The sequence below is a fragment of the Dipteris shenzhenensis genome, chromosome 21, assembly GCF_047967505.1.
Source record: "Dipteris shenzhenensis isolate YYH24624 ecotype China chromosome 21, Dip_SZ_1.0, whole genome shotgun sequence".
In the NCBI taxonomy this organism is placed as follows: domain Eukaryota; kingdom Viridiplantae; phylum Streptophyta; class Polypodiopsida; order Gleicheniales; family Dipteridaceae; genus Dipteris; species Dipteris shenzhenensis.
The window spans coordinates 18,602,651-18,746,829 of NC_141616.1; the positions used below are offsets into that span (position 1 = coordinate 18,602,651).

Genomic DNA, 144,179 nt, shown 5'->3' on the forward strand with positions numbered 1-144,179 from the left:
CCTTCGGATTGAGGAGTTGTAAAAACAAAATGTTCAAAATTTCATGATCTATGCGTCAAAAGGAGTTCAATAGGGACCACATTTCCTTAAAAGTACTTAGGTTTGGAGAATTGGAAATATTTTAAAAATATCTCCCTTGCCTTCCCATATTTCATAATATATTAGAGATGAATTTATGATCAATTATAGTTTCTTCAAGTATTAGGGTTTTCAATATCTCTTTCGTACTCATTCAAGGAAAATGGTATACATTGTTATGTGAGAGCTTCTCAATACTTCAAATATGGGATTGCTAAAGCTAATGGAAGCTCTTCTAAATCTATTTAATTGCCATAACCCTCAAAAGAAAGTATAGGGAGGGATTTATAAGAATTTCTAAAGTGTCACTATTTGTTCATATATAGATGATGTTCTCTAAATGAGGGTTATAATGATAAATAAGTAAGTGTATGGTTCCATAAATGAGAAATTAAGAAAGAATTGTATATTCCTTTGAGAAATATACTAGCGTGGTTGGTATCAAAAATTATCACTCAAACTTTTCTACTGGTGGGTTTTTGCTCAAAAACTATGCAAATCCACATTGCACAAATCAAGCAATAGCTAGAGTTGTGATCATCATCTTGGGAGTTACTTTTTATTGCATAGGGTAGCTTGCAAACATCCTTAACACAAGGTTTGAGCTACACAGTATGATGGCACCCAATTCAGATTAATTTTACCTGAAGAACCCACACAACAATTGCACATAATGGTAGATGAGTCCACATAGCCGAATGAACAAAAGTCTTTGTTAAAAAGAAAAATTCATCACAAGTACATTGCATGGACCAAGGAATATGAAGCACAATTACAAGACATGATCAATGCATCACACGATTTGTCTGTCAAGGAGATTGCAATAGCATGTAACACAAGCCATCCAAACAAAACATAGCAAAGTGTATAGGTTGCAGCATTCGAAAGGTGGTGCACGCAGTATGGTGCACCCAGTCTCACAATTGCATAAGATTCCACCAACCTTGCAAGCCATAATTGAAGTTCCAAGCACCAATCAATAACTAACACTGGTGCAGGCCAAGCGAATCCACAAAAAAGATGCCTATAATTTGGAACACATCAAGCTAACTTGCTAGTCACATTAACAGATGCTCTTTGGATGTTGCTCATGATAAAACCCCTAAGTACTCTCATAGGATGCCCCCTCCCCAAGGTGTTGTTGCTCAAAACTCTACTAAATCTTTTGATCAAGGTGCTACTTCTCATAGTCATGCTGTACAAGATATCTCCATTGATCTTACAGAAGGTGGTGCTTCCCAATGTGCTACTGCTACCATTGCTTAGGATGCTGATACTACTAAATATGTTGCTCAGGGGTTTTCGTTTCAGGTCCCTTCTTGTTTATACATGAAAGATTGAGACGTTAACTTGCTTTCCTTCTTGCATTCTTCACTAAAGAGATGATGATGGGTGTTGCCCCCATTTGGGGTTTTGACATAGTTTATGCTAATAGCTGGAAACCAATCTTATCGTGATAAGGATAGAATTATGATGTATAGCATTTCATGATAATAATATAATCACTTTTTTTTCCCAAAATAAAAAGAAGAAAAGACGAAGGACTCCAAAACATAGGAAAGACATGCAAGATGTTTACAATCTCATAATCCAAGACACACCCAAGTTTGCTTGCATATGCTCTAGGATACTGACATTCTGTATGAAGCTTAAGCATGCAAATACACAAGCTATTCATTTCCTTGAGGCAAATGAATCAATGGACCAACCTTCCAAGCGGAATAAAAAAGCATTGTGATCACCCTATGCAACCCAAATAAAGAGGGAGCATTGCCAACCTTGTCGAGAAAGAACACAAAGATACTGACACACAAGGGAAAATTTGGGCTATATGGTAGTGTCATTAACATGTTCGTGGACATCAACATGGCACCGAGCGTCCTTTCGAGGTTTGTGACTGATAATGCCACAATTTTGGTTGCAATCAAGAAAAAAATGGAGTACATCTGCCATTAAAGCGAGCTCATGCAATTACAGCCACCATTACGACTCATGGGATTGACACTGACAATGAGGGCATTGAATGAACTACTCAAAACACCCCTACACAAAGAGAAACAATGTTTCAGTCGACCACTCTTGGGCACACCACATCATGAGCTTACAGGTTGATAATAACGATGATACCCCAAGCACTAGCGTCAATGGGGCTTGCATAGACATAGAGAACTTTGCTACAGACACTCTAGTGCATGGCATCTACAGTGTGCAGTAGGTTGTTGACCATGAAGACAAGCCCATATTTGTAGCCCTATCTGAAGGCTTCCCACCACTTAGCATTTTCAAAGACAAGGACTGTGAGCAGCTAGCCTTCCAAAAACTATTCTATGGACACAGAAGAGCATATGAATTCCCTCCAAGCATCTCTTGGTAAGAAAATCTTCCATACCCTCCCTATACAGTGCAATGATGGCACAAGCAAAACCACATACTCTGGCATGAGCAAAGGAAAATGCTTGAGAAGTATGACATAGGCATGGACATGCAATGTAGACCATGATCTAATCAATTCATCCACACTAGGTTGAACACATCTCATCTAGTCAACAATTTGAGGTACTATGCAACCTTTCATACACTAGACCCAGACCAAAAAATCATTCTAAAGGACATTCTATTGAGGAAAAGATTAGACAAAAACAGCATGCTCAACCTATTTCTCATCAACAATGCAGGCATAGGTAAAACACATGTTCTACTACAAATAGTCCAAAGGTTGCTATGGTTCTACATGTATAAAGAGTCAAATGACATAGCTTGCCAAGGGTGCTATTGTTAGCTTACAAAGGGAAAGCAACATAAAAACATGGGGGGAACAACAATGCACTTGGCTTAACACCTCCCACTGCTAACATCACAATACACGACCCTCTCTACTGACAAGCTACAGCAGCTATCGCTCTAATACAAAGACCTGAAGCAAGTGGTTGTGGATGAAATTTGTTTGGTTGTCCAGAACAATTTCATCGCCCTAGACATCAGCCTTTGTGGAATTAAGCACAATCAAAACAAGCCATTCAGAGGGGTCAACGTCCTCTTTTGTGGAACCTATGCCAAGCAAGCCCAACAAAGGACAGTTCGATTTTCTCCACCAAGCCTAGCAACTTGGCTACCATGCCATCCATATAGAGAGACTACATAGTGTATTACGAGCTTTGCCAACCAATGGGGTAGACAGCAGACCATTTCTTAGAAATCATGAACATAATACAAGTGGGAACACACACTGAGAGTGACCTTACTTACATGAACAGTAGTTCTTATGCGAGCCCCCAAAGAAACACCTTGTCACTCACCTATTCTACACAAATGTAGCCACGGCCCATATCATTGACGTGATAGACAAATGGCACAAAAGCTATAGCAAAGCACTAAAAATACCGACCAACCCCAAGTTGACTGGGAGACTACACCATAAGCTAAGCCTCAAAGAGGGGATGCTAGTGGAAATATGATCATGAAACCTAGACATCATCGACGGTTTAGTCAATGGTGCAAATGGCCACTTCATGCATGCAGAGACTATTAGAGGCAAACTAACAGTGTGGGTACTATTCAACAACCCAAGAACTGGCCAACAAATAAGAGCAAAAAATGCAGCACTTTACTTTGATGGAGCGCCTAAGTCTTGGACACCAATGCATCACATTGATAGAGAACTGCAAATTGGGAAGAAAAACCTTAACACAATATGCCAAACACAATTTCTAATTCAAACAGACAATCGATTGCTCACAAGGGCTCAAAATGGACACACTGGCATCTAACCCATCCAACATTAAGACCCATGAGTTGCTCTACACATTGTTATCAAGAGTACACGACCCACACAGCCTGTAAATTCTCAACAACAAACTCCAACACAACACATCAAAGTGGACAAACCAGTGCTACAAGAAATTGAAAGGCTGTGCTCATGTTTTACTTGGACACTTCAATAAGTAGACTTCTCATTTTGATCCAAACCCACGAGACCATTATACAATCATTGAACACTAGGTAGTTCATTCCTCACAAAGAAGACATCTTTGTTGGTGAACTAAAAGGAAAGCATGAAGTGAACACAAAATGAGAATGCTTGATTATGGAATGAAGAAAGGTGAGGTCCTTATGTAGGCACCTCCTACATGATCACTAACATCTAATGACCTCTGAGCTCCACAATCATCTCCTCAATCAGCTCCTAGAATCTCTCAATCATCCTAGGTGGCATCTACCACCTAACAGTGCTTATGGGCACCTAACTGTGCCTCTAGCACACACACATAGAACCCAAGGTGTGCCTGGGTCATACACCTTGAGATATCCCAACATCTAGTCTCATAGTTTCTCATGCCATCTCATGGTGGTCAAGGATTAATCTATGGCTAGGATCTCATGCTAGCAAGGGTTCCCAAGGGTGTGAGGTAAACAAAAGGGATACATAAGACCTTCCAATGGTTATCTCCCCTGCATGTACATGCACACAATGTCTGTAGGAGGTACCATGGAGCAAAACACATACACATGGCCTACATCATATGGTGACCAGAGGTGTTTACAAAGAACACAATAGTTTATTTCATTCATTTTAGAGGACTATCCAAGCTGAGTACCTTGACTCAACATAAAAAGAGAGATCTCGAGCATATATGGAGATGGTTCAAAAAGCATAATCTTCATCATGTGGAGACTCATCAAATGAAAGTAGATTGGCAGTTTCTGACTTTGTAGTTGCTTCCTATTTGGCTCTACAATACTTTTCATGGTGATTGTTTTTGCCACAGTGTTTGTATGGATTGATCTTGAAGCAGTCTTTTGAGAGGTGATTAGTCTTCCCACAATGTTTGCAAGGTGAAAACTTGCCCTTTTGAAATTTTATGGCATAGACTGTGTCATTGCCTCTCTGGTATGCTGTGTCATTGCCTCTCTAGAGTTCCATGTGCCTTTCTTCTTCTTGAAGAGCAGAAATAAGACCTTCAAGATTAGGATTAGGAAGATTTTTCAAAGTGGTAACAACATGATCATAATCTTCAAGCATACTTTTGAGCAATACTGCCATTGCATCATCTGTAGTGATTGGAGAGTTGATAGAAGCAAGTTGAGTCATGAGACTCCGCATAAGATTGACATGGGCAGCCAGAGGAGTGCCACTAACCATTTTCAATTCAAAGAAAGCAATCTTAAGTAACAATTTTGAGATGTGAGAGCTAGCACCAAAAATAATGTCAAGCTTCTGCCAAGCTTCTGAAGGAGACTCTAAGTCAGAGATGTGATGAATGTAGTCATCTCCTAAGGCAAGAGCAATGATGCCATAGGCTTTCTCCTCTCTAGCAGGATCTCTTGCCGGGCGTGTCGGGAGCTGAGGATTCTCCAACATTAGAGGCTGTTAAAAGAAGTTGAAGCCGGTTTGACAAGCCCCCAGAGGTTTTCCCTCATCAATGTAAACTTAACCTTCATCTGCCATGTGTGAAAGCCTTTACCATTGAACTTATCCATATTCAAGATGGTAGCCATGAGAGGGTCTAACCCAAAATGGGCAGTGTCTACTCTCTTACAAGGCTAGAAAAAAAAGCTGAAAACTTCAAAGTATAAGCATTTAATGTAGCAAGGATTTGTGACCAAATTGCATTCTAAAAATCATAATGGAAATGATGCTTCATAGAAGTGGCTAAATGAAAGCATTCCAAACAAATCCAGGTATAGCAACTTAAAGCAAAGTTGTAGCCACAGTTATACTGATGCTATTCAACACTTTAAAACATTAGAAATGCTAAAGTAGCATCTAATGTAGCATTAAACTCACAACCTTGTCAAAACTATCCAAAACAGAGGCCTGAACTTGGAGGGCTTGTATCTCCTTCTTCACAGCAAAGAAAACAGGGCTTTCTAGGTAGAAACAAAGCTCATATACCAGAGAAGAGCCACTGAGGAGGAGAGGTGCAATTCCACATCATGTCGCCATAGCTAGCAACTTGAAGATTTACTGGTTTTTCCATGTTTTCTCCTTGAATATGTAGCCATTGTTGCTCAAATTTCAACACAAGATAGCCAAGGTATGGAGAAGCTTCCCCTAAAAGGAATTAGAGAAAGGTGAAGCAGAAACAGAGAATACGCAGAAGAGAGTTTCAACGATTTTTGGGAAATGGCAACCAGCAGCGACGACCTTTCTTCAATTCCTTGCAGGTGAAAGTTCGCCCATATGAGGGGTACCTCCAGCCAGAAGGACTTGGAGAATGGTGAAGCGACGAGGGAGAACAAGCTCTAGCAAGTTTTGGGAAGAAGGGGAAGAAATGGTGAAGAAGAAGAAGAAGAAGAAGATGGAGAAGAAGAAGATGATGTGGCACAAATGGGCTCAAGGAGGATCATAGGGCTCTGATACCATGTTGGTGAACTAAAAGGAAAGCATGAAGTGAACACAAACTGAGAATGCTTGATTATGGAATGAAGAAAGGTGAGGTCCTTATGTAGGCACCTCTTACATGATCACTGACATCACTGATGACCTCTGAGCTCCACAATCATCTCCTCAATTAGCTCCTAGAATCTCTCAATCATCCTATGTGGCATCTACCACCTAACAGTGCTTATGGGCACCTAATTGTGCCTCTAGCACACACACATAGAACCCAAGGTGTGCCTGGGGCATACACTTTGAGATATCCCAACAATCTTCACCTACAAAAGCCTCATGGCATCAACAATACTATGCCTCTACGAAACACACCTATAGGATACAGAACCATGTCACATCCAAGGATTCCCACGCGTTCACCATGGCAAGGGCCTTGGCATAGGAATGTACTTCAAACAAGACATCGCCCTACTACATGAATGACATTATTTCCACAAAGGGGTTGAATGCTTGCTAACCAGCTTCCACACCAAAACCCATGGCAACCACCTCATCTCTTTTATAAATGCTACAACAACTCATGTCAACAATAGACCCACTAAAACCAACGTATGTAGTACTAGGAGATTTCAACATAAACATCACTAAACAATCAACCAACAAAACAAACATACAAACATTCATGGAGAAATACTAGATGATGCAACTGATAAAAACACTAACAATAATAAATAGGTCATGCATTGACCACATTTGGGCCAGCTCAATCAAACCCCACTGCACCGCACTGACATACATGACAAGGCATAATTAGCACACCCCCATCCTCATTCCCAAATGGCAGGCCACATGAATCTCATTCATATTTTTGAGATAGTAAGAGCCACAACTCACACGAATTCATGGAGATTGGATACGCCTTCACTAATGGTTTGAAAGACGCCTCCTCACCCTCCCAAGAGGAACTCAAACATTTGTCAGTGGATTCCATAGAAATTAGAAGCTATTCTCCCTAGCATGGAAAGTGAGGCTGCGACGACTGAATCATTTTTGAGTTAATCTTAAAGGTCTCGTGCTCGCTCTCCCTTTGTTGCATGCTAGCCAGCTTCAACATTTCTTTTGTTGCCATAAGACCTTCTTTGCATGATGTTGTGCCCATTGTTCCATTCTATGAACGCATTCAGAATGTAGAGAGCTTCCTCTGCTAGGAAGGCAACACTTAGTGTTGTGGATGGAAAGAGAAGGGATTACGTGAGGGTAGCTTGAATAACAAATGGAAGCTTAGGGGTGGTCGAGGATGATGGAAATCTAGACTAAAGGGGATCTTAAGGGATGCATTCTAGGGAAATTGAGCTTCCTCTTGCAGAAGAGGGTCTGTGGTGAGGTAACTTTGGAGAATTATAATTTCTCATACCAGCCAACAAGGTTCCTTGCCTATCCCAATGATTCAAGAATCGCCTTAATCCAAGTTTGACTCTTGCGAAAGAGGGTCTGTGGTGAGGTAACTTTGGAGAATTATAACTTCTCGTACCAGCCACCAATAAGGTTCCTTGCCTATCCCAATGATTCAAGAATCGACTTAATCCAAGTTTGATCGCAAAAGTTATGGTCCTTTGAACTTCTTGTCACTTACTGCATACATCCAACTTATCTTTCATTTATCTAACCTCTCTTCTCTATAGTTCCCCATGGAGCGATTTGTAGATAATAATGCTATCGACAAAAGAACTAAGGTAATGTCTCAACTCCACCTCATACGTTTTGGCACACTGAACCCGCTCTGATCGATAGAGCTTCAAGGCCACATCTTAAGGGTGGCCATTGGACCATGGAAATGCTAGGCCTATACTCAAAGGTTTGTGGATCATGCACGAATTGTAGGACTCCAGACCTGAGCTCACCCTGCAAAAAAAGATCATAGGTCCCAAGAAGCAATCTACAAAGAATGATGTAGAAGAACTAAGGAAATGTCTCTACTCTACCTCACTAGTTTTTGCACTTGGAACCTGCTCTGTTCATTAGCATAGCTTCAGGACCAAATGCCCATTGAATTAAGGCTAATGCTAGGCCTATACGTAAGGGTTGGTGGATCATGCACAAATTTTAAGACTCTAGACCTAAGCTTGTCTCCCCCACCCTACAATCAAAGATCATGAGCCCCAATATGGGACTTATGATAAAATTGAACTCAAGACTCTTCAAGAAATTAAAAATTAAATTCATTCCATCGATTTATGAAATTTTCCTAAATTCAACCAAAACAAAAGCGCATACAATAAATTTGACCATCGTTCAATCTTTCTTGTAGAAGCAAGACTTGAGCAAGAGTGTGGATGGAGGAGGCGAACCCTAGTGGAATGAAATTTTCTTTGGAGAAATCAAGTGGTAGCTGACCAATGGAGTGCTTTTTCTCCCACTCGATTGGAAGAGAAAAATTGGATGACCGATGCCTGTAGGGGTGAGCTAGCAATTGATTTCTCCAAAGCAAATTTTGGTCTACCTCCTCCATCCATACTCTTTTGAAAATGTTTCTTCTAAAAGAAATATTAAACGATGGTTGTAATCTATATGTGGGCGCTTCCATTTTGGTTAACTTTTAGGAAAATTGCACGAACTCACCTTCTTTTTTATGGAAGGAGTTCTTGATTTCTTGAAGAGTCTAGGGTTTGCTTTTATTGTTGTTAAGTCCCACCTTGGGATTCATGATCTTTGGTTGCAAGGTCTGGGAGGCAAGCTCAGGTCCAAAGTCCTACGATTTGCACATGATCCACCAACCTTTAAGTACAGGCCTAAGAGTAACCCTGATTCAATGGACCCCTTAACATCTAGTCCTGAAGCTTCACTGACCATTATAGTTTCCACATGCAAAAGAAAGTGAGGTGGAGTAGAGATATTAGACGAGCTTGAGTCTAGAGTCTTTCAAATTCACACATGATCCAACAACCTTTAGTATAGTCTTGCTAAAATCTTGCTTCTGCAAAAAATATGAAACGATGGTCATAATTTACATGTGGGTGCTTCTGTTTTGATGAGATTAGTAAAATTACATGAACTCACCTTCTTTTATATGAAGCAAATTTCTTATTTTATGAAGAGACTTGGGTTCGGTTTTATCATAACTGCCACCTTGGGTCTCATGATCTTTGGTTACCAAGGGGGGGAGACAAGAGCTCAAGATTAGAAGTCTTGCAATCCATGCATGATCCACCGACCTTTAAGTACATGCCTAGCATTAGCCCTGATTTAAGGGGAACTCTTAACATCTAGCCCCGAAGCTCCGCCGATTCAAGCAAGTTTTTGCAAGCCAAAACAAGTGAGGTAGGGCAGAGACGTTACCTTAGTTCTTATATCGATTACATCATTCTTTGCAGATTGCTCCATGGAAAATTGTAGAGAAGAGAGCTTGGATGAACAAAAGAGAGCTCGAATGTATATAGGAGCAATGAGAAGACAAAAATAAGAGAGTGGGAAGAGAGAAATGAGCATAGAAGGGTGACATAAGGTTTTAAACTAGAGAGAGAACTTAGGTGCCAACATCTCTCCCTAAGGGTGATCGAAGTTTTCAAACTAGAGAGAGAACGTAGGGGCAAACGTCTCTCCCTAAGCCATCTTTTATTTTTAATTTTTTAAAATAAATAATATGATTACTTTATTAAAGGGGGAGGTAACCCCCCAAAATCCCAAAAATAATAAAATAGATTAAAAAGAAGCATTGATCGAGCATATCAATGCATTTGTTATTCTTGGTTTATGCACACTAAGCATCCTAGAGTTACAAATCCTTCTCCTAGCAGTGTGGATATTTCTTACTTCAAGCGAAACGGTAAAGTGAAAGGCATTCTTAGTCTTCTCTCTAGACCTTTTTTTAACTAAAAAGCAGAAGGATGGTGTTGTCATGTCAAAAGCAAGGATCTTCAAATGTATTGATGAGACTCCTTGGCTCAAAACAAGGGGCCCTTAGTTTGTTAGGGCTACCTTGGGTCCCACAAACAATACTTGTTTGAAATTTCATATAATACAATACAAGATTTACATAACTTTCCAATGTAGAACGTTGTTTCAAATTATTGTATTTAGAAAATCACTCACTAGGACCCAAAAATAAGAATATTTTTAGTTTTAGGAAAGATAAGACAAGAGCATAGGTATCATCCTATCTACCCTTTAGATCTTGTTCTTGAAAGTTATAGGTCCCACAAACCCACTTGGAACCCAGTTCCTCTCTCATAAGGGAATAATCATTCGTCATAGCTATAATCCCTATACTTACATTCAAGACAAATATCAATTTCTATATCAAGATCATGATTCATACGCATGAAAAGGACATGTTGCAAAAATTGTTCAGCTAATAGGCCAAATCTATTTTTGGGGCCCAACCAAACCATATTTGTCCTTTTCCTTGCATCTAGTCATTCAAAGTGTGTACATCTCTTTGCACTCTCCACCACCCCCTCCTTTATTCACTTAGAGAAGAAAACATGTTCATGATGCATAAGACCTTCATTATGAAATATTCTGGACAATTGCTCTCAATGTTCTAAACTATTGCTATTATATTCAAGGCATATACCATCACTATGTACGTCTTCAACCCTTTAACTTTTTTAAAGTATTATTTTAAAAGTGTTTTACATGGTTAATTAGAATAGTTCACATGTCATCACTACTCCTCTCTTTCCATAAAATGGTGGGAGTTAAACCTTGCTATCATCATGTTAATGCATAGACCTCTCTATGTGCATCTTGTGCTACTATACTTAGGAGCATTCCAGCATAAGGGAGTTTGTTGAATGAGCATAAAGAGAAAAATGAGTGGAGGGATAGCGATACCAAAGATCTCATCCAATCTTGTTCAATGTTATACATATTGACACCTCCTGTCCATTGCATACTAAATTTGAGAAATAAAGATTTGTTGAAACATGTCAATGTAGGAATTTTATCATGACTTTAGTATGATACCTATCTGTCTAAAGAAATTTGCACAATATCTCCACAAGCTCATTTTTTGTGTCTTGAAGATATCATGTCTTCTCTTTGACCATCCTTTCCATTAATCCATGTTAAATTCAATACGTTTTGATCACTAAGATAAAACACAGTGCATTAAGTAAACCCAAGGGTGAGGATATAAGTCTAGTTTTGAGAAAGTTTTCTATTGATGTTGTGATACACAAAGTAGCCTCTTTACATTGGATACCCTTCCAAATCTAACCTTCTTCATTTGTGCTCTCTCTATTATAGTTCATGATTTTGTTAGATCCCATTTCCTTCCTATCTCTCTACCTTTTGCCCACTCTAAAGTTCAAAGAAGAAGTTGACATTTGAACTATATCACCTTGAGAAAGAAATTGAACTTTTATAAGCTTGTGTATATAATTAGACAATTCTCACCTCAGTCCATTATGTTTGCGGGTTGTACTATGTAGGCCTTTCTTAGTTTTTTAGTAGGGTATAATGCGGATGCCACATAGTGTATATTGTTATATTAAAAGTAAATACTAGCAAAAGGCTACATAGCTAGTTCTTCTAGTTCGAAAGTGTTATAATACTATTTTATCTATTTTACAAAAGAGAAACTATTAGAGGATCCGTATGCTAAAGGGGTTGAGATATTGTTATATGGTTATATTAAAACTAAATACAAGCAAAAGGCTATATAGCTAGTTCGTCTAGTTCTAAAGTGTTATAATACTATTTTATTTATTACAAAAGAGAAACTAGTAGAGGACCTCCCCGTGTACGCTAATGGGGCTTAGATAACCCCAAGAGCAGCCTGTGTGAAGAGCCCCACGTCGATTGCTAAGCTAAACTCTTGTTTCTCTCAGTACTGTGCTGGTAGCCGAGCATCTCCTTTTGCTAGCCGAGCATTGCAATGCACAGGGATTGTGATTGGGCTACAAACTTTGATCTAGGGTGATTGGTTGAAGCAGCCATTGCATTCCATCTGTAGCGTGGGAGGAAGCCTAAGTATATTTGATTTAATTTGAGAGCCGGCTTTGCTGTGTGAGGCATGTACACGGACGAGACATCTCATGGATCCCACCTTATGTATGGGACCCCTAACTAATACAATTCCTTGTATGTTAGAGCTTTTCCTCATGAACCAAATATATCTATTCCCAAAATATCACATTCTATACTTCTTCATGTTTATTATATGGTGATAGACTCTCTTTGTGATGTTGTTTTGTGAGAGAGGAGAGGGCAGGCAGGCTGAGAGGAGAGGGCAAGCCTGCCCTCTCCTCTCACAGCAATCTTGGCTTTGAATAGCTCGGGGACCCCCCAGCACAACTGTTCCATCTGTACTTGTCACTGCCCACAACTTTCTTTTTGATGCTGCTGCTTCTCCTTCGTCCTCTTCGTCGTCTTCTTCTTCCTCTTCTCCATTCTTTGCTTTCTCTCTGCACTTTTCTCTATGGCGAAGCAGCAGCAAAAGCAGCTCCCCCGTTTCTTCAAGAATGCCGCCCGCCCCTCTCTTGTCCACAAACGCAGCACTGATGTACTCCACGACCCTTGGTTCAACAAGGTGCCCAATCCTGCCAATAGCTTCCGTCCCCCTTCCCTCTCTTAGAACAGGCGAACCAGAAGACTTCCTCTTGCAACAGCCCAAACACCCCAATAGACTGGTGGCATCATTTAATACAGACTAAGCTGGGTCTCTCATTCCATGTTGTGAAGTTTAAGTCGTCAGTGAAGAATAGGATGAGATCCCTGGTGAGTTCCACGCCTGCTATAGATTATTTGATTGCTATGCAGCATTCATAGACCAGCAGGCAAGGATGGTAGCAGAAGAGCGGAAAGTTTGATGGTAGAATATTTAAGCAGGGGTAGGCATCTGAAAAGCTAGTAATAGGGAAGAGCTGGTGGTATGTAGCAGTAATCAAATGGTGGGTAAAAGTGTCACTCTAATAAGGATGGTGAGGCATGATCCATTCAAGTTGTGCACTGGGTGATGCTGTGAACAAGCAAAAAAACAGGCTAAGAGCTTTGCAAGTTGTGTAATTAGCACTTATGGCATTAAGAGTTCAGAGCTACGCGCATTAATGCTAAGAAATCAGCCTCCTCCGAAGATAGTAACTGAAGTGTGAAATTCTGGAGGTACGACTCTGTTTGGTACAATAACGACAGATAGCTGTAGTAATGAGAAAAATGAGATTTTACAAGAGTCGAGTCCATCGGTCTTGAAAAGAGCAGTAGTTAAGCTGTTAAGCCTAGAACTCGTGACAGCATAAGGAGCATCATGTGCAAACTTGTCCGTGAATAGCATCACCGTATCGCCCCATCTTGAGGTATGATATGCCCCAATTTCCATTTGCACCACGAGGGCATATCCAAAAACTCTGCATCTGGATTTGGGTGTATCCTGGGCAAGGCGGATCTGCTCAGATTGGTCTCTATTTGGCTTCTTTTCATATGAGAATATTACCCTTGGGCGGGTTTAACTCTCCCCAAATGCTTCCAAATCTCAACGAGCCAAGTTCTTGTTTTGTCCATTCTCTTCTCAGTCTTTTCTTGGGGTTTCCTCAATATAAGCTTTATATATCCAGCCTCGACTCAAAGACTATGGGAGTGAACCAGAGTCAAAGATCTCCCGATAGGCAAGACTAAAAGGCTTGCTAATGAGCTCCCAGAAGCTTAGAAAGAAAGTCGGAGTCAAGCCATCCTCCCCTGGGCACTTCTGAGGAGGGAGGGCCTTGAGGGGCTCCTAGAGCTCCTGGTCCGTGAACGGAGCCTCCAGGGACCTGCTCAAAACCGGTGTGACCATTGAAAGAACCTGGTCCCAGACTGCCTCATGTGATGTAAGTGCCTCAGGGGCCACCTCTTCTTGAAACAACTGCCAATAGAAAGTTGTGGTCAACTCAAGGATCTCCTGAGGGTCTGAATGCATGTGTCCCTGGGCATCCCGCAACCTCTGCAGCTGCGTCCTTGTTGAACGTGGCTCGGTAATCCGAAAAAATTGCCTGGTCATCCTGTCCCTCTGTTGAACCCATCTAGCCTGAGATGAGGGATACAGAAACTCAGCTCTGCGGACCTCTATAGCCTATAAAAGGAGTCTCGCAGCCTCTTGCCCTCCCGAGGCCACTGAGAGTCTAGGTCGTGCTCCCTGAGTCTCTCTATGGAGGCTAGATCCCGCCTTTGTGCTCTCTCGCACGCATGTCTCCGTCACAAGGCTTGTGACTGGAGCTCCTCACTGCTCCTTTGGATTGCATTTGCCACCCAAGCTGCCCACCCCGCAAGCGGCCCATCCTCTGGCAGTTGCCATATCAAGGCCACTTCTCTCTGTACCTCCTCCTGCAGGAGGCTATCCAGGATACGGATCTCCTTCTGGGGAAGACTGGTGTAGGGCTGCTTGAGGAAGAGTACCGCCGGTTGACATGGTGGTACTTGCAAAGATGCCGGTAGAGTCGCCCCTATGTAATGCCCAGTCTCCCACGTAAAATTTGTCTAGTTGCTCCAGAAGCCCATCTTGTCTCCATTGGCCAAAGGAAAACTGCATGCTACTTGGAACCCTCGTGAATTCAGCCTGTTTCCAAGGATCCATACCTCTGATTGCAAAGATGAACTATTCCCATGTGCTCCTCTCTGCTGCGGGCATCTGGGAGAAGGAGGCACCACCTTGCTTGTCCTTGTCGTACTCTAGATTGTTGAAGTCACCCCCAACAATCCAAGAGTCCACATGCGGGAGGCACCGGGGACGGAGAAACTGCCTTGGGATGGGCAGGGAGAGTGCAAGCAAGTTTCCCAATGTTGGATCGTTTGACCTCACCGAACAACATTGGAAATACTAGTGATGGTCTTGTCTCTTTGGTAGGTGATTTAGTTGGGTCTAGCTCGGTAAATCAAACAAAAAAAGTTAGAAGAAACATATATAGAGAAAGGTTTAACTTTTTCGTTAGGTCAAACATGAATAATCTTCATGATTTTGGGGAAGGTAACATTAAGTGGTCTAACTTTAAGGCTTTATTAGTTAGCGCTCATTATACTAATAATAACATAAGAATTCTTAATAAACTAAGACGTCTTAGAAACAAGCATCTCAAGACTTCTGTTTCTATTAGTCCTATTCATGCCACACAAGTAATTTATGTTGTCTATAACATACATAGTAGTAATATGCTTTATGTAGGACAAACCTATAGGACAGCTTTTATTCGTTTTCAAGAACATCTTAGGGAAGCTAGAAAAGTTCATAGGAAGAATTTCTTAATTGAGAATTCAAAACCCTTATATGCGGCAATGGCAAAGTTTGGTTTCGAATCTTTTCGTTGTTTTCCCATTGAGCATATAGAGGGCCATTTTAATAATGCCAAGGATTTTTACAAGGTGCTCGTCCTCGTGAATTGTTTTGAATGAGAACACTTTCTTCCCAAGAGGTTTTAATTTGGAAGGAAAATCAACTCTTCGTACAAATAAAAGAACCTCTAAAAAGAACTCATATCAAGCCCTTTAACATTCCTCATTACCAACATAGTCATACACCTAACATCGTATGGAAACCTAAAGTTATGTTAAGGGGTTGTCCTAGCTCTCCTACAATCTCACATGTTGTTCGTGAGTTGCCTCCCTCACTTCCTCCTCCTTTAGTTCCTTTAACTACCTCAGTTCCAAGAGTTTTTGCTTCTCGAGACTATAAAAGAAGACTAGTCTACCTAGATAGATTAATGTCTCTGGGTCTTTTTTCAATAAAAGTTTTTGAAAAATATAATGTCAACGTTCTTTTTAAACTTCAATACACCTTGGAAAACTTCTCTTTTGAGGATTTGAATCTAAATAAGCTCCATTATATGCAACTTAAAACTTTGTTGGATCACTTCTTAAAAGTAAAAGCTTCCTTTCAAAGCAAAGAAGTCTATCTAAAATAAGAGTGAGAGAGAGAGAGAGAGAGAGAGCGTTATTCTAGTTTTTTGGAAGATTTTGTTTCTTGACTTGGTTGTTTATTTTTGCTTAGTCACCTGCTTCCTTTCTTCTTTATTTCTTGTTTTCTTTCTCTTTTGTTTATTTGACGTATTTTAGTAAGCATTGGGTTTGCCCAAGAGAGAAGAGGGGTCTAAAAGTTGGGCCCAAGGACAACTAACGTTGTCCTTGTATGGGGGTTTGGACTTTAATGAAGGGGCAAATGGCAAGGAGGAGGTGCCATTTGTCATGCATGTGTATGCATGCTCTTCCCCCACCTTCCATCTCTCCCCTCACTCTCCCTCTCCCAAAGGTGTTGGACGTTTTTAACTCTTCTTGTGCAGTTTTTGAGCTGTTTGAGCTGTTTCAAGTCTGTTTTCAGCCGTTTTAAGCATGTTTTGGCTGTTCCAAGGCTACTACGCACTTCTAAGAAGTGCTAGAAGTCATTTTTCAACTTTTTGAAAATTTTTGTATAGATTGTGCGGACGTCCTTATGGAATCCGTATGGGCGTGTACAATTGTCTCCAACAGGTGCCCAAGGTTGTCTTTTGCTGTGTTGGACCTTTCTGCACGTGTTTCTGGCTACGTGGTGGCTTCTGGACCTGTTCTGGACCAGTGTAGGCTGCAAGAGGAACTTTCCCTGCTGCTACTGGCATGTGTTCTTAGGAGGACTCATGCATAGATCTTGAGGCAGTCATTTTAGGGCAGATCAATGGACCATCTTTCCTCTACAGCTCTTTCTTGTTCACCCTCTGCTCTCTACCTTCATTTCTCTCTTCTCCTGATTGTTGGAAGACACCTGTACCCTGCGGGGAGCCTGGACAGAGGACAGGTGCGAGGAAGAAGCTCGCCCCTCTGTCCCAGACAGCGGGAGTTGGTTCTAGGTTCTGTTTTTTCTTGTTCTTTCTTGCTTTGCAGCTTTTTGCAGTGCATGCATGTTGTTTGCAGTTCTTTCAGGACTCCTACAGGTTCTAGCAAGCACCCAGAGGCAAGGGTAATCCTGTGGAAGGCCTAAGGACAGTGTGGATGCATGTGATAGCCTGCCTTGAGCTCACTTTGTTAGAGGTATGAATGCCTAAGTATGCCTTGCCAGTGGGAATTCTAGTGGTGCACTTGGATTAGATGCCTTGAAGACAAGTAGAGGATTTGCAGAGAGAAACGGTGTAGGATTGAACCCCTCTTGTAAAGCATTTCCATTTAGAAGCATTAAATAAATACCGTAAGGGGCGCCAAGGCATTTGGGACCAGTGGGTGCACTGTGTATTATTTTCATTGAGCAAGGGCATTCTAGCCTCACCTTTGTTATTGTTGAAGTTTGTTTCTAAGTTGTGCTAAGTGATTGAAGTGATTGAAGCTTGCATTGTGGCCATTTATGAAGTTTATGATTGAGTAGAAGAAGATCAATGCCCTTTTGTTTATCGAAGGTCGGTTTCAGTGGTTCCATTGCTGGAATAGTCACCATCTTCCTACAAAGGTGAGCCGTGGTAGTGTTGGGTGAAGGACACCTTAAGTGCAACTGTTGCTATAGCCATCAATCTTAGCAAGCATGTCACACCGTGAGAGGTCATTGACTGGATCCCTGCCTTGAATGGAGGGCCAAAGGGCCCTGGAAGTTTGGGCCAAAAGCCCTGGGTTGTGTGCCCTTATAGGGCTGGACCAGCCACAGACTGGTCGGCCAGTCTGGTCGGCCAGTCTGCTGCAGGCTGGTCGGTATTTTGCCAGCCCCCTTGGGGCCTATATAAAGAGGCCATTGGGCCTCATTCAATCATCCAACAGTTCAGCAGAACCGGCAGCAGACAGGAGCAGCCAAAAGACATTTTTTCTTGGGCCTCATCTTGGAGGTGAAGGAGAGTAGAAGGTGTGCTGCAGACTGAGCTCTCAAGCGCTAAACCTTGGCTGTCTCTCAGGGCAGCAAGGTGTTGTGATTTGGACGGAAAGTCTACAGAAGCTCCAGGTGGAGCACGCGGGCTTGAGTCTAGAGATAGCCAGCTGATAGGAGAAGGACCTTGTGGTAAGATCAGAGGACCACACCATTGGTGGGACTCTGGATCTGTCTCTCTTGTATTGTGTCCATAGTTTTGGACGGAAATATATATTTTGGTGGTTTCTCTATCTGGTTGGTTCATTGTCTATTGATGAGTCTGCACATCTATTGAATGCACATAAGTAAAGAAGTTTGTGATTCCACACCCCACACCACACTGTGTGAGCTCCTGGGCATTACTATAAGTCTTCCGCTGCGTGTACCCTCTGTTGGGTATTTTCTAACATGGTATTAGAGCCCAAGTAGGAGGCTCAAAGGTGTGGGAGCCTGAAGGCAGGGACCTTGCTGAAGGACGACCCTGATTCAGAAGCTCTTGGGAATCGACTTCCATGACTAGAGGATTGTGCCCTTGCGAGAAGGAGGGTGATTCAGGTCCAGTCAGGTGCGTTCAGAGTTCTGGTTTTACTGAAATTGAGTTTGGTTGACTTTGCTGTGTGGTATAAACAGCAAAGATGTCGGCCTCTACAGCCTCTTCAGCCCCTGCTTTCCCTTCCTCCTCCCCCAGTTTTCTCTCTTTCACTATCCCTACTTTTGGAGAGTCTGGGAACCTAGACGGGACTAATCACCCGATCTAGAAAGTGAAGATCTGGAGTCATTTAGTGGCTCAGAAGTTGTGGAAGCTGACCATGGGAGAGGAGTCGAAGCCGGAGGACATGGTGGACAAGAAAGGGGAGATACTCATGGCAGTAGACAGAGAGGAGCTTGAAGCTTGGGAAGACAGAGATGCCCATGCCCTGGCAATAATCATAGGGACTACGGCGGACTCCGTTCTTCCGCATATCCAGCTGGCCAAGACGTCAATAGAGGCGTGGGCCACCTTGAAGGATCTGTATGAGACAGACAATACCTCCCGGATTGTGCTTCTTCAGCATCAACTCTACAATCTTGATATGGAAGAAGGAGATACGGTACATAGCCATTTGACGAAGGTCAAGGTGGTGAGGGATCAGCTGGCAGCAATTGGTCAGAAGACAGACTCATGCCATTTGGCCTTGATGGTACTGAGGAGACTGCCTCGGAGTTTCAAGAGCTTTGTTACGGCTGTGGCAGCAGGACAGAGGACCAAACCTCTGACGTTTGAGGAGTTGTGTCCATTACTGCTACAGGAGGAAGCTCGAGAGAAGCTCTACAACGAGGATAAAGATGACAAGGCGATGCTGGTGAAGGATTCCGCTGGCAAAGGAAAGGGCAAGCCTAATGGTGGCAAGTCCAAGAAAGACGACTCTGACGATGAGGGGACTTCGAAGAGGAAGCATAAGAAGAAGTGTTTCTATTGTGATACGCCCGGACATTTTGCAAAGGACTGCAGAAAGAAAAAGGCGGATCTGAAAAACAAAAAGGAGTCTGACTCAGATTTAGAGGGAAAGGCCAAAGCAAATGTGGTAATCGAAGAGTTGTTCCTGTTGACATCACCGAGTGTTACCGAGGTCAGATATGTTGATCTAGAAATCACAGTAAGGATGTCTGACATAGAGATGTGGGTCGACGAGGAGTCAGATGCCTTTGTGAAGGTGAAGGACAGCATGGAGCGCTTGGTACCTTCCAGGTGTGTGGCTGTTGACATTGACACGAGGGTGGATTCCATGGAAGGCCCTGGGGTCTCATGGTCAGACGGATGCTGGAGTTCAGAAAGGGACCGTACAGGATTACACAAGCGCTTGGTGGGTGCCTCAATGAGAGTTGGCTTTCAGAGCGAACATTCAGGCAGTACAACAGTCTGGTATGTATTTGATATTTTGCATTTGAGCCTTTATAGCATGCTGTGGAGAGACGCTGTGGAGAGACTCTGCTCTATCATTTGTCTCAGGTGATGAGAGATTGGAAGGAATTGGCCTTCTTCAAAGGCAGAAGGGGAAGTATTGGTGCTTCTTTAAATCTTGGATGCAGATTGCTAGAAGGTGATGGACAAAGAGTACTGAAGCCAGAAGAGTACCTGCTTGAGAACTCAGTGAGAGTTCATGGTCCAGGTTATTTGGAAATATTCATTGGTTGCAGACCTTGCCAAAGGAAGGACGGGTTGAAACAGACCCTCAGAGCATGGTGCCTGGAAGACTCCAGGTTGTTCACTCATTATGAGGGGGACAACTGGAAGATCGTGACGGCTGGATTGCTCGAGTTCAGAGGCGGGAACGTGACTGAAGAAGGTGGTACCAGGAGGTGCTACCAGAGATGGACCTGTGTATCAAGATGGTGTGCGGAAGCGGAACCAGACCTGGTGGAGCAGGAGCCACTGGATGAAAAGCCAAGAAAAGATTTCGACATCGAAGAGTTCCAGAGGACTACGATGAGGGAGTTACTGGAGCATCGTCATCGACGTGTTGGCATTGGGCCGAGATGTGTCGGTGAGAGGGGGTGTTGGAAAGGTCACCTCCCCATCTGTAAGCCCCCAAATGAGGAGTGCGTGGGGGAGGGAGACCTAGGGCAGGATGTGCCCAAGAGAGAAGAAAGAGAGGGGGCTGCCACATGGGCAGCACCTCACAGGGTTGGGACCTGCAGATGGCGTCAGCATGGCGAGGGTAGTGGGAAGGTGAAGGGCCTGCAACAGACCCTGATGATGGTGCGGTACAGGTGGGTCAGGACAGCAGGACGTACAAGAGTACGGTGCAGGACACGTGGCTGGGAAGAGGACCTGGCAGAGGCGCAGATATGGCAGGATGAGCAGGCCCAGATATGGAGCAGCAAATATGGCTGTCAGTGGGCAGAAGGCAGGCCTTATATAGGCTGGATCCCTGCCTTGAATGGAGGGCCAAAGGGCCCTGGAAGTTTGGGCCAAAAGCCCTGGGTTGTGTGCCCTTATAGGGCTGGACCACTGGTCGGCCAGTCTGCTGCAGGCTGGTCGGTATTTTGCCAGCCCCCTTGGGGCCTATATAAAGAGGCCATTGGGCCTCATTCAATCATCCAACAGTTCAGCAGAACCGGCAGCAGACAGGAGCAGCCAGAAGACATTTTTTCTTGGGCCTCATCTTGGAGGTGAAGGAGAGTAGAAGGTGTGCTGCAGACTGAGCTCTCAAGGGCTGAACCTTGGCTGTCTCTCAGGGCAGCAAGGTGTTGTGATCTGGACGGAAAGTCTACAGAAGCTCCAGGTGGAGCACGCGGGCTCGAGTCTAGAGATAGCCAGCTGATAGGAGAAGGACCTTGTGGTAAGATCAGAGGACCACACCATTGGTGGGACTCTGGATCTGTCTCTCTTGTATTGTGTCCATAGTTTTGGACGGAAATATATATTTTGGTGGTTTCTCTATCTGGTTGGTTCATTGTCTATTGATGAGTCTGCACATCTATTGAATGCACATAAGTAAAGAAGTTTGTGATTCCACATCCCACACCACACTGTGTGAGCTCCTGGGCATTACTATAAGTCTTCCGCTGCGTGTACCCTCTGTTGGGTATTTTCTAACAGGAAGCCCTACTGCCAATGAATTCTTACAGACATGTGCCGCTGTCCGAGCAAATTGAAAGATATTACTGCGGTTTGCCAAAGGAGATTCGGGACTCAAAACAACATTTCGTACCACATTTGGTCTGTACGAGTTTCTTGTCATGCCATTTGGGTTAACCAATGCACCTGCCACCTTCAACAGAATGATGGACATGATTTTTAGAGAACACCGAGCCTTTGTTGGCACCTTCTTCGATGACATCATCGTGTTCTCTCAGGATGAGGCTGAACATAGGAAGCACCTGGCAATTGTTCTTGAGGAGCTACGGAAGCATAAGCTGCTTGTCAATGCCAAGAAAAGTGAATTCTTCATGCATGAGATCCATTTTCTTGGGCACATTGTTTCCAAGGATGGAGTTAGGATGGACCCCGCCAAGGTAGAGGCCAAATTGCCATACCTGAAGAACATCCATGAAGTACGCAGCTTTCTGGGCTTGTGCTCGTACTACAGGAGGTTCATTCGCTATTTTGCAGGATTGCATCTCCTTTACATGCCTTACAGAAGAAAGGGGTTACTTTCAGATGGGGTCGGAAAGAAATTGCAGCTTTTAACCTATTGAAGGAGAGACTCTGCTCAGAGCCTGTGATTATTTTGCCAAATCTTTGAAACCCTTCGCTGTCTAAGCAGATGCATGTGGGAACAGCATAGGAGGGGTACTTATGCAGGATGGAAGAGTCGTGGAATACGAGAGTAGAGTGCTCAAGGATGCTGAAATGAATTTTGGCATCTATGAGAAAGAGATGTTAGCTGTCATACATGCTCTTTCGACCTGGAAGCATTATCTTTTGGGTGCTGATTTTCATGTTCAGACCGATCATCAATCACCGCGGTACTTTCTCACTTAGAGAAAGTTGTCTAAGAAGCATATGAGGTGGGCAAATTTTCTTTCTATGTTTCATTTTCAGATTGTGCATGTGCCTGGGAAGAAGAATGTTGTTGCAGATGCACTCTCACGCAAGCCCACTCCAGGTGCATTGTCTGTTAAGCCACAAGTTTCAGCAGTGACCATTGCATATCATGATGAGCTTGATGCCATGAAGGATCAATATGCCAATGATGCTGATTTTTCGCGGATTTATGAACAGTTGGTTGATGGACAGAGGCATGAGTACTATACTCTCAAAGACGGATTTCTGATGATGCATGGCATATTGTGTGTCATGAAACGGTTGAGGCCCAAAGTGTTGTCATGCTCCACCCTATGCATAGCTGGAGCATGAACGCTTGCTGGAGCATGTAGTCGAGCTTAGGGGATCGACGGATTAGTCAAGAGGCCTGTTAGCACAAATTGAGTAAGTTGTGATCGATCAAAGCTGAGCAGCCGGGATTGTTGCGAACATCCTTCGAAGACAACCAGGGAGCATCTTTTCTTTTATATATACATATATTTCAGGTTTTCAGTTTGCAGTAGTTGTTCTTGTACAAAAAGGGGTTTGGAAGTGCTGTACTTTTGGAGTTTTCCCGTGAGAAAAGAAGAAAGAAAAATTATAAAGACTGAAAAGAAAAAAAAACCATCTTCCATTGTGAAACTATGGAGGCAGAAGGGTAGAATTCTAGGGTGAATCCTAGTGAGTCTAGAGTACAGTCTACACAACAGATGTCACATCATGCAGCACCTACTTTGATCGGTAGGATTTCGATATTAGAAGATGCTTTACAGCAGATTATGAACCAGCAGCTTCAAGTGAATGCTGGTCAAAATGAGATCAGGGAGATGGTGCAAGCCTTATCGGCTAGACCGTCTAGAATTGATAAGGGCAAAGCTCCAGCAGAGCCAGAGCCCAGTATACATTTCTTAGAGCGCGCAAGGGTCAAAGTGCCTAATATCGCTAATTATAGACCAGAGAAGTACGCTGGTCGGATGACCGAGTGCAGCTCTGATGTGATCGAGGTTTGGTTACACAAGTGGGAAGAAGCCTTCGCCATTTGTGAAATTAGATCCGATCTAAAGAAAATCCGCGAGGCCACACACCTGTTTATTGAGGCAGCGGACAGATGGTGGATAAAGCAACAGAAGGATCAAGTTGCTCCAACCACCTGGGAAGGCTTTAAAGCTGAATTCAAGAAACACTTTCTCCCACCTGATGAAGAATCCCGAGCTTGGGATGCTTATAGAAATCTTCGTCAGAGGAGTCTGTCAGTGGCAGAGTACACTAACAAATTCAGGGAATGTATCATGAAAATAACAGACCCACTCCCTATGTCGGTTCAGTTAAAAGACTATATCTATGGACTGAACGACAAGATCAAAATGGAAGTTCGGGCTAAATATGTGACTACATTAGATGAATCTATTGGAGTAGCCCTGAACTATGAGGATGCCAGAGGCAGATCTGGTGGATTTGTGCAGGCAGGGACTCAGTATGAGTACCCGAAAAAAGGGGGATTTCTGAGGAAATGGGTTTCAAAGATAAGTGTCTCGCAGCCAAGTGGCCAAACCAAGCAGGTGAAGCCGGTTGAGGGACCAGTAAAAACAAGTACCACCGTTGGGGTGAAAAGGAAAATAACTCCAATGGCAGCCCGGGCTTGGTCAAAGTCCTCGTTGACCCCTGAACAAAAAAGAGAAAGCTAGAAAAGAAGGATTGTGCTTCGGCTGCCTTCAGCGACAACAGTGGAAGGATTGTCCACTGAATAAAGACCGTCGCAAGGCTAATATGATAATATCTGAATGCGACGTGGAAATGCAGGAGAGTCCCAATGCGGAACATATGCAGATGCAACTGGCGGGACCTTCTCAGAGGTTAGTACCTTGTTTGTTATGTGTATCTGTTGCTAAGTTAGTGACGAGTGCACCTGATAACATCCTATCTAAGCCCGCAGCAACGGGGTATACGGCCTTTAATGATACGGAGTTAATTAAAATGAAAGGGCAAGTGGCCAGTCATGATGTCATTGTGTTGTTTGACTCGGCGTCAACTCACAATGTGATTAACTCCAAGCTCGTAAAGAGGCTGAAATTAAAGACAAGTCCATCTGACTATGCATATACAGTCAGGATGGCAGAAGGAAGTTCAACTGAAGTATGGGACCAAAGGGTTACCCAGTTGGAGCTTCGGATTCAGGACTATGCTGAGAAGCTTGATTTTGAAATGACCAAGCTTGCTCATGTAGATATAGCCCTGGGTATGGCGTGGCATTCTAGAAAGGATCCAGACATTGATTGGAAAAAGCACGTATATCAAATCAAGATGAATGATGTGCTTTATGTCTTGCGAGGTGAAAAAGATATACCTCAGGGACCGTTGGTTTCCGTAATGGAAATCAGAAAGGCTCAAGTAGAGTTTTTATTCCTTTGCACAGCATCGGTAGAGCCGGTGGATGATTCTTCGGCTAGCACTGATGTTACGCAAAGTGGTGAGATGGCCAAGCTGGCTAATCTTATAATAGAGGAGTTCTCTGAATGTTTTAGGGATGAACTACCTTATGGGTTACCTCCAGAGCGGAAAGTTCAACATAAGATTGAACTGATCTCCGGGGCAGAACCCGTAAATAGACCTCCCTATAGAATGAGTTTTACTAAAGAGGCGGAGGTGCGTAGACAACTGGAAGAATACCTCAAGTTGGGGCAGATTCAACCAAGTTTCTCACCTTTTGCTTCGCCAGTGATATTAAAGAAGAAAAAGGATGATACATTTCGCCTCTGTATAGATTACAGAGCATTGAATAATATCACTGTTAAGCACAGGTATCCGATGGCTCGGATTGATGATTTGCTAGATGCATTACATGGAGCCGTGATTTTCAGCAAGATAGATCTTAAGTGCGGCTACCATCAAATCCGGATTAGAGCCGAGGATGTGCATAAAACCGCTTTTAGAAGCAGGTTTGGTCATTATGAGTTTTTGGTAATGCCCTTTGGACTTACCAATGCTCCAGCGACCTTCGTCATGCTTATGAATGATTTACTACGTCCGTATATCGGAAAGTTCGTAGTACATTTTATTGACGACATCTTGATATTCAGTAAAAGTGTTACTGAGCATCGTGAACACTTAAGGATAGTGTTCAGTACTTTGAGGAAAGCCAGTCTTTATGTGATCTTTATGTGAATAAGAAGAAAACTATACTGTGTATAGTTAGGCTTGAATATTTAGGGTTCATAATTACTCCACAGGGGGTAGAAATGGATCCGAAAAAAGTGGCTGCGATACTAACTTGGCCAATCCCTCAGAGTCTGACCGCGTTGCGATCATTCTTGGAATTTGTCCAGTTTTATAGAAGGCATATCAAAGGATATTCCGGAATAGTATCGCCATTGACTGATCTGACCTCAGATAAAGTACCTTTTATTTGGGGACAGAATCAACAAGAAAGTTTTAACACCATAAAACAAGCGGTGGTCTCAGGACCGGTGTTAAAAATAGTTGATCCCCAGAAACCGTTGTTCCTAGAAACCGATGCAAGTGGCATTGCGGTAGGAGCAGTCCTCCTTCAAGAGGGAAGGCCAGTAGCCTTTGAAAGTAAGAAGCTTTCTCCCTCTCAAAGGAATTGGCCAACTCATGAATTAGAGTTGTATGCTGTTATCCATGCTTTGAAAACATGGAGGCATTATTTGTATGGTTCAGAGTTTTATGTGGATGTGGATCATGATACTCTGAAACATTTTTGTAAACAGCCTGACTTGAGGGGCCGCCAAGCTAGGTGGACAGAGCTCATGTAGGAGTTTAATCTAACGATTTGGTACCGAAGAAAAAAAGACAATAAGGTGGCTGATGCGTTGTCTCGTATTATGCACAACCTGAGTTTCACGGTATTAGAGAGTGCTCTAATGACCGAGATAAGAGAAACTCAAAAAGTGGACGAGTTTGTCCAGAGCTTATGGCCTAAGGCTCGTGTTAAAACCCGGGGAAAGTGAAAAGGATGACCTGGCATCCAGAAAAGGCCAAACTTATGCAAGATATACCATAAGAGATGGTATGCTAGTTAGAAATGGCAAGGATGTAGTCTCTGGTTAGAATGATCTCAGGCAGAGAGTCATTCGACAGTGCCATGATAGCCCGTGTGCGGGACATCCAGGAGTCGAGAAGACATATGATCTCGTGAAGCGAGATTTCTTTTGGCCAAAGATGAAAAAGCATATTCATGAATATGTGACACGGTGTTTCTCGTGTCAGGTAAGTAAGGCCGAGCGGGTGAAGCCACCCTGACTTTTACAGCCCTTGGAAATACCACTAAGTAAGTGGGAGAGCATTTCCATGGACTTTATTGTAGGGCTACCTGCAACACAAGGAGGATATAATTCTATTCTTGTGGTGGTTGATCGTCTAACCAAGATGGCTCACTTCATTCCGACTAGAGAGTCTGTTAGTGCCCCGCAAGTGGCGGATTTGTTCATTAGACATATATTTCGTCTGCATGGATTGCCTAGATCCATAGTGTCAGACAGAGATGTCAGATTTACCGGTCATTTTTGGACAGTGGTATTTGAGACACTAAGGACTGAGTTGGGAATGAGTAGTGGGGATCATCCTGAGACGGATGGTCAGACGGAGAGAGTCATCCAGACTTTAGAGGATATGCTAAGGGCATATGTGTCATTGAGGCAACATACATGGGACAAGTGGTTGCCATTGTTGGAGTTTGCCTACAATGATAGAAAACATTCATTTATCAGGTTCAGTCCGTTTGAACTGAACTATGGTTATAGACCAGCCAATCCGACTATAGTTGGAATACCTCAAAAAGTGCCTAGTGCCGCAAACTTTGTAGTTCAGATACGGGAGATGCTAACACTTGCGAGAGCTAATATCCGTCAGGCTATGGATAGAGCCAAGGTGTATGCGGATGAAAATCAGTCTATAAGAGTATTTAAGGAAGGAGAAAAAGTTTTTCTCAGAGTTCCTTCGCACTCGAAGTCGTTGACTTCAGGAGAGTGTGCTAAGTTATCACCTCGATACTGTGGGCCGTGGTTAATTCTAAAGAGAATAGGCAGTGTAGCCTATAAATTGGAATTGCCACAGGGGTGTAAGGTGCACCCGGTTTTTCATGTTTCGCGCTTAAAGAAATTTTTGCATACAGGTGACTCACTAATCGAAGGTGTGGTTTTGTTTCAGGAGATAGAGGATATTGCAAGGTGCAAGCCAACAAGAATCCTGGACCGAGGAACAATGCAAATATGAAATCGGAAGATACCCACGGTGTTGGTTACATGGCATGGTCAGCCTCTATCGGAAGCTACCTAGGAATCCGTATACCAGTTACGGAGAGTGTTCCCAGATTTCATCATCGAGGACGCTGATACTTGAAGAGGGAAGGAATGTTATGCTCTAGCCGAGATAGCATGACCTCGGATAGATCGTTGGGCATTTTCTCTTAGATGACCAACTTTTGTAATAGTTAATGTGCGTAATTGAAATGGTCAAGAGAAGTAACTGCCAAGGTCCTAGGTGAGGGTGGAATGGCATTGACTAGGTAGTTCTGAGTGCTAAGGCCTAGGTGCACCTAAATGTGCAATAATGCCAAGGGGCAAGTGTTTTTAATGTGCCCCAAGAGAGGGGTAAAAAGGTGCACCAAGTGGAGAGGCTAAAATGATGACATTTGGCAAGGAGAACTATCTAGGGAAATGAGGGTCTCATGGATAAGCATGAAAAATAACGAAGGAACGAATTAATCTGATGATCTGCGATCCATGAGAGTAGGCTGGGTGGAACAAAAGAAAAGCCATTGCCCGTGATTGTATTAACGTAAGGAAATGAGATTCAGGACCTAGAGATAGAAGGGTCTGACACTTTTGCCATGCAGCTTGGTGATAGTCTGTGTGCATGGTGGCATTAATGCAACTTTAGGTGTGAAATGTTCTTCTACAATGCCTTGGCCTTTCATTTTGACTGTTCCGAATTAAGGATCCTTCATATTTATTCTTAAGAAGTAGGAATGAACGGCCTTTCCAATCAAGGCTCCTTCATATTTATTCTTAAGTAGGAACTGATTGCCTTCCCTCATATTCCTATGGTTTATAAATATCTTATTCCACACTTTTTTCCTATAGGATCTTTTACATTTCATGTTACATACGTATTCCCCGATCGTATCTTTGACTTGGTTAAAAACCCATTGTATACTTGTCCCTATGGATGATTGTTAGCACTTTTATGCACTGTAGAGAACGATGCATCTCAGTTTTTATTCAAATCTTAGTGAGTGCTTAACTCCTCATATGCCTCAAAGGTACGAGGCTTATGAAACAAATGCCTTTGATTTCAAGAGACTTTCAAAATAAGTAATTTCCTGCTTTTCAAAATCAAAATCTCGTCACTCACTTTTTTATTGGAATTTATGAGATTGCCTTTTCTGGCTTTTAACTTTTTAAAAAACCGCTTTTGAAACAGGGTACTGCATTTCCAATGACTGAGAGAGATAGGCTAGATTTGCGGGGTCTATTGCCACCTCGAGTCATGACATTTCAGCAGCAAATCGATCGGTTCAGTGAGTATCTCCTCTTTGCTTGTTTGAAGACTTGATAAGGTCAAGGCTATCTATGCAATGGGAATTACCCAAACATGCACCTGCACATGTGTGCACAAAAGCTAACTCCCCTCCCTCCCCCACCCCTCCAAAACACACACACACACATACATTTTTGTGTGTAAAAGAACCTTTCATTAAGAATAATGTACATTCATAGCTATCTCAAAGTGAGACAACTACTACTCAAACGCTAAAAAAGCTGAAAAGAAAACATATGACAGCTGCTCCAGTGAAGAACAGCTAGTACAGGAAAACTAAAAACAATGAAAGAACACTTCTAGCTGGGCCGTAGGAAGATCTCTCATCAAATGTGCATCCTGAAGGGAGCAATGCAGGGAGGAATGGAAGAAATGATAAAGATCCACAGTGGATTGTCCATAGATTTGAGAGTTACAGGCATGATATAAGGACCACAGTGCCCAATAACGACACGAACTGAAAAACTGAATATAGTTTGGTGTAGAGGCATATCTCCCAAACAACCAAAGCTGCCTGCCAAAAGCAATGCTAGGAAGTCAGGCACAAAGATAAGTCCCCAATCTGGGAACAAAATCATGGGCAACCGGGCAAGTCCAGAGTAGATGCAGGAGTGTTTCCCTCGGATGTGACCAAGATGGACAAGCAAGGAAATTACACGCCTGGCAGCCAAGAAAGAACACACACACACACACACACACTTTTTTTTAGGGTGAAAGGATTTATCTTTTATATTATAGTCACAATCCCAAAGCAGGATGTGCTCAAGTATATCAAGAGAAGATTTCAAGATATGACAAATATACATCATGATCAAAAGTCCTTGTTTGCAAGCAATCAAAAAAAGATTGCTGCAAAGAGTGCCTGAAGAAAGAGTATAGGGGGAAAAAGGGATCACCAAAGACACTATGATTTGTTTTTGTATGGGTTCACACACACACGCACACACAATTTTTTGGGGTGAAATTTTTGATGCGCGCACACGCACACACACTGCTCTATTAAATTCCACAAAAGACCAAAATGATCTATGGGACCAATAAGTATAATTTACATGAAAACCCCAAAAAATGAGAGTGCACAAAGCATATCGAAGGAATGCATAAAGCATTGTTGTGATTGTTACATAGCATGTTTATTTTCTGCTACGACATGGCAATACAGCCCAAAAAAAAGAGGCCTGTCAATACATCAGTTTAAGACTCTATGTCTTTAGATATGGATTCAATATCTCTAATAATGGCTTTCCCTTCTCTGTATACTGTTCACGTGCCCTCCACCCTGATTTGGGCTGAACCCCCATCCCAATCTTGGGGGTTCGTTCGAGTTGGGGGTGTGTGAATCGTTAAGGCCAACGCTATGGAGCAGCCAGGCTCCTTGATATGTCGAATGTCACAAACCCTCCTGCCTCAACTCCATTGAACATAATCTCCTAATCTGCAATTGTTACTCACACTCCCTCTCCACACGCAAAGACGTATCTGAGGAAAAATTGACCCATTACCAGACTTCAGGAATAGATTTTTAAGTTACTGCAAGGGATTCGAGAGATTAAGTTATGTTTGGTAGCAATGGAATCACAATTCCAAGATTAGGAAGGGCCCGGGATGCAAGCAGTTGATAGATGAGTAATACAAATATGCAACACATCTCCCCCTACCCCTCATTTGGTTTCTACAGTTTAGGATATGATTAATGCAGAGGTGCAGTCCCTAAAGGCAGAGGTTACTGTAGAGGCGGATTCAAAGGTCAACAAAGGGATTAAGGAACATGAGGCCAGGCATGATAAAGCACTTAAAATCAGGATGGGGGGGCTACACAATGGCTGGTACAAGGAGAAAGACTCATTTTCTGAGACCTTTGAACAGATTCAGGCGGCAGCCCCAAGTATTGAATGGCTAGAAGATGACGAAGACAAAGAAAAGTAGATGTAAAGGGCATCCATCAAGCTGGGACCCACTGTCAAACACTCTGATCTAATTCTCTGATTCGTATCACGGGAGTAGCACCATCTCTATCCTCCCAGCCATATCTCGTTGAGGCTAACAAGCAAGCTGAGATCTTCGTTCCAAATTCCACGTGAATAATAATCTTCTCTTCTCTCTCTAGCCTCAACAAGCCCCAATTCCCTAGATAGATCTAGATGCCACATGTCATCCATATAGGGCCTTGCTAATGTAACATTCCACCCCTCTCTTGGGATGCATTAATTCCTTTGCCCCTAGGCACAATCATTGCACTAGGCCCTTGGCCTTAGACCTACCTAGTCTGGTGCTATCAGCCCTCACCTAGGATCTTGACATTAAATCCCTCCCGATCATTTACATAAAGCGCATACACATATATTACAAAGATGGATCCTTTAAAGGGAAATGTCGACTGATTCTTCCGAGGTCATGCCACCTTGACTAGAGCGTAACAATCCTTCCCTCTTCAGACATCAGCGTCCTCGATGATAAAATCTGGGAACACTCTCCGCAACTCATATACGGATTCCCAGGTAGCTTCGGATAGAGGCTGACCATGCCATGCAACCAACACCGTGGGTATCTTCCGATTTCGTATTTGCATTGTTCCTCGGTCCAGGATTCTTGTTGGTTTGCGCCTTGCAATATCCTCTATCTCCGGAAACAAAACCACACCTTCGATTAGTGAGTCACCAATATGCAAAAATTTCTTTAAGCGCAAAACATGAAAAACCGGGTGCACCTTACACCCCTGTGGCAATTCTAATTTATAGGCTACACTGCCTATTCTCTTTAGAGTTAACCACGGCCCACAGTATTGAGGTGATAACTTAGCACACTCTCCTGAAGTCAACGACTTCGAGTGCGAAGGAACTCTGAGAAAAACTTTTTCTCCTTCCTTAAATACTCTTATAGACCGGTTCTCATCCGCATACACCTTGGCTCTATCCATAGCCTGACGGATATTAGCTCTCGCAAGTGTTAGCATCTCCCGCATCTGAACTACAAAGTTCGCGGCACTAGGCACTTTCTGAGGTACTCCAACTATAGTTGGATTGGCTGGTCTATAACCATAGTTCAGCTCAAACGGACTGGAACCCGGTAGAGGAATGTTTTCTATCATTGTAGGCAAACTCCAACAATGGCAACCACTTGTCCCACGTATGTTGCCTCAATGACACATATGCTCTCAGCATATCCTCTAAAGTCTGGTTGACTCTCTCCGTCTGACCACCCGTCTCAGGATGATCCCCACTACTCATTCCCAACTCAGTCCTTAGTGTCTCAAATACCGCTGTCTAAAAATGACCGGTAAATCTGACATCTCTGTCTGACACTATGGATCTAGGCAATCCATGCAGGTCTGATGAACAAATCCGCCACTTGTGGGGCACTAACAGACTCTCTAGTCGGAATGAAGTGAGCCATCTTGGTTAGACGATCAACCACCACAAGGATAGAATCATACCCTCCTTGTGTCGTAGGCAGCCCTACAATAAAGTCCATGGAAACGCTCTCCCACTTACTTAGTGGTAATTTCCAAGGACTGTAAAAGTCCGGGTGGCTTCACCCGCTCGGCCTTGCTTACCTGACACGAAAAACACCGTGTCACGTATTCATGAATATGCTTTTTCATCTTTGGCCAAAAGAAATCTCGCTTCACGAGCTCATAATTCTTCTCGACTTCTGGATGTCCCGCACACGGGCTATCATGGCACTGTCGAATGACTCTCTGCCTGAGATCATTCTGACCAGGTACTACAACCTTGCCATTTCTAACTAGCATACCATCTCTTATGGTATATCTTGCATAAGTTTGGCCTTTTCTGGATGCCAGGTCATCCTTTTCATTTTCCCCGGGTTTTAACACATGAGCCTTAGGCCATAAGCTCTGGACAAACTCGTCCACCTTTTGAGTTTCTCTTATCTCGGTCATTAGAGCACTCTCTAATACCGTGAAACTATGGTTGTGCATAATGCGAGACAACGCATCAGCAACCTTATTGTCTTTTCCTCTTCGGTACCGAATCGTTAAATTAAACTCCTGCATGAGCTCTGCCCACCTAGCTTGGCGGCCTCTCAAGTCAGGCTGTTTACTAAAATGTTTCAGAGTATCATGATCCACATCCACATAAAACTCTGAACCATACAAATAATGCCTCCATGTTTTCAAAGCATGGATAACAGCATACAACTCCAATTCATGAGTTGACCAATTCCTTTGAGAGGGAGAAATCTTCTTGCTTTCAAAGGCTACTGGCCTTTCCTCTTGAAGGAGAACTGCTCCTACGGCAATGCCACTTGCAGAAACAACGGTTTCTGGGGATCAACTATTTTTAACACCGGTCCTGTGACCACAGCTTGTTTTATGGTGTTAAAACTTTCTTGTTGATTCTGTCCCCAAATAAAAGATACTTTATCTGAGGTCAGATCAGTCAATGGCGATACTATTCCGGAATATCCTTTGATATGCCTTCTATAAAACTGGACAAATCCCAAGAATGATCGCAACGTGGTCAGACTCTGAGGGATTGGCCAAGTTAGTATCGCAGCCACTTTCTTCGGATCCATTTCTACCCCCTGTGGAGTAATTATGAATCCTAAATATGCAAGCCTAACCATACACAGTATAGTTTTCTTTTTATTTACATAAAGATTGGCTTTCCTCAAAGTACTGAACACTACTCTTAAGTGTTCACGATGCTCAGTAATACTCTTACTGAATATCAGGATATCGTCAATAAAATGTACTACGAACTTTCCGATATACGGCCGTAGTAAATCATTCATAAGCATGACGAAGGTCGCTAGAGCATTGGTAAGTCCAAAGGGCATTACCAAAAACTCATAATGACCAAACTTTCTTCTGAAAGTGGTTTTATGCACATCCTCGGCTCTAATCCGGATTTGATGGTAGCCGCACTTAAGATCTATCTTACTTAAAATCACGGCTCCATGTAATGCATCTAGCAAATCATCAATCCGAGCCATCGGATACTTGTGCTTAACAGTGATATTATTCAATGCTCTGTAATCTATACAGAGGCGAAACGTATCATCCTTTTTCTTCTTCAATATCACTGGCGAAGCAAAAGGTGAGAAACTTAGTTGAATTTGCCTTAACTTGAGGTATTCTTCCAGTTGTCTACGCACCTCCGCCTCTTCAGTAAAACTCATTCTATAGGGAGGTCTATTTACAGGTTCTGCCCCCGGGATCAGTTTAATCTTATGCTGAACTTTCCGCTCCGGAGGTAACCCATAAGGTAGTTCATCCCTAAAACATTCAGAGAACTCCTCTGTTATAAGATTAGCCAGCTTGGCCATCTCACCACTTTGCGTAACATCAGTGCTAGCCGAAGAATCATCAACCGGCTCTATCGATGCTGTGCAAAGGAATAAAAACTCTACTTGAGCTTTTCGGATTTCCATCACGGAAACCAACGGTCCTTGAGGTATATCTTTTTCAAGGGAGACTTAGACCAAGCCCGGGCTGCCATTGGGGTTCAAGGGAGACTTAGACCAAGCCCGGCCTGCCATTGGGGTTACTTTCCTCTTCACTCCAATGGTGGTACTTGGTTTAGGAGTTTTAGCCGGTCTCGCCTGCTTGGCTTGACCACTCGGCTGCGAACCACTCCCTCTACTAGCCCACTTCTTCTTAAACCCAGATTTCTTCGGATACCCATACTGGGTTCCGACCTGTGCAAACCCACTTGGCTTGCTGCCCTTGGCATCCTCGTAGTTCAGGGCTATAGCTATTGCATTATCCAACGTGTTCGTGTACTTAGCCCGAACTTCCATTTTTATTCGATCATTCAATCCAAATATGAAATCTTTCACTTGGATTGATTGAGGCAAGGGTTTGTCAACCTTCATTACACTCTCTCGAAACTTATCAGTGTATTCTACCACTGATAAATTTCTCTGACGAAGGTTCCTATATTGATCCCAAGCTCGGGATGCTTCGTCAGGAGGTAAGAAGTGTTTCCTGAACTCTCTTTTAAACCCCTCCCAGGTAGTGGATGCTATCCCATCTTTTTGTTGTTTAATCCACCACCGATCCGCTGCCTCACTAAACATGTGGGTGGCCTCGCGAATCTTTTTGATGTCATTTTTGATTTCACAAATGGCGAACGCCTCATCCCATTTGTGTAACCAGGTCTCAATGACATCGGAGCTACGGTCGTTCATCCGACCATAATACTTTTCTGGTCTGTAATTTGTAATATTTGGCACTTTAGCCTTCCTAGGCTCAACCGTATGAACGCTAGACTCCGGTTCCATTGGAGCCTTTTCCTTCTCCTCTCGAGAAGGTCTGGCAGACATACTATGTATCGCTCTCCTAAGCTCGGACTCTTTGTTTCTTTCTTTCCTCCCTTCTCGCTTTCCTTACTTTGTTAAGCTTAGTGTTCCTTCCTTGAGCTTTCGAAGTGATCTCCTATGATATACAAAAGTTTGTACCTTTCAGCTTATGGGTTTGTCTCAAGATTGTTATCTTTTTGCCCTTGGCCTACAAAAATTCAAACATTTAATCCTTTCGGGAAAAAATTTCCATATTTCCTCATTATTGTTACATCAACCATAATCGTGGAAGCCTATGGTTTGAGGTAGGAAACCAGCAGGGCTTGACAATGGCTACCAAGGAGGGATGTTAACCATTTGATGTCGGTATGTAATTATGTGTAGAAGGGCTATGGTCTAGAGTTAATCTCTAGGCCTAAGCATTAATTATTGGGTCCATATGAAAGGGACAAAAGGAGACTAAAGGTAAAAGGGTGGATGTAATGTGAGACATATGATACCCAAGGAATGTCTCAAATGGAGGCATTGGGTTCAAGGGAGGATTCTGGAAATGGGCTCACCTTAGAAGGAGGCCTCGTGAGAAAGAGACCTCACATGAAGATACACAAAAGGAGAGGAATCCATGGCTGGGAGGAATGATAAAATAAATCCCTCATGTTGTTTTTGATGTAATACTCTGCTAGCTGAGCGGGAAGTTTTCCTGTTTGTTGATGAGTGCAAGGGTCTAAAGCCTCACCTTAGATTCATAGTTACGGAAGATGGGCTTGGGGATTAATGACTCTAATTGAAATACCCGATTCAATAGTCATTTTTGCATTGTAGCTTCTATAATATATAGTGGAGCGAACCCATAAATTTGGATGAAGCTTACCTTTACCACAATTCCAAGTTCAGGCAATCCAACGGTAAGCTGTTGTATTGATCAACAGAGCAAATACCAAATATGGGAATAATTCCTAGGGCTTAAGACAAAGAAGAAGATCCTTTCAAAGCTACGAAGAAGAGGAGTTAGAACAAATAATCCATTGGAGTCGTGCCTCCACTCAAATGTCGCTCTCTTGCAGTCCAACATTAACTTGTGACTACATGTAGAAGCTCTGTCTGATTCATTTTCACTAGCTGGGCTAGATCCTTTCCTTTTCTCTGTGCGTGAGATAATTTGCAACAACTAATCTGAGTAGATTGAGGTTGTGAGAGATTGGGGAGAGAGAGAGAGCAAGAGAGTGAGTGCTTGAGAGCTGAAAGCTTGAGAGCTCAGTTGCAATAGAAGAGTGTAAAGAGTACAACTCAAAGAGTGAGAGATAAGGTTTTGTCAAAACCTTAGTAGTCACTAACCATAGTTAGTGAACTAACTGCGGTTTAGGGGAAAAACCTCTTAAAGAGGGAAAAGTGCCCCTAACTAGCTTATTAAATTACATTGGTCACTGCTGAATTATATTTTAACACCCCCTTGCAGTGCCAATGTCATGTACAAGGTTGATCAATCACCAAACGGATATAAGTTCAGGGCACTGCGAAATGCCTCAAACTTTTCACGTGGTAGTGCTTTGGTGAAAATATCTACAACGTTGTCATGTGTGGACACAAAGATCATACTGATCTCTCCTGCATGCAACTTCTCTGTGACGTAGTGATAGTGAACCTCAATGTGCTTCGTGCGAGCATGAAACATTGGATTCTTTGCCACTGCAATGGCACTCTGACTATCAGTGAGAATTGGAGAAGGACCCTCCAATGACAGATGAAGATCAGCAAATAGATGTCGCAGCCAGACACATTCAACTGTTGCTGTGAAAGCTGCCCTGTACTCAGCTTCACATGATGAGGTAGCCACTGTAGATTGTTTCTTGCTCAGCCAGGAAATGCAAGATTTACCCAAAAAGAAACAATTGCCACTAGTGGACTGCCTAGTGTCATAATCACCAGCCCAATCTGAATCACTGTAGGCATGCATCTGCAAGTCACCCCCTGGGAAATAGCAAGCCAAAAGACTTCGTGCCCTGCAAATAATGGAAGATGTGCTTAACTGCCTGCCGATGCATAGTTTTTGGGCTGTGCATGTACCTGCTCACCTGAGATACTGCAAACTGAATATCAGGTCTAGTGTTGCAGAGATATATGAGGCATCCAACAGCCTAACTGTAAACTGTGGCATCAACTAATTCTCCTGCATCATGCATTGTGAGTTTCAGCCCCGGCTCCATGGGAGTGGCTATGGGCTTACAATCATGCATGTTAAATCTGTCCAAGAGTTTCTCCACATACTTGGACTGAGACATAACAGTGCCACGTCTCTCATGAGAGAACTGGATCCCCAAATAAAAGTGAAGCAGCCCTAAATCTGACATGTCAAAGTTGGTCTACAAATCAGCTTTGAAATCTGCAATTTTGTCTTCATTAGACCCTGTGAGCAGTAAGTCATCGACATAAAGAAGGATGACTAAAATTTCCCCCCCATCCATCTGGATGTAGAGGGTGCTCTCAGTAGGACTATTGTGCAACCCCTTGCTGGTCAAAAAGGCATGAATCTTGGCATACCATGCACGAGGGGCCTGTTTCAGCCCATACAAAGCTTTGTGTAGCTTGCATACCTGAAGTGCATTTGCTGTAATTTCAAAGCCTGGAGGTTGTTTGACATACACCTCTTCCAGCAAGTCTCCATTTAAGAAGGCTGTTTTTATGTCCAACTGATGAACATTCCACTCAAAATGTGCAGCCATTGCAATAACTGATCGGATGGTGGTCATCCGGGATGTAGGAGCGAATGTCTCCTCATAATCTATGCCCTTTTTCAGAGCATAGCCTTTAGCAACCAGCCTTGCCTTGTATCTGTCAATGGCGCCATCTGGCTTCCGTTTGACCTTGAAAACCCATCGTGTGCCAATGGCATGTTTACCTAGTGGCAAGTCGACAACATCCCAAGTTTGATTTTTTTCAATGGACTGCAACTCATCGTGCATGGCATTCATCCAATGCACATTGTCCTTGGCCTCTTCGAATGTGGCAGGCTCCTCCTCATCAAGAAGAGTACCTGCATATGCTGATTCCACTGAATTAGCACCTTCCATGTGCCTTGCTGCACTGCGAGTCCTGCCAGGTAACGGAGCATCAATTTTACTCTCCCTGAGAGTCTGTAACAGGCCAGTTTGGGACTGTTTTTGCTGCATGTATGTCTGCAATTTCTTGCTGCACCACCTGTTCCATTGCCTGTGGAGGTGGCAAGACATCCTGTGGCAGAACTAAAGCATCGGGAGGTGGCTGCAAATTCTGATTTGCATCAGAAATATCAGCAAGGGAACCCAAGGCAATGGGTAGCAACCCCTCAAAGACATCCTCTGAAGAAGAAGGCATTTGAAATTCAGCCTGAGTGTGAGCTGAATTTTCTGCAAATATCACATCTCTACTGACAATGATCTTGCGTGTAGCAGGATTGTAGAGACAGTACCCCTTGCTTTTTGCACTGTACCCAACAAATATGCACTTAATGGCTTTATCTGACAACTTGTGCCTAAATTCAACTGGCACATGACCATAAGCAAGGCATCCAAAGACTCGGAAATGATCCACTGAAGGCTTTCTCCCATTCCAGACCTCATAGGGAGTTTTTGTTTTTAAAGCCTTAGTGGGAGCCGGATTCAAAATGTAATTGGCACACATCAGACCCTCAAGCCAGAATTTGTGAGCCATGTATTTGCTTTTCAGCATACATCTGTCCATCTCCATGAGAGTTCTATTTTTCCTCTCAGCTTTGCCATTTTGCTGAGGGGTCAGCCTCACTGTGAGCTGATGCACAATACCCTTGCCTTTCAGAAAAGCATCAAAATCTGCAGACAAGTATTCCCCACCTCTATCTGTGCGCAATGTCTGTATCTTGAGTCCGATTTCATTTTCAACCATGGCTGAAAAGTGTTTAAACACCATGAACACTTCTGATTTGCGCTTCAGCCCAAAGACCCAAGTGAAATTGGAGTAATCATCAATAAAGGTAACAAAGTAGAGATGACCACCCAATGATGGAGTCCTCATGGGACCACAGACATCACTGTGTATAAGCTGTAATTTGCGGACAGCTTTAACTGAACCATCCTTTTTGAAGGGGAATCTATGCATCTTGCCTAAAATGCACCCTTCACAGGCATGTGGAGGAGGTATCTCAAGAGGTGGCAATGCATCAACCATAGAATGCTTCTGAAATGTCATCAAGCTGTTGTAATGCATGTGGCCATATCGGGCATGCCATAATTCTGCATTCTGCATGGCAGCAGTAGGGGTAGAAACTGCAAGAGCATGGGCTGCTCTTTTCTCAAAAAGATCAAGCTGAAAAAGCCCACACAGCAGAGTACCAGATAATCTTAAGGCATAATCATCTTCCCTGTCTCGGACATCACATTTGTCATCCTCAAAGATGACCTGAAATCTAGCTCTGTTAAGAGTGGACACTGAAAGAAGATTTTTGGTGATACCAGGCACGTATAAGACATCTGAAAGTCTGAAAACTGAGCCATCAATGGCAGTAAGCTCAACATCTCCTGTGCCACGTACTATATATGATGAGTTATTGGCACAAGTGACTTTCTTACCAACGGGAGGTGGATGCAAGGAAGTAAAAAGACACTTCCTAGAAGTGATATGCTTGGATGCACCGCTGTCAAAATACCAAGTGTTCAGTGTTTCATTGACACTGAAAGCAGATGCATCCATAGAAGAGTCATAACTGCAAGTCAAAAATGCATATGTATCATCATTACAAGTGGTTGTACTATCCCGAGCATCTGGAGCAGCCAGCCTAGAATCTGAAATGCAAGATAAAAAGGCATAATCCTATCCAACAAAGTTGGCTGCAGCATCCCCACTGTCAGATGCATGAGGAGCTGAATCTGAAACAGCCATACCGGAGCTGTTTTTCTTCTCTTTTGCAAGCCTTTTCCTGCATTCTGCAATGTGATGACTTGGCTTTTTGCAGTAGTGACAAAAACCCTTCTTCTTGGGCTTACTTGCATCATTTTTAGCCTTTTGTGAAGGCTGGCTTGACCCAGTGGAAGGCTGATTTACTGATGTCTTTGCCTGTCCCTTTGCTTTTGATTTAAACTTTGAGAGCATAGCTTGTTCACCTGCAAGTGAAGCCAAGTTTTTCCTGGTCTGCTCTTCCTGAAGCAGAAGTCCTATCAACTCATGAGAAGTGAGAGGATTTGCACCCCCCCTCAATGATAAGTTCAGCGAGTTATGAAAGTTGAGATAAGACTCAGGAAGAGAATTCAGAGTGGTAGTAATCATCTCTGAATCAGGAATAATCTCATCTACGTTCAATAATTGCTCTCTGAGATCCTGTAGCTTTGTGAGGTGGACTGACATGGAGTCACCCTCTTCCATATGTGTATTACTTAACTCTCTTTTCAAGAAAGATACCCTTGCATCATTCCGGGATGCATACATGCTTTCTAAGATATCCCACGCTGCCTTCGAGGTCTTACACAACCGGATATGCGGAATGATAAATCTTTTCACTGAAAGAGAGATGCATGACAAAGCTAAGGCATCCCGTGAATCCCATCTCTTCTGCTCTGGAGTAGTGGCTATAGCTGCACCAACAACTTGTTCTGCAGCTGCACCCTGTGCACGACCTCTTCCACCTCCTTGCTGAGGAGGGGTATTAGGTGCCATACCTGCTGGTCGGATCTCACCCCCATTCACATAATCCCATAAATTGCGAGAAATTAGAATATTGCGTACCATAAAACTCCAGAGGGAGTAGTTGGTACCATCCAACTTGTCTTTCTGTGAAAGACCACCGAACTGGAAGTCATTCTAATTTTGCTGGGCCATATCTGAGAAAGAGATTTAAGCAGATACAAAACTGAATTCCCTTACTGGGAATGAAATGCATAACTCCCAAAAAACACAGCCAAGCACTGGCTGTAAATGCAACTCAGATTTCTGTACTTGCACTGTCAGAAATCTGACCAAGCATCAAAAACTCTCCAGAATCTGCCAAAAGTGCTGCAAAACACTTCAAGAAAGGCAGTATGAACTGAAATCTCCAGAAATTGCTCTCCTAACACAAAAGCCCCAAAATAGGCCCGAAATTGTAACCAGAAAGGGGTAAATTGATTAAAAGCCCCAAATGTTGCAAGAATTGCCCTCTGTCTGCAAAAGCCCCAAATTTTACTGCAAAATTGCAGTGTAATCACAAACTCCCCAAATTTCTTCAAGAAATTGTACTGTAAAACTGAAAGCCCCAAATTTCGAGCTTGAAATTGCAATCAGGAAGGGGCTAATTCACTTAAAGCCCCAAATTTGCAATTTCTGACCAAGAGCCCCAAATTTCAGACCAAATCTGCAGATCTGTCTGCAATGTTTACTTCGCAAGTAACTGTGAACCTGAAAATACCCAAATGACACCAAAGAACTGCAAGTGTCTGCTGGTACAGTGAGTATAGACGACCAAGTACGAATGTACGGCTGAGTACAGAAAAGCAGGTACAGATCTGCCACACGTGCGGATGTACGACAAAGTACAGATTGTACGGATAGTTACATAGAACCGTACGGCGATGACGCAGGCTGTACGGAATCAGGACCTGTACGGAAGCAGGGACAATGACCTGCTGTACGGCTTGTATGCGCATGTACGGATGGTGATAGCGAACCGTACGGCAAGTATGGAAGCAGGTACGCACAGGTGCGAATGGTGACAACGAGCCGTACGGAACTGTGAACCGTATAGTCTGGCGACGGACTGTACGGCTGAAGATTTGCTGTACGGAATGGAAATGCAGACTGTACGTCGCTTCACTTGTACGGACGGCGAGCTGTACGATGACCACACAGGTATTAAAGGTACGAACGCAACAGGTACGGTACGGCAGGTAGCAGGTACGGCAGGGTACTGAAGGTACAGAAGGTAGCAGCAGGAGCGTGGGCTGTAGGCTGGAGCTGAACGGGGAAGGAGCAGGGAGCAGGATCAATTGCTCTGATACCAAATGTGAGAGATTGGGGAGAGAGAGAGAGCAAGAGAGTGAGTGCTTGAGAGCTGAAAGCTTGAGAGCTGAGTTGCAATAGAAGAGTGTAAAGAGTACAACTCAAAGAGTGAGAGATAAGGTTTTGTCCTAGTGACAAAACCTTAGTAGTCACTAACCATAGTTAGTGAACTAACTGCGGTTAGGGGGAGAAACCTCTTAAAGAGGGAAAAGTGCCCCTAACTAGCTTATTAAATTACATTGGTCACTGCTGAATTATATCTATAATTCTAACAGAGGTGGCCATTAAAGTAAAAGGCAAGAGGTTATGGTTGCTGATGCAAGGACGAAGGACTTTGCAAAGAAAATTGTTCATGAGCAAAGTAAAAACTACTTCACCAATGCACAAAAATTTTGCAAGAGAAGAAATGGTGTAGTGTTTGTAAATTCCGGCAGCCATTTGAGAGTGGAAATCAATAATGAAAAAGTCTATACGGCTTCTGGATCTGCAAAAGACAAAGACAAAGATCAAGAGGAAAAGTGCCACATCATTCTAAAGTCTGAAGTTCTAGAAAGAGCCAAGTCATCAGTTTATTTATACTTCTCTTTCTCTCGACAAACCCCTCTATCTCTCCTCTGCAAAAAATGTATCTCCCAAAATTTTTAATGTCCCAACCTCTTCAACTCTGAAGAAAGGGACTATCATTTGGCAGATTAAGATAAAGAGGACCAGAGATCTGGATTTAGCAAATTGATATTGGAGAGCAGGATCAAAAAGCAAGGTTATATACTAAGAGGAGATTGGAGCGACTCCAAATTTGAACTCTAAGCCCTCGAACAAATAATAGGGAAGTGGATATCGCATTGATCTTTCCTAGATAAAGCTTTTTGCTTTGTTGCTTCTGGGAAAACTCATTTCATGATGATGAGTCTAGAGTGAGAAAGGTTAGTCATTGAAATTGGGAAAGGGTGAGGAAAGGAAAAGCGGTTGTTGAAGAGGATACACACGAGGAGTCTATGGATTTGGAGGAAGTGGATTATGGCGATTATGGAATTCCTTATTCAGAGTTCACAAAATTAGAAAATCAAGCTCTTAATATAGAAACCAGTTGGAGTCTATTAATGATTCATTAGAAAAATCTAAGTGAATCCATCTATAAGTTATTAGATTCTCGATCTGTAACTCTTGTTGTAAAGTCACCAACTCCTCCAGGTCAAATTGAGGAGTTTACCTCTCGACGTAGAGAAACCTGCAAATATTTTAAAAGACATAAAGCCACTAATTTATAATGGGGAAGAAAAAGAAAGGAACAAGGGTGCTATAGATATGCTCTTGCAAAAATGGCAAGATTGCCATCGACTTAGGAATGCCTCTCCTGAAAATCGAATCGTTGAAGCTATTATTTCAGACCACCATTTGTCGCTACAGGCAGCCCCCTGCATTCCGCGCCATAAGACGCCCTTTGCTCAAGACCTAGGCTGATCTAGGCTGCCCCCAGGCAGCCCATACAGTCCCCCCATGCTTGTGTAGGGGCTGTTGCAGGTGCTAGAAGTGGCCCGCGATCAGGTTGAAGCCACCCCTTGGTTCCACCATAGCTCCAGCAAGTCCCTGGATCAGCTGGGACTGTTTGAGTTCCTTGGGATACTTTGGTGTACTAGAAGCCTTCGAAGGAAGGCCCAACTCAGTTTCGAAGGTGCTAGAGGCACCTTGGTGTGTTTCTTGACAAGCTGCTTGCCTTCTTAGAAGCAGCCCAGCTCAGTTTTGAGGTGCTAGGCCCCCTTGGCTGCAAGTTCCGAGCTCTTTCAGCCCCCCCTTGGTGCCCGGTTGGAGAGCCGTTTAATTGCAGCCTTTGATGGAGTTCATGGCAGCCCCTGGGTGGACAGTTTAGCTTGTTGGGTGTTCTCTTTGGTTTTCCATGAGAGCATCCTTGAAAGCCTCCCGGCGAAGGCTTCCTTGCAGGTGTACTGCAGCTACAGGCGACTTTGGCCTTCGTTGACCCTTCCAGGCTTTTTTTCAGAGGGATTTTGACCCTCCCTTCCCTTCGTTTTTTCCCTTTCCCTGCCCCTTCTTTCCTTCCTCTCGATAGATTTGAGTTTATGCTTGCTGTTTTTCGGGGATTGTACTTTGACGGTGACCCTTGGTCTAGCCAGAGGAGCTCAAATGGCAGCATCCTCAACTCCCCAAATTGTCAAGGTCTGTCTTTCCCTAGAAGCTAAGCAGGTGAAGAAAGCGATCATGTCACTTTAGGATATAGCGGTTGTGGGCAGGATAGTGGGTCTTACACCTACGAGGAGATAGGTGCGTGATTGGATTCAGGCGAGCCCTTCACTAGAGGATAACCACATCTAGAAGGTCACCATCTACGGGAGGGGAGGTCTTCCATAGATAACCACATCTAGAAGGTCACCATCTACGGGAGGGGAGGTCTTTCGCCTCCAGTTGAGCTCCCTTGACACTACCTAGGCTCTCGCAGAGCATAACCCTCTCCTCCTTGGCTAGCATATGGTCTACTTCATTCCTTGGTACCATGGCTTCACTGTTGAGGATATGGAGGTGACACCCAGTGACGCTCTGCCTTCTGGGGCTCTAGAAGGAGTATCGAATTATTCTTTGCTCTATAGGTAGGGCTTTTGCCACAGTTTTGGAGATGCCACCCTCGACGATAGCTTCAGTATAGTAGCAGCCGATGGGGTCCCCTAGCTCAAGTTGATAGTGGCGCCTCAGAAGACCCTCCTAGAGGAGATCTTCCTTGAGACTCTCAATGGAGGAGAGTTCAGGTAGCATATTGAGATCTCTACGTTACCAGGCCAGTGTCTACGGTGCAGACAGATGGGTCATTTAGCTCGGGAGTGTTAAGAGGGGTGAGAGCATGGCTCTGACCTACCCCGGTAGGAGTAGAGGGCTGCTTGCCCAGAGAGCTACGTGCAAGTCTGGTCGCGGATGGAGTCTCAAATCCCCTGGGTGGAGCCCTCACGAGGGCCTAGACCAAGGCGAAGCATAAGAAGCCCAGCAGCAAGGCCCGACATAATTGTAGGAAGTGTGCCAGATTCCACGAGCGCAAGATGACAGAGGGTGAGACTGCCACCTGAGGGAGGTTCTTTAGCCCACCCTTGGAATCCAAAGGAGGATACTTTCTTCGACGCAGTCCTCCCTGGAGATAGGATTTTTGAGCACTGTAACTCCGGCACCTCAATTGGCCTTTGGTGTTCCCCTAGGCGCTCGCTCAAGAGGTAGGCTCTGTCTCCCCTCCTACACCTCCCCCCCCCCCTCCCCTATCAGTTCCATCATCAGAATCCCATCCTACTTCCCCTACTCCCTCCTCCCCCCTTCCCCCCTCCGCCTGCTATAGTTATCCTCATCACTTGCCCTCTCTCCACGCCCCCCCTTCTCCCTCTGTAGCTGTGTTAGCCGCCTCCTCTTCTTCCTCTCGACCCCCCTTGGACATAGTCCTGACTCGAACTCTTGAGCAAGGAAGGGGCTGAGTCTTCCACTTCTCCCTTCGTTGAGGCCTCCTCACCTGAGCTGCATGCCTCTTCCTTTCTTGCACGAGATTCAATCTCCTCGCAAACTTCTAGGTCCCAAGGCTTGTTTTTCCAGCTTCCAGGTCTGAAGCCTCACCCCGTGCAACCCTTGCTTACAGAGTTCCAGAGGCTCAGATTGTGGAACTACCTCGAGATCCTTGATGAGTACCCTATTGTGCTTGTGATGGCGAGTTTTGATTTTGCAGCCCCGCAAAGGGGGCTCCACATTGTGGGGTTTCAACTTCGCCTCCATGGGTAAGGAGAAGTGGGCCCCCACCCTCTTCTAGTGCAGTGGGATCCAGGGGAGTGGGATTGGATTGATAAAGGGCACCGAGAGAAGAGCATCCCCTTCTTTCATTACACAGTTAGAAATGCCAGGAGATTCAGCTTAGCAGTAGAGGTTGGAGGCCCTCCAGAGCTCCTCATTGGGATAGTTTTCATATTTCTGTAGAGGTGCAGAAAAACTTTTGGAGGAGGCTATGGAAATCCCTCAGAAACAGAAAGATCACTCTCTTCTTTTGGCTTTCTATTCATGGAGGGATTGCAGTGAACTTGTGGAGATCCGGGTGGCAACCGCCGAAAGGCGTGCGTGTTTCTGCAAGGCATGGCCTGCAGTCTCCTTCTATGTTCTCACGGAGAGAGGCACTCGTTGGTTTTATAGCCTGCCATTGTGGTTGTTAGCCTCTATTCTAGAGACTCTCTAGGCAGTATGCTGGGAGCTCATGAAACAGGTTGGCCCCTTTTCAGGCAGCATTCTGTTTTCTTCCTCCCGTGGTCAGCACCTTCTTGGTTTTGCTGATTTGTATGGTGGTTTTTTCCAAGCATTAATAGAAGTGCCTTTTTCGGAAAAAAATAAAGACGATGGATTGCAAATCGCATATATGTTTTTATGTTGTGTATGGCCTAATCAAAGAAACATTCTCATTTTATGTCCTAAACTGTGATTGTGCACTGCAGTGATGGATTTTGAAAGATTGGAGAAATTTTCTAGAGATGGACCCTCAGATACAACTGCCCTTGCCAAGTGGAGAATATTGAATAGGCTGCATGACAGGAATGAGACCTTATACTATAAGGTGGGCCTTGGTGGATTCTCATTTTGCTGCTATAGTTTTCCTTTCAATAGATGATACATATGGTTAATTTTGTTTAGCTCTCATGTGGATGATTCAGGTTCTTATCGACAACATTAAACAATTTGCTCCGATTGTATATACCCCCACGGTGGGCCTGGTTTGTCAAAATTATAGTGGCTTGTTTAGAAGACCCCGTGGTATGTACTTCAGTGCAGCAGACAAGGGAGAAATGATGTCAATGGTTTACAACTGGCCTGCTGAACAGGTGAAAATTTTTTTTACTGCTGCGAGCCTGTCCTTTTATCAGTACCTAGGCAGCTTTTGAGTAAGCAACTCTATAGCATGTGTTTGCATTAACAGTTTACTGGTTTCCCCTAACATTGAGCTGTGTTGATCTCAAGCTTGAAATCTGATAACTACTCTGTTTACTTTTTTCCTGCTTATGGAAGTTCAATACAAGTGATATGTTTATGAAGCATACTTTATGATGTTCACATCTCGCCTTAAGAAAAGTTGTAACTCTAAAGGAACCACATCTTTCTATTGAGTGCTGCCAGCTAGTGTTTGGTATGGCTTAAATAAGATTGTATCTAGGGTTTCTTGCCTAGCTTTCCCGAATCTCTGATGCTCGGGATGGGAAGTCTTCTTGCCATGATGAGGATGTGAAAGGCTTAGGAGGGTAGTGCAACTTTTCCTTAAATTGTAAACAGAAATCTCTTCCTGAAACAGGGTCCCCTCTTTTTCAAGAGGGGCTCCTTACTTTAGGGCTTGAGGGGTATCACAAGAGTTGTGACAAGGCTTTGATACCATGTAAGAGTTTCAAGAGATGAACTATGCCCCTATGCACATCGGAAAGATGTAGACACCCAGTTGAGCCTTGCTCTCTGGAGGATGTACCTATCTCCCGATATAGACCAATACATGCTGATGTGGATTCTACTTGGGTGATACTGGCTAGTATTATTGCTTGGCAGATTTGGAGGGCCAGATGCATAGAGGCCTTAGATGGATCACAGGTCTGCCCTTCTCATACCTTGGCCAATATTTGGGCTGATATTACTCACACTCTGATGGCCAGTTGGGCGAGCATGCAGGGGTCCTCTCGGGCAGCCTCTGCAAGGAGGGTTATATTCCTTACGCAATGGAGGAGCTCACCCTTTTTCTCAGAGAGTACATCAGGGTTGAGGTGGCATTTTCAATCTCAACCTTGGTTTCTCTCCAGCTCATTTTGAGTTTTTATTTACTCTTTTTTCTCATGCCCAGCATGATGTATTTCCGCTTCAAGCTTGTTCACGCGGGTTTCTTTCATAGTAATAGAAGTCTCTTTCACAAAAAATGTAGACACCTCTCTCCCGATACAAAACAGTAAACTGAACCCAAAAACTCTAAATAAAACAGGAAAATAGAGCAGCAAAGGAACCTCCAAAATATACTCAGTTTAGGTCACCACAAAAGCGGCTGAACTGCGTCAAAGTGAAGCACTAAACATCCAGCAGGGTGCTGGGCAAAATATAGCCAAGGAGGACTGATCAAACTCAGGTATGGACAAAGGAAGAGATGCTTGAGAAAAGTCTGCTCTTGTTTGCCTTTTAAATGGCGTCAATGAGATGCAAAATGGCAAGGCAAAGTCATCACTTATATGGGGCAAGGAAGCCCTAGAAAACTGACCCAAGAGGACTATTCAGGCTCAGGTATGGATGAAGTGGCGTTGATACATAGAGACTCGAGAGAGAGCTTTGTGGTCCCTCGAACTGGGAGCGAGTAAGGGCATGCACTCTATGAGGGGGGCTTGATGTGCGAGGTTGAGGTGATGGCATGTAACCTGGATCGCTGGCGACTATTGACATTTGTGGTCCGATGTGGTCTCCTGGCTATAGCACCATGGCGAACGAGTGCCACCGTCACTCCTGTGGGTCGGACCTCTGGTCTGATGAGCATGGAGGGAAGGTCCCCTTGCAACTGAAACTAGACCTTGAAGTCCACCTTTACAATAATATTCCAGCAACTTAGGGAGCTATGGGCTGGCTGGACTGCAAAGGGCAGCAAGGGAACACCTTCCCAATCAAATCGCAATTGATCCTGGGCACTTTGGGAATGGTTTGTGGACACCTCCGGGCATAGCACACAGTTAGCAACTCAGATCGCAGCAAGAAAGGTCTTCAGGCATGAAATCACAGCACTTGGAGAGGCTATGGGACAGATCACAGCACTTTGGCCATGGATTGACAAGCATGCCAACACTCTTTGGAATTTGGATAGGCCTTTATCCTGGTGGCAATCACGACTCAAGAAAATTTGGAAAGCCAAATTGCCATTGAAACAGAGGCTTTTCTTTTGGAGATGTATAGTGGGAGCTTTTTCCATTGGGGTGAAATTGGCAGCACGTCGCATTGCTTCCCCTTCGCCCCCGTTGCTCTCATCACCGTGAGACAGTTTCTCATCTATTATGGTTTTGCTCGCATTCCCGGATATTGATCACTCATGTCTCTCATTTGCTGCGGCTTCGGTTTCCCTCCATCAGACTCGGGAAACTCTTCTTGATGTTTGGATGCTTCTCATCTCAGATGTCTCCATTCCTCCTTTTCTTTCACTGGACTCGCTTTTGGGTACTATGGACCATTTGGACACAGAGATTGCATTCTAGGATGGGACAACAGTTTCCTCAGTCATATGCTTTCTTTAGAATGTCCCTCAAGCAATCTCTATATGATAGTTATGCTGCGAGGGACTTGGATGCTACTAGCCTTGAAGTGTTTTCTGATTGTTTTTGAGTTCTTCCATCAGGCTCTCTCTTTGAGTCTAATGTCATGTACATTGATCTCATGTTAATAATATAGTTAATGGTTTCACCAAAAAAAAAAAGTGTGTGTGTGTGAGAAAGAAAGAAAGAAAGAAAGTGTATTATTGTCCACTAGAGGCCAAAATGGGCCCATGGGACATCAAGAACTCTGCATACAAGATAGCACAAAATCAACGTGCCCCAAAGAAGAGGCATCGTCGAATATCATCTAAGTGCTACGCAATATAATGCTAGTGAAAGTACATAATGTCAAATCTGAGCCTAAATACAGAGTAAACTAGATGCACGGAAACCGCCCCCGGATGCAAAATGGGGGGGATGAGCACAATATGCCAATGCAAAGATACAAGTCCAGGTGTCAATGAGTCTGAGAACCAAAATAATACTGGAAATCCTGTCCATCGACTCTGCCTCCTGCTATGAGAGTACAAATCTGGGCAAAGGTGAGGTGAGCGGCTGGTGGGGCGAGATCTCCATGAGTAAGTCTCCTCCGAAATGCTGCCATCATCCTGGATCGTCTGGAGATGAAGCGGCGAGTACGTCCCCTATGTAACAAGATCCTGCGGCGTCTACAAACCATCTCATATGTACATCCACATGGTGGAGGCATGTGTCCTGTGTGGGCTCTGCCGTCCTCGTGCTCCTCCTGGTCTCTGTCCTCTGGTATGGCGTGTGTCTGAGCTCTATGAGGCTGGGCTCTATCACGCTCCGGTCTGTGCTCTCTGAGGTAGTCTCGCCGAAGCATAGTGGCCTCCCTGACATAAAGGGCTAGGCAATGCTGATCCTCGTAGTCCATCACTCGTGAGAGAGGTCCAAAGCCATCCGTGAAGAGACAGTGGAATCTACCTCTGATCTCATAATATAGCGGGCATCTGCAAATGAAGTGCTCCTCTGACTCCACCTCTCCCATGGTGCAACAAGGGCAGATCCTGGTCTCTCGGCCTGGTCGCCGTCCATCCTCCATGCGTCGCATCCTACCAGCCTCTATCTCGAGCTGATGCGAAGAGACTCTAAGCTGGCCGAGGGCAATCCTCAGTGAGTGGGACATGTGGGTACCTGTATAGCCTGGTGGGATGACAAATCCATCCTCTGAGATCCGAAGGAAGTGGTCACGATATGTGGCCATCTTCACCGGAAGCTGCGTGGGATAAACCCAAGTGCGATACGTATGAAGCTGCAGCAAGTCTGCTCTCGTGACCTGGCTAAGCTCGTGGCGAGTCAACTCGAGATGAGGGGCATCTATGCTGTATCGGAACGGAGGCAGTCTATCCATGTCTAGTCCAAGGGATGTGAGCCACCTAGTGAGTCTGAAGTACCAGCAGTATCGGGTCCCTGATCGTGCCAACTCCATAGAAGATGCAAGTGCTAACCATGGCAACCGAGCTCTGCCTGCTGCTGAGTCTCCAAACTCCCTGACCCTGTGCAGATACATGACCGACTGAAACGCTGCATCCAATGCAAGGGGAGTAGCTCCAAACTCTGCTAGCATGATCTCGTGCGGAACTGTAGCCTTGGCCCTAATGAGCCGAGAGAACATGATGATCTGTAACCTCTCTACTCGTCTCCAATCTGCAGCGCCGAGGTCTCCTGCCCAGAAAGGAGCTGCATACATCGCAGCTGGTCTCACCAATGTATCAAAAAGCAAGGATTTCGTATCGGGATGCTGAAAGTGGGACTGAAAACACTGACGCTCAAGATGAGCCAACGAAGCATACCCTTTACTAATCCTATCTCGTGCTGCATATGGTCCCCTGAAAACTGCCCCCAAATAAGTGTACTCTCTAACAAGCTCAATGGGCTGTCCGTCATAAGTGAAGTAAAACTCATCCATGCTGTAAATACGATCAGAGGTGTTGAAAACCATAACCTTGGTCTTGCCAAGGTTTACGGTCAACCCCCTGTCCTGGCAAAACCTGTGGAGTGCCTCAATATGTGCCTGGAGGCCCTGAGCAGTAGAGGAAATGAGAACCACATCGTCCGCATACAGGAGGATAGGAATGGAGGATCCTGAGAGAGTAGAGCCCACACCACCTGTCATCTGTACAAACATCTCTAGCTCATCAATGTATAATCCAAAGAGAGTGGGAGAGAGCGGGCAGCCCTGCTTCACCCCAATCGTGTTGCATACCTCCTCTGAGAGCCCCTCACGTGTCCGAGCCCGACCAGTGACCCTCTCATACAAAGCCATGATAGCCCACTGTATCTCTCCACTAAAGCCCATCTGGCGAATCCTCTGAAACAATCTGAATCGCGGAACTGTGTCAAATGCCTTCCTGAAGTCCACGAAGCAACAATAAAGCCGTTGCCTTCGTGACTTCGCCTCCTCCACCAGTGCCCTAAGTGTGAGGATGTGGTCAAGTGTCGAATGATCCCTACGGAATCCAGCCTGCCCTCTGGCTCTGAGTCCTGTCGTCTCGGCATGGTCATTTATACGGCTTTCCAAAACTGATGCAAAGATCTTGGCCATAACGTGGCCGATCATGATGGTCCTGTAATTCGACGGCTCCATAGGGTCCCCCGACTTGTGGATAGGTACTATGGTATTGCCTAACCAGGACTGTGGTAGGCCTGTACAAACAGACTCATTGAAGAGACGGGAAAGAACAAAATCTAAGGCATCAATCCCATGGATTACATACTCCGCTTGCAATCCATCATGATCCTTAGCTCTCCCGTTCTTCAATCGGTGGACTGCTGCACGGACACTCTCTGGTGTGAAAAGAATAGATGAAGCTGGCCTAGGGGAATGGGATAAATCGCGACTTCGAGCGGAGGAATTTTCGCCAGAATTCCTTGGAGTCACAGCTGAAAAGCAAGCTTCTCAGCTCCTCCTCATTCTGGGCTAGAAATTGGCGTTTCTTGCGCCTAACCAACCACTTGTAGTCTCTCTTGGTTTTGGTAAGGAGGGGAGACTTCTCCTTGGTCTCAAGGTGAAGTTTCCTGCGGAGTTCCTTACACTCCTCGTCATACCAACCGTTGCAAGGAACAAGACCAACCGGTGGGGGACTAGACGAATGACACGTGGCAGGGAAGGACATGTGGGCAGCAGAAACGAGTGAAGAATGTACAAGTTCCCACCGGTCCTGCGTGGATGGTAGAGCATCTAATAGATGAGGACGGAGTAGGCGGCTGAGGTTCTGGCTATATACATCATCGAACTGGTGGTCGAAATGAACCTCATAATAGGATGTGCGGTCGTGATGACGAGGGGGGGGTGGGTCATGGGAGACATGAGTCAAAGTAAAGTGGATGAGTGCATGGTCGGCAGAGGGCATGAAGGGGCTAACAGTAAGGCTATGGATGGAAGGGACTAGAGTCGGGGGACCTATGATGTAGTCGATCACGCTAGTGCCACGCCCAGAAGCAGAAGAGAATGTAGGCATGGAAGACCGTGGCCACCTGGACAAGCCGTTATAAATGACCATACTGTGCGAGGTGAGGAGCTCCAGTAACTGACGTCCCTGATCTGTGGGCTGTACTGTGCAGTCTGATGAAGTCCGACAGAGGCTATCATTGTGAGATGCCGGAAGTATGACCGGATCCTCCATGAAGTCATAAGTGAGGGCCTGTCTGTTTGAGGTCCTCGCGTTGAAGTCCCCTAAGAGGATTCATTCTGATTAAGCATGAGCTTCAGCCAGTTATTGCTTTAAATGACAATCAAGGCAGATGGATTATTCTTCAATGCATCATTCAAGGAGAGGTGTTTGAATTTGCTTCTGTATATGCACCTCAATAGTGCAATTTGGGATGCCATGCAACGATATCCATGGAGATATCATGCCTTTATATGTGGGGATTTCAATAATGCTTTGCAACAGGGTGACAATACATCAGGAAATACCCATATGTTAACCTCTGAAAGGCATGCATGGTCTCAATTACTGATTCATCTTGATTTGGTTGATCTTTGGAAAGAATTGCAGCCTTTGTCACTTGGATACACTTTTCAACATAATGTCCTTTCTTCTTATTAGGCACGTCTAGATCGCTGGTATAGTGTGGCTCCGCAACAAAATGATGACTTTACATGCAAAATGTGGGTTGACTATGTCTTTGTGCATTCAGATCATGCACCGTTATAGTTGAGGCTATCTTTTGATGATATGCCAGATGATAGACTGCCTCAAAGGTGACATCTGATTGTGAACAATAGCTATTTGCAGCATGTTGCTTTCAAGGCAATGGTTACTGCAGCCTATCAATCTCTGTCTTCTCAAAGCCACTTTGATATTGATAATGCATGGGATTCTTTTGTTTCCAAAATGCAAGTTGTAATTAGAGGTTATGGCAAGTCTTACATGAAGACTCTGAGGGAAACTTTTGCTCAGGCTAAATTGAATTGCCAAGACCTCACTGAACTCAGTCACCTTCGTCCTTTGTCTTTGCATGAGCAAACAACACTATGCCAAGCTAAACATTGTATCCAAATCAATGATCACAGGAAACTTGCTAAATGGGAGACCAGAGCAAGACAAACAGCTTTCACAAATAAAGGCTGTTCTTTCAAACAATTTTTTAAAAGCTTGCATCAGAAGAGATTAAAAACAAACATTTGCAGGGTGCTTATGCCTGATGGTTCATGGACTACATCACGGTCACAGCAGCTTGCTTCTGTCTGTGTACATCATTTCTCTCAGCAGTTTGGTTATGCAGATCCTCCCTCACAGCAGGTTTTGTCTGCAAGAAATTTACTTTTATAGGATGTTTCTCCTATTATCTCCACTACTCAAGCTTTGGAATTGGAGGAAACTCTTACTAAAAGGGAATTGTCAGATGCAATCAAATCGTGTGGTAGATGGAAATCTCCAGGATGGGATGGTCTTATAGTTGAGTTTTTTTAAGAATATTGGCCTCTTTTGAAGCATACTTTGCTGCATATGGTGAATTCTGCTTGGCAAAATCAGATTTTCTATTTGGCTCTATTCAAGGCAAGATCAGAGGTTGTCCTTTTGTCTCTCGTTTGCTTCTTGATTGGAAGCATATTTTATCCCACTTGGAATGGAATGGTAGGGATTCTTTGTTGGGAAATTCCTTGAGGACTGAGAATATTTATTGGTCCAAAGTATTCCACCCTCCTTTGGCTATACAAGAACCCAGGCGTTCCTATTTTATATCTTTCAAAGGTATTGCTTCTGTGGCGGATGTACTTCAGGATGATGGCACTCTTTTATCTTTTTCTGCGGCTGCTAGCAAGTATGGTTTGGGAGCTCATTATCGTCCTTTATGGCACAAAATTTCAGAAATGCTTCAACCTTTCTTGTCGGTACCTCGTTTGGAACTTCAGGATAGGCTTGAGGATTGGACTCTCCATTCTTTCTCTTCTTCAACCCGTCCTTTGAAGCTGTCACATAGCACACTGCCTTCTCTGTATAAAGTGTTGTTACCTCGGTCTTGGGTTTCTGACAGAGTCAATTCTGTTTGGCATATGGATCGCCCATCAAAGTGGTGGAGAAAGCGGCTGCGTCTCCTTTGGCATTATAAAGTCCCTCTTCGGCAACAGCTTTTCCTTTGGCGAGTCCTACTTGGCATTTTTCCATCTGGGTAGTTACTCGCGCATAGACATATTGCCCCGGCTGCTTGCCACAGATGTCTACATCCTGCTGAATCTGTGCCTCATATTTTCTGGCACTGTCCACATACTTGTGATTTCCTCGCTCTCATTCGTCAGGGGCTTCGAGCGAGATTTCCTGCTGTTACTTTTAGGAGGTTCTTCTGGTTATTTGGTTTTCATCCCGCTAGATAGGGTTTTGATTTATTTTTTGTTTGGGTGCGCTACTGGGCACTTTGGACTCTATGGATGGACATAAATCATAGAGTCTTTGGTGATCCTACTTTTTTATCTTTCGTTTTTTTCAAACGATCTTTGAGGCAATCGTTTTATGACTGCTTTCAGACTCATTTGATTGATCATGATGTATATATGGCTTATATTGAGATTTTCGGTTGAGTAGTAGTTACTCCGCTTTTGGAGTAACTATGAATGTAATTATTTCACAGCAATAAAATATTTCTTCTCACAAAAAGAGTGTGTGTGTAGAAGAGGCACACTTAGTGCCATAGACCATGACACAGGTGATGATGTAATGCAAAGGCCCCCACATGGGGTGGTGCCTATGATTGTGGAGTTTCTATGATTTAGGAGTCACCTTCATTGATGTAGGAGAGATGCCACTGATTTAGGACACCTTCTCTCCATTTCTATCAAAAAGGGACTTCCCTCTCAAATGAATAGAACACCCATTGCTACATCTTTTGTGTTCTCACTCATCTTGTCACAATGCATCTATTCTTCCCCATGTTCCAACATTTGGTATTAGAGCCAGGTTCGACCTCCATCATCATCTAGAGCTTCCAAAACTGCCATGTCATCATCTTTTCCATCTCTCTTCTTCTTCATGCTTTCTTCCACCTCTTTCCCCAATTTTTCCAAATGCTTGTTCTCCCTTTGTAGGCGATCATTTCCCGAGCCGCGTGAGCTGTAGCTTCCTTAGGTTAGGGCGAATCTTCAAGTCCAAGAAATTAAGGAAATACTGCTCCAGTCGCGCATGCCGATAGCTTCTTTGTCTGACGAACTTTTGCGTAATGCGGCCTGTAGGAGTAGCAATTGCCCAATTCCTCTTAGACACGGGCGGGCGACTTTACAAGAAAGTGCTGATGAAGTTTGAGCACCAATGCTTACTGGAGTGAGGAAAAAACGCGAAAAAACCAGTCGGAATAGGCGCATCTCTCCATGGCGACACAACGTAAAATTTCGCCATTTCTCTCTGTTGGAAGTAGTCCTTAGTAAGAGCTTCCATTTGTCTTTGAAAGCCCTCTCAAATCTTTTCTCTTCAGCTTCAATTGTACCCTCCAACTTCAAACTGTTCAATTTGGGGGTAATAGTGATATCTGCTTCTAATATGAATCATGATATGGTGAAGTGCTAGAAAGTTTCATTATTATCTTGTGGTTCGACAGTTTTGACAAATGCTCATGATGCATTTGTGATATATTTTGAATTGAATATGTTTGAATACTATTTTGTGAAGGAATAGACAATGCCTTGTAAGAGGTAAGACCTTCCTAATGGCTAACATGAGTAAGATAGATGGTCATTCTTTCCATACTTGGCAGACCAAGGTCAAGTTCATTCTCATGAAGAAAAGTCTATGGAATATTGCTTGTGGAAAGAAGAAGAAACTTTCAACAAGAAAAGGTGAAATAGCATGGACAATAAAAGATGAAAAGGCTCTAGCAATTATTGCTTTGGGTCTTATTGATGAATATATTCATCACATTGATGGAAAGGACACTTCACATGATGCATAGAAGACACTTGACAAGATATTTGGTGCCAAAGGTAAGCACTCAAAAATGAAGATACTTATTCACTAAATATTATAATGCTTTTGTGGAAAGACCAGCCACATTGAGGAAGAGCATGAAGACAAGAAGAAGATCAAGGAGAACAAGGAAAATAACTACATTAACAAAGGTTTCAACAAGAGCTTCTACAACAACAACATCAAGTATAGCAACACTTTTACATCCAACTTGGTGGATATTGAAGCTTCTCTTTTGGAAGAGGAGAGAAATGGCTCCTACTACAACTCCAAGGAAAGTGAAGCATGTCTTGTGAAAAAGAGCTACATCAACAACATGGCAAATCTGGATGAGAAGAGAACTCCATCAACAAATGAAGAATCAAACTTTGTGGTAGAAGATAAAGACTATGCCTTTTGAGCACTTTGTCTTTTGAACTTTATTTATCATCACTTAGTCAAATTTTGAGGTTCTTTGCCTGGAATAGTATTCCAAAAAGAATGTTATGTGTTTTGTCTTTTGTAAATCACCTCTGGTCACCATATGATGTAGGCCATGCGATATGTCTTTACCCCCATGGTACTTCTTGCAGACATGAGAAACTAGGTCCATATAAAGGCCTAAGATAATCTTTGTACATGCAAGGGAGATAACCATTTGGGGGCCGTCTATCCCATTTTTGTAAAGCTTGACCCTTGGGCACCTTTGCTAGCATGAGATCCTGGCCATAGATTTATTCTTGACCCCAATGAGATGGCTTGTGAAACTATGTGCCTAGATGAATCCTTGACATAGCAAGAGGCAAACCCTTGAGTATTTTGGGATATGTGTGATCAAGGGCTTGCTAGGAGCATGTGCATCCACTAGCAGTCATATGGTTGTGTGTATGTGTGTAGAAGAGGCACACTTAGTGCCATAGACCATGACATAGGTGATGATGTAATGCAAAGGCCCCCACATGGGGTGGTGCCTATGATTGTGGAGTTCCTATGATTTAGGAGTCACCTTCATTGATGTAGGAGAGGTGCCACTGATTTAGGACACCCTCTCTCCATTTCTATAAAAGAATCTATAAAAGAGGGACTTCCCTCTCAAATGAATAGAATACCCATTGCTACATCTTTTGTGTTCTCACTCATCTTGCCACAATGCATCTATTCTTCCCCACGTTCCAACACTTGATACTTCTTTAGAAGACTCACATGAAAAGCATTGTGAACCTTCCAAGTCTCAGGCAGCTCTAGTTGAAAAGCGACTTCATTTATGATCTCACTAACTCTAAATGGTCCATAATACCTGGGAGACGACTTTGGGTATACTTTCTCTTTTCCTTTCATCTTTCTGAGTCTTGCTTTTTCAAACTTTAGTAAGACCTAGTCTCCTTCTTGGAGATTCATCTCCCTTCGGTGCTTGTCTGCTGCCTTCTTTTTCTTTTGTTGAGAACTTTCAATCACTGCCCGTACTTGAGAGAAAGTTGTATCTAAGTCTCAGACATAATGGTCGGCTGCAAATATCTCGTCCTTTGCTCTGAGGATAGGTGGTAGAATCACCTTTCCATAAATAACTTCGAATGGGGCTTTTCCAGTGGAGCTATAAACAATATTATTGTATGCAAATTCCACGAGTGGAAGATACTTTTCCCATTCAACTTTTTGCTCGGATGCATAACACTTGAGAAGATCCAATACCGTGGAATTGGTGTTCTCACTTTGTCTGTGTGACTGAGGATGAAAAGAAGATGAAAGTCCAGCTTCGTCCCCATATTATCAAATAATGCTCTCCAGAATAAACTAGTCATTCTGGGGTCTCGATCACTAACATTTGACTTAGGCATCCCATGGTGCTTGAAGATCTGTGCCAAAAACAATCTGGCCATGTGGTCTGCCTTAATAGTTTTTCTTACTGGAATGAAATGGGCCTGCTTGTTGAACCTGTCAATGATGGTCCATATCCCATCATTCCCGTATCTGGATCTAGGAAGATCAAAGGTGAAATCCATGGCGATGCTTTCCCATGGTCCCTGCGGTATGGGCAGCGGCATGAGAAGTCCTAGGGTCTTGTACCTTTTGGCACGTAAGACATTCAGTTACAAACTTGTAAATGTCTTTCCGCATCCTTGGCCAAAAGAAATCTCTCAATGGCCTGTGTAGTAGACGAAATACCTCATGCCCTGCATAAGGAGGAGCATGACATTCTTCCAAAACTTTGACTCGCATGTCTTGGGTCACACACAAATGATCATCTTTCATGAGTAGACCATCCTTTAATGAATACTGATTGGATGATTCGCCTTGCAAGATGTTCCTCATAACTTCTCCGAAATCTGGATCCTGTAAATATAGTTCTTTCATGGCCTCTAGATCTTGATGATATGCTATGGTAACATTATTCACTTGGGCCTTCTGGATAAGGCATCTGCTACCCTGTTCCGAGCTCCTGGAGTGTAGACAATCTGAAATTGAAACATGGACAAGAAATTTGCCCATTTCATCTACTTTTCGGAGATTCTTTGTCTACGTCAAGAAATACCTGAGGTTCTGATGGTCTGTCTTGACTGTAAAATCAGCTCCAATCAGATAATGCTTCCAGACAGCTAAGGCATGGATAACCGCTAGCATTTCTTTTTCATAAACTCCCAAATATCTCTCTGCATCATGCAGCCTCCTGCTTTCATAAGCTATGACTCGTCCTTCTTGGTGGAGGACAGCTCCCACACACTCTCCACATGCATCGCAGTCCACATCGAACTGTTTGTGCAGATCTGGAACAATGAGAATCGGCTCGGTCGTTAACTTTTCTTTGAGAGTGTTGAGGGCTGTCCTTTGCCGTTCTCCCCACCTAAAGACTACTGCTTTCTTGGTCACATCATGCAAGGGGGCTGCTATATCAGCAAAGTGTCTGATAAAGTGTCTGTAATAGGAGCAAAGCCCAAGAAAACTGCGTACTTCATGTACCGAGGTGAGTTCTGGCCATTCTTGAATAGCTTTTATCTTGGCTAGATCCATCCAAATGCCTTCCTTAGAAATTATGTGTCCCAGATAGTGAATCTCATCTAGAAAGAATTCACTCTTTTTAGCATTGATGTAGAGCTTATGATTTCTGAGTTCTTGGAACACGGTGGCCAAATGCTCTTTATGCTCCTCCTCTGTCTTTGAAAAGACTAAGATGTCATCAAAGAAAGTACTTATAAATTTCCTGTAAGGTCTAAAGACCCTATCCATCATATGATTGAAAGTTGCTAGGGCATTGGTTAACCCAAAGGGCATCACCAAAAACTCATAAAACCCAAAAGTGGTCCGAAAAGCTGTCTTATGCACATCTTGAGGATGAATCCTTATCTGGTGGTACCCACTCTTCAAGTCAATACAACTGATAATTGTAGCCCCTTTTAATTTGTCCAAGATATCATCTATGCATGGAATTGGAAACTTGTTCTTAACCGTCATCTTGTTAAGAGCTCTGTAATCCACACACATAAGGTAGGAGCCGTCCTTCTTCTGGACTAAGAGCACAGGAGAGCAAAAGGGTGAGGAACTGGGCCTGATAAGTCCTTTAGAGAGCAAATTTTGTACCCGAGCCATGATTTCCTCAGTCTGGGCTGCGCTCACTCAGAAAGGCAGGTGGTTCGGAGGCGCACTGCCTGGAAGGAGCTCTATAATATGATCTTCTGGCCGCTCTGGAGGAAGCTCTCCTGGAAGAGAATCTGAAAAGCAATCTTTGAAAGTTTCTAGAAACTGAAAATTTTCTTTATCCATAGGACTTACCTCCACTTGAGGTTCATCCTCCCTCTCTTTGACAACAACCATGTACGCAGAAATTGCAGATTTAATTACTTTAGAAATGGAAATAATTGTCTTGCCTCATCCTTTGGCCAAAATCTTGTGCTCCTTATCCCGGTGCTTGAAGCTGAGAGTTCTTGCTTTGATATCAATGCGCACCTCTTTTCTGTGGAACCACGGCATACCCAAGATAGCATCATAATGCTTGAGGGGTGAAACATGAAACTCCTTGTGGTCCACATAATCGTATACATGAATTCTGAGCTTTCCAACAAAGGAGTGACTCTGATTGGATCCCCTTTAAAAACATGCTCCGCATCTAGGGATAATCGCAATTCTTCGGTCTTGATTCCTAGCCTTAGAGCTAGATCTTACGAGATAAAATTGTATGTAGCTCTTGGATAAAAAAGGATCAATGCATTCTGGTCTCTTACTTTACCCCAAGCAAGGCAAAGCTCTCGATCTTCTGGTTCTATTGTTCTCCCCAGCATATCTAGGATTCCTCCCGCTGTGGGCTTTGGTGGTTCTCTTGGCGTTTTCTGCTCCCTAAAACCCAGAGGCTTTTCGGGGCATTGGGCAGCCATATGCCCTTCTTTTCCACAGTGGAAAGACATACCTTCCTTTCATAAGGTCTCGACCTGCTCTAGAGTAAACTTTGACTTCCCTTTATAGAGCTTGAAGAAACCCCTCGGCTTTTGAAATTGGGGCTGTTTCTGTCTTGGAACTGTCGGGTCCATATTTCTCTTGGTGGTGTCTCCATCCTTGCCTTTAGCGGCAGCCACGAACTACAATAGATCTGCCTTCATTGCTTCAACTATGATGGCTGAATGCATTAGGTCTCGTAACTTGAGTCCGAATATGGGGCTACAAACTAGCCTGGTACTTGCGAAGCTTAGACTTTTCTGAAATGTCTTTGAAAGGAGTGATTTGGAGATAGGAAGAAAAGAACTTCTGATTGTAGGACTGAACAGTATCTGTGGCTGTCATGGTCACACTCTCCCAAGTGGTGTGCACATCATCGTAGAAATTCTTTGGTAGGAATTGCTCGGAAAACTGCTTTTTGAAGCTTTTCCATGTCTTGGGGGCATCATCTGCCACTAGAAGTGCTCCCCACCATGCAAGCGCACTATCTGTGAGATGCAAGCTCACAATCTTTAACTTTGACCTTTCACAGTAATGCCCTGTCTGAAAAGTGATGTTGAACTGACGAATAAAATTCAGGGCCTTGTCGCTTACCCCAAATTTACCATCAAAAGTGGTAAATTTAACAAACTTGCCTCCTTTGAAATCTCTTCTTCTTGATCTGGATCTTCGGCTCTTATGCTCAGATGAAGAGCGCTCTCGGGACGAGGAAGAAGAGGAAGAACTGGATGAGGGGGAAGAAGATGACGAAGAGAAACTGGAAGAGGATGGGCTAAAACTAGGTGATCTCCGTCGATGCTTCTTTTTCTGCTTTTTGCGGGGCTTGGGACTCCTTCCTCTCCGAATTGAAGGGGAACGTCTGGATCGCTTTCCCGAGGCAAAGCGTAGTCTAGTAGATCCGCTCGAAGAAGAAGAGATGTTTTGAGCAACTTCTTGTTCTCCCTAAGGAGGAACCTCCTTTTTTCTTTCTTCTTCAAACAATTGTCGAAAACGTGGAATCTGATTCAAAGACTGGAGCTCCTTGATTCTTCCCAACATAAACAGCTCATCAAGATCTTCATCTAGTTCAATAGGATGCCTCATACTGGTTCGCCTTGTGGCTGAACTACCTCTTTCTGAAGTCATGTCAAATCCCTGGGACTCTTTCTTGGGATGTCTTCTTGTTCTGGGCCGTTGCCACCAAGGAAAGTGGCGACCCTTGCTCTGATACCACTGAAACTGAATCTAGATCTCGAAGTTTACCTTTACAATAATATTCTAGCAACTCAGGGAGCTATGGGCTGTGGCTGGATTGCAAAGGGCAGCAAGGGAACATCTTCCCAATCAAATCACAATTGATCCTGGGCACTTTGGGAATGGTTTGTAGCACTTTGGGGTGCACTCAGGAAGCTTGGGCTGCAATCGCCATATGACAGGAAAGCTCTAGAACTATCGCAATAGTCTAGGGATGCAGACTAGGCGCTGGAATTCATTGGCTGAGCTGGTGAGGCTATGGGAGCTCATGCGCCTTCAAGGAAGAGTGCAAGGAGGTGAGGGAAAGAAACAATACACAGCACTAGGGCCCAGAAAAAGGGCTGGACCCCCCCGAAGGTCTTTATTGCAATAGAATAGACTTTTGTACAATTGGAGCTCACAAGAGCTTGGGCTGAGTACAACTCTTCTCTTTTCTAGAGCTCAGGGCTCTTCTTTTATAGGCTTGGCCCCAACTTGAAAGTAGAGCTCTCTAAAAAGCTGGGGCTAGCTTTTCTAAGCCTAGGTTAGGCTTTCTTTCTAAAAAAGATGGAGCTTTTACACTTTTAGCTTTCTGGAGCTTCTAACAGCTGATTCGCATGCTTTCGGAGTCAGATCCTTGGCTTTTAGGCTGTTTCGCTGGCTTTTAGCCCTATGAGGCCCTCAATATGTAGGCGCCACCTCCTCCTGGTGCTTTTTGCCTCGTAGGTCCTGCTTTTTGGCGCTTTCCCTTGACTATAGGGCTCTTTTTGCACCCTTCTTTGTGGACCTACATATCACCACAATCAAAATACAACACTTTAACCTGTTAAAGGTTAGTCTAATTGGACTATTTCTAGTCCCTTCTGGACTATTTTTAGTCTAATGCATGCATTCTAGTTCTTGGACTATCCTCGAAGCTTCTGTCTCCATGGGTCCTATTGGTCAATGTTGTCTGGCTGAAAAAACTCATTGATCATACTTTGAGTGGGGTCCGACTGTGTGTCCTGATAACCCTTACGTACTCTGAGCAACCGCTCCCTGTCTCAAACAGCCTCATGGCTGAAGGCCGCTAGGCATCTCTGGTTTGGGTAGGATAGGAATCTAGATAGGGATCCAAGGTAATTTCTAAAAAGTTAGTGATAGTGGCCTCTGATCTTGTAGTACACAAGGCATATGAATGCGAAATGCTCCTCTGGCTCAATCTCTTGAGACTCACACAAAGTGCATGAAACCAGCCTGAACAACGTAAAGGGTGGTAGGATCCACTTAATTACAGCATACAAAGTTAATTGACAAGTAAATATGCACCACAGAGCAAATCACAGAGGAGCTAGTGCGCTCCTACTCAGAAACAAGGACACCGATTGGCCCCAAATGTTGGCACCCCCTGCAGTATTTATTTAACATGCATTTGAAGCCAAGTGACTGATTACAAAGGTCTCTAGGAAGGTGCTCCACATGCAAACCAACGCTCGCAGACTCCCTGTCTAGCCCACCTTGTAATTCCCTGCTCAACTTCAAACGGTGAACGGCATCCAATCACTAGACAATCCTGTATCCTCAGTCAGCCAAAGCATGCAACAGAGACCCCAATAGCATCCACTGTCTGTGCGACACCTGCAATTGCACAACTAAGTGCCCAACCAGCCAGATACGGCTGAACAACTCCAAGACAAAGCTCTCAACAGCCAAACTCTGGTGCAATCAATCGACTAAACACTTCCAAACAGGTTGCCTCCATCTATAGCCTCTCTGGCCACTGCCCAAGAGCAAGAATCAACCTTTCTTCGTGAGGAAAGAACCCAAACGCAATAATTGGCCAGCAACCAATCAGGGAACGGAAAAAGCAGGCAAAGACAAGCCTTCTTCTACCCAGTATCCACAAAAGAAAGGTCACCTGGGCTGGAAAACCCTAGATCTTGTAGAGAAAAGTTGATTCCGCCGTGGCATAGCCCCAAGAGCAGCTTAGAAGTGAACACCCACGCCTGAAAAGTTACCAAAATCAGCAAAAGCACCCGAAAGTCTCCAGAAATCAAATCGCAATCTTTCTTGCAGAGCCTTGGCAACCTGAAAACAAATGGCAATCTTGGGACAGCCTGGACAGCTTGAAAACACTTGGAAACAAATCGCAATTTCTTGTAGCAACCTCAAAACACCTGGAAACAGACCCAGAATAGGACGCAGTCACCTGGCATAGCCCGGAGGACCTGGAAGTGAAATCGCAATCTACAAAGGACACCCTGGCTGAAATCACAATCTACAACAAGCTCTGGGGTCAGGTGCGATTTCCTCTAGTAGGCGCTAGATGCACTGGTATTGTCCCTGGTTGATGACGATTTTCCCTGGCAGGCTCAAGAAGCTCCTGGTAAAAGGCAATTTTGCTCTAGCAGCACGTGGCAGCTCACAACTGATCATCTGGCTCCTTCTAGAACTGATTTGGCCTTCTGAGCCCAAAAGAAGAGCTCTAGGCTCTTTTTGGAGTCCTGTGCTAAAATTAGCAATTTTTAATTGCACCACTCTTTTGGCCCCCCTGTTGCACACTTTGGCCCTAGGAATTAATTGCCTAGTAACTGGGCGCACATTCACTATTTCCAAGGGCCCACTAGGGAATTTTAATTCCCCAAGTCCTACCCCCTGGCCGGACCCTCGCGCCCTAGAGGCTTAAGGCAGTCACGTGTAAATTACGGGAGTTGCAAATAAGTCCCATAATTTCACATCCTCGTGACAGACCCCCCTCTTGAAAGAAGGCAAATGTCCTCGATTGCCAAAAATTACCTGCAAAAGAAAACCAAGTGGAAGCACTACAATATTTTTTAGGCAAAAGACAAGCATTCACAAACAATATGCTCCCCATGATGCCCGATCCACGTATGGCCATCCCTAAGGACCCACTGCCAGTGGTACATCATGAGCATGTGTAAACACTTAATGCATGCACATAAATACTCATACCATACTTCTCAAGGGTAGTTCATGCATGCTTTACCCACCTATGGCCATCTCTTCAGACCCACACTAGTGGTACATTATGAACATCCGAAGTACTTGAGGTATCAAATCCAAATCTGAGTGGATAGCCAACCATGTCGCCAACAGATCACCAACAGAATTCATCATCTTCTGAAAGCGAGGTTCCTATGTGACTTGCGTGAAAGCACTCATGAAACTCTGCATCTGTGCCTTGAATAGTTCACATCCTCCTCATCCGTCCGATCATCCTGATGCTCTGTTACATGCTGGGTCTCCTCTCCTGCACCCTGGTCATCACCAAGAGACTGAGACATTTGCTCTTCCTCCTCTCCGGTAAGGCCCAAAGATCTCTCCCTGTGAGACATATTTACTGAATAGTACACTGTCTTCTTCACCTAGTCTGCTGGACTTGCACCAAGCCAACCACAGGCTCCCCTTTTGAAGAAGTTAGGTGGATCCCGGCAATGGAACCACTGAAACCAGCCTAACAATGTAAAGGGTGGTAGGATCCACTTAATTATAGCATACACAATAAATTGACAAGTAAATATGCACCATAGAATAAATCACTAGTGCGCTCCTACTCAGAAACAAGGACACCGATTGGCTCCAAATGTTCGCGCCCCTTGCGGTATTTATTTAACATTCATTTGAAGCCAAGCGGCTAATTACAAAGGTCTCTGGAAGCTGCACCATAGGCAAACCAATGCTCGCAGACTCCCCATCCAGCCCACCTTGTAATTCCCTGCTCAACTTCAAACGGTGAACGGCATCCAATCACTAGACAATCCTGTATCCTCAGCCAGCCAAAGCATGCAACAAAGACCCCAATAGCATCCACAGTCTATGCCACACCTGCAATTGCACAACCAAGTGCCCAACCAGCCAGACACGGTTGAACAACTGCAAGACAAAGCTCTCAACAGCCAACTGGTGCAATCAATTGACTAAACACTTCCAAACAGGTTGCCTCCATCTATAGCCTCTCTGGCCACTGCCCAAGAGCAAGAATCAACCTTTCTTCGCGAGGAAAGAAACCCAAATGCTATAACTAGCTAGCAACCAATTGGGGAACGGCAAAAGCAGGCAAAGACAAGCCTTCTTCTACCCAGTATCCACAGAAGAAAGGTTACCTGGGCTGGAAAACCCTAGATCCTGCAGAGAAAATCTGATTCTGTCTTGGCACAGGCCCAAGAGCAGCTTAGAAGCGAACACCCATGCCTGAAAAGTTACCAAAATCAGCAAAAACACCCGGAAGTCTCTAGAAATCAAATCACAATCTTTCCTGCAGAGCCTTGAGAGCCTGAAAACAAATCGCAATTTCCTGGGACTGCTTGGACAGCCTGGACAGCCTAAAAACACCTGGAAACAGATCGCAATTTCTTGTAGCAACCTGGAAACACCTGGAAACAGATCCAGAAAAGACGTAGTCACCTGGCACATCCCGGAGGACCTGGAAGTGAAATCGCAATATGCAAAGGACACCCTAGCTGAAATCGCAATCTGCAACAGGCTCCTGGTTCAGGTGCGATTTCCTCTAGCAGGCGCTGGATGCACTGGTACTGTTCCTGGCTAATGACGATTTTCCCTGGCAGGCTCAGGAAGCTCCTGGTAAAAGGCGATTTTGCTCTAGCAGCACTTGGCAGGATCTGGCAGCTCACAACTAATCATCAGGCTCCTTTTGGAACTGATTTGGCCTTTTGAGCCCAAAAGAAGAGCTCTGGGCTCTGTTTGGAGTCCTATGCTAAAATTAGCAATTTTTAATTGCACCACTCTTTTGGCCCCTGTGTTGCACACTTTGGCCCTAGGAATTAATTGCCTAGTAACTGGGCGCACATTCAATATTTCCAAGGGCCGACTAGGGAATTTTAATTCCCCAAGTCTTGCCCCACGGCTGAACCCTTGCGCCCTAGAGGCTTAAGGCAATAACGCGCAAATTACGGGAGTTGCAAAACAAAAGTCCCATAATTTCACGTCCTCGTGACAGTGCAGATGCCGCCGACCACTCTCAATACGGAGACGGTGTGATGAGACTTGGAACTGCCCTATCGATATCCTCAACGTGTGAGGGAGGTGGATCTGTGTGTACCCTAGTAGGTCGATGAAGCCCTCCTCTGAAATTCGTAGGAAGTGGTCTCTGTAGAAGTTGAGCTTCACAGGAAGCTCAGGAGGTGCCAACCATGAATGAGAGTAACTGCAAGAGGTCCTCTCGGAGGACCTAGTTCACCTCATGATAGGTCAGTGGGATAGAGGGGGCCTCAATACTGTACTTGGAAGGGAGGTAGCCTATCTATGTGATGATGATGCTGAGATTGATATATAGTCGACCACCGACATGACTATGTTGTACTTAGGACTTAGTACTGCCATTCTGCATTTTTGGCATTTTGCATTTTGCATTGGAATAGACGCTCGTTTAGTAGCTCCACTACCACAGCTCGTTGTATCAGGATTTTCACAGTCTCATAGACCCATCGGTCTTCCGAAGACTTTAATAAACTTTCTTTCTTTCTTTCTTTCTCAAACCATTTGCATGTACATGCGTGCCAACATCTTTGGTCACACTCTATTGCTAGTGCCATGGAGGAGGATAGGGCTAACCAAGGAAGCCTCCGTCACCTTGTGGTGTAAGGTCCACACTGTCTAATGCGGTAAAGATATGTGGTGACCTGAAATGCCGCATCGAGCCATTTCTGGGATGCGTAGTAGCTGAAGGAGAAATTAAAATGGATCCAAGGAAGCCCAAAGTAATACTTGAATGGCCAGATTTAAAGACTACATGAAGGATTGTGTTCATTTTACAGAGGTTCATCTATCACTGTGCTCATACGGCTTCACCTTTGCATGACTAGAGCTTTTGTTTGGAAGGAGTGTTATACAGAGATCCATCCAGGACCAACTATCTGAGTGGACTTAAGGTGGTTGTCTGCTCTCCGCTCTGCTCAGCCTACCCCTCCGCTCCGCTCAACCTCCCCTCCGCTTAGCCTCTCCGCTGTACCTCTCTGCCCACCCCGCTCTGCTCACGCTGCTCCTACCCCGCTAGCGCTGCCCCTCCCACTGGCGCTGCTCCTCCGGCTCTGCTCCTACTTGCTGTCCCTCCATCCTGCTCCACTCCAGCTCCGCCTTGCCCTCCGCTCCAGCTCCTCCCCAAGCACTGCTACTGCTCCTGCTGCCGCTCCTCCCACTGCTGCTGCACGCTGGCCCTCTCGTTGGCAGCCTCCCTCCACCTAGGCTCCTAGGCTAGGCTCCTTGCCTAGGCCTCGGCCCTCCGCCCCTCTCCGCCTCAGCCTCCCCCTTATGCCACTTCAGCCTCTCCACCTCCGGTTGCCTCACCACCTCTGGCTGCCACTCCGCCTCGCCACCTCCGACTACACCTCCTCGCCCTGGGTGTTCTTGTCACCATGGGGGGGGAGCCGGTGCTCCCGGTCGGGCACTAAGACCTGCACCAAAGAAGACAAAAATCAGTCCAAGAGAAATGGGGGACAAAGCCAAGAAAAATGACAACAACAACAACAAAAAAAAGCAAACGACACAATTGAAACTTGAGGATACGTCACAACTGAAGTGGCCTCGGGGTAGACAGCAAAGCAAAGGCAGGACCCACCTCAGCCTCAGCTTCAGCCTCTATCTCTACTTCAACTTCAGGCCCTGCTACAGTTTCAGTTTCAGTTTCAGTTCCAGCCTCAGCTCCCTCTATCTCTACTTCGACTTCAGCCCCCGCTTCAGTCTCAGCTCCAGTTCCCATCTCAGCTCCCTCTACATCCCCACTTTCGACTTCAGCTTACACTTCAGCACTAGTTTCAGCTACAGCCCCCACATCCCTACTTACAGCTACAGCCACTATTAGTGACATACTCATGCCCGTGGCGTCGGTTGTTTCCTTCCCTTCCTCTCCTATTATAGCTGTCACACCACTTATGACATCTACTCCGAAGGTGTCATACACTATTTCGCATTACGCTTCACTCTCCTCTCTCCCTCTTAGTCAACCCACGCTCCCACATCCCATTGGGGCTGCCTCATCCATTCCACTGTCATCTTCGTACCTCACCTAGTTCACCCAGTCACCATCCAGCTTCCAGACTCAGTCCCACACTTTCATGCCATAGCCATCATAGTTTCAGCTTAGACACGCGTTAGTTGATACACCAGAGGCCTAGGAGACCTTGCTCATGGAGATACATAGTTTTCGTGAGCGCGAGATGGAGCTGACTCGCTTCGCACGGGAGCAAGTCCGCTTCAACCAGGAGTAGAGCTGCATCATACAGGAGCAACCAGGAGTAGAGCTGCATCATACAGGAGCAGGAGCAGGCTCGGGCCATTCGGGAGCAGGCTGGTCTCATTTAGGGATTGAGACAGGATAAGAGAAGTCCTACTAGGGGACGTCAACGTGAGGACATGCGCCCGTCAGGTACCACTCCTCGACTTCAGTGATGATTCCACTCTATTGCCAGACATTAACCTTGAGGAGGCAGGTATGCTACGGGTTTCAGCTAATAGACGAGGTCCATTCACATCTTATGGGAAGGCTCTATTAGACCTCGGCAGGATTCATGATCTCATTATCTATAATGGTCTTGACACAGATGGCCCGCTTCAGATGGTTTCACGTGCTTTCCACATGGGGGAGGCTCCAGCATTGTTGATTACATCATGGGATCCCTTGCCTTCACATCTCGCATCACTGACTTCGCTGTAGCACCTCTCCCTCCAGGGGCTGATCATACCTATCTTTTCTTTAGCATCTCCACCCCCCTTCGCATAGCACCTTCCATCCCACTGAGTTCTTACTCCACCTACCACGATATATGCTTTGACCGGGATCACTCACCTACTTACTCTGGCTGTTTGTACATACTTCTTGCTTATATTGACTTCATACCCCTTTTAGAGGATTGTGCTGCCCTGGCCAACCACTCACTACACGAGGTTGCCCTTCACGCTTTTCCCCACATCACCCGCTCCACCCGCCCACCACCCCCTGGGACCGTACCCTGTAATAGCTAGTACGATGATGAGTGTAAGGCTTTATGCCGTCAGCTCAAATTCGAAACCAAAAACAGTCTTCCGAGCGCACCAGATACGCTACGCGAGTATCGTAGACTGGTACGGAGGAAGAAACTAGACTTCGTTCGTCGAAACGAGGAGGAGCTACTGGACATTTTGTTTAGTAACAACTCTAAGGATTTGTGGCAGAGATTTCTAGAAGGACGGTCCCCCTCACCACTCACCACTGACACTCAAATCTGGTTTGATTATGCACGCAAACTTTATGACATCCCAAATCAGCTAGTCCCTAACCTCTCACACATGCCCCGTCCCACATCCTGCACCCTCTTCACTACAGGAGGGGTAAAGGATGCCGTAATGAAACTTCATAATGGCCGAGCGAAGGATCATGAGGGGCTATGCACTAAGTTCATTGCATATGGGATTAACCTCCTAGCCCCGATCTTAGCAAAGCTCTTTAATGAAGCTGTTTGTTTGGGGTTTCCATGCACCTGGACCATTAACACTATCTCACCCATCCACAAGGCAAGGATCCCATGAGCCCGGAGAACTACAGGACCATTATGATTGGACATGTCATGTCTAAGGTTTATGCATCAATACTTGATTCCGAGGTTAGCAGATTTTTGTAGTGTCGAGGACTTAGAGCAACAGGACAGGCCGGATTCTGGCGTGATCATGGAACCATGGACCACATTCTCACACTCAGATGTATCATCGACGAGGCGAGGGCATGAAAGCAGAGGGTTTATTGTTGCTTTGTGGATTTCCACAAGACATCTGACATGGTTCCGAGAGCCCGCCTCATACGGCGCCTACAGAACTTCGGTTATGACTAGGAAATCATTTGGGCTGTCATGGCACTGTACGAGAGAGTTTCAGGCAGAGTCCGGGTAGGATCCGGATGGACAAACGAGATCATCAGCACTATCGGGGTCAAACAAGGGTGTCCTTTATCACCTACCTTGTTTGGCCTCTACATTGACGAGCTTGAGACAGTGATGCAGACATAAGGGGGGGTAGGTTGCTCTCTTGCAGGCATGCAGATCCGAATATGGCTCTACGCAGATGACGTGGCTCTCTTGTCTTCCTCAGCAGAGGGACTCCAAAGACACCTAGACGCACTACAGTTCTTTTGTGAGTCTCATGATTTGAAGGTCAACCTGGGTAAAAACAAGGTCATGATCTTCGATACATCTCGAGCCATCATGCGCCACGAGCAATTCACATTTGATGGGTCACCTGTTGAGATAGTTTCATCATACACTTATCTTGGGATTATCTTTTCTGGACCCATCTTCACTATGAGACCCGTGATGAAGGCACGCTTGAGCAGAGGATATGCTTCATTGGCTAGACTAGAGAGGCAGTGCTTCCGCTCGCACTTTCAGGATCCACGTACCAAGGGGTTGCTTTTTGACTCCTTGGTTCGCCCAGCAGGGATGTAGGGCAGCCCATGTTGGGGACCAGATTTGTCGGATACAGAGTGTGGGCCCGTGTGGAGCGGCTACAGGTTCTCATGTTATCACGGATGATTTGTGGTAAGCCATTCATTCCTCACTAGATCATTCAGGCTGAGTTTGGGTCACCTCCTTTACAACTAGATGCTGCATTTTAGGTCATCACGTATCTGTATTGAGTCAACGAATATGGGGATTACACCTCTGGGCGTAGCAGGCTACCATGGATAGCTCTATCCTCTTCTATGGCACTTGCAGCAGGAGGGGACCAGAGGTGCTGGTATGCATGCACAGAGAGATGGTTTGAGCATTTGGGTCACCCCCTTTAAAACTAGATGCTGCATTTTAGGTCCTCACCATATCATTCAGGCTGAGTTTGGGTCACCCCCTTTACAACTAGATGCTGCATTTTAGGTCATCACGTATCTGTATTGAGTCAACGAATATGGGGATTACACCTCTGGGCATAGCAGGCTACCATGGATAGCTCTATCCTCTTCTATGGCACTTGCAGCAGGAGGGGACCAGAGGTGCTGGTATGCACGCACAGAGAGATGGTTTGAGCGACTGAGGCTCTACATGGATAGACTACCTCCCTTCCAGTACAGCATGGATGCTCCGTTTTCTCCCCTCCTATCACACGAGGTCAACTAGGTTATTCGTGAGGATCTATTACAGCTACACACATTTCGGACCTGGTTGGGGCCGAGTGAACTCCCAGTGAAGCTTAGCTTCTACGGAGATCACTTCTTACATATCACAACGGAGGGTTTCATTGACCCACCAGGATACACGCAGATTCACCTACCCCACTCGTTGAGGATCTCTCTCGGGCAGTTCTTGGTCTTCTCGCACAGACTTTGTATCGAGAGCGGCAGAGCAGAGTGACTACCCAGGGAGAGGCACTGTTAGATATGCTCAATGCCCCACCCTCCTGGTAACCACCAGTGGTCTAAGGTGCTCAAGTTGTAAGGTCCCCATATGAGGAGAAGCCATGTGTGAGCTTGGGACACTGGATGGATCCTGTCTTGCATGTCAGATGAGGTCTATCAATGAGACCGTTGATGGTAGAAAGGTGATCTATGTGAGTCTAGCCTATGGGCTAGGCAGGGTAGGTAAGCTGGTAGCACAACGAGGCACATTGTCTTGATTGTGTGGGAGCCCCTTGCTCTCGTTGGACGACTAGTCGGTTCCACCGACTAGGTTGACTGGTTGGCTCCACCGACTAGGTTGACTGGTCGGCTCCACCGACTACGTTGATCCGACTACCACCCTCATAGCTATAAAGAGGCGACCCTCCCAGTCCATTGTATCAGATCAGATCAGATCTTCCAGCTAGTAGCTCTTCACCTAGTATCTGTCTAGATCGCCATCTAAGCTCCACTATGGGAGCGCACGGGTGGACAGAGCCATCATCTGTACTACATCAGTATTGAAGGGAAATTTTGTTCATCTCTAGTTTGTTGTGTACTCTCTATTCTTTGTTCAGTTTCTGTTCCGCTACGCCGTGTAATTTAACAAGCGCATATGCACACTGTGTGACATGCAGGAGGTTGAGACAAAGGAGCATTTCATCTTCAAGTGTCCTGTTTACTATGAGATCCAAGGGCGTTTCTATTGTCTCTTTAGAGATAGCTAAGGGATTTCTCTCCTACCCAGACCGGCGGTGTTTGGCAGGTTTCATTCATGAGGTACTTAGACACCACGAGAGGATACTGTGAGCACGGAGACAGGAGCAGACTTCTTCCTCGGCTGATCCCTCTCAGAGCTCTATCAGGGAGTTCTTTCAGCTAGATCACATGGACCCCCACGAGACGAGGCCTCAACATGACTGTGACCCGGAGCCTGTGACCCGACAGCTCAGACAGAGGGTTGATACACAGATCACAGTTGGGGACATCCCCTCTTTGTTTAGAGTCGAAGCCCGACCGACGGGGGTCACAGTAGCCTTGGTTAGACACAGAGCTACGACCAGGAGACGTGCCAGGACTGCACCTTTGAGTGGCCGACATCACTCTATTTCCGACTTCATGCCTCCATCCTGATGTCCTGCTGCTGCTGATGATGATGATGTTGATGATGATGCTGAGATTGATATATAGTCGACCATCAACATGACTACGTTGTACTTAGGACTTAGTATTGCCATTCTGCATTTTTTGCATTTTGCATTGGTGTGGATGCTCATTTAGTAGCTCCACTACCACAGCTCGTTGTATCAGGTTTTTCACAGTCTCATAGACCCATCGGTCTTCCGAAGACTTTAATAAACTTTCTTTCTCTCTTTCCTAGTCACTTGGTTGTTAAGTGATGACATTGTCACAAGGATGCCATATTCACCTGGCGATGACATGGCCACAAGGATGACACAAGTACATGGAGGTGACATGGTGACAAGGATGACAAGTCATGGAGAGGACATGGTCACCAGGATGGCATAGTCCCATGGGGACATGGTCATCAGGAGGACCTATCACCCAAGCACATGGCCATGTGTCAAGGGTCTTCATGTCACGCAGTGGACCTTTGTCAAACTCTACCAGACTGATAAGTGGCATCTAGTCAGGCTGATAGGTGGCATAGATGCTTCACCCTGCGGTGCCTTGTCAGATATAGTGTGGCTATAGGCGGTGCACATCGAGTAGTTACAACGAACCAACTCGGCACAAGCTGACCGTTGTTACAGAAGACATGAAGAGACTTAGCGGCGAGATGTCTAAGGAGGAGACAACCAATAGTAGAGAGGGAGGGGATTTCCCGCCGGCAAGGCCAGGATGAAGAGGGGAGATGAGGGGTACGGGGATTCATTCAGCATGGTACGGGGATTGAGAGTAAGAGGGAGAGAGCCACGAGTTCGCCTGTTGCATTGTTATGGTGTATTGTTACCGTGGAGAGTGATCTACGATCTCTGCTTTAGTTTGAGGATCCCCTTTCATTCTATGTTACGTACTTTGCTCGCATTATGCTCTTGTCTACTATTTTCTCCATTATCTATCATTAGCGTTGCTCCTTCTTGTCTCCTTTCAGGGTTTGTTCTTTTTGTTAGCATTGCCTTCCAGGCAGCGCTATAGTTACATTTTCTTTTAAAAAGTGTCCCACACAACCTTTTGCCACATGGATTCTTTCTATGTTTTCTCTCTCTCTCTCTCTCTCTCTCTCTCTCTCTCTCTCTCTCTCTCCCCCTTCCCTTTCCCTCCCCCTCCCCCCTCCCCCTTCTGTGCCTCCCTCCCTCCCTCCCGTAGTGAAGGCACTGCTCACGAATACTTGTACTCGCTTGTTCTGATTCACAGCACTCCGTAGCACGCACAATCCTTCAACGTAGTGTTGTGTAATAGGTTCACACATCACGCAGTGTAGTGTAGTGAGCATAGGTCCACAGATCACTCACTTCATGCTTCTCACATCAATGGCCGGCCTTAGGGCTCCGATAATACGTCCGGAAGTGAGGGGCCTCCCCTTCAGACAGTTTACGAGATCACGGTGGGACACTGTTGCTGAGTAGCAAAGAGTGAAGCAGTGTTTTAGGGCCTTAGAAGAGAGATTTTATGCCGAGTAGTTTTGATACCCTTGGGGGAGCGAGAAGGTACTTGAAAAGAGTGGAGAGAAGGCTCCCTACAGATCAAACATGGTATAAGAAGCATTACATGCAATAGAATTGGGAGAAGTCCTCCAGTTGAACATGATGTGAACCCATCAACGCAGTTGCCAGAGCTAGCAACTTCATTGAATCTCTCATTGACTTGGACCGGCAAGATCCATGGTGGTCAAGATTGAGACTCTGAAGGGGAAGAAGAATTGCAAAGCGGCGAACAAGTGGAGGAGAAAGGCACTAAGGACTAGGCTTCATCAGAAGCTTGTATAGTTCAAGACATCTTCTCTCATCCCGCAACTATGTCTTCATCAACAACATCATCTATGGGGATGGCCACTGGGTCAGCATGTGACTTGACACAGCAGACCGGTCAAGGTGCTATGTCGTCTCTCAAGCACAACCCCGGTTTCCTCCTGAGTCTAGCCCCCACATCCACGGCACCTCTTGGTTCTCTTTCCTCCTTCGGCTCCATTATCCTTTCCACTATCCCTCTCCACACTTATCTGGGGGTCGTCTTTTCCGGAGCCATCTTCACCATGAGACCCGCGATGCAGTCGCGCCTGAGCAGAGGATATGCTTCATTGGCTAGACTAGAGAGACAGTGCTTCCGCTCTCACTTTTAGGATCCACGGACCAAAGGGTTGCTTTTTGACTCCTTGGTCCGCCCAGCAGGGATGTATGGCAGTCCATGCTGGGGACCAGACTTGTCGTATACAGAGTGGGCCAGGGTGGAGTGGCTACAAGTTCTCATGTTATCACGGATGATCCGTGGTAAGCCACCCGTCCCTCACCAGATCATTTGGGTGGAGTTTGAGTCACCCCCATTACAGCTAGATGCTGCATTTTAGGTCATTACGTATTTATACCGAGTCAGGGAGTATGGGGATTACACATCCAGGCGTAGCAGGATACCATGGCTAGCACTGTCCTCTTCTATGGCACTTGCAGCAGGGGGAGACCAGAGGTGCTGGTATGCATGCACAGAGAGATGGTTTGCAGGACTAGGGCTCCACATGGACAGACTACCTCCTTTCCAGTACAACATGGATGCTCCTTTCTCTCCCCTCCTATCACACGAGGTCAACTAGGTTAGCCGTGAGGATCTACTACAGCTACACACATTTTGGACTTGGTTGGGCCCGAGTGATCTTCTAGTGAAGCTGGGCTTCTACAGAGGTCACTTCTTACATAACACAGCGGAGGGTTTCATTGATCCACCAGGATACACGCAGATTCACCTACCCCACTCGCTAAGGATCTCCCTTGGGCAGTTCCGGGTCTCTTCACACAGACTTCGTATTGAGAGCGGCAAAGCAGAGCGGTTATCCAGGGAGAGGCGCATATGCACACTGTGTGACATGTAGGAGGTTGAGTCAGAGGAGCATTTCATCTTCAGGTGTTCTGTTTACTATGAGATTTGAGGGCGTTTCTACTGCCTCTTCAGAGATAGTTATGGGGTTTTGGCCCGTTACCTCTCCTACCCAGACCAGCGATGCTTGGTAGGTTTCATTCATGAGGTACTTAGACACCGCGAGAGGATACTCTGAGCACGAAAACAGGAGCACGAAAACAGGAGCAGCCTTCTTCCTCGACTGATACCTCTCAGAGCTCTATCACGGAGTTCTTTCAGCTAGATCACATAGATCCCCACGAGGCGAGACCTCGACATGACTGTGACCTGACAGCTCAGACAGAGGGTTGACTCACAGATCATACTTGGGGACATCCTCTCCTTGTTTAGGGTCGGAGCCCGACCGACAGGGGTCACAATGGCCCTGGTTAGACGCAGAGCTACGACTTAGGAGACGTACCAGGACTGCACCCTTGAGGAGGCAACAATGCTCTATTGCTAACCTCTTGCCTCCACTTCCACAGCCTCATCCATCTTGATGTCCTACTGCCGATGATGATGATGATGATGGTTATGATGATGTCGACGATGATGCTGAGATTGAGATTTATAGTCGAGATATGACTATGTTGTACTTAGGACTTAGTACTGCCATTTTGGATTTTTTTGCATTCTGCATTGGTGTGGATGCTCGTCTAAGCTCCACTACCATAGCTCATTGTATCAGGTTTTTCACAGTCTCATAGACCCATCGGCCTTCCGAAGACTTTAATAAACTTTCTTTCTTTCTTTCTCCTTCCCTCCTCACCCATCATTCGTAGGTTCCTCTCTGTCACACCCTTTCGCAACTCCTCTGCCATCACCATTGACTCCCTCACCTTCTATATTCTCACGCCGTACCTTTGGGTTCATGGTGCCTTTAGCACTTGGCGTGCCACCCTCCTTTTTGTCACCACTGATCTCACAGTCTACATTGGCATCAGTAATGCCTTCAGCACCTTCACCTTCTACCTTGGCTGCAGTAGTACTTTCAGCACCAGCACCACCAGCACCATCCACATCGCCACTATGGTCTTCATCATCACAGTTCGTGGTTCTGTAGCCATATGGTCCGGCGGCACCGAGTCTTACTACTCCTCAACTGGGAGGACCTTCAGCTGTAACTACTTCAGGTCCCAGTTTGGGTAAAGGTGTTGCCTCAGCCATGGCAGTTTTGAGTTCCACGAAGAAAGGAGACTTCTTGAACTGCTAAACAAAGTCCACATGAAAACGCAAAAGTTTAAGAGCCATTTCCATGAAGATGCTGAAGCTCCTATCAGAAAGTTTCTTACAGCATGTAAGGCCAAAGGGGTGGAGAATGAGCATACTTTTCTTCACATCTTTCCTTCCTCTTTGGAGGATGCAACAGATGTGTGGTATAGTCAGTTCCCTCCCGATCATTTCTAGACTTGGGCATACCTGAGGGAAGAATTTCTACGGACCTTTAAGTTGGAAAAGTTCGAGCACATGATTGTTCAAGAGTTGTCCATAGACACTATGAAGCCAAGGGAGAGTATTTCTTAAATGTATATGCGAATGAGGGCTTGGTAGCGAAGATGTCTGTGTCACCTAATGATGTGGTTATGAAAGGATGGCTCTTGAAGACCTTGCCCCCTGCCATTGCTATCAGGCTTGTGGATAAACTTTCTGAGCATGCCCCCTTGCAAGTCCAACGAGCCACACAGGCCACTTCCGGCCTTGTACCTGTCACCCCTGCTCCCTTAAAAGCATTAGAGCTCCTTAGCCCTCCTACTGCTCCACCTCCCCTGCTGCCCAATCCCCCTTTCCTTCAAGATTTTATAGCCAGTTAGATTGGAGCCCCATACTTTTATCATTAGCCCTATTATGCACCGTACCAACCACCTACTCTAGGAGGTGGATATGGACCATACCATCAACATGATCGATGGGATGGTTTTCGAGGAGGTCGGGGAGGTGCTAGTAGAGGGACCAACCTTTGAAGATCTATCATTTGTTATCGATGTGGAGAGTACAGCCACTACCAAGATGATTGTACACAACCATTTGGAGGAACCTCTTGTACACAGTGCAACACAAACGATCACTATAGTAGAGACCCCAATGGCAAAGGTGAACCAGCATTCCAAGTCAACATGGTTGATGATAGATGTGGTAGTGGCGGGGAAGGGTGACACCCCCCATTTGATCGGTGCAGTGTTGGGAATTGTGACGAGGTCACAAACAAAAGCTGCAATTGTACGGACGACTCTATCTGAACACCACAAGCCTCGTCACCGACTAATATCAATTCAGTCCCTCTCAATACATCCCCTCTGAAGTCACCCCCTCCCTGGACAGTGGGCCAAGGAATACATCTCCCTCGTCCTCTCCTATTAGTGGATCAGAAAGAACCCTGAAGTTCTCATAGCCCTTAAAGCCTGTCACTGGCTCTAAAAGTGGCGTGCCTTTAGATGATCGATCTGAAGTTGACAAGTGACGTCTATTACCAAGTCCGCATGGCTTATCAACATAGAGTGAAGCCTATGGGTATTAACATGAAGATTGTTCGCGATGTGGCATTCCTGTCCAACTTTGTCGTCTTGGATATGTGCAAGGATGAACAAACCTATCCTTTACTCCTTGGTATGCAGCAAAGGCCATTCAAGATTGGTCAACATATGAAGTTCAGTTGCCCTTAGGGTCCACATCTTGGAAATAGATATGGTTATGAGAAAGGCACGGCACCGACTCATCGAACTAGGGGAAGAGGATTTTGAACAGCAAGCTAGAGTGGAAGAGGAGCGTTGGGCTCTTGGGGACTGGACCATTGGAGATGACCAAGATGGAGGAGAGGAAACACAAGCTGCGGAGGGAGCTAGAGTGGAAGAGGAGCGTTCGGCTCTTGGGGACTAGCCCGTTGGAGATGACTAAGATGGAGGAGAGGAAACACAAGCCATGGAGGGTCTCAAAAGCTTGACCTACTTGTTGGATAATGTTGTCCTAGATGAAGATGAAACTGTTATCTTAGATTGGATGGGCGCCTTGGGCTCCTTGTTTGTTAACATGGTGGAAATAAGTTATTCAGATCGTGACAACGAGCCTCCAAGTGGGAGGGTACAAGAAGCAGTAAGGTCTCCACAACTGTCTTGGAGGGTGATGCTGAGATCACCAACATGACCAGAGCCAATGAGCAGGATGGTCCAATGGCACATGACATGAGTGGCAACCATCCTCAAGAGGTAGGTCCAGTGTTGACATATGGCATGAGCGGCACCAACGCTCAAGAGATAGGACCAATGTTGACACACGACATTGGTAGTACCAACCCTCAAGGGGGCCATTCCACAACCATTGCGGATGAGCAGACTCATGATATAGTACAATGGAGACCAGTGATAGGGACGTAGAGGATGCAGAGGATTTGGAGAGTACTAGATGGGTGGATGACTGTTATGATCAGTCTGATACCGAAGCTGGGCCTGACCACAACATGACTAGTGTTGGCCAATGGTCGATGGTGTGGGAAGTGTCTCTTCCAAGGACACATAGTTCTCTCAAGCAAGGGGCAAACACACCTTGTGTCAGAAGAGGAAGATGTCAGGGACCTCACCCCTGTATCTTTCTAAAGCAGATCTCAATACAAAAGAAGATGTTCCTGGAACCACGTATGAGGTGGAAGGCTTACCATACCATGGGATGCTCAAGCACGCTCAAAAAGGTAAAAAGAAGTCCTCCTATAATGCCCCTTATACATCTCAACCAATTCTGGAGATCACACCAGTATCCTTTCCTCAATCTTGGTTGCGGGAAGTAGGTGGGGACTTTCCCCTCAGAGACACCCCCACACATGTAGGCTCTTTTGGAACGTGTCCCCTTAGAACCCTTGATAAAAACCTGACTATGGGCTGATCTATAGAGAGTCAGAAAAGCTGCACACATATTAAATGTCATTTACATAGGACTTGATCACAGTAGCATGCCTTCCAAGAATCCCTCGTCTACTTTGTCATAAGCTTCTCAAAATTAGAATTAGAATAGCAAGGTCTTGATACCATGTGTAGCCCACTCGGAACAAAAACGAATTGTAAAAAATACTACGGCCATGCACAAAGCCAATCGGTGTATCTTGGATCAGATTAGGAAGTAATGGCTGTAGCTAAAGGTTGGTTGTCTATGCTAAATGCGCCCCACAATGTAATTCGTCTCCACTTTGTGACCAAATATTTTTCGTTCGGTTTTGTGCATGGTAGAAGCATCTTTGAAAATATCTTCTTATTCTAGGAGGCTTCGGATTGGGCAATGCATAGTGGTCAGAGGTTGGCCATTCTACTCCTGGACTTTGAGAAAGCTTATGACAGAGGAGATTGGGGCTTTTTGTAGGGCACCCTTCTTCGTTTTGGCTTTTCAAATCTACAGATCAGCCCACAGCCACGTGCTCATTGGTGGTGTGAGGGGAGAGAGCTTTGAGATCTTCAGAGGAGTCTGCTAGGGATGCTCCCTTGCTCCCTTTCTTTTTTTAAATTTGTGGCTGAAGCTATGAGTATCTATATTAGATCTGAAGATGATATTTGGTGCTTGAATGTACCTTTGAGACGCGAAGTTGAGCTTCTGGATAGCGAGCTGTTATATGACATTGCTGTTTTTTTGGATGCCAGGCTGCAGCTGCTCACCTCTTTCAGGATAGCATTGGACTTATTCTGCACTACTGCGGGGGCGCAAATTAGTTGTGATAAATCCAATGGCTTTTGGATCACTAATGAGGGCACTCCAGTTTGGGGAAGTAAGATTGGTTTTACTTGGATTGAGGGGAGTATTTATGTCAGATACTTGGGGTGCCAGGTTGGCTTGGGCATCTCTCCGACACAACAGTTTGCTCCAATGTTGGAGAGTATAAGGAGAAAGCTCCTATCTTGGGGCTCTGCAAAGCTTGACCTTGCCTCCAGAGCAGTTGTGGTCAACTAGGTCCTGTTGGCCACGGCATGGTTTGTGTGCTCTTGCTGGTGCCATTTAAGGGATTGCAAAATTGAGCTTAAGAGGCCGATAAGGAATTTCATATGGAATAGACTTGATGGTAGAGAGGATATTACAGCTAGAATTGCTTGGGAGACTCTCATTCTCTTCACTTCGAAAGGGTGTCTCAACATAGTTGATCCATATTTGCAGTTGCTCTGCAAGATGGTTGTGAGGGGACTTATGTCTGGACAGGAGCCTTGGAAGGACTTTTTTATTGGCAGCATATAGTCATGAACACCATCTTCGGGAGGAGACTGGATGGATAGTACTAGGTGGATTTTTACTTCAGCCCGTCTCAAATCTCCCTCCTCCCCTCTCATGGCAACTATCCTAGAAGCATGGGCCAGCTTCAGGAATACTCTTTGTAGACTGCCCCCTTCCTCTCGCGAAGAGATTGATAGAGATCTACTCATGTGGAATGACAGCATTTTGGATGATCATGGTAGACCACTGGGGTGCCTCCCATTGCATGCAGTGGTCGAGATGGGAGAGGGGACCTGCTTCCATTGTGGGTTCCTGGAAATCTTTCAAAAAGATTTCAGAGGATAGGAAAGCTCAGATAATTAGTCATCTCAGAGGCAGTGCAGACAGAGTTCAGCAAGTTGATGCACCCTTACCGGTGGATTGGATGGAGACAGATGACATGTCTATCACTTGCTCCACTTGGATGGCCACATTCTCTAGCAGGGGCATTCCACCTCAGGTTATTGCAGTTCGAGATGCACAAGAGGATGCCTTCGTATTTTATGTGCTTTCGGGAGGCAAGTTGTCCAGATCTTCAGATCATATCTTGCTAGAGAGAGCATTTCAGCTGGTCAGGATTGTGGGCTATGTGGAGATTGGTTCAGACTTTCAGTGGTACTTGGATTCTGACCCTCTTCTCATCTCCGTGGGATCATGGAGATTATGGCTTTATGGAGGTGTACCAATAAAATTTCTGCAATCGGACCCAGGAGAGTGGGAGTGGATTGATGAAGGGCACCGAGAGAGGAGCCTCCCCTTCTTTCGTTATACAGTTCGTAATGCTAGGAGATTTCTGCTCAGCTATAGAGATTGGAGGCCCTCTAGAGCTCTTCATTGGGATGCATTTCATATTTCTGTTGATTTGCAGAAAAGTTTCTACAGGAGACTTTAGAAATCCCACAGGAATAGAAAGATCACTCTCTTTTTGTGGCTTTCTATTCACAATGGGATTGTAGTGAGCCTGTGGAGATCCAGGTTCAGGGCTGATCCTACTTGTCCCCGTTGCCATGCTGTATTTAGCATTGTTAATGGGATTGCTCCAAGAGATCTGGCTGAAAGAACTCCGTGATAGAGCTCTGGGAGGGCTCTGCCAAGGAAGAAGTATGTTCATGTCTCCGTGATCGAAGTATCCTCTCGCGGTGCCTAACTACCTCATAAATGAAGCCTGCCAAGCATCTCTAATGTGGATAGGAGAGCAATCGGAACAGGGCTCCATAACTATCTCTGAAGAGACAGTAGAAACGCCTACGGATCTCATAATAGATGAGAAACTGGAAGATGAAGTGCTCCTCTGTCTCAACCTCCTGCATATCGCATAATGTGCATAAGCGCCTCTCCCTAGGTAGACGCTATGCCTTGCCGCTCTCTATACGAAGTCTATGTGAAAGGCTATTTAATTTTCAAGTTTAATTGAGATAATCATTGGAAAGAAGCTTCTACGTCAGCATGATCTGATTCCTATGTCCTATATCGTTATCTCATGCCTAGATCCTTGCATTCTATTCACTCACCCATGCAGTTATTATTGCCCTAGCAGGAAATATTTGAAAGAGTTGCTATATCAATATCCCCAACAGTTTGTGTTGCATAGTTCATTCTGATTTGTTGATGGTTCTTGTAACTACTTTATAGAATCAATATGAAAGTTTTCTTGCTCTTGGGAAGCATATTCAGTTCTTTATTTATGTAAATGCTTAATATGATAAGATGGCATAACACTGTATGCATTTGTTGGTTCTCAGTTTGTGATACTCTATAATGGCCAATAGAACGAAGCTTGAAGTTGACTGGAAAACAATAATCTGACAAAGGTTTTATGTGATTGACAGGTGGATATGATTGTGGTAACAGATGGGAGCAGGATTTTGGGGCTCGGGGATCTTGGGGTACAGGGAATTGGGATTCCTGTTGGAAAGCTTGACTTGTATATTGCTGCGGCAGGCATGAACCCTCAAAGGGTGAGAGTTTGCCAACTACGAAAATCTACCTTTGTTAGAGTTACTTGTTGAAAGTGATATGGTCATTAGAGCTCTTTTGAAGCATTCATACGAGATTGTCTCCTGGTTTAGTTTACCTGTACGAGTCTGCCGCTTCTTCTATAGCATTTTATTATTGATGATTAATTTATATTGGACAATGTGTGGCATCGTATATCCAGGTATTGCCCATCATGATAGATGTAGGTACAAACAATCAGAAGCTCCGTGAAGATCCTCTTTGTAAGTATGAATTTGCAATTCTTACAATGTGCTTATGCATACACAGATAGGCATAGGTTTAAGTGAATTGGTACACAAACTGCAAGTTTTCAAGATTCTAAAAGGTCGCATCATGTAGATTGGCCATACATCATTGAAACATTAGTTGAAGTATGATGTAATTTACAAAGCATCACTTTTGAGCCAGGGGGTCAAGGAGGAATGTGATGATGTTCAAACCACTAATGCATTAGGCTTGCACAGAGAAAGAAAGAAAATTTAGTAAAAGTCTTTGCAAGACCAAAGGTTCCATGAGAAAGAAAGAAAGTTTATTAAACGTCTTTGGAAGACCAAATGGTTTATGTGGCTAAAAGAGACTGATACAATGAGCTAAGGGGTGGATCCACTAAGCAGGCATCAACACCCATGCCGAATACAAAAGAAACCCATAATCATGATCATAATGGCATCAATATATAGGGAAAAAGAATTCTCCGAGCTCATGGAGAGGATGGGAACTAGTGGGGGCATCAACCCTAGGAGGGTGTCATTGATATGTGAGGCTGCTATGGTGGCATAAAGCCCGTGATGAAGGGGGTTCATATTCCATATGCTCTAGTTCAGAAGGAGGTGCAACATGCATTGTCTTTTGGCAGCAGCCAAAGGGAGCTCCCCAAGGTGGGCGGGTTAGTTGGGTGGTAGGCGCGATCTAGAGGAGCAGTGAGGAGCTCTAGTCCTCGGCCCTTAGTCAGAGGCTTGCTCTTCAGGAGCGAGAGAGAGCTCTAGGATCCATAGAGCACCCTAGGGAGCAGGATCCGAAATCACAGTGGCTCAGAGAGACCAGTAGTATGAGAGTATGAGGCTTGACGTTCAGGCCATGGAGGTCCGACAAGCTGAGTTCTCTTATCGCTCTTCTCGAGCCAAGATGGTTACAGCAGGGAGATAGATGACCAGATAGTTCTTCGAGACGACTGGGCCACAACTAGTTGGGACTCAGCTTCGGCGGTTGAGGGATGCGAGTGGTCTGATGCATTATGGATCAATAGGGGATCCTCAAGATGACCACAGACTTCTATCAACAGTTGTTTCAATCCAACAAGGAGTCTCCCCCAGCTTTTGCAGCTTGAGAGAGAGTGTGCGATTAGTCGAGAGCTGTTGCTCCTCCCTGACTGCTCCATCTGCTGCTTCTCCCTAGCTCTCCCCTTCCTCTAGCCTCCGCCCTCAGCCCTTCCCCTTTGCTACCTTCCCCCTCCGTCAGCCTCTGTCTCTGCCAGCCTACTCCCCCTCGCCGGCCTGCTCCTCCCTCTCCCGATGTCCTTCTCCCCGCCAGCATGCTCCTCCCTCCCCCGCTAGCCTTCTCCTCCCCGCCGGCCAGCTCGTCCCTCCCCCGCAGGCCTTCCTTCCCCTATGGCATCTCCTCACCCCCCCGCGGCACTTCTGCCCCCCCGCGGGTCTCCTCCCCACGCGCCACTTCTGCCCCCCCCCAAGGGGCCTTCTCTCCACCCCCCTCGGGCTGTCTCCTCCTCTCCCTCCTTGCCTAGCTCCTCCTCCCCTCTTCCTCTCTACTCCTACCTCCTTGCCTAGCCCGTCCCCCCCTCCTCCTCTCTACTCCTACCCCTAGTCCTAGCCTCTCTACTCCTACCTTCTATCCTAGCCTCTCCCCCCCTCCACCTCTCTACTCCTAACCCTAGTCCTATCCTGTCTCCCCCTCCTTTAGCCTTCTTCATCCCCCTCTCTCCCCTCAGCCTTCACCCTCTCCTCCCCTCTCTCTCTACTAGCAGCATTTTTAGTCGGACGGGGCTCAACGGTGTTCGAGTCGGCCTTCCGATCTTGATTAACGATGGCTCAGCCTTCAGCCAATCCTCGCCCACTTCCACCGGCTGGGAAAACCATCATTTTCTCAAAAGAGGAGTTGCAGGCAGCTCGAAAAAGATAGAGCAGGAGAGCTCGACATCACTCTTTGCTCGCATCCATGGGTCCCACCCTTCCAGGTTACAAGCCAGGGAGTGGATGCTTGTCGCTCTACCTACTGGAGACCTCGCAAGGCACCTCACAGATGTTCGTCTGCTTGGGCAAGGCTTCTTCCAGATTGTTTTGGACTCCTCGAAGGTAGCAGGTACAGTGCTTCAAGCTAGCCCGTTACCACTGAGCTCCAGGAGGATTTTTTGACCCCTTTTCCATTGGGGTTTGATCCTATCGAGGAGGATAGTCGGACGACGTCACTCTTCATTAGATTTCCCGGCCTTCCTCAAGTGTATCATCGTATATAAATATGTTAGTAGATATGGAGGAAGCAGAGGAATGCCTTTTACCTCGAAAATATTATGGCAGGAAGGGAGACAAACACTTACCAGAGTTTATACCATCTAATGAGATTGAAGAGGGTCTATTTGTTGCAGTTTGAGCATCTAATCCAGGTTCAGATTTGGATGACCAAGGTGGACCAATCTGGGTTGCAAGGGTTGCTAAGATAGAAAGGGATGACAAGGGAACTCCTATAACATTCACAGCTTTATGGTATGAACCAAAGCCATTGAAAAATCTCCTGAGAAGATATACAATAAAACAACTCTATGAGGGATGCTTGCAAAAGAAACATGAATGGGTTCCAAATAATGAGGGATTAACAGCGGTGGAAGTCACTAGCATTATTCATTGCTAGAAATCGAGGACACGAAGTTTTAAAAAGAAGCATGGATACAATGTTGAAAAATATATCACAATCCCTGATCCAAGTCGTGTCCATATTAAACATCATTTGGCAAGACTTGACCCATCAAGCGCAAATACATTACATGAATTTGATGACTCTGAACGAGATTCAAATGCATAAGATAATGTTTTGTATGCTTTTTTCCATACAAATGGTGTATCTATACATCACCAATAAGATAATGTATTGTATGGTTTGTTTTTCAAAAAAAGGGTGTATCTATACACCACTTATATATTGAATTCAACAAACTCTTTTTTTTCAAAAAAATGGTGTCTCTATACACCACTTATATGTTGAATTCAACAAACTCTTTTCATATGGTGTCATATTTTCACTTCATACTATTAAAATTGAACTAGATTTAGGAGACTACTATTATTATTATTATAGTTATTGGATGGGGGCACCATGCACAAGTTTGGGAATTATAGCTTCATTGAGCCATTTTTAAAAAAATTAGAGGTAACCACTTGACTTTTTAGCTTAATAAGGCCATATTTGTATATAAGTGACCTATTTAGTGCTCTAAAAAACCCAATTTTTGAGCTCATTAAGTGAAGTTGAGTGGAGAGGATATGCTCCAAAAAAAAGGAGAGAAAGTCGAAAATTTTTAAATAGTGTGTTCTTTGAATGAAGACGAGGCTCCAAAGCCATCACAAACTTGCTCATCTTAAGGTGCTCCATTACCAAAGAATTTTTAGAGTCCCCCATGGTAGAAGAAGAAGAAGCAACAACATGTAAAGCAGCCTATTGATACTTCATGAACAATGCCTCATATCTCACTGATAAGGTGGAATCTGGTTCAACTGCAATAGTAAGGCATTTGGTGACTCCATCGTCCCAAATCTCTCCTTCATTGCTTTGGTCAACCTTTTCCAATCACTCTTGGTCTGTTCTAGCAAAGCCTCATGCCAAGTTAAGGCCACGCTCTCCAAGAAATCTAGAAGTATTTCAATTCACTCCATCATAGACCAACCTATCAAGCGACATGCTCGATTGAACTCTCGGAGATAATTCCCCAGATACATTCCATTGGAGCTGCCTTTGGGGTGGTTACTGAGATCTCCCCTCTCTCTGAGATGCCTTCTTCAACAGTAGAGGCACTCAGGTCCGATGGGGTACCACGTGATAGGGTCATTGTCTTTGACCCTAACATCTCGGATGACCACATTATGCTTCAGTGTCCAGATGGCTCCTTTAGACAAAGAGTCGAGGTTGCAGGGAGACATGATCAGTGTAGGATTTGCAGGACCCTTGGGCACTTTGCCAGATATTACCCAAGGAAAAGAAAGAAGAAAAGACCTAAAAGATCCACGGGTGTGCCTCATAGCTTCACCTGACCTGGACCTTCCTCACGACCAACTCCTACCGCTTCACGCACTGCTAGACCTTCACGACCAGCTCCTACCGCTTCACAACCAGGACCGGCCTCTCGTCCTAGTACTTCTTCAGTGCAGCCAAGACCATCAACCTCTCGTCTTGGTACTTCTTTAGTGCGGATAGGATAGTCAGCACGTCCTGTTTCGATCGTCCCCCGTTGGGTGCCTGTCAGAGTTGCGGAGCCAATTCCACCTCAGGCTATCTTTGATGGCGCCACGGACCCGTCTCTTCAGGCAGGAGACATTTATGTCCTGATTCCATGTGCAGATGAGACTGCTCCTGCCCCTTCAAGTGTTCATGTGCAGGAGCGCTCACCTAGGGAGATCCTTTCGGCTGAGACCCGTGCCTTACTTAAGAACAATGCCAAAGTTGTGGCCGAGGTCATGCAGATTCAGACCGAGGTCATGTAGCATGCCGATTTCTTGTTGCACCCCCTCCCTCTCTTGCACGTCTGTCTACATCTGACAGAGGTAAGGGAGTTATTGGTTGCACTCCTCCTTTCGCAAGGCTCCTTCGCACTCCTGCGCCAGAGGTTCTTCGAAGGAATTCATTTTTTGTTTTGGGAGACTTGGCTGAGTTTGAGGCAGAGGAGGACTTTGTACCCTCTACGCTCGAAGAGCACCCTCAGCAGGTATGGGTGTGCTATCCCTAGTTGAATTCCCTCCTCTTGATAGGAGGAACTTTTTGCAGTACAGGGCTTTCATGCCAGAGAGTCATTTTGGACTCAGACGGGAGGTAGGGTCAACAAGCAGTTCTTCTCTACTCTTGGCCCCAAACATAGTAGGGAGAGCGTCTCACAACTTGTTGACTCAGGCAGATTTCTTCAGACACATCCAGATGCCGTCTTGCAGGTTGCTACCGATTTCTATGCCTCCCTTCTTATAGCAGATCTTGAAATTCATGCCACCTACTTGGGTTGGTGACAAGGGATATGACTGTCTCACTTGATGCACCCTTCACAACCGTAGAGTTCAGGACTGCTCTCTCTACCCTTCAGAAGGGCAAGTGTCCTGGTTTAGATGAACTTACCCCCTTATTTTTCAATACTTTTTGGGATCAAATTTGGGATCACATTACTTCAGCCCCGCAAGGTGTATGGGACTTGGGTGAGATGCAAGACTCACTTACCGAGGGCCTCATTCATTTGATTCCGAGAGGAGGTTGCAGGAATTTAGTGTCTTAGTGGAGACCGATTACCTTGCTGGATACCTTGTATAAAATCCTAGCTAAAGCTATTAGCCTTCGTCTGCAGCCCTTTCTCCCATATCTTATTCGTGATACGCAGACGGGATTTGTGCATGGCAAGAGCATCTTTGATAACATTTTCTCATTTTGGGAGGCTTTGGATTTGGGCCATGCATAATGGCCACAGGCTAGCCATTCTGCTCTTGGCCTTTGAGAAAGCCTATGACAGGGTAGACTGGGGCTTTCTGGAGGGGACACTTACTCGCTTTGGTTTCTCAGATGCATGGATCAGAGGGGTGTCAGCCCTCTACAGATCAGCCCACAGCAAGGTTCTTATTGGTGGAGTGAGGGGGATAGGTTTGAGATTACCAGATCAGTTCTCCAGGGATGCCCCTTAGCCCCCTTTCTGTTCCTTTTTGTGGCTGAAGCTATGAGCTATTACATTAGAGCTCAAGCTGGTATTGTAGGGCTCAGGCTTCCTTCGAGGCAGGAGGATGAGCTCTTAGACAATGACTTGGCAGATGATACGGCTGTTTTTTTGGATGCCACTCCACAGACACTGACTTCATTCAGGACGGCGTTGGATTTGTTTTGCATTGCGGCAGGCGCACACATTAACTGGAACAAATCCAATGGCTTTTGGATCAGTGATGAGGACACTCGAGATTGAGGGAATGACATAGGATTCACCTAGATTCAGAGGGGAGTTTCTGTCAGATATCTGGGATGCCAGGTTGGGGTGGGCATCTCTCCGGCACAGCAGTTTGCTCCCGTGTTGGAGAGTGTTAGGTGGAAACTCATCTTTTGGAGTTTTGCCAGACTTGACCTTGCTTCCAGAGTTGTGGTTGTGAACCAGGTATTATTGGCCACTGCCTGGTTCATTTGCTCATGTTGGTGCAGATCTTGAGGTTGTATCGCTCAGCTGATGAGACCTATCAGGAACTTCCCATGGAGCAGTTTAGATGGCACCTCACATGTTGTAGCCAGGGTAGCTTGGGAGACCCTCATTCTCCCCATAGGAGAATGAGGTCTCAATATTATTGACCTGAACTTGCATTGTATGGCCTTGCTCTGCAAGTTCTTAGTACGTGGATTGATGCTTGGAGAGGAGCCATGGAAAGATTTTTTCTCAGGTAAGATTCATTCTTGTACCCCATCTCATTGGGGAGATTGGATGGACAGCATCAGATAGATCTTTACTTCAGCCCATCTCAAATCTCATGGCTGCTATTCTGAAATCTTGGCTTTCACTCTTCGCAGAATTCCACCCACCTCTCATGAAGAAATTCACAGGCAACCAGTCATGTGGAATGACTTGATTTTAGAGGACAATGGCAGGCCACTTGGAGTGTCACATTATATGCAGTGGTCTAAATGGGAGGGGACGTGCTTCTACAGTAGGCACCTGGCAGGCCTTTATGAGACTTCCAGAGGATCAGAGACTTATAGCAGTTGGCCACCTCAGAGGGAGCAAAGTCAGGATACAGCAAATACAGGCAGCCATTCTGTCATAGTGGATCGACACAGATGACATGCCGATCACAGAGTCCACTTGGTGGGGAGCATTTTCAGGGATGGCATTCTGTTACAGATTATTGCCTTGCAGGATGCACATGAGGATACCCTAGTCTTTGATGTTCAGTCGGGAGGCAGACTTATCAGATCCTCTAATGATATTCTTTTGGAGGTTGCCTATTAGGATTACAGGTTTCATGGAGTGGGACAGGGACTCACAGTGGTATCTTAACCCCGATCCTCTTCTCCTTGCACTGGGGTATTGGAGACTCTAGTTATATGGTGGTTCCCCTATTAGGTTCTTGCAGTGGGACCTAGGGGAGGAGTGGGAATGGATTGATGAGGGGCATTGAGAGAAGAGCTTCCCCTTCTTTCACTATACAGTTAGAAATGCCCGGAGATTTCAGCTCAACAGTAGAGGTTGGAGGCCCTGCAGAGCGCCTCATTGGGATAGTTTTCAGATTTTCGCAGTTGTGTGGAAAAGCTTTTGGCATAGGCTTTGGAAATCCCTCAGGAATAGAAAGATTACTCTTTTCTTTTGGCTTTCAATTCATGGAGGGATTGTAGTGAACCTGTGGAGATCCATGTTCGGGGCTGACCCTACTTGTCCTCGTTGTCACATTGTAGTTGAGTCAGTACAGCATTGCCTTTGAGAGTGCAGACAGGCGAGGACGATCTGTAAAGGTGTTGCTAGGATTTTCAATATCTTTCATACAGCACCTTTCTAATGACCTGGGGTTCAGTGGCTTGGTTCTCTCTCACTGGCTTTTAGGTGTTTTTCGAGGGACATGATCTCTCATTGTACGGCGACACTCAGTGGAGTCTTGTTCCCTCCAGGATGTTCCCTTCACTCCTTTTAGAACTGCTCATGCCTCAATAGACACGTCTTGGGAGATTCTGGCTAGCATTGCAACTTGGCATATTTGGAGAGCCAGGTGTACAGAGGTGATGGAGGGTATCTAGGTTCACCCTTCCTAGGCTATGGCCAGTATTTGGATCGACACTGTACACACTCTGATGGCCATATGGGCGAGCATGCAGAGATCCTCCAGAGCAGCCATTGCCAGGAGAGTTAACTTTTTTAGAGTTTGGAGAGGATCTACTTTCTTCTCTGAGTCTCCCTCAAGGTTGAGGTAATGCTCATAGGACCCTTTCATCCAATCTCATGGGCTTTTCAAAGATCGAAATTCATTTATTTATTTTCAGTTTGAATGCATCTAAAAAAAGCTCAAATGATCCCCTCTCATGGTTGCCATTCTGAAAGCTTGGGCTAGTTTCAGAAGCTCTCTTCGGAGGATTCCTCCTTCCTCCCGGGAAGAGATTGATAGGCAGCCCATCATGTGGAACGACAGTATTTTAGATGATCGTGGCAGACCACTGGGTGCCTCACTCTACATGCAGTGGGCCAGGTGGGAGAGGGGACCTGCTTCTTCTTTGGGATCTTGGAAAGCCTTCCGTAGGCTTCCAGAGGAAACCAAGTCAGGGTTGATAGGACATCTCAGAGGGAGTGCAGGGAGGATCTTGCAGATTGAGTCAGCCCTTCCAGAGGCTTGGATAGACACAGATGATATGCCTCTCACTACCTCCACTTGGGCAGGTACTTTCTCGAGAGGCGGGGTTCCACTTCAGGTCTTAGCCTTCCGAGGTGCACAGGAGGATGCTTTGGTTTTCAGTGTCCAGGATGGTGGCAGATTGCTCAGATCTACAGATGATATATTGCTTGAGTCTGCTTTTGCCTTTTGATGCAGGGATCAGATTCAGAGTGGTTCTTAGACCCTGACCCCCAGTTACTCTCCACCGGGTCTTGGAGACTTTGGCTCTATGGAGGAGTTCCCATCAGGTATTTACAGTGGGACCCCGGAGAGTGGGAGTGGATTGACGCGGGGCATCGAGAGAAGACCATCCCCTTCTTTCGTTACACGGTCAGTAATGCCAGGAGATTTCAGCTCAGTAGTAGAGGTTGGAGACCCTCCAGAGTTCCTCATTGGGAGACTTTTGGTATTACTGCGGATCAGCAGAGGTACTTCTGGAGGAGGCTCTGGAAATCCCACAGGAATAGAAAGATCACTATCTTCTTTTGGCTTTCTATTCATGGAGGGATTGCAGTGAACCTTTGGAGGTCCAGATTCGGAGCCGACCCTACTTGCCCTCGTTGCCTTTCTGCTTCGGAGTCTATTCAGCATTGCTTATGGGATTGCAGACAGGCGAGATTGATTTGGATGGGGATAGCCAGGATCTTCAGTCACTTTGCCCATTCCCCACTCTTTATGACTTGGGGATCGGTGGCTTGGCTTTCTCTTACAGGACCTCAGGTTTTCTATGAGGGACTTGACTCCTCCCGGGCCATTTCAGTTCGACATCATCGGGTTGAGCTCTGCTCGTTGGATGTGGTTACACACCGTCCTTTTACAGCTGTACATGCCTCTGTGGATACTTCTTGGGAGATTATAGCGAGCATAGCAGCCTGGCATATCTGGAGATCCAGATGCACAGAGGCTATGGAGGGTACTCAGGTTCATCCCTCGCACACATTGGCTAGTATCTGGACAGACATCGTACACACTCTGATGGCCGTATGGGCGGGTATGCAGGGGGACTCCTGTGCAGCCTCAGCTAGGAGGGCTTCTTTCTTCAGGGAATGGAAGGATTCTCCTTTCTTCTCTGAATCTACTACAGGGTTGAGATGGCACTTTCAGCCTCAGCCTTGGTTTCTTTCCACCTCACTCTGAGGGGGTTTTTTATTATCCTCATAATTTCATGATGTATTCCGCTTTGAGCTTGCTCTCGCGGGTTTTTGTTCTTACTTAATAGAAGTCTTTTTCATGGAAAAAAAAAAAAAGCTCAAATGATCGGGTTCTATGAGCTTATTTTTTGCTAGAGAGCCTAAAAAACTTATGAAATTTTGGTTTATTCACTCTTTGGGCAACAAAATTTTTTGAAAGGATCTGAGGAAATATTCTTTCTTAGCCAAGATGTCCATGGATACGTGACAAGCCTCAAACCGTAGCTCAGATTTGGTGAGATATAAAAATAAAAAGTGATGTAATTTTTATGATCCATCTAACAATGCAATCGAATATAATATTTCTTCGAGACCGCCAACGAAAGGGTCCATGGAGACGTGATGGCAGTGAAAAAATGGTCATAACTTTGAAACCATACCTCGGAAGATGAGATGTAAGAAGGAAAAGTGATTTAAGTTTTTTTCTCTATCTAACTGTGCAATCAAAAGTAAGTTTTTGAATCCTTCTAGGACCCTTTCGCTGGCAAAAGGGTCCATAGAGATGTGATGAACGTAAAAAATCGGTCATAACTCTCAAACCGTAGCTTGGATTGCTGAGCTATAATAAAAAGAAAAAGTGATGTAATTTTTGTGCTTCATCTAACCATGTAGTTAAAGAAAGGGTCCATGGAGACGTGATGATGGTGAAAAAATGGTCATAACTCTTAAATCGTAGCTCGGATTGGCGAGCTGTAAAAAAAAGAAGATGAAATTTTTGTGCTCTATCTAATCATGCAATCAAAAGTAAGTTTTTGAATAAAGAAAAAGTGTGTTATTTTTTTGTTCTATCTAGCCATGAAATTAAAATTAAGTCTTTGCATCCTTCTAGTATCCTTTCACCAATGAAAGGGTCCATGGAGATGTGATGAGAATTGAAAATGGTCATAACTCTCAAACCATAGCTCGGATTGATGAGATGTAAAAAGATATATTTATAAAAATCTATCCAACCAAATGGTGAAAACAATCTTATAAGAAAAAGAATTACATCCCAACACAAAAAAAGAGCTAGAGAGGGTTACATTCCAAATATGAGTACATGCATGGTGCGCTAAGAATATACATAATGAAAAAGATAGATAGTATACACATGGTGCATTGTGCCCTTTTGTTAGTGTGAAAGGGGTCATGGTGGCATCCATATGAGAGCATGCATTTCTTACAACCATTGGATTCCAAGAGGCTCATGTGCATTATAATTATTTTCCTTGATGCTATGCTACCAAGAATTTCATGGTGAAAGATATCCTACCATTAGTACATTCCATTTTGCTCATAAATTGCCCTTGCCGCTGGAAGCTTAATGAAGGTTCAACATCTCTTTCACTGAAAAAAGGAGTGACAAAGGGTTCATCCACCCAACCAATACAAGCCATGATGATGAAGCCCAACAAAAGGGGTTTCAAGGGTTAATAAACCTCTTTGCTGTCAAAAGGGGTGCTAAGGGTTGCATGTCTCAAAGTACTCTTTCTGAAACCATGGAAAATTAACACGATGTTGTTATCCCTTGTGCCATAAGAGTATTAATCTAAAGTCCTCTCTCTCTCTCTCTCTTGTGTGTGTTCCTTTTGTCATAAGTTATAGGTACTATATAAAAGTATAATGCATGTGTAAAATAGTATCCTTTCACCCAAAGATATAGGTAGTATGCAAAACTATTGTGTGTTTGTGCGTGCGTGCACACGCATGCGTATGTGTGTGACATACACACATACACACAAATTTGAGTACGTGATTTGAGTCTAGGACTCATCTTTTTCCAGAGACATCCTATGATAGTTACAATAATAAAGGGTGACTCTTAGACTTGGGTAAGACTCCAAGACTTCAAGACTCACATTGCACATGGTTGAGTACTTCCTTCAAAGGACATACATTTCACCCTTTTTCTAAGAAAGAGTAGTTTGGGTGGCTGTTTTTTGAAGCTATCATGGCAATGCAAGCTCGAAGCTCGACGGTTTAGGCTCGAAAAAGGGAAGCCCCCCTTATTACATTACATTGGTCACGGCCTAGAATATGGCAGTAATTCTAACAATAATGTGCTCATCAGAGAGAGCTATAAAAGCACCAAGGTTGAGGTTGAAATTTCGGAGCCACTCCACTCCCTAAGAAAAACATTTTTGCTAGCAGAAACCGCTTGGGAAGACCCCTACATGCCACCCAAATAGCCATCAAAGTGTGTATAATTTTTTTCCAAATACTAGCCAATGTGTGTGAAGGGTGGATCTAGGAGCCATCCAAAGCCTCTGTGGATCTAGATCTCCAAATATGCCATGCTAAGATGCTTGCAAGAATCTCCCAAAGAAATATCCCCCGAGGCATTTGTAGGTCTGTAAGTAAAGAGCATGAGCAGGTCAGTAAGGAAAGTGAGGAACATCATCCAAAGAGCATGACTCAACTAAATATCATCGAACAAAAAGAGCTCAAGAAGAATCATGCCTCTCATAAAAGACCCGAGGCCCCAAAAGAGAGCCAAGCCACCAAACCCCAGGTCATGAAAAAGGGGAGAGGAACATAAATGCTCAAAAGACTAGCAATCCCTTCCAAATTAAGCTCGCATGTTTGCAATCCCATAGACAATGTTGAATGGAATCCTCAACAAAGGGGCAAAAAGGGCAAGTAGGGGGTGCCCTGAACTTGGACCTCCACTGGTTCATTGCATTCTCTCCGTGAATAGAAAGTCAAAAGCATTCTTGAGGTATTTTTAGAGGCTCTTCCAAAAAAAAATTTGCACGTCGAAAGAAATCTAAGAGGAGCTTTGGTGGGCTTCCTAGCCCTTAAGGCTGAGCTGGAATATCTGGGCATTATTAACCGTGTAGGGAAAGAAAGAGAGGCTCTTCTCTGAGTTTCTTGCATCAATCCACTCCCACTCCGGGGTCCCACCGCAAATACTTTATGGGGACACCTCCATAAAGCCAAATCCTCCATGAAACAAGGGAATGTGATCCAAATTAGGGCCTGGACAACCTGCCCCCAGAGCGAAGATAAAAAGCGAGGCATCCCTATCTTAACCTCGTGGCAGTCCTATGACTTAAAGTGGGATACCTGATCTCATACAAGACAAATAGAGTAATGGTGAGGCCTGTCATCTGTAACAACCCAATTCAAGGGTAAGGCTGCATCAACTTCCTTTCACTTGCTCGGAGGTGACTTACTAACTGAAATTTGTATCATCCAGGAGCTTTTGAAATCCTTCTAAGAACACGTAGAGGGAGCGGGACCTCTCTCCCATCTAGACCACTACATCTAACGAGAAGTACCACATGATCCAGATAGACCAAGAGATGGACAAGGGACGGAATCTATCTTTAAAAAGGCAGTGGTGATGGCCTTGGATCTCATAGTACACAAGACATTTGAAAACAAAGTACTCCTTTGACTCGATCTCTTGTAGCTCACATAGGGTGCAGATGTGGCCCCTCTAGGTCTTCCCTTAGCGCTTCTAGACTCAATGCATAATTGAGATGTAATCAGTGTGAGAACCTGGAACTACCTGATGGAAATCCTCAAAGAGTGGGGGAGGGACTACGAGAAAATAGTGAAAGGAAAGTTTATAGCATTCTCTAGAATGATTTTCTGCAAGATTGTAGAAATGTGAAAACTCTTCCTGGGCTTCCAAACCCCTAAGATTGAGCTGAAACCTTCTGGTATTGCCAACTGTGTAGCGGAAGAAAGGGAGGCTCTTCTTATGGTTCCCTACATCAATAGCCATGTCATCTAAAAGCTCACTATCCCAGCTCCTCATTCTATTTGAGGGGGAGTCTTAAATCGAGGATGTTTCACTGAGATCTAAGATAGATAGCTCGTGCCGGATCCCAGACTCCATCTACTCCAGAGCAGCGGTTCGCAGCAGGATAGTGGACCTGTGGGAGCAGGATTGGGACCCCATGGGGATATGGCAGCTCAGGTAGCTCAGGTTCTTGCCGAGTCTAGTCTCATATGTCAGTAGGAGGCGACTCTGGTCAGGCAGCAGTGGTGGGTGAAGGAGAGGGGTCTCGGACAAGACCTTGCCTCGATACAGCGGATGCAGCAGTCTTCTCCAAGCTCTGAGGAGCTCAGACGACAGGAGGTTAGAGCCTGAGCCATGTTAGAGGAGATCACCCACCGACGCTCAGAGCTCTCGTTTCATGCTTCCAAGTCCTTTTGGGCTAGGAAAGGCGAGAGGATGTGCAGAGAGTTCTTCAGGACTCATGGCCAGAGGTCAGCAGGGGAACAACTCCGATCTCTTAGAGCGCAGGATGGTAGTGTCAGGACAGCAGATCCAGATGAGGTCAGGGACTTGGCGACAGATTTCTACAGATCCCTGTTCCAACAGGAGGCCCCAGACCCTCGTGCCCGCCAATGCAGGGAGGAGGTGTGGAGGTATACGCCGTCGCTCGTGCAGCCTAGCATGAGTGAAATCCTTCTCCCCCTTTCACCGTGGCAGAGATGCAGGAAGCTGTGAGCGATATAGATGGGCAGAAATGTCCAGGTGAGGATGGGCTCTCTAGAGCTTTCTTCACCACCTTTTGGGAGTAGATCCACCAGCCCTTGCTCGCAGCCTTCCAGCATATCTTCTCCTGCGGACAGATGCCAGAGAGCCTTGCGACAGGCTTGATTTGCCTCATCCCCAAAGGGGGGGACCGTCAGGAGATCAGACAGTGGCGCCCTATCACCTTCCTCCCGACTGCCTATAAAATCCTCGCCAAGATGATCAGTAGCCGCATTCGACCCTTGCTACATGACTTGATCCATGACACCGAGACTGGTTTTGTCCAAGATCGCAGCATTTTGGACAACATCTTCACATTCTCAGAGGCGACGGAGTGGGCCCAGCACAGTGGCCAGCACCTTGCCATACTCCTTGACTTTGAGAAGGCGTACGACAAGGTAGACTGGTCCTTCTTGGAGGGCACACTTTCTCGGTTCGGTTTCTCGGACGAGTGGATCAGAGGTATTGCTAGCCTCTACAGATCGGCCTCCAGCCGGGTTATCATCAGTGGCAGGATGGGGGAGAGATTCACCCTCGAGCGCTCGGTACGTCAGGGCTGCCCACTTGCGCCCTACCTCTTTCTATTTTTTGCGGAGGCCATGACTCACTTCCTATGAGCCCGCATTACTGGTCTCCGAGGGATGCGCCTCCCTATTCGAGACGATGCAGAACTTCTAGACTCCGAGTATGCAGACGACACGGCCTTGTATGTGCAAAATGATATCGAGTCACTGGAGCGAGTGAGACTGTCTTTAGAGGTTTTTTGCCTAGCCGCTGGGGCGAAAATCAACTGGCATAAGTCAATTGGTTTTCTTACGGATCCGGGAGCCAGCTCACAGTGGGGTATTTTCCTGGGGTTTTGCTGGATCCCTAGAGGACAGACGACACGTTACCTCGGATTTCAGGTAGGGCTGGATTTCACGCCGGCTCAGCAGTTCCTACCGGTCCTAGTTTCCATACGACGGAAGCTAGCCTTCTGGAGCACGGCTTGGCTATCTCTGGCAGGCAGGGCCCTTGTGGTCAATCAGGTCCTTCTAGCCACCGCTTGGTACGTGGCATCTTGCTGGTGTTTCTTGAGATCGTGCGTAGCCCAGCTAAGGACACTGGTGCGAAACTTTCTGTGGTCTAGCTCAGATGGTTCCGGCACCACCAGAGCCCGGGTCGCCTGGCAGACGGTCATTCTCCCCCAGACAGAGGGCGGTCTTGGCATCATAGATCCAAAACTGTAGAGTCAGGCATTACTTGGCAAGTTAGTCATCCGCGGTCTGACCCCAGGAGGGCAGACGTGGAAGCTCTTGCTTCAGCATGGTCTCAGCGCGTGTATCCCCCCCTAGAGAGGGGGTGATTGGCAGCCGTCTATCCGGTGGATTTTCACTTCAGCCCCGTTGACTCAGCCCTGCTCCCCCTTCCTCCGCGGCCTCGTCTCGGTTTGGAGGAAGTTGCGGCACAGCCTCTCTCAAGTTCCCCCCAGCTGTCGAGAGGAGATAGACAGACAGCCACTGATCTGGAGCAGCCAGGTGACAGATGATACAGATCGCCAGCTTGGAGAGAGATCCCATATCCCATGGGCGCTCTGGGCGCGTGGGCCTGTGCGCTCGCTCCGGGTTTGGAGGGATGTCTATAGCCAGTTGGGCCCAGGCGAGCTGGCAGCAGCAGTAGGTACGGCACGTGGGATCCAGGCTCGGCGAGCGGAGATCGATGCTGCCATTCCTGCAGGTTGGAGGATTCCCATGATCACCAGACAGCTCCTCCCAGTAGATGAGAGGTGGCTAGGGCAGTTCACTCCCCGCGGCATTCCTTTGCGGGCCTTTTCTCGAACTCCTTGATTCACTTCTTCTCTGTCGCCGATGGTAGCCGTCTCCAGAGCAAAGAGGCCGTGATCGACCCCCAGCTTCCCTGGCAGCGCCTTCGCATCATAGGGTTGCAAGGGAAAGCATGGCATATAGACCCCCTGATTGTTCAGGACCAGGACTGGAGACTCTGGATTTGGGAGGGCTGCTCCTTGACAGAGGTGGAGTCGGACCCAGGGGAGTGGCGCTGGCCACCACTGGAGACCTCTGAGAACCCTACCCCCTTCTTCTCATACAGCGCGCGTACCGGTAGGTGTGCTCTAGGGACTCTCCAGCGCAGGCTACCCACCCAGGCACATAGTTGGTATGCCCAAGGGATATCTTTGGTCTTTCTTCATACATTCTGAAAGACTCTTTGGGCAAGTTGGCGGCCGAGGAAGATCTCTTACTTTCTTTGGATGGTGGTCCACAAGGGGCTACCAGTTGGGAGATGGCTGAGGCAGATGGGGCAGGAAGGGCACTGCCAGAGGTGTTTTCAAGAGGAGTCGTCCCTAAAGCACTGCCTTTGGAGCTGTTTGCATGCTCAGACAGTGTGGAAGGGAGTCATGGGGATCTTAGCGAGGGCTGCACCCAAGCTAGGACCGGTCACTTGGGGAGCCGTTTGCTGGTGCAGCAGCGAGATGGGACATCACTTGGCTTATGAGTTCTCTCGGCAGGATCCAGTTTTCTTCATCACGCAGGCCACCTGGGCATACATGGAAAGCTTCCCTTGGCATCTGACAGAGACAGATGCAGGAGCGATGACTCGGTACCCAGTTTGGGAGATCATAGGGAGTATTGTAGGCTGGCATATTTGGACTTCCAGATGCGCGCAGACCTTAGGAGATCAGGCTTCTTCTGCTACCCAGACCCTAGCAGACATCTGGAGCACGATCATTCACACGCTCAAGGGTCAGTGGGATCAGATTCAAGGGGAGTCCCGGGCAGGGAAGGAGAAGTGACGGCGCTTCCTTCGCGACTGGGACCATCAAGAGCTGTTCTTCCAGCACTCTGCTCAGAGTCTTCAGTGGCATTACTCCCCCCCACCGTGGCTGTTTGTCCACACTCAGATGATTATGCCTTGAGAGGCTTGTAATTATTTTGTTACCACGGGCTGTATCCGCTTTGTGATTACAGCCCGCTGGCCTTTAGGCCTTCTTGTACTCTCGTTTTCAAGCAATATAACTAGCACTACTTTTTGCGCAAAAAAAAAAAAAGGACCAAGGGAGGTCCTCCACCTGAGGGAAGCACCTACTAATCCAGAGGGAGAAAGAGGCTGTTATTGACTATGACTGGCTGGAATCAAGGGGCTCCTGGTCTGCTAAATCTATCCCGCACTACTACTTACCTCTACCGTGGAGTTTGATGAGTAGTAGAGAGATGAGAGAGAGACCCTATCAATCCAAGGAAGAATTGTTATTCCTTTTCTTTTACATCTCATTTTTCTCTGGGCAATCTTTGGCAAAGTTTCCCAAAGAGTCCATACATGCAGCGCTGGTCTTGTCATTCTGCAATCTTAATCCTTTGCCTAAAATGGGAGCTATTTGGAACTTGAAGCAATATAGGGTCCTCAGTGATGTTAGGGTCACATACCCTAACATGGGGCACCCCATCCATTGTGATTGCGCTGAAGAAGGCAGTGGAGGTACTTTGCTAACCACACCAAAAAGGCCCCGATGGTAGGAAGAAGACGATGGTGCACCTAAGGAAGTCCATGAATTAGATGAAGATGGAAGAGATTCTTTTGTCTTCCTCAACTGGATCAAAACCCAAGGAAAGAAAGTGAAAAAGATTTCTGAAGATAAGGGCTAGGGGACTGGCCACCAAAACAAATGAGGTAATCTTTGAAGAATAAAAGATCACTCGTAAGAATCCCTCCCCGAAAGTCAAACATAAAAAATAGGCACAAAGAGATTTGGGGGAAAGGCTGCCAACATCCAGCTTTTGGAAGGAAGAGAACCATGGATGTGTGCAAAGAGAGTGCTTGTACTCTCTACTTCAACGTCCCTCTTGAGCTGCTGTCTGCAACTTGTCTTTAAAAAATAAACATTTTCTCATGGCCTGTGTGGTGGAAGAGGGATCAGTGGAACACGAATCCATTTTCCAACCTGAAATGGAAAGCCGAATTCAAAGAACAATCTGCTACCTACAAGACCTTGAATGAGAGAAAGGAAGGAGAAAGGAGCTAACAGAAAAACAAAGGACTGAACTAAAGAAACTAAGGCTTAGACTTGGCAAGGCTAGGGACTGGGCCAAAGGAAAACTAAGGGAGAGGCTAGAGGTGGGTGAGGGAGAGCGAAGGGAAGGTGTTGAGGAGCAGAGGGGGGTGAAGGGGATGAGACAGTGGAGAGAGCACATGGGGGAAGGGGGCTGTACGGAACAGCCATGTGGTGTAATGAATTATTTCTACTATTGTGACACCCTGCATCTTTGGAGGCATTCAATATAGTATCTGTAACTATTGGGACTATCAATGTTCAAAGGCAGCTCATGCTATGTTCAGTTTGCAAAATTTTTGAGTTAGTCTATTTACATTGGTGTGCCATGAGTACTGTACTTCTAAGCTTATCAACTTTGGAGCATGAATTCATGAGTCGGCATGATAATCTGCTCTGTTGTTATCAGAGTACTAAGGGTATCTTTGTACGTGGATATGCTCTGATTGTCACAATATTGACAGCCTTGACATAAATGGCTGTATACACCATGGATTATTTGATTAATTTAAAGATTGTGTTGTATCATGAATCAATCTAGCTAGAAGGAGCCTTTTGTCAAGATACTATACTATACTGAGATTTTTTACGTTGATTCAGATCTGGGACTGCAACATCCACGATTGGATGGGGAGGAATATTTAAGTATTATAGATGAATTTATGGAGGCTGTGTATACACGTTGGCCTCATGTCATTGTTCAAGTAAGCAAGTTTTCCAGCGGTTAATTTATCCATGCAGTTTAACAATGCATGCACCCTTGTTCTGATTTGATACGGCACACATTTTCCAGTTTGAAGATTTTCAAAGCAAATGGGCGTTCAAACTTTTGGAGCACTATCGGCATACTTGTCGGATGTTTAATGATGATATTCAGGTCTGTGACACATGCTTCATTGCCGTCGGTTGTGCTCCTTACGTTTTTAAGAAGAACTCAGTCTACCTTGCACCATCTTTAAACCTTTTACTGTGGAAGAGGAATTATCATTCATTCAGTTTAATATAATAATGTAAGGTGGATAATCTCATTCCAGAAGTGGAGGTAACTATGGAGTAATTGGATCATGGAAGCACAGAGACGTATCCTGTTCTACTATAACTCTTAAGAAATTTTATTCGACTTTAATAACTCAAGGCATGAAACCTCATATAAAATAAATGGGCAATCCAGCCCCGTTTGGACTCTTTCACCCTTGAGGACAGTTTTTTTACATCATTCTCTTCTAGATGGTGAAGACTGCTTGGTTGATTCCATTACTTTGTGGAATTTTCCTTTAAATCCTAGCCTTAGTACCCCCATGTTGGTGCATCCAAGCAGAACTTATGGGAACATGTTTCTGGCTACTTTGCACTATGGAAATCTACCGTAGTTTTGCTAAATCTTAAAAAGAAAAGGCCTCCAGAGATACCATGCCGTTTTTAGAGGAGACACCTAAGAATTTTGATTGCAGCAGAATTTCGAATGTGCATTGATAATTTTCAGGAATTCAGTTGAGGGAAGAGAAGTATATAGAAACACACAGTATTGTGGTAATTCTCTCTCTTTCAATCCCATTTGTTTAGTCCTATTGGCAGATTTTTTGTTGTTCTTCCCACGGACGACTACTGCTTTGCTTGCTTTAGCAGGCAGGACTATTGTGATCGAAGCATGATTCATTTAATGAAAGGGAGGATTTCTCAGGACATTTTAGCTGCTTTTTGTTTTGGTTACAAATGAATGAACTTCTATCAAGTATGACTAAAATACATAGAAACAGGATAAATTCCTATAAAAGCCCCATGCAAAATCATACAGAGAACAGCTGCTGCTCGTCCCTATCACGTATATCCCCTTTCTCAGCCTCTTCCACCTTGGTTTTGGTCACTGATTCACCCATACAGCTTCTGTATTGCTGTACGATTCTTCTCCGTCCGCCATTCTGCTAATGCCCACACTCCTCCCACTTGCCATTCCATTTGTGCCTGCCCATTCTTTTCCCACCTGCTTCAGTTCTCTGCTCTCTCAACTCTTGCCTACCTATTTCCGCCTGTTGCTTCATCGTCCATCCTGCTCTCCTTCCCTTCTCTTTTCTTCTCTTGCCCCTCTTTTCTTCTCTGTGTTATTAGCAGCAGCGCTCAAGTGCAAGAGAAAAGTACAAATGCAAGTGAGGGGACATCCGTTTGAGGGCTAAATCCTAAAACCCTACCTTGGTCAACCCATGGGGGAAAAAAAAGTTTAAGGGTTGCCTTTATCCAAGTGAACTATAAGTGCACATTGTGCACACTATCACACAAACTAGCCTACAAGGCCATACCAGGGGCTAAAACCTATCAGACCCCCCTCCATGGTATGGGTAAAGTCTTTGGAAACATCTCAGAGATACCTGGAACTAATGCAATGGTTTGCACATGTTCATCCAAGAGGATATAGCAACCTATGAAAGTACAAGGATGGCATAATCACGTGACAAGACAATTGAATATCTCTTGTGCTGAGAGTCCCCTTGTGACATAGTGAAATATCCCTTGGTGACAGTCTCCCTGAGACATAGTTTACATAAGATAAGTGAAATATCCCTTGCTAACAGTCTCCTGTGACATAGTGATAATGAACCTCAATGTGCTTAGTACGCACATGAAACACTAGGTTTTGTGCAATGGTTAAAGCGCTCTAGTGTCACAATAGATACTAGTGGGAGATGTCTGACCAACATCAAGATCTGCAAGTAGTTTCCATCGCCAAATACATTCCACAGTGGCTGTAAAAGCTGCCAGTGTACTCAGCTTTACAGCTAGAAGTATCAACTATAGGTTTCTTTTTGTTGAACCAAGAAATGCATGAAGCTCAAGCATAAAACAATTGCCACTGTGTGACATTCTAGTGTCATAACATCCAGCTTAGTCACTATCTATGAAAGCATGCAAGATAAGTGAAGAGTCATGGCCATGAGAAAGCCCAAACCTTGAGTGCGTTTCAAGTATCGAAACACGTTTCATAGCCTACCAATGCTGTGCTCTAGGACTATGTATGAATAGCTCAACTAGGAAACAACATACTAAAGATCTGGCCATGGGTGACATCCATATATTAGGCATTCAACAATCTGCTGATAGAGAGTGGCAACAAATGCTTCAACAACATCATCTATGGTGAAATGGAAACCAGGCTCAATAGGTGTAGAAACTGGTTTGCAGTCCTCAAACTTAAATATTTGTAAGAGTTGGCAGAGATGCAGAGCAGTGGGCAAGATTATAATGCATGGCTTCACGCTCGGTCTGGAGCCCTGAAAGCTTGCTTCAATGGATACTTCTTGAGGACACCCCCTACACACGAGAGGATAGTAGCAGGAGTCTCATCGGAATCTTCTTAGAGTCTTCCCTCATAGGAAAGGGGTCACCATTTATGAGGAGTCTATAGCTGCTGGATTCATACGAGTCAGCCCTCGATGTTGTGAGGAGTTCAAGCTTCAGACAGGGCCCTGGCTAAGATCTCGTAAGCGGTGTCCAACACAGTAATCGGTCTCCACTGGCTAATAGCCGGCCGATCGCCTCCCTTCCAAATCAAACAAATCCAACCCTGGCTCAAACAATGGGAAAAGAGCTAGAATAAAAAATTTTCGAAAAGCAAATGGCTTGCGAGAGATGAAGCTACTGAAGGCGGGGGCAGAAATGCACTCTGAAGTGTGCGAGCAGGTGAAGAGAGGGTAAAGGCAGGAGAAAACGAGATGGGGGCAGAGCAGCTGCACGGGTGGGGTGGCAAATCAGCAGTGAGGAGGGTGGAGAGGTGTAAGTAGGGGGGCGCAACTCAGGGCAGAAGAGCACACAAGCAGGAGGAGCTATGGCCGAGGCGAGGGTTGGGCCACCAAGAGCTCGAGCAGAAGTGACAAGGGCATCTTGATCTGATAGATAGCAAGTACAAGGTGCTGCTTTTATAGGCTGAGGTAGCCTTCTTTTCCACACACACATATCTCATGGATGGTGTCTATGAGATGATGTCACACAATCAAATCTAATCTAATGTACTCCCAAAGGTCAAGTGACCTTTCAAACTCGCAAAGGACAAACCCAAACCCCTTTTCCACTGGCACCCAAACTAGAGGCCTAGTTCTCACACTGGGCTATGAAATACCAAAGATTACTCCCATTCCCATTTCAGAAACCAAGGTCGGAGTCTTCTATGATGCAACAGCCTCCAACATGAAATTCTTCCTTGTTCTTATTGTCCTTAATCTGATGAATTTTTCTTTTCTGCTAGAATAAGTATGTACGTGGAACAGTGTGTTGCAGCCTGATTTTCAATCATGTGATTAGCAAGTCACATTTGTCAATGTCTATGTCAAACACTGTTGCAGGGAACTGCTGGGGTAGCAGTTGCAGGTCTTCTTGGAGCAGTGAGAGCTCAGGGCCTGCCTATGTCAGAATTTGCAAAGAAAAAAATCGTAGTTGTTGGTGCTGGAAGGTATTTTGGCTCTTTTATTCCAAGATCTTGAGGTGATACCCCACCGTAGCTATTCTATTTTATTGAGGTTCCTAACAGAAGATATATACCTGAGATTTCACTTCATTTTTTAAAAATAGTTTGAGTCTTGTGCAACTGATAAACTCTAACATAAGTGCATTTCTTTCTGAGTAAAATTGCCTTTGTAGAGAACAATATGTTGAATGGCACAACAAGCCATCAAGAAGAATTTGGAAATGGAATGTGCTTTCCTTGTTTATAAAATTTTATATTGAAATATAGAACTTTGACATTTTTCACGTTGTGTCAGCATTGTGACATAGATTCTAGAACGAATTTGTGGATGCTTCTTTGGCACTTCTCAAGATACTATAAATTGTAACACATCCAGTTTAGATCCAGTTTGGAAAAAGTTCGATGAGTTATGTTTTTACTGATTTCCATGCTTTGTTTGGAATGTAGGTTAGCATATGATTCCTTTTTATGAAGCTGGTAATCCAGACTGGGATGAGTCATGCCTTATATATATGCAAATTCCTCATTGTAGATTTGTCAAATGATTAAATGGTAGCAATATTAGTTCACTATCAGGCAACGTCCCATGCAACCTATAGCATCTAGCAATTCTCTCTGGACTTTCCTGAGTTTCGTAATGAAGATGACGTTGTAAAGCATGCATCCACATCTCTGGGTGATGATGTTGTTAAAGCATCCATCTACATCCCTGGGTGATGACGTGAACCACGGCAATTATGTCATTGTTAGATGAATAATTTCTCTGATGTTATAGTCAAGTCCTTCATCTTTCTATCTAACTCACAGGTATCCAAGAGTCTTTCTCCAACTGAACCAAGTCCTTCATCTTTCTATCTAATTCACAGGTATCCAAGAGTCTTTCTCCTCTGAACCAACCACGCTTTCACGACACAGCCTGAATCGTATTTTTTCTCTGATGTTATAGTCAAGTCCTTCATGTTTCTATCTAACTCACAGGTATCCAAGAGTCTTTCTCCTCTAAACCAACCTCCCTTTGCAGCATGCTTTCACGACACAGCCTGAATCGTGTTTTTTCCAACATAATTCTGCATTCCTATTCATCCGAAGTGTAGAGACACATTGTGCCCCAGGTCCGTAGAGGGCTCCATGCTATAATTTATCTACTTACTACGTCTTAATCGACTATCCCTAGGTGCATGGTTAATGAACTAACCCTGCTTGACATGCGTGGAGGCCTCAAAGTCGTCTAGTCATCTCAAACACCTAACATCAATGACCTCGATAGCTAAATCCTTAACCAAATCCTCATAAAACAACATAACAATCAATTATTTACACTTATATACATTACCATTGGTCTCTCTAAGGAATTTTTGTCACAGACCCATCCGAGGTCATGCCTCATTGTAATTGGAACTTATTATTCCTTCCCTCTTCAATCATCAACGTCCTTGATGTTGAAATCTAGGAATTCTCTCCGTATCCTGTAGATTGATTCCCTTTGATAGAGGAAGACCATGCCAAGAAAACTGCATCGTCGGTATCTTCCGGTTTTGAACAGTCCTTTGTCCTCGGTCTAGGATTCTTATTGGCCTAAGCGCTGCATTTTCATCTAGTTCCTATAACATAACAATTCCGTCAATTAATGAGCAGTTGGTTGCAAAAATCATTTCAATAAAGACACATGACCTTGCAACCTTGTGGTAATTCTAATCAATAGGCAACCTCACCTATTCTCTTTAGAATCAACCATAGCCTACAATATTAGGGTGATAATCTCGTGCATTGTCATGTAGCTAGGGATTCAGCGTGTCAGAGGAATCTTGAGAAAAACTCTCCCCTTCTTCAAGTTCTCCAAAAGATCTTGTCTCATCTGCATATGCCTTAGCTCTATCCATATCTTGTTGGATGTTTGACTTGTAGGAAAAAATGTAGCATTGCAACAACTTCAGTAATAAAAACCTTCAGACTCAAAGAAGCTCCCTTAAAAAGAGCTAGAAAACAACCAAGGTTGAGGCGGAAAGTGCCATCTCAACTCTGTAGAGGACTCCGAGTAGAAGGGGAAACCTCTGCATTCCCTAAGGAAAGTAACCCTCCTAGCAAAGGCAGCCCAAGAGGACCCCTGCATGCTCATCTAGGTGCATCTAGGTTGCATTTCCACTTTGAGCGTGCTCTCGCAGGTTTTGTTCAATACTTAATAAAAGTCTTTTTCATGGGAAAAAAAAACTCCAGACCTCTATCTCCTAGCAATAGCATATAAAAGGAAACTATCAGGTGACAACAGATAAAATCCAAGAAAAGTCTTGCTTATAGAAAGACGGCGCCCACCAGCAGTCATTTTTAGATCAGAGAGCAGAGTATGCCTTTCATGCCAGAGAGTCATTTTGGACGGGAGGTAGGTCAACAAGCAGTTCTTCTCTACTCTTGGCCTCAGACATAGTAGGGAGAGCGTCTCACAGCTTGTTGACTCAGGCGGATTTCTTCAGACACATCCAGATGTCATCTTGCAGGTTGCCACTGATTTCTATGCCTCTATTCTTATAGCAGATCTTGAAACTCAGGCCACCTACCTGGGTTGGTGACAAGGGATATGACTGTCTCACTTGATGCACCCTTCACAACCGTAGAGTTCAGGACTGCTCTCTCTACCCTTCACAAGGGCAAGTGTCCTGGTTTAGATGGACTTACCTTCTTATTTTTCAATACTTTTTCGAATCAAATTGGGGATCACGTTACTTCAGCCTTGCAAGGTGTATGGGACTCGGGTGAGATGCCCGACTCACTTATGGAGGGCCTCATTCATTTGATTCTAAGAGGAGGTTGCAAGAATTTAGTGTCTCAGTGGAGACCGATTACCTTGCTGGGTACCTTGTATAAAATCCTAGCTAAAGCTATTAGCCTTCGTTTGTAGTCCTTTCTCCCAAATCTTATTCTTGATATGCAGACAGGATTTGTGCATGGCAAGAGCATCTTTGATAACATTTTCTCATTTTGGGAGGCTTTGGATTGGGCCATGCATAATGGCCACAGGCTCGCTATTCTACTCTTGGCCTTTGAGAAAGCCTATGACAGGGTAGACTGGGGCTTTCTGGAGGGCACACTTACTCGCTTTGGTTTCTCAGATGCATGGATCAGAGGGGGATGAGCCCTCTACAGATCAGCCCACAGCAAGGTTCTTATTGGTGGAGTCAAGGGTGACAGGTTTGAGATTACTAGATCAGTCCTCCAGGGATGCCCCTTAGCCCCCTTTCTGTTCCTATTTGTGGCTGAAGCTATGAGCTATTACATTAGAGCTCAAGCTAGTATTGTAGCTCTCAGGCTTCCTTTGAGGCAGGAGGATGAGCTCTTAGACAGTGAGTTGGCAAATGATACGGCTGTTTTTTTGGATGCCACTCCACAGACACTGACTTCATTCAGGACGACATTGGCTTTGTTTTACATTGCGGCAGGTGCACACATTAACTGGAACAAATCCAATGGCTTTTGGATCAGTGATGAGGACACTCCTGACTGGGGGAATGACATAGGATTCAGAGGGGAGTTTCCGTCAAATATCTGGGATGCCAGGTTGGGGTGGGCATCTCTCCGGCACAGTAGTTTGCTCCCGTTTTGGAGAGTATTAGGTGGAAACTCATCTTTTGGAGTTCTGCCAGACTTGACCTTGCGTCCAAAGTTGTGGTTGTGAACCAGGTATTATTGGCCACTGCCTGGTTTATTTGCTCATGTTGGTGCAGATCTAGAGGTTGTATCGCTCAGCTCATGAGACCTATCAAGAACTTCCTATGGAGCGGTTTAGATGGCACCTCACATGTTGTAGCCAGGGTGGCTTGGGAGACCCTCATTCTCCCCACACAGGAGGTCTCAATATTATTGACCCGAACTTGCAGTGTATGGCCTTGCTCTACAAGTTCGTAGTACGTGGATTGATGCCTGGACAGGAGCCCTGGAAAGATTTTTTCTCACGCAGCATTCTTTCTTGTACCCCATCTCATGGGGGAGATTGGATGGATAGCATCAGATGGATACTTACTTCAGCCCATCTCAAATCTCCCCCTTCCCCTCTTATGGCTACTATTTTGAAAGCTTGGGGCTGCTTCAGAAACACTCTTCGCCGAGTTCCGCCTACTGCTCGTGAACAAATTCACAGGCAGCCAGTCATGTGGAATGACTCGATTTTGGATGACTATGGCAGGCCACTTGGAGTGTCACATTATATGCAGTGGTCTAGATGGGAGAGGGGACCTTCTTCTACAGTAGGCGCTTGGCAGGTCTTTATGAGACTTCCAGAGGATGAGAGACTTACAGCAGTTGGCCACCTCAGAGGAAGTGCAGTCAGGATATAGCAGATATAGGCAGCCATTCCGCCAGAGTGGATTGATACAGATGACATGCCGATCATAGAGTCCACTTGGTGGGGAGCATTTTCAAGGACGGGCATTCCGTTACAGATTATTGCCCTGCAGGATGCACATGAGGATACCCTAGTCTTTGATGTTCAGTCGGGAGGCAGACTTATCAGATCTTCTGATGATATTCTTTTGAAGGTTTCCTTTCAGCCTGTCACGATTGCTGGTTTCATGGAGTGGGGCAAGGACTCACAGTGGTATCTTGATCCCGATCCTCTTCTCCTTGTGCTAGGGTCTTGGAGACTTTGGTTATATGGTGGTTCCCCTATTAGGTTCTTGCAGTGGGACCCAGGGGAGTGGGATTGGATTGATGAGGGGCACCGAGAGAAGAGCTTCCCCTTCTTTCGCTATACGGTTAGAAATGCCTGGAGGTTTCAGCTCAGCAGTAGAGGTTGGAGGCCCTCCAGAGAGCCTCATTGGGATAGTTTTCAGATTTTCGCAGTTGTGTAGAAAAACTTTTGGTGTAGGCTCTGGAAATCCCTCAGGAATAGAAAGATCACTCTTTTCTTTTGGCTTTTCATGGAGGGATTGCAGTGAACCTGTGGAGATCTAGGTTCGGGGCTGACCCTAGGGACTTATCCTCGTTGTCACATTGCAGTTGAGTTAGTACAGCATTGCCTTTGGGAGTACAGACAAGCAAGAATGATCTGGAAAAGTGTTGCTAGGATTTTCAGTATCTTTCATACAGCACCTTTCTATATGACCTGGGGTTCAGTGGCTTGGTTATCTCTTACTGGCTCTCAGGTGTTTTTTGAGGCACATGATCCAGATCCAGCTCTCATTGTACGGCGACACTCAGTGGAGTCTTGCTCCCTCCAGGATGTTCCCTTCACTTTTTTCATAGCTGCTCATGCCTCAGTAGATACGTCTTGGGAGATTCTGGCTAGCATTGCAGCTTGGCATATTTGGAGAGCCAGGTATACAGAGGCGATGGAGGGTATCCAGGTTCACGCTTCCCGAGCTATGGCCAATATTTGGACCGCCGACACAGTACACACTCTGATGGCCATATGGGCGAGCATGCAGGGATCCTCTAGAGCAGCCACTGCTAGGAGAGTTACTTTTTTCAGAGTTTGGAGAGGATCTCCTTTCTTCTCTGAGTCTCCTCAGGGTTGAGGTGGCATTTCAGCCTCCGCCTTGGTTTCTTATTAGGCCAGTTTGACCTGTTTTGTTTCCTCATGCATTGCATGATGTACTCCCGCATTTGAGCTTGCTCTTGCGGTTTTCATTCATACTTAATGAAGTAATATTCTTTCAAAAAAAAAAGAAAGAAGCATCCTTGACTGTAATTTGTGCCCCTTATACAACATTGGGTTAGCTTTGAAACCCTTTGGAGCAGGAAGAGGCAACCAAACAGAAGACAAATCTAAAAGTGCAGAAATGTGCTCAAGGAAGCAATTTTGAGGGTTATGGACTGCCCAATAGTCCAAATTTATTTCTGAAGCACATTTTTAGAGAACTTGTTATCACATTTAATTTCGTCTCCCAGATTTCATTGCAAAACCCAAAAAGCAAATGCATGCACCTTACTCTATCCTATCTACACATGCAAAGGTGCTCTTAAAAGAAGAGGACATTAATTGGACCAGACGGGGAAGCAGTACAAAAGTGGGCCACTGGAGAGCTGATCTTGTAGGAAGGTACAAAAAATGTGAAGTATAGTTTGGCATTCGGCTTTAACTGGATTTTGTGTTGCACCATTGTCATATTGCGCATCTGTCAGTAATCAAAGACAAAAAGCTGTTTGTATTAAGTAGATAGATTTTTGTATCACACTTTGTCTATATGTTTGTTACAAGAGATTAGGGAAGAGGGAGGGGAAACCATCACGTATTCCTCCTCTTCTGAAGCCTCCTACTAACCACGGATTTAGCATTTTCAGATTTTTTGCTTTCCTCTGAGCTCTTTAATTGGCATCCTCTTTCTTGAGGTGCCTTAACTGTATCCAAAGTTAGGCCAAACAGCCCTTAAGTTAAAATGCCAAACAGCCCTTAAGTTAAAATCTCATACTCCCCTGAGTCAGAATCATAGTCATCATACTTGATGAAGATGCATCTTTTGATTCTCCATTCTTTTTAGTCTCTTAATGGTTCGAAAACTGAGATGGTCGGGGGTGATGCAAGCAGAAGTGCTAAAGTAGGAGGCAAATAGTCTCTTATCTACAGTTTTATCTCTCCCGTGGAGAATTCAGAATGGGTGTCAACTGTAGTCACACCAAAGAAGGGAGGGAAGTGACCAATTTGTGTGGATATGCAACCATTGAACGCCTACATAAAGACGGATTTTTATCCCCTTCACTTTCTATGATGAGATTTGAGATCAAGTAGCTGCATATGAGAGAGGTACACTGTATGTGATGGGTACTATGGTATTACAATATTTGCATTGCAGAGGAAGATAAAAGGAAAGAAACATTTGTGACACCTTGGGGGACACATGCATTCCGACTCATGCTATTTGGTTTTTCAATGCACCAACCACCTTTCAAAGGTTCATGTGTGAGGTATTTGAACCTTATTTGGGGAAGTTCATACTGGTCTTTATAGATGACTTTTGCATCTACTGTTTGATTGGAGAACATTTAGAAAAGACTTTTCTGGCTCTAAAGAGAATAGATGATGCTCAAGGAAGTTTAAATCCAAATAAATGTCATATAGCAAAAGATAGACGCATCATTCCAATCAAAGGGATTGAGATGAACCCTGAGAAAATCTCAGCAATAGAGGCAATTCTAGCACCAAAAACAAGCCAACAATCGAAGACTTTCTTGCAGAAGGTCACATATTACGGAAGGGTTTTGTGGAAATTGGCTTAAAGGCTTCATCCCTTGCATCAGCTAACAAAAAAGGTACTGAATTTGTGTGCATGGGACAGAACCAAAAGATGTTTGAGAAAATAAAAGTGCTACAGAGCGGGCCCATCATGGTTCCACCTAACTGGGAGAAATATTTCTTCATTGGTGTCAATGTGTTTGAGGATGCCATATCACGGAAAGGAGAGAAAGGGTATATGCAGCCTATAAGACTAGCAAGGACTGTTATTGATGTTTGCTAATAATGCAAGTTCATATCATACTTGCTGCCTAAGCCCTTTGTCTTTTTGGAAAATTTAGTGACGATACAATATCTTACAAAGAAGCCAAATTCTGGCAGGAGATTGCTAATCTGGGATAGATGGTGGTGACCTGGGGTGTAGTTGCCTGGGTGATGGACAGAGGACCACCTTGTCGCTATACGAGGATTTTCAAGGGAGTATTGCTACAAGTCTCACAGAATAGTAGATCACATCTATGCAAACCCCAGACTACACAGGGACACAATCTCCTCTTCTCTTGTTTCTGTACCCTTCCAGGAGTTGTATTTTTACCTTGGTGTCTCAGTAGCGCTAGGCTGTTTTCATCAATGATTTCTTAGTAAAAAAGGAAAAGCATAAGTTGGGAGAAAGGAGCACCAAATGGGGAAGAAGACTACAGTGAGATAATCATTCCAAAAAGCAAGATCCCCTTTAAAAACAATGCATGGCCACTCTCTGAAGTAAGTGTCCTCTGCCACGTGGCATTTTCCTCCTCAAATTCCCAATCCTCAACCCCCCATCTCCTCTCATCTTCAAGAGTCATACTACACTACTATTCATGTGTACACTCACACTACACCCCTATTCACACGTACACTCACACACTCACAGGACCTCTTTAGAGAAGAAAAACTTCCCTCAAGCTACAAGAGTACAATGGTCAAAATCATCAAAAGAATGGCACAAGGTAGTTACCACCTCCTCCTTGTGCTGTATGTCCCCTCTGATGCTGGTGTTTCACAGATAAGGATGAGCTGGGTTTCTCCAATGAGAGTGAGCGAGTAATCCTGCCGAGCCAATCTACAGGCTCTCCCTACTGCAACAACAGACAGCTGGCTACCTTAATTGTTGCAAGGCAAGGGCCACTGTTAAGCATCGCTGGTATACGATTATGCTCATGATTGAAGATCTTTGTTAAAACTTAAAGGAATTCTGGGCAAAAACTAACAGCTATGGCATGGCACCATGCCCTCTGCACGTAGTCACCTAGTCGGTGGATGGTGGCTAAGTAATGGGACTGGTCATGTAAGACATTGTAGCCATCATTGCCAAGTTGGAGTTGCTTTCACATTGCCCTTGTCATAGTAGCTTCAGTTGTAGCTAGTTTATCACTGCCACAATTACCAGAGCCTCAGCCCCCAGTCACATTGAGTGATATTGCCACAGCCAGCAACGTCCACAGCACAATAGCATTAGTAGCAGCCACATACAGGGCTTTTTAGATGGATATTTATAGCTACAAAATAGAATTACATTGAAAACAGGCCCAGAAATCTGTCTAGGGCTCCTCATGGGCTATAGTAGTATTGATATCCTTCTGAACCATGCTATGATGCTTGATAAATTTAATGTTTATGCATGAACTCTTGAACATTTTTTGTGGTATTAAGTGCGGAAATAACCTGAACATTCCTTCATATTATCAAAAGAAAAAGTACTATATCTTCTGAGGAAAATTACCTTTTGTCATGGTTTCTTCTAAGCTATTCCTTCATCTTGGATGAGGATATTCTCCAACGCCTTCAAATACATATATTAATGCATGTTGTTGTCAATATGACACTTGTAAAATCGAATATGGGCAATGCTTGCTAATGGGCTTTGAAAACTTGATCTGGAATATCTTCTTGAGGATGCCTTAGTTTAATGAAATTCTCATGAAGCTTGTTCTCTCACCTTCAAATGGAATAATCTGAGCATCCCCTTCATAGGAAATCTTATCTTGTCTCAGTATTAATAGAAGATCTGATCGACGCTTTTCATGACAACTGAGTGACTAAGTCTGTCAGCTATGCATTCTCTGATCTGGTGGATGTCATGTTGACAACTAATAAAATATCACAGAAAAATAGTCTGGAGATTGCACTCTGAAGGAGTCAAAGTTTAAATAGTTTGCAGAGACGTGCTTTTTCCATTCTGGAAAGGCCTTACCCTGTAAAGTTTGGCTTCATGTGAGGTTTTCCATTTATTTTTTTGGAATTGCAGTGCAGGAATAGGAGTCATAAATGCAGCCAAGCAAGCAATGGCAAGGATGCTGGGTGGTACAAGAGTGGCAGATGGTGAAGCAAGAAATCATTTCTGGTTAGTTGATAAAGATGTAAGTCTCATTCTACCCTGATGCCAGTTTTCCATAAGAACTATGTGTTTGTCCATGTGACTTAAATACACAAGTATGATGATTTGTAGGGGCTTATCACCAAAAAACGGGATTCTATTGACCCAGAAGCAGAGCCTTTTGCCAGATCTGTTCAAGAACTCAACTCTGAAGGCTTGAGAGAGGGAGCTTCAATTGTTGAAGTGGTACTTGACTCCTATCCTTTCAACATTGGGGTGCATCTCCTTTAAGCAGAGAACTCCATTGAGTTTCAAGCTTTATTTTATCAACTTTTTATGCTGCAAAACATAATAAATGGTTCTCAATTTGCATGGCCAGGTGAAAGCTGTTAATCCTGATGTGCTTTTAGGATTGTCTGGTGTTGGAGGCATTTTCAACCAAGAGGTGAAATTGTTATTAAGAATGCCTCAATCATGAGCTTTCCCCAGCCATCTGCACAGACATTGTCAACATCTTGGTTCCTCCACCGTTTGTACTCAATGCTATGATCACTCTTACGTTCTGGTTTTTCCTGGCCAGGTCCTTGAAGCCATGCATCAGTCCACATGCACCAGGCCAGCCATCTTTGCAATGTCCAATCCAACAAAAAATGGTATCCTTTCCCTCGTGTATAATCATTCCAAGCTAACCAAATCCTTCATGTGTTCTTAGGATCTCATTCAGATTCAGGAATTCTTACCAATATCTAGAAAAGGGCTAATTTTTTGTGACTTTGGTATCAGCTGAGTGCACTGCCAAGGAAGCTTTTGATCATGTTGGACCTCACATTGTTTTTGCTAGTGGAAGTCCTTTTGAGGATGTAGATCTTGGTCTGAACAACCCTCCCTCTACTTTTCACATAAGTTGTGGTTTTTATTCATGTTTGGCACTCTCAAAAGTGTAAATAGGGTTTTAAATCTGAATTTGTCCTGTGTCTCTCTAGGGAATGGGAAGATTGGCCATTCAAATCAAGGCAACAATATGTTTTTGTTTCCTGGGTTTGTACTTTCCTATCATAAAGTGTCATACAGTTGATTTTGCTTTAGCGTTTGTTTTAGTTTGTTGAGAGATGAATGATTTCTCTTGGACAGGATTGGTTTAGGAACTCTTCTATCAGGAGCACGATTAGTATCTGATGGCATGCTGCAGGCTGCAGCAGAGTGGTATCTATCTATGCTTGCGCATTCATGCCTGTGCCTTACTGACTGGGGAAATAGTAATACTCGTCTAGAACTGCTTTTGATGCTACTTGGGAAGACTGCTATCATCCATGAATTTTATCATTCTTAGTTTCTTCTCAAAAGAAAGACTGGCTTGCTCATGCAGCCTTGCATCTTACATGAAAGATGAAGAACTACTCCAGGGTGTCATTTTCCCATCTATCTCCTGGTATGATTTGCATATTGTTGAATTTCTTTGATGTATGCATATATATTAAGTGCTTGCAGACCTTGGAGCCAAAATTTGACAGCCACACATCTCTTTTACATTGGTGTCTCAGTATCCGGGATATCACAAAAAAGGTTGCTGCAGCGGTCATCAAAGAAGCAATAATTGAAGGTCTTGCTGAAGGACATCAGGATAAAAATGCAAAGGAGATGGCTGAGATGTCTGAGGTAAAAAGTATTTAAAGTTCTTGTTTGGTTTGCCTCAAGTCAGGAGTGGGAAATCCTTGATTATAGTGTGTTATTTGTTTACTTCTCCTCACTAAAACATTCTTGTGCTCCCTTGTGATCTATAGGAAGAAATTCTGAGGCATGTGGAGATGAATATGTGGTCACCAACTTACTCACCCTTAGTCTCTGCAAGGTGACTGTGTCCGGGTCGATATTGCACTGATATACCAAAAAATAAAAAAATTGTTTGTTTGTGAGGGAGGGAACATAAATGAGCTGTCTAGACCTGATTTCATATTGTTTAAACAGCTCAAAGACAGTTTATGAATATAAGGACAGTCACCCTAAAAAACAAAGAATTCGATGGTCCTAGACATCCAACCACCTTGCTTTGCTTTGTTTCTGTTGTCTTGTCCTTGGGAATAGGTGAGAACTTGGCACACTGGATTTTCCATAGATTGGTGTCTGATATGCTTTCTATAAAGAACTCTGCTTGGGAGAAAGCAGTCTGGAACAGGACGAGGAACCTTAAAGCAAGTCAAGTTCTACAAAGAGCCTCTTAATGAGGTCCCAGAGTGTGTAATATTATAAAAGATGCCTGTTGATTGCTTGAATATCAAAGAAATGGTGAATTTTGTGGACCCTTATGCTATGTGGGAGCTTAACGAATAAAAACCAAGCCTTTAAAGATAGGTTGAGTCATTTAAAAAAAGATTGTGATGCTCTCACGAGGCTTAAAGTTTTTCCTGAACATGGTAGGATTGGTGTTTTTGTTGGAAAGAACAAGGAAGGCATATTTTCTAAGCTTAATAATAGATTCAATGGCAGCTTAGTTAAAAGCAGACATAGCTTAAAATGACATGTTGAAAAGACAGTTAGTTGATCAAGGGGTGTTACAAAGAAGCAAGGGAAGAAAAGACAGTTGATGAAGGCATCATTTCTAAGTTTAATAACTAAAGATTCAATGTCAGTTTAATCAAAAGAAGGCATATGTTATAATGGAGGCTTCATTAACCCTACCTTTATAAAAGTGGTTCTGGTTCGTCTAACAGGGTACAATTTATATAATAATACCAAGGCACTTTCAAACCTTTTCTTTCCATCTAAGTCTGTGCTCTTGGAATGAGAACAAATCTTGTCTTGGATTTATTTATTGGTCTCAGATAACGTTGACCCGACTAGTAACCTACTTAATTGGATGGGAAGATCAGCATCAGACCCAGGTTCAAAATCCAAGGATTGTATGCTAATTCCCATTTATATGGGAGTAAAAATACGTTGTAATTTGGATATTTCTTTAAGGATATTGAATTGATTTGGTTTTATAATACATGATGCTCTCATGTGCTCTATCTTTCTCTCTACCCATTGTCTTAACGTAGTTTTGTTCCATCCTAGTCTAGCAGCTAGGTGGAGCTTGAGAGCTTGAAGACAGCTCACCATTTGGAGCTGTTTTGAAGGAGAATGTATTTCACAATGTGTAACAGGGAGATAGTTCTCTCTCTCTCTCTCTCTCTCTCTCTCTCTCTCTCTCTCTCACTCTCATCGTAGCCGTATAGTCCCGTCGTACCTGCCTCTCCGTACAGTCCTGTTGTATCTGCCGTACAGTCCCGTCGTACCTAACTCTTCGTTAGTCGTACCTCCGTTGTACACTCTCTCCCCGTAGTACCTCTCCGTACAGTCCTTTCCCTCACCCCAGGCTGAGCTGAGCCCTTTGGCTTAGCTTGGGGGTTAGCGTCAACAAAAGGGCACATCAAAGTTTGCACAGGCCATTATGGAACTCCCGAAGATAAAGACTTTCGCCTCTACACCGATTAGAAAGCCCTCCTACTCTGACGTTGCAGCCTCCATATCGACACCCAGCCCCTATGCATTGCACTACAAGTGGAGGATTGGATCTGATCCACAAGAGCAAATATACTTTCTACAGCAAGAAGTGAGAGAGCTCAGGCTTATGGTTGCAGCTCTTGGAAGAAAGGTGAAGGAGATGGAGAGAAAAAGAAATCAAGAAATTATTATGGGAAAAGGATTTTTATGGGAAAAACTATCATAATGTTGATAATAATTTTCTAAAGGGCAAGGAGTTATGAGGAATCTAGAAAGTGGAATCTCAGACCCCTGTGTAGGTTGGGATGTGTCTATTCATGTGGTACTAATGAAGGAAATGGCTTAGGCTTCCGACTATAAGCTATGGAGATTGAGGGAAGAAGGCATACTGGTGCAGACCATGTGAAGCTAGTGATTGAGGAGTCTTTACGAGATCCTTTCTGGGTACTTTACTAGTCGAGGTGGAAGGGGCTATCCAAACCCTTGAGTTGGAAGTTTCGGAGCAGGCAGGGGTAAGAAGTAGACAACTTTTGTTGTCTCTAGGTGATTGTCCTTCTAAGCTATCCTTTCAATCGGTTAAAAGGAAACATATGTGAGTGAAACAGAGGATAGAATGATTGATAAGTAGGGCAGGCTGGTTTCTGGCATGAAGCTGATGTATTCATATTGAAGCTTGGTGGCAATGTGGGTGAGTCGGGTGAGCAGGATGAGATTTGGCAAGTCAGTCTGAGGCCAGTTCTTGTGGAGTATTGAGTGTAGAGCATTGGAGAGTCAAAGGCGACTGCTGGCTAGGCCCTTGGAGGGAGAGTAGACTGTGTCTGTGCATCTATGGACTAGAGAAGCCATTGGCTCCCAACTCCTACCTTCTGCACCCACTGCATCATGAATGAAAAGTCAGCCCCAAACGCCTTTGCACATTGCTGTAGTGTCTAGTCCTACTGTGTCGGCGGGTGAATCCTCATATCAGGTGGCAGCTGGATCATGCATACTGCTAAACCTAAGCCCGGTCTCTCTGAAGAGAATCCCAGCTAGAAGAAGGCCGATGAGCCATGCGCGTACCACAGGTCCAGCCCATACAGCCCCATCCACTCGTCCATCATGCGAGACAAGTGCTCCTCTATCATGTCATCGAACATCTCCAGCATCCAATTCTCCTCTCCTATGGAAGCAAACTCTATGCCCCGGAAGGGATGGGTGCAGGAAACGACCACACTAAATGATCCCCCTTTGCGGGGCTGCATTGCAGTTGTTTGTTTCTTTTAAAGTTATCCATTTTGAAGTTGTCGTTATTCTTTTGACTTCTTTTTGTACATCCTTTCTGACTATGAACTGTTCATATTTGAGTGGGCTAGTCACATATATCCAAGTCTGTGTGTGTTCCTATTGGATGTGCTCTTTTGAAGTTGTCGTTATTCTTTTGACTTCTTTTTGTACATCCTTTTTGACTATGAACTCTTCATATTTGAGTAGACTAGTCACGTATATCCAAGTCTGTGTGTGTATTCCTATTGGAGAAAATGCTAAATTTTTTGCTAGTCCTTGTGCTCTCTATATTGTTCTTATTCTTGTGTAGGTTGGATTGGAAATTGTTGTCATGTCAACATTCTTGTTTTATGGCCCTAATTGCACTTCTTTTGGCGTACGGAATATTGGTGTCAAATGTCTATTTAGGGTTTTGTTGTAGGCATTTGTGTTGTTGTGCCTTGTTTGCATTCCTCTGTCTTTTTGCTAGGAATTCTATCCACTTTTTTTGGGTGAAATTTTTGATTGATTATATTATATGAGTAGCAACCTCAAAATAAGGTGCTACAATTACATCAACTGAAAATTTCAGTATATGTCAAAAAGACCTCATGATCTATGCAGCGGGTCTGCAAGCAATCAAAGAAAGATTGTTGTAGAGAATGCCTAAAAAGCCAAACAGAGAGAAAGTAGAATCACCAAAGACTTTACAATTCCTATATGTCCATAAAGTCCATAGTGCCTAGGAGCGAACCCAAACGAAGAAAAGATAAAACTCTGGTCTGGATGGATGAAACCCAAATAGCCAGAAGAACTTTCCAAACAGAACAGATGGGAATCTCGCTCGCAGGCGCTGTCGAAGCAGATAAAAAAACTCATGAGAGCACGGACAATGCCAAAACAAGTGAGGCACAGTCTCCGAAGAAGCATAACATCTGTGGCAAAGTACAAGAGCAATGTGTCGATGAGCTAATAGCTGTCCAGATGGAAATACTCCCAAAAGAACTCGCCAAAAGAAAACCTGTTGCCGAAGCGGTACTTTATAGGCCCAAAATTGCTGTAATCTTTTCCTCCACCACTTGGCTGGGCGATGCATTCGCCAAACAAAATCACCTCTCTCTGAAATCCAAGGTTGAGGCAAAAGGATTTTATACAATGCAGGTACAGTAATCTGAGATAGCCTCGAAGGACGAGAAGAGGACCCTGGAGAAGTCAAAGTCCAATCTTCCAGCCGGTCCTGGAGTTCCAAAGGAGGAAGTGGAACAAAAGGCGAAAGCATAGAAGTAATTTGTCGCCACAAAGGACAATAATGAGAGCCCAATCCATATGTAGTGGCTGCTAGAGAAAAGGGGAGCATAATACCAGCATCATCTATAACATCAGCAACCGAGGTGATGCCTTTAAACGAGACAAAGTAGGAACGCTGAGGTTCCTGTAAAGCTAGGAACTCTATCCACACACAGTCTTTGTTGTTGTATGCACTCATGCCCATGAAAACTCCATCAACACCATTTACTAGTCCATTTTATTGATTTATATTTCAAAAGTAGAATTACACCAACATACCTTCTTTTATTTCTATTGTGGATCTTGTAATATTTTTGAAATTTTCTATGCTGATTCACTGAACTGGTCAATTGATTTAAAATATATTTTTATCCTTTTGCTAAGTGATTAGTTTGGAGATTCATGTATAAGAGATGAGGAAAAATATGCTCCGTTGGTGGTGGTCGTAAACATAGTTTGTTTATGTAATCTATTTGTCGTTGTGTATGAATGCACTTTTTTGAATGAGTCAAGTCTGTTGACAAAGTCGTCATTGTTTTGTCTCAAAGGTACAGTTAGCTCATAGCACTTTGGTTATGTATCTGCCATGCATTCCAACGTAATTTCCTCAGTCTTAAAGACCCGTCAATTCTTTACTGGTTTTCCTTGTTAATCAAAAACTCGCATCACTTTGGTCCTTCACATTTTAAATTTGTGAGTAGGCATCGTGGTTGCCAAGGTCAATAAGAGCCACAGAGAGAGAGAGAGAGAGAGAGAGAGAGAGAGAGAGAGAGACTTGCATTGTTCTTGTGGCATATATTTTTTACTCTATAGGCACCAAATAACGAATAGAGTTATGCTCATCGGTTGCCTTTCAAAACAATCTATTCTATTACCCACGGTCGGGTAAAAAAGCTTTTCAACTCAGGGTTGTGCCTCTGAGTGACTGCGAGTTCACACCCTCAAATTTCCTACCTACACACACGCAGTGCCTAATTGGCAATCTTTACATTGGCTTCAATCTAGCTATACAGTCTATCCCCTGCACGACCAGCAGCCCCTTAATGGAAGAGGGCATTACCCACGATGGGAAAAAGCTTTACAACTTGGGGCTATTCCTTTGAGTGAGAGTTGGCATCCTCGAGCCTCCCACCTACACACATGTAACACCAAATTTAGCTGTACAGTCTATTCCACCAGCAAGATCCAACAGCCCCCGCAATGGAAGAGGGCAAACCCTTTTATAGCCTTTTAGCTATGACTTCCTCCTGGATTCTCTCAGCCACTTGCATGTCGAACTTGTTTATGTGCTTTTATTCTTGCCGTTTCTCCTTTATCCCATTAAGTATTGTGGTTAAATTGCTTTACTCATCAACTATGTGTCTGAGTGTTACCTCTCTTCTTTTCTCACTTTGCTCTTAACATTGCTTTCTTGAGTGCTTCTTTCAAGCTATTTTCCTTTTCATGGTCACCTCTTTTGTTCAAAATCCTTTTCGACCTTCTTTTATTATTCTCTCAACTTGATGTGGCTCATCATCTTTGGTTGCTCATTATCATGTAAGCTTTCAAAGATCTCATGTTTATGCTGAGCTTCTCTCTTTGTTCTAAATCTGCATTCATCTTTATTAAATCACATTTCGTATAAGCTCAACAAGTAGTGGAATGCTAGCTTCTCCTCATTTTGATGGTTTGGCATGATGGGTTTCCCATCGTATTCTTTCATTACAAGAGTTCATCATGTGGATTCCTTGTTCACTATGAACAAGGCATGCTACTATTTATTATGTTGTTAGATCAACGGGTGGATAGTGAGACTGTGACCATCAACTAGGTAATAAAACTACGTTGAATTTATGTTTCTTGCTAAGTAACTAGGTATGTGTTTCTATGTGTCATTCTTTTGGTTTGTTAGAAGTCAAAAACTAGTGGGTGTTTTGCGATCATATCTACCGTTAGGTGTCTTTTCTTGTATGAGAGATCATGGCTTTTAGGCTCAAGTAGGAGGTCTCAATTTTGTATGCTTTGTGTGATTTTTGGCCTGCCCTCTGGTAGCCTTATCAACGATGCAATTTTGGCAAAGCAGAAATTAGGCATTTCTTGAATTTTTGGAAGTGCATTTTTCCTATTGGCTCTTCTTCATTGGACTTGAAAAAGTGGTTGACTTTCTCTCTCTCTCTCTCTCTCTCTCTCTCTCTCTCTCTCTCTCTTTCTCTCTCCGACACTCTTTGGTCTCTATATCGATGAGTTAGAGATGTACATACAGACGATGGGTGGTACAGGTTCTTTACTGGCAGGATCCACGATACCGATTCTCCTCTATGCAGATGACGTGGTTCTTATTTCTTCCTCCCAGCAGGGTTTACAGGCACATCTCCATGCACTCCACAGCTTTTGTCAGGACAGAGGGTTGTCTGTAAACCTTGGGAAGACCAAAGTCATGGTCTTCAACACGTCATATCAGGTTTATAGGAGAGGCGAGTGCTCTTTCACATTTGATGGGCAGGAGGTGGAGCTAGTCAGGGAGTATACATATTTGGGCGCCACATTTAGAGGTCCAGTCTTCACCATGACGCATGCAGCACGAGATAGGATCAGTAGAGGGTATGCCGCCTTGGCTCTTCTCGAGAGGCAGTGTGCACAGTCACATTTTCAGCATCCCGACACGAAGTCCTTACTTTTCGATATGCTGGTGAGACCTGCAGCCATGTATGCTAGCCCCTTTTGGGCAGGAGATCTCAGTGTTGCAGATTGGAGACGAGTAGAGAGGTTACAGATCATCATGTTCTCCAGATTGATCAGAGCGAAGCCCACGGTACCGCATCAGATTACGTTCGCAGAGTTCGGAGCTACACCCCTAGCGCTAGATGCAGCATTTCAGTCAGTTACATACTTGCATAGGATCAGGGCGCTCGGAGACTCAGCAGTAGGCAGAGCACGATTACCGTGGCTAGCACTGACATCCTCGCAGATGTTAGCGGAGAGAGGTCGTACTTTTTGTTGGTACCACACACTCTCCACATGGCTCACCTCGTTGGGCTTGGATATGGATAGGCTGCCACCATTTCGATACAGCATAGATGCCCCTCGCCTCCCTCTCACTCGACATGAGCTCAGTCAGGTTATCAGGGCAGATTTGTTGCAGCTACACATGTTTCGCACTTGGGTTCATCCCACGGAGCTTCCTACGAAGATGGTCACATATCGTGACCATTTTCTCAGGATTTCAGAGGATGGCTTTATCATATCCCCAGGATATATCGGCGTTCATATGTCGCACTCACTCAGGATTGCCTTGGGCCAGCTCAGGGTATCTTCCCACAGATTAGACGTTGAGGCCGGCAGGATGCGTCGTACAGCTACCGGACATAGACCCAGGCGAGAGACTAGGATATGCCCTTGTTGCACTATGGGGGAGGTGGAGACTGAGGAGCACTTTGTTTGCAGAGGCCCTTTATATTATGAGATCCGTGGCAGATTTCACTGTTTATTTGGGTACGGATTTGGACCTCTCTCTCGGATTATGGAGTATGAGGATCAGTATTGCTTAGCGTTGTTCATCAGGGAGATCATCAGATACAGAGAGAGATTCCTCAGAGAGCACTGTCGCATCCCTGCCAGAGACCTGGTTATTCATGAGGAGGAGGACGAGGCGCAGGACCATGAGCACAGAGATAGCCCATCTTGCTAGAGAGCACCGATGGTTCCACCCCAAGGATGTACATATGACATGATCCGGCAGCACCGCAGGATGATCTTACACAGAGGCCGTACCCGTCGCTTTATTTCTAGACGACGGAGGATGATGACAGATTTTCGGAGGAGATTGCTCCATGGAGACTTGGCACCGCCAGCAGCCCACTTGACACTTGCCCAGATCTTCACACTCATGGCAGGAGGCATGGTCGATGGCCATGACTTCCATCATTTCTTTGGATCACAGACCCCTTAGGGAAGACGATGTTCCTCATATTTCATATTTTACATTTTGTATCTAGGCATTTTTGGTACTCTTTCATTTCATTTTGTATCTAGGATTTTTGTAGCCATTTTTGGCATCTTAGCTGTATTACGATGAGGCCACCTAGTTGGCGCATCGTTGATGATGTATTTTCCTTTCGGATGATTTTGTGTCCCATAGGCCATGTATGGCCTTCCGTGGACCTTTAATAAAATTTATTTCTTTCTTTCTCTCTCTCTCTCTCTCTCTTCCTTTCTTTATCTCCTCAAGTCTTCTTACACAGGATCTCCACCTTCTCTCTCTCTCTCTCTCTCTTTCTCTCTCTCTCTCTCTCTCTCTCTCTCTCTCTCCTCGAGTCTTCCTCCTCACCATTTCCCGTGGATGTCTTTTTGCTTACTTTTTAAATCTTGGGCAAGCCTTATGAATGATTGAATATCATTCACCTTGTTTTGATGGAGATGGTTTGAGTTCGGGGCAAATTTTATTTTGTTTCATTTCTCTCCTTTTGTCAATCAATAACGTGTTTGTCTTGATGTGAGGGTTTGTTTTATTTCTTGATTGCTTGTTTTGTAGAAGTGCTTATTTCATATGAGTGATTTATTTGGCAAGCTCTGCTTGATGGTGTCATTGGTCCTAATGGTAATGGGTTTAGGTTCTTGTTGATGTTCTTGTTTTTTAAATATTTGTAGCACCATATAATCTTCTTGCTAGGTTTCTTTTCTTTAAGTTTTTGGAGTATAGGTTGGTATATTTGTTTGTCAAAGTTGTTGCTATTTGCTCCTTTACTTTTTACTCTTTACGAAAGTGCCTTTTTTATACATTGTTTTGATCAAGTTCATTTCTTTATAATCGCTCATCTATCTCTTTATTCCTTAAGGTTTCATTGTTTGCATTGATCTTTACTTCTTTAAATATTTTTAATAATCTCATGGTGACCAAGCAATTGGATGTTGAACATCTCATGCTTATGAATTAAATAGTTTAGCCATGTTTAATTTTGATCTTATTGGTTTCTCTTTTGGATTTTTTCCAAGGAAAATAAGAGCTAGTAAAGTACCAAGGTTGAGGTTTGAAGTGCCACCTCAAACCTGTGGTAGACACCAAGAAAAAAGAGGAGCTACTCCACTCCTTGAGGAAAATAGTCCTCCTAGTAGATGCCACCTAGGAAGATCCTTGCATGCTCACCCAAACCTATCTGTCCAGATTCTAGCCACCATTGTGTATGAAGGTGGACCTAGGAGCCATCAAGAGACTCATGCGTCTAGATCTCTAAATATGCCACACTAAAACGGCTCACCAAAATCTCGCAAAAAGTGTCCACCAAGGCATGTGTAGGTCTGTAAGGACAGTGGAGAACATTATCGGAGAGCATGACTCAAACTAAATTTCATTGAACCAAAAGAGCTTCAGAAGAATCATGTTCTCATAAAAGACCTAAGGCCTCAAAAGAGAGTCCAAGCTACTAAGCTCCAAATCATGAAGGGGGAGGGAACAAAGCAGTCACACTTCTAGCAACTCCCTTGTAGATAATCCTCAATTGTCTACAATCCCATAAGCAATGCTTCATGGACTTCTCATAAAAAAGGCAACAAGGACAAGTAGGCATTGACCCAAACCTAAACTGCCATTGGTCCACTACAATCCCCCATGAATAGAAAGCTGAAAGAAAAGAGTGATTTTACTATTCTTAAGGGATTCAATAGTCTTCTCCAAATGAATTTTTTCAATTTTACAAAAAAATGAAAATTCTTCCAATGAGTAGCTTTGGTGGGCTTCCAATCCCAAAGATTGAGCTAAAACCTCTTGGCTTTACTAGTTGTGTAGCAAAAGAACAAAAGGCTCTTCTCATGGTTCCTTGCACCAATCCATTCCCACTCCCTAGGGTCCTAGTGCAAATACTTTTTGGGGACAAATCCATAGAGCCAAATTGTCCATGAACTCAGAGGAATGTGACCATGTTAGGGTCTAGATACCAACCTGAAGTCAAGAAACATTGCCCCACATTGTATGACACCATAAAGGAAAATGCCATCTAAGAGGAGCCCTTGTCCTCCCCTCATTCATGGTCATTCTTTCCTTTACCTTGTCCTCTAAGAGAAGCCTCTTCCTAATGTTTCATCCTTTCCCTCATCCTTCCCACCCTTAGATCATTACCCATTGGTGTGTGGTCTACTGTAGGTACTAGTGTAGACTACATGCTTCATAAAAGAGAGAGGTTCTAAGTAAAGCGACATTAAAGTAAATTACTTTAGTTTCTTAATTAAAGAAACATTAGTACAATTTTAAAAACTATTTTAAGAAGAAAAAGTGAGAGACTTATCTCATTTGCTGTAGACCAATTAAGCTCTACTCCCTTTGATTTGAGCTTGTCAAAGAGATTATTGGTGTTACGTCTAAATGCATGTGCATACTCATCATCAATTGGCTCTTGACAAACCACACAATGTTTCAATCAACTAGAGTTATTAATGAGAGAATAGTATAACGAGCAAAGCAAAGATTAAACCAAATGCAAAAAAAGTAGTAAAGACACAAATTATGCATCAAAGCAACCTCAACCACCACTCCCAAGTTGAAACGGTCCTTGTTAGATGCATGACGCATGTCGTTGCTACCTCTTCTTGTTGGGGTCCTCTTGAAACTCTTTTGTGGTCTTGTTCCAATCTTGTTTGGTTACAAATTGCAGCGTTTGTAAGTTGGCTCTTAGTGCATCTTGAATTTTTTATTTACGGTGGGTCATCACCGGTTTTAGGGTCATCTACACCACCCACCACATGTTGTAGGCAACTAGTGGGTGGAAGCTCAACAAGACCACCTGCTTAGATGAATTCAAATGGGATCTTATTGAGGTTTCTAAGACGTAGGGTGATAGGGTGCTAGAGTCTAGCATACGTAGCACTAAGGTAATTCAGGGGGGCCTTCAAAGCCAATAAAACTTCACATAGCAATTGCATTGAAGTGCTACACCAAACTCCTTACGATGATTAGTGGGATTGTATCTAGCCTCTATTTACATGCACTTTTCAACAATCTATCCTATCAAGTGCAAAGTACCTCATAGTGATAATAGCTAGAGCTCTCAAGATGATTAGTTACGAGGTGGTTGCAAATTGATGGTGTATCCTTGATACCACTAAGGATCATCCCCCATTCAATACCTCAAGAAACTGCCCAATTGATGAGCATCCTCATGAACAATAAGCAACTACTCGGTAAGCAAAAACTACGCGTGATGCCAAATGCAACGGAAAGGAGAGAGTGATGACAAAGGGGAGTATTTCAAAAAGAACAATTGAGCAAAACGACAACAATTGCAATAGGGTCAACCTAGCCCAACCCGCTGCTCAAGAAGGAGCACAAGGTGACTCCTCTAGCCATTAATGTTGAAGATACCCTTGAGAGGCTTCCTTAGCAGGAAGTAGAGTTTTTTTTTTGTCTACAAAATTCGGGCAAGCCATAGAAGAGGAAGGAAGTAGATTTATTCAATTTAGCTGACAACGAGGAGTTTAGTGAGGACTTGTTAGACTACCAAGGTCCCTAAGAAGACCTAGTCAAGGACCAATTCGAGGATTTTCTCAGGACACTGCATAGTGTGATAGGTGCCTATCATTGAGAGAATCATGTGAACAATGTTATGGAAAGGTCATTGATTCAAGCTATTCAAGCACTACCTATAGATGGTGAAGCCTTCCTTGATTAGTGGCAAGCACAAAAGCAATCCATCCAACACTATGTAGGGAAGATTCAGGAATCTTGTGCATTCCTTAGTACCCAAGTTGATACTCCTAAGGGCAAGTTGATAAGCAGAAGTTCCAGGTGGCCCAATACAAAGGTACATATCAGGAGGAAGATGCTAGAGGATGAATTGGTCTACATTGATTAGAGAATCGATGTCTATGATGAGTTTGCAAAGGATCTAAGGCAAGCTTCAAATTTGTGGCTTTTGCTCGCTTGGAAATTCTATGTTGAGGTCCAACTCTTCTCAAGATGTGTCATAAGGTACTATAGGTTTTAAGATGCACCCTAAGGTCAATGAAGATTTTGCTATAAAGGACGAAGCATGCATGCCAAGAAGAGAGAGAGAGAGAGAGAGAGAGAGAGAGAGAGAGAGAGAGAGAGAGAGGGGGGGTAGTGGAAGGTGACAAATTATCCCTTTTTCGGAGGGGGAAAATTTGTGCCAGTCATGTGGGTTTGTTTATAGTAATATACATGGAAAGATGCCCCAAACACATCCCTTGGTGATTGTGTGTGTGTGTGTGTGTGTGTGTGTGTGTTGGAGGTGTTGTCCCACTGCTTTTGATTTTTCAGAATAGTCTTTTCTTTAGACTAATCTCATTGTAAAAACTTTTTCTTGATATAAATACAGTGGTTTCACAAAAAAAAAGTTTGTGTGTGTGCATTGGTTGCTGTAAAATTTGACCTTGGTATGCATTGTAGATCCATTCGGCGGAAAATTACAGCTATGCTTCAACCTTTTCAGCCCATTCCACCATTGGAGCTTCAACAACGTCTTCATGATTGGATTATTACTTAAAACCTTTATGGCTATCACATATTACTGTCTCTTCATTATACAAGATCCTTTTATCTCCACCATGGGTATCTCACAAGCTCAATCAGTTTTGGCGAATAAATCGCATAGCAAAGTTGTGGCGCAAAAGATTAAGACAGATTTGGCATTTTAAAATGCCACTCAGACAACAAGTTTTCTTGTGGTGAGTACTGTTGGGAGTTTTTTCATCTGGACAGCTATTGGCATGCAGATATATTGCTTCGGTTGTTTGTCATAAATGCTTAGCTCCACGGGAGTCTGTGCCACATCTACTTTGGCATTGCTCTTCCACTCAGATTTTCTCACTTTCCTTAAAGAGCGTTTACATGCCCGATTTCCAAATGCCGTCTTTGGAAAGTTTTTCAGGATCTTTGTGATACACCCAGCTACAAAAGAATTTGATTTGTTTTTTGTTTGAGTTCATTACTAGGCGCTTGGGACTCAATGGAAGGATAGAAATCATCGAGTCTTTGGTGATTCCACGTTTTCAATTTTTACTTTCTTTAGGCGCTCTCTATAGCAATCTTTCTATGATTGCTTATAGACAAAGTGCATAGATCATGATGTATATTTGTCTTATATTGAGGTTTTCTCTTGATGTATTTCTCATCAACCTATTCCTCGATGATGATTTTGTAATATAAAGCAACTCAATTTTCAAAAAAAAAAAGTGTGTGCGCGTTGCCTATTGTTATAGTACCACTAACATCCTGGTTAAGCACCCCAAGGCAATGTAATCATAAGGAGTTGAAGCACTTGGACCTAAGAGGCTCGACCTTCCTACACCATTTCCACCTCCCTCTCGAATTAGATGGAGTAGGATCCTTCTGCACAATAGGCTACTCATGATCCTAATACATCGGCACAATAATCAACTACTTGCACCCTCCAAAAGTGACGGATTTTGGATATAAAAGATGTACAAAATTTTTTGGAGCAAGCCTGCAAATTATCAAGTTCTCTCCACTCAGACGGGAACGGACGGAGCAGCTCCAAGGCATAGTCATCTACTCCCAGTACAAGTGCAACACAAAGGACTACTGCCTCTACTACCACAATGTTAATGCTTATCAAGCTCTTCAAGATCTGGATGTGGTGCTCCTAATTCAGGCAATCGGTTTACATACAATGGCAAGCAGAATTTCTTGCCATCTTAATCTATAGTAGGTAGTTGAATTTGTGGATAGGTACAATCAGTCCATAAGTATGACAAGCTGCCTTCACGCGGGTGGCGAATACCACCATTATCATTTTACAGTGGAGACAGTCCGTCGTGCTTTTGGGCTCCCAAAAATCTCCAAGCCCTATGCTACACTAAGAGGTATGGATAAGCGGCTTGAGAAGGTGGTTAAGTACCTAGGGGGGCCACTATGTAAAACCCCATCTAGCACATGCAATCAAGGGGTATTAAAAAAACCCCTACCTATGGATTTTTATAACCTATTTACACCCCTTATGTAAATTTTGACATGATTAAAGTGTTGAGAGATGACGCTCAACATCCTGTGATTATATGTGCATAGAGTGTTATAAAGGAAAGGGTTAGATGCCCTAACCCTAACCCTAAATGGGTTCGTATTTATTCTACATTTTCAACTAAATCTAGTGTACAGTTACTCGTTTGTGGTGTGCTCTCTAGCTGTGCTCTCTCTCCTCATATCCACTCTTCTCCTCTCCCCTCTTCATATTTTGTCATGGTATCATAGCATGGTTCTGCCTTCCGTTGAGGCGCCATCCTTATGAGAGAGATTAAATGATTGAGAGATTGAACGATTGAGAGTTCTTTCATTCTGTTGATGAAAGAGGATTTCCGTTCACTTGATAGAAAATTCCGTTCTTCATGAGAGATTTCAGTTCATCTCTTCTTCTTAGGGAGAGAAAGAGAGAGTTTTTCAGCTTATTCCACAAGAGAGAGAGAGATTTAGATTGAAAGAGATAGGGAGAGTCCTTTGAGTGCTCATTCCTTTGAGAGATTTCATTGAGAGAGAGAGTGAGAGCCTCTAATGCTAGTCAACACCATCGACATGGCCTTCCAAAGCAAGCAACTATCAAAGAGAAATCAGCCCAACCAACCCAACAAAGAAGAGGATCTCCAAAGCCTTCTACAATGACTTTGCATCAAAAGGTTTCAGAGACCTTACACTTCATCAAAAGGTTTCGATGACCTCTACGGATAGCATGTGTAAGAAATACATTGAGGAAGAAAGATCTATTCTAATTCGAGAGCGAGAGACGTGTATTCTTCTTCCACCTCTGAGAAGGCTTTCAAAGGCATCTCCTTCGCTCACGGGTTGCTGTTATCCAACTCTTTCTCAGCTACTTGTTACAAGTCTCCACCTTTATGTGACTCGCAAAAGCTTTCTACTCTCTACATCAACATTTGAAGGAGTATAGCAACTGATTGCGGGACTCAACTTTGTTGCACAATTGAGTGCAAAGTATAAAAGTGGTTCTTGCGCCAATCTTGTTGTCATGCTTCTATGCATTCAGCACCGGCTAACCTACTCACAAGTGACTCCTACAGGTCCTCCTTCAATCAATGAGCCAGCGACTAGCTACACTAATAGCCATCAAACAAAGCCTACTCCTCAAGTAGCCTCACAAGGACAATGCAGCTTCAAATGCAGTCTCTCAAGGTAGCATCAACGACCTGCCTCTACAGTAAGCGCCTCCAAGGCACCTACGTGACTGCAGCTCCATAGCTTGTCTCCAACGAAGCTTGCTTGCAAACCGCCATCGCCTTCATTGACTCCAGCCTCCAGCAGTGCCCGAGTCTGTGCAATGCCTCACAACTCCAGAGCTTAAGGCTTGCTAAAAAACAGCTTGGCCTCTAGCGCTCGCTTCATGCTCACAGGCTACAAGCGACCTCCATCGAGACTTTCGACAATAGGCCTGAGCGCTTCAACAGGCAAGCGGACTCCATTGCCTCAGTAGACGTGATGTCTCCTACAAGCCCACAACACACGCCTCAGCTCCTACAAATTCTAGCCTCCACCAATGCCAACAACGAGCTCTAAGCAACATAGAAAATGACAACGGAAGATGAGCTCCAAGCGGCTCCTGCACCACTGTCGCCATCTCCTCCCACAGAGAGCTCTATCTCTCTCTCTAAACCTCCCTCTACCACGTGGTAGATAAGCATGGAGGAAACCCTTGGTTAAGGTAATCGTGGGTTAAGATAACCCTTGGAGAAATCAGGGTGGTCAAGCTTGTACCACATGGCAAAGCTACCCCACATGTGACACATCAGCCGTCCAGTTAGCTAGCCAGTGTCACGTCAACATCTCCTATTGCCACATCATCACCGACAGCCACATCACCCCTATCTTACCACGTCATCTGCCATGTTGGCATGCAACATCATCAGGCCATGCCACCTACCAGCTTAGCTGCCACCTCAGCAGTGCCATGTCATCATCCCAATCATCCTTTGACTAGTCAAATTGCCATGTGGATTGTCCACCTCAACTGACCTCCTGCCAGGCACACACAGTCACTGCATGTGCATCCAGCTGACACATCATCACACACTGCTTCCTAGGCACTGTCTCTCCGCAGGCATAGTCTTCTTTTTCTACATGTGACTCAAAGTGCCACATTACCATTTCACTCTTTTTTGTCCCTCCACCTAGATTAAGTCATATCTCTTGATCCACGAGGAATTTGAGGGTGCTACAAAAAGGTAAAACGATCGATTTTTTGTGCTCTATGTGTTCGTCACATCATGCGCACATTTTGGTGCAAGTATCACTCACTTTTGAGCCTCGTCGCATGATAAATCCACTTCTTACATGAACATCAGCCTCTACATCGACACACTAACCCAGCACATAAAAAAAACCAAAGAAAAGAAAAGAAAAATTTGAGGCAGAAAAGTAATGTCTTTATTGCTTTATATCATGTAATACATCAGAAAGATAGAACCAGAGCTGTCTATTGTGGCTAAAAGAGCCCTTACATTCTGAAGAACAACAAAAGTATAAAATCCCAAAAAAGTTGAGAGTGACTTTTCAAAGATGAAATGAAAAGCTAGAAGTTTCTTCCTTGGAATTTAAGGCTGTAGTAGGCAAAAGTGTCTATAGAGTGTCCCTAAGCAGCAGTAGTATCTGTAGAATGTCCTTGAGCAGTATAGCAAGGCCCTAAAGAGGGTCAATGGACATAGATGACATATCTTGTCCTGACATAGGGAGCACCTGGGTGAGATCAGCAAGGGTAGGAGTGAGCTGAGTAGAGAATCCAAAACCAGGGAGCTATATGTTGGCTCTAAGAGAGGCATCTTGAGGCTGTTTTGGTGAATCCATAGCCACAGATGTGGATTTAATGGAGAGGCAACCCACAGTAGAGTGAATGGGACCAATAGCAACACTAGAAGAGGGAGCTTTGCTTGAAGAGGCATGAAGAGGATGAGGAGCTGAACTTGGGGAAGAGGGTAGGGGAGCCCCAGTTATTGCATATCTTCTTTGAAGAAAGGGGGTTAATTTTGCATGATCATCTGAAATAAAACAAGAGCGCTTGTGTCTGGAGATATCTACGCTTAACCTTTGATGTTCAAGGTTGTATACACTAATAAAGAAGTCAAGTCTCCTTTTTTCTTGTCCCACAATGCAGCAAACATAGCATCAGTACAAATATCTTTATGATTAAATTGGAAGTCATTTCTAGATACCTAGATGTACCAGAGTGCATGGCCCCTGATGAGAAACCAAGGCTCATGCCTTATTCTACAAGCATCTCCTAGAAGAATAGCTTTCCAGTTAACAGGCTCACCACATTCCATTTGAATAAATTTCCATACTTTTCTGGCATGAGGGCAAGCAACAAAAAGATAGAAGACATCTGCAACAGAATTTAAACATCTCATACACTTGCCATCCCCTTTACCAATGCTAAGTCCTCTTGAATTAGACAATACTGCCTTATGAAGGATTAGCCAAGCAAGACAATACATTTTCTCACGCATATTCCTAATCCAAATTCTATGGAATCTGAGGTACCATTTGGCTTTGTCATCATTCAATTTCCACTTGCTATTAAGAGTTCTAAATAGATCCTCCATATTAGCAGTGGGAGTTGGGATGGGTAATAAAGAGGAGCACCCCACCTAGCTAAACTCCTTGTGCATGCATAGTACTGAACCTTCCTTCCAACTCACATCCCCATGCCATAATTCTAGTCTTCCCATAATTAGTCTCTGATGTTGATTGGTTAAGGAGAACTCTCTTCTGATTTCAAGCTAGGATTTCCATCTGATATGCTCTCTATTCCAAAGCTGCCCCCAAGTTTGAAGCCTTTTCTTGAATAAGCGAGTTGCAACTGTGAACTGATCATCTGGTAGAGTGCCAAATCTAAATATAGAAGACACCCACATAGAATCGATTAACATAAAGTTACCTTTGCCATAGAAAAGGAGATAAGCTTTTATCTCTTCAAAAGCTCCCCAGATAGACTTCCATAGGGGACTCCCCTTGGATTTACAAGGTTCAATACCCAGTCCCACCTCTGTTTCATTGTAGATTTTGTCCAATACCCATTCTCACCTCTGTTTCATTGTGACATCAAACCCCGTTGGTATCCCCAAGGGTCTAAAAACTATACCTTTTTGTATCTTCATGTAACCTAGCTGTTGGAGAACCACCTGATCTTTCCCACTAAGAGTAGCATAGCTTGTTTTGGAGTGATTAATCCATGAACCTGAGGCTTGATAGAAAACTTCTAGGCAGACCACCTGAACATATCTGACGAATGTCACTTCCCTGCTCTTGTCCCCAACCAGGTTGAGGAGCGTGAACTACCACCCTTACGCTATGGAGCTCGCCTGGTTTCCCATGGTGGAAGAGGAGGATGAGGAGGAGGAGCTGTGCACCCCTCTTATGTGCATGCAGCTTAGAAGCCATGGGGTGGCTTCAGCCTCCCCTCGGGATCACGTTCTTTTGCTAGCTCTCCCAGTGCAGATGGGACCATGGTGGCTAGAGACCTACACAAAGCCCACATTACTCAGTCTCTCCAGCACAGAGACGCAACCAGCAATAGTGAAGGAAGAGCCTCAGGTACCAGTGCTAGCCCTACCTCCAAGCATCCACTGAGCCAAAGCAGTGAAGGAGGAACCATGCGAAGTGGTCAAGCAAGAGACAATGGAGGTTGACTAGCTGCAATCAGCGACAGTATTCCCTCAACTAGTGGAGGCTCTGCTAGCAAAGACCCAAGAGGAGATAGAAGATATTCTAGGCCGACTCCGAGAGAGACGAGGCTACTTTCAACCAACGAGGAAGAAACTAAGTACCTCTCACCATCGGGCATCATAGAACCCTAGTATGTTGCACAATCAGATGCCTTAGTAGGCTTTCTGCCTGGAGTAAGGCCTCATCTCACTTTCATTGATTGGAGACCTCTTACAATGTTGAATTGCAACTACAAGATATTTTCTAAAGCTTTGGCTCTAAGGATTCAAGGCAAAATGAAGGATTGGATTCTTCCAGAGCAAAAAAGGTTTTATCAAAGGATGTCACCTTCTTAAAGCAATCATCAATATTTGGGAAGGGTGTGAGTATGCTAAGGAAACCGAATAGGATATCTATTTTCTTAAGGTTGATTTTGATAAAGCCTATGACAGGCTGGAGTGGGGCACCTTTTTTGTTTCAAGTGTTAAGCTTTTGCTCACTAATGCCACAGCTATGGTCAATGTCAATGGTATTATGAGTGACCCCTTCTTTCTCAAGAGATCAATCAGACAAGGTTGCCCTCTAGCTCCACTTTTATTTGCAATTGCTATAGATTCTCTAGGATGGCTTCTTAGAAGCCAAATATAAGAGGGATCTTTGAAAGGGATAGAACTGAGTAATGGTAAACAACTATTATGCCAAGAGTTTGCTGATGACACCACCTTGACTCCTAGAAACATTGATCAAGATGTTAGGTGTGTAATTGAGGAAAGCGAGTGTCGACATCACTGGAGAAGTCAAACAAGAAGTCAAGCTCAAAAAGGCGCTAAGGTAAGTTGAAGGATATATCTACTGGGTTGATGGTAGTGGAAGAGTACGGGTGTAGGGATCTAGCGTCACCCTCAAAACCTCTTTCACTGTCTCCATCATCTTCCGTCTCCATCGTCCTCAATGATAGAGGTTTTTTTGGAATCAAACTTAGCTTTAAAAAAAGAAATTATTTGCTATTGTTTCATCGATCGATGGTTGGTATAGATCTAGATCAGAGTAGACTATATCGCCATAGAGGAGACGCTTTGAATTTCTCCAAGTTGCCAATCTAAGCCATGCCCAAAATTCTCGACTAGTTCCTGCTCCAAGTCAGTCCCTATGCTCACATACGGTTTCACATCATCACATTACCTAAAACCTGATGTTCATCAATTCAGTGAGCTGACTTTAGAGTATTCAGAGGCATCGACGATTGATCAGTGGCCAGATAGCACATAATTTGATTTCACACACACATGCCATCATTGTAAAGCCTATTTGGCTCATTCACGGCATTGTGCATATCAGTTCAAGCCTTGGTAAGCCTCTTGGCTATTCCCGGCACCATTTGCCACAAGCCTTGTAATTTAGATCGGATTATATATTGCAATTCTACCTTCACCAACAGTTTAGATTTCACTTGCTAGAGTCAGTGTTTTGCAGAGTTGATTCAGACACAGTGATTTTTCACGACACTTTGAGTACATTTCTTGCACCATGTCTACAACTAGCAACCTTAATTTGGAGGCATCTGCTAAGCTAGACAACTCCAATTATGGCACATGGAAAAAACGAATGGAGACTATTCTTGTACTTCAAGATAAATGGGAGTACATCGATGGATCTACACCTAGACCATTGGATGGTCCAACCAACAATAGCTCTACTTCACTTGTTGTCACAGCACCACTAGTGGGATCTCTAGCTACACAAATAGTTTCCATACCTGTAGCAGATCCTTCCTAAGTTGCATTAATTCGCTCGAATTTTTTTTTCGATTCAAATAAACGATTCAAATAAACGCGAGAAATCGCGATTTTCCCGAATTAAAACAAATGCAACGATTTTTCCTAATTTATTCGTACGAATAAGTTATTCATACGAATAAACCTTTATTCGTACGAATAAACCTTTATTCGTACGAATAAACATATTCATACAAATAAACGAGGTTATTCGTACAAATAAACATAGTATAAATATGAAACAATTGTTATTTTTGGTATTCGTACGAATACATCTAGCCATATTCTTGAGCCACCTGCTTGCCTGCCTGCCACCTCTTGGTTGCCTACCTGCTACCTCTTGCTTACTTCCATACCTACCATCTCTCGTCATAGGTACCTTACTGCACCTTACTTTTATTATAGTCTTTCGTTAGTAATCAATGTTTCTCTCTCTCTTGTTTTGTTTAAGACTAGCACTCATCTCTCTTAAGAGAGTTGTGTGTTGCAGTCTTTTTAAATTGTTTAATATTTATTTTGTATTGTATTTAAGTGTGTGTCTAGACAGGCTGGCACTCATCTCTCTTGCGAGAGTTGTGTGTTGTAGTCTATTTTTGTCGTGTGTTGCAATTTTAATTATAATATAAATAATTATCTTTACCTGAGACTGGCACTCATCTCTCTTAAGACAGTTGTGTGTTACAGTCCAAGCTTAGTGATGTTTTCATAGATGCTTATTCTGGCACTCATCTTTCCCTTGAGAGTTGTGTGTTATAATCTAAGTTTAGAGATGTTTTCAAGTACTTAGTCTGGCACTCAACTGTCCCTTGATAGTTGTGTTGCAGTCTAAGTTCGATATCATGCGATGTTGTCTTAGACACTTAGTCTGGCACTCAACTGTCCCTAGATAGTTGTGTGTTGCAGCCTAAGTTAGAAATCATGTGATGTGCTTTTAGACACTTAGTCTGGCACTCAACTGTCCCTTGATAGTTGTGTGTTGCAGTTGAATCCTAGTGTTAGATGGTGAAGTCCACAATCAGGTTATACCTAGGTCATTTTTTGTGTTTTGATTTTCTATAGTATGTTACATGATTTGAGGCTTGAGCTTGAGTTGTGAGCTTGAGTTGAGAGGTTATACCTAAGTAATTTCTTGGACTGCTTGCATTGATTTTCTTATTGCACCTGGCACTGAATTCTTTTTTGAATTCTGTGTTGCAGCTTACTGCATATGAGATGGCTCATGCAGGTGAGAAGAGGAAGTGTCAACAACCTGATCTCACAAAGTCTCAGAGGAAGGTGCTGAAAAACAAGAATGTACACTTCTTAATGAATGTCGATCAGGACATCATTGAGGCAGCTTTCCAAAATGGTGAAAGTGGTGTACAAAATTTGGTGAGGACAATGGCAGAGCATGGAGGGAGGACCTTGCATGATCGATTTCCACATGTTTTCTCAATAGAGGCTATAGACCAGTATTTGTACCACTTAGTGATGGAGGGCCGATGATGCCTCGATCAAATAGATCGAGACATAAAATCATGTGACACAAAGTGGGAGGGTCTTGCTGTAGATGCCAGGGTCACGTACATCAAGAATGCGTGGCGAGGTTACAAAGGCAAAGGAGCTACCTCGACCTCCCTTCCATCAATGCACCCACGTCCCCAAGCACAGCTGCAACCACAATCATCAATGTACCCACGCCCCCAGTCAGATGCTGCATTACATCCACCACAACCACAAGCACCAATGCACCCACGTCCTCAGTCATATGTCGCATTCCACCACCACATGTCGAACCCCATATCCCTTTTTTCCAAGATCTTTCATACCTAGAAGTTCCTCCTCCTTTTTCACATCTCCCACCACATGCATGATCACATTTCACCACATCATTTGTGCCTCCATTTGTGCCTCCTACCACACGTGCAGACCAGTTTTCATCTCCCATATTTTTGCCTGCACCACAAATGCACAATCTATCTGCACAAGCAGATACATTCCCATCTCCTTCATTCTTGCCTGCACAAGCACCACGCACATCACATGGCTTGTGTGATCATGTAGAAGTGCCAAGACCCATGCGGCCCATACTGCTTCAGTGACGAGACATCCGATTAACACCTAGCGTAGCTGTGGGCACAAGCACGAAAGGAACAGTCAACATGTGCAATATTCTTGTCGCTCCCTTTGAAAGGGACAAGATTTATGCATGTAAGGTGCTAAGGGTTTCTGTGTCCGTTGATGCATTGAAGGCCAGCGCATTGGAAGAAGCCACATGCTTGGGCGATGTCATACATCCGGGCAATAGGTCTACTCCATGACGATAACCAATGATACTATTTCCGTTCTGGAATGGAAATCATTTGGAAAGATGGATAACCTACCTCGGACATGACGGAAAGCGACCATCTCCGGTGTTTCACAGAGATGATGCGAAAATGCATGCTAGAGCTCCACGGGTCCGTCAGCATGTATTTCATATTTTAAGTGCACTAGTTCACACTATTCATTACATGCACCAACACAATGTCCTGCATAATGATTTGCATGCGCAAAACATTATGCTACACTTCTCGAAGTCATCTGAGGAGGTGTATCTGGGCATTTGTGATTGGGGAATGATGACCCCATGCAGCACTAGAAAGCACTATCCCGCATTACTCAATGATAGCCCCAATACTGTGCGAAGCTCCACGTTGCTCCAGAGTGCCTTTGCACCAATCCCCCACCTTTCGATGTTGCACAGGATGTGTACGCCATGTCTCATCACATCCTAAAAATCTTGGACATTTGTGCACCATCGCTAAGTACGGGGCTCACAGAAGCTCTAATCGGGTGTTGATTTGCAGTTCAGGGAAAGTCAACCAAACCGAATAGACGTCTAAGTATTGCTGATTTTTGTGGGATTTTGACATTGCTCCAAGATGTGGTATATAGCTCAGTCCAAACCAAGGACTTAGAGCAGCCAATGACTAAGTCTTTCTTGGACGCCAAGATGTAACATGAGTGACCGATCATGGAACTTGTAACATTTTTAGTTTTATATATCATCCAAGTTTGGATCCACTCCATTGTTTGAACAATTTGTTTATTTACAGTGACATGATAAATGATGCGATAAGTAATGTTAAATATTGTTTGTATAAGTAAATGATGCGATAAAAATGATGATCCAATTGTCAAATATGATAAATGATGCAATAATTAATGTTTAAATATTATTTGTATAACTAAATGTTGCGATAAAAATGATGATCCAATTTTAAAATATGATAAATGATGCGACAATAAATATTTAAATATTATTTGTATAGGTTTAATATTATTTAATTGTTTAATATTTAATATTATTTGTGGTTACAAATTAATTTTATATTGTTGTCATTTTTTAGGCTAAGTATGAGCATGGAGGGAGATAACTTAGAGAATATTCTCCCATAAGATCCTCCCCAACCAGAGCAACCTCCAGTCCAAGAGGGCCCATAAGGTGCTTTTGTGCCTCAAGAGGCTGATTTAGCAGACCAGCTAAATCATGCCGAGGCTCAGGCTATCTTACAAGCGCAAAGAGAGATGCTGGGCAAAGAGGGACTAGGTATTTTTGTTGCTGGTCCAGTGGATGACGATACCATGCAAGGCGACCCGGTCTCTCTTTGACAAGTGCAGAGACTATGCCCATCAGAGTTCATAAGAAACACCTTGTTTCTTCGTTCAGGAAGTGTTAGGAATAAATATGCATAGCCCAAGTTGTCAGACTTGCGGCATAAAACCCTAGCCCACATCCTTCTCCAACGATTCATAGAGGTGGAAGGAAGCATTCCCAATAACCAACAAATACCCATGTATTTCATCCAACAGGTATATGTTTACGACGTCTTGCATCGACGCGTGGATTGGAATGATAAGCATCACTTGTCAGGAATAGGAAAGGGATGTCCTACAGAGTGCAAGCGAGCAAGGACAGAGAACAGAGAGCCCATGTCTCAGAGACCTCGTGTGCTAACTCCCTAGGCACATAGTGATCTTGTTGACTTGGCCACATATGCCATACCTCTCCGTCAACAAGGTGTTACTACTGAGGAGTTACAAGATCACGTTGCATCACAAGCCAAAGAGATCAAGGACCTACAAGCACGCGTATAGACGTTGGAGTCTGAGCTTGCACGCTATAAACAGTCCTTTGGAGATTTGGATGCAGCTGAGGATATCGATATTTTTGATTTTGAGGACCTTACTAATATAGATTCATAGGGTGCAGGACCATGCACTCACGGAACGGTAGATGTGGATCCTATTGCATAATTATGTACTTTTTGTATCTCCATCACGTATGACCAAATCTTGCAAGAAAGAGACCGAGGTATGTACTTTTTGTATCTCCATCACGTATGACCAAACCTTGCCGCGCACCATGCTTTTGAAGTTGCCAAAAACAAAATGCAAAAAAAACAAATTTGAGTATACAATAGAAACATATTGCAACACATTTTATAAAAAACAACACATATGCTTTGAAAAACATGTTCAAGCATGCAATATATTAATTATCATTCAATCACGCTCTTTTAAAATAATTCATATTCTATTGAAAGAATATTAAATATTCATTCAAAAGAAAGTGTAAAAGTGAGACAACTCTTCTAATACCTTCTAATAACTTTTAAAACTTTGAATTCATACACTTTAAAACTCTGTATTCTTTCACATTCTATTGAAAGAATATTACATATTCATTCAAATAAAGTGTGAGAATACAAACACAATAAAATCATATTTCTCACATGAGGTCTAGGGAACTCAACGAGAAGGTCCTAAAACTCCCACATACAAAAATTCCCACAAGGAGATCTTAGAACTTCCACAAACTAATTTAATAATTTCATAGACACAAAAACAAGCCCATTTCTCACAAGAGATCTAAGGAACTCAACAAGGAGATCCTAAACTCCCACATACAAAAATCTATTCACATGAGATCTAAGAAACTCAACAAGGAGATCCTATAACTCCCACATACAAATTTCATAGACACAAAAACAAGCCCATTTATCATAAGAGATCTAAGGAACTCACCAA

The 144,179-nt window shown here is 44.4% G+C and overlaps 1 protein-coding gene across 1 annotated transcript; it reads left to right on the forward strand.

The window, feature by feature from the left end:
• Positions 1-12,684: 12,684 nt before the first annotated feature.
• On the forward strand, positions 12,685-119,226 carry LOC147888587 (NAD-dependent malic enzyme 1, mitochondrial-like). The gene is made up of 19 exons (XM_087392456.1): positions 12,685-12,944; positions 29,125-29,221; positions 46,941-47,059; positions 47,157-47,324; positions 84,263-84,391; positions 84,592-84,652; positions 103,326-103,429; positions 103,519-103,602; positions 107,057-107,163; positions 116,625-116,736; positions 116,826-116,939; positions 117,073-117,138; positions 117,274-117,346; positions 117,477-117,563; positions 117,677-117,731; positions 117,825-117,896; positions 118,060-118,122; positions 118,235-118,349; positions 118,475-119,226. The coding sequence occupies exons 1-19, from the start codon at positions 12,834-12,836 to the stop codon at positions 118,544-118,546; spliced, it is 1,809 nt and encodes a 602-aa protein (XP_087248582.1). The 5' UTR covers positions 12,685-12,833; the 3' UTR covers positions 118,547-119,226.
• Positions 119,227-144,179: the final 24,953 nt, after the last annotated feature.

Coding starts and splice junctions, on each gene's coding strand:
- LOC147888587 (XM_087392456.1), top strand. CDS start 12,834: ATGGCGAAGCAGCAGCAAAAGCAGCTCCCCCGTTTCTTCAAGAATGCC. Junction 29,222..46,940: donor GCAGCAAATCGATCGGTTCA/GTGAGTATCTCC, acceptor TGTGCACTGCAG/TGATGGATTTTGAAAGATTG. Junction 117,732..117,824: donor AATATGTTTTTGTTTCCTGG/GTTTGTACTTTC, acceptor TCTCTTGGACAG/GATTGGTTTAGGAACTCTTC.